General features: G+C 43.3%; 13 protein-coding genes and 1 pseudogene across 19 annotated transcripts; 10 read left to right on the forward strand and 4 right to left on the reverse strand.

The window, feature by feature from the left end:
* Positions 1-13,147: 13,147 nt before the first annotated feature.
* Positions 13,148-20,418, forward strand: LOC133883938 (mitochondrial import inner membrane translocase subunit TIM50-like). The gene is made up of 10 exons (XM_062323345.1): positions 13,148-13,585; positions 13,708-13,796; positions 14,552-14,588; positions 15,226-15,287; positions 15,377-15,490; positions 16,215-16,319; positions 16,397-16,495; positions 16,898-17,054; positions 17,130-17,232; positions 19,893-20,418. Exons 1-10 carry the CDS (start codon positions 13,285-13,287, stop codon positions 19,936-19,938), a joined length of 1,113 nt encoding a protein of 370 aa, XP_062179329.1. The 5' UTR covers positions 13,148-13,284; the 3' UTR covers positions 19,939-20,418.
* Positions 20,419-22,174: 1,756 nt separating this feature from the next.
* On the forward strand, positions 22,175-26,311 carry LOC133885457 (cleavage stimulating factor 64-like). Its single transcript, XM_062325175.1, has 7 exons — positions 22,175-22,390; positions 22,540-22,617; positions 23,795-23,833; positions 23,934-24,470; positions 24,554-24,631; positions 25,590-25,763; positions 25,863-26,311. The coding sequence occupies exons 1-7, from the start codon at positions 22,295-22,297 to the stop codon at positions 25,986-25,988; spliced, it is 1,128 nt and encodes a 375-aa protein (XP_062181159.1). The 5' UTR covers positions 22,175-22,294; the 3' UTR covers positions 25,989-26,311.
* Positions 26,312-30,083: 3,772 nt separating this feature from the next.
* Positions 30,084-34,298, forward strand: LOC133884646 (probable magnesium transporter NIPA3). 3 transcript variants are annotated; one of them, XR_009903153.1, is made up of 10 exons: positions 30,086-30,556; positions 30,702-30,758; positions 30,849-30,939; positions 31,050-31,210; positions 31,314-31,441; positions 31,548-31,685; positions 32,621-32,713; positions 32,944-33,064; positions 33,150-33,344; positions 33,861-34,298. XR_009903153.1 is itself a non-coding variant. In XM_062324137.1 (9 exons), exons 1-9 carry the CDS (start codon positions 30,403-30,405, stop codon positions 33,189-33,191), a joined length of 948 nt encoding a protein of 315 aa, XP_062180121.1. In that variant the 5' UTR covers positions 30,084-30,402; the 3' UTR covers positions 33,192-33,679. The 3 variants fall into 3 exon arrangements, 2 of the variants coding, with proteins under 2 accessions (XP_062180121.1, XP_062180120.1); XM_062324137.1 differs by lacking the exon at positions 33,861-34,298 and having other exon boundaries at positions 30,084-30,556; positions 33,187-33,679; XM_062324136.1 differs by lacking the exon at positions 33,861-34,298 and having other exon boundaries at positions 33,150-33,679.
* On the forward strand, positions 33,890-34,298 carry LOC133884648 (uncharacterized; annotated as a pseudogene).
* A 751-nt stretch (positions 34,299-35,049) lies between these two features.
* LOC133885452 (beta-arabinofuranosyltransferase RAY1-like) lies at positions 35,050-37,655 on the reverse strand. The gene is made up of 4 exons (XM_062325171.1): positions 37,407-37,655; positions 36,569-37,306; positions 36,221-36,467; positions 35,050-35,953 (listed from the first exon to the last, which is right to left on the reverse strand). The coding sequence occupies exons 1-4, from the start codon at positions 37,632-37,634 to the stop codon at positions 35,475-35,477; spliced, it is 1,692 nt and encodes a 563-aa protein (XP_062181155.1). The 5' UTR covers positions 37,635-37,655; the 3' UTR covers positions 35,050-35,474.
* A 2,646-nt stretch (positions 37,656-40,301) lies between these two features.
* Positions 40,302-43,024, forward strand: LOC133885660 (rac-like GTP-binding protein 2). The gene is made up of 8 exons (XM_062325399.1): positions 40,302-40,764; positions 41,157-41,244; positions 41,327-41,436; positions 41,726-41,789; positions 41,899-41,963; positions 42,068-42,133; positions 42,245-42,357; positions 42,661-43,024. Exons 1-8 carry the CDS (start codon positions 40,666-40,668, stop codon positions 42,692-42,694), a joined length of 639 nt encoding a protein of 212 aa, XP_062181383.1. The 5' UTR covers positions 40,302-40,665; the 3' UTR covers positions 42,695-43,024.
* A 163-nt stretch (positions 43,025-43,187) lies between these two features.
* Positions 43,188-62,552, reverse strand: LOC133885659 (proline iminopeptidase-like). Its single transcript, XM_062325397.1, has 11 exons — positions 62,268-62,552; positions 62,014-62,108; positions 61,817-61,927; positions 61,674-61,736; positions 61,472-61,559; positions 61,085-61,182; positions 60,817-60,918; positions 60,308-60,381; positions 44,425-44,464; positions 44,046-44,120; positions 43,188-43,512 (listed from the first exon to the last, which is right to left on the reverse strand). The coding sequence occupies exons 1-11, from the start codon at positions 62,386-62,388 to the stop codon at positions 43,414-43,416; spliced, it is 966 nt and encodes a 321-aa protein (XP_062181381.1). The 5' UTR covers positions 62,389-62,552; the 3' UTR covers positions 43,188-43,413.
* Positions 47,853-48,600, forward strand: LOC133884947 (uncharacterized). Its single transcript, XM_062324562.1, has 4 exons — positions 47,853-47,914; positions 47,998-48,130; positions 48,221-48,490; positions 48,595-48,600. The coding sequence occupies exons 1-4, from the start codon at positions 47,856-47,858 to the stop codon at positions 48,598-48,600; spliced, it is 468 nt and encodes a 155-aa protein (XP_062180546.1). The 5' UTR covers positions 47,853-47,855.
* On the forward strand, positions 48,600-49,275 carry LOC133884395 (uncharacterized). Its single transcript, XM_062323791.1, has 4 exons — positions 48,600-48,682; positions 48,788-48,912; positions 48,986-49,057; positions 49,175-49,275. Exons 1-4 carry the CDS (start codon positions 48,672-48,674, stop codon positions 49,267-49,269), a joined length of 303 nt encoding a protein of 100 aa, XP_062179775.1. The 5' UTR covers positions 48,600-48,671; the 3' UTR covers positions 49,270-49,275.
* A 7,135-nt stretch (positions 62,553-69,687) lies between the features above and the next one.
* On the forward strand, positions 69,688-74,378 carry LOC133884650 (CBL-interacting protein kinase 19-like). 5 transcript variants are annotated; one of them, XM_062324142.1, is made up of 4 exons: positions 69,688-71,343; positions 72,220-73,421; positions 73,601-73,733; positions 73,996-74,378. In XM_062324142.1, the coding sequence occupies exon 1, from the start codon at positions 69,830-69,832 to the stop codon at positions 71,333-71,335; it is 1,506 nt and encodes a 501-aa protein (XP_062180126.1). In that variant the 5' UTR covers positions 69,688-69,829; the 3' UTR covers positions 71,336-71,343; positions 72,220-73,421; positions 73,601-73,733; positions 73,996-74,378. The 5 variants fall into 5 exon arrangements, with proteins under 5 accessions (XP_062180126.1, XP_062180128.1, XP_062180125.1 ...); XM_062324144.1 differs by having other exon boundaries at positions 73,601-73,693; XM_062324141.1 differs by lacking the exon at positions 72,220-73,421 and having other exon boundaries at positions 73,601-73,737.
* Positions 74,379-75,828: 1,450 nt separating this feature from the next.
* LOC133884651 (tubby-like F-box protein 9) lies at positions 75,829-81,070 on the forward strand. The gene is made up of 4 exons (XM_062324146.1): positions 75,829-76,433; positions 77,234-77,321; positions 78,343-78,472; positions 80,265-81,070. Exons 1-4 carry the CDS (start codon positions 76,098-76,100, stop codon positions 80,818-80,820), a joined length of 1,110 nt encoding a protein of 369 aa, XP_062180130.1. The 5' UTR covers positions 75,829-76,097; the 3' UTR covers positions 80,821-81,070.
* A 760-nt stretch (positions 81,071-81,830) lies between these two features.
* On the reverse strand, positions 81,831-83,924 carry LOC133883935 (uncharacterized). The gene is made up of 2 exons (XM_062323341.1): positions 82,624-83,924; positions 81,831-82,522 (listed from the first exon to the last, which is right to left on the reverse strand). Exons 1-2 carry the CDS (start codon positions 83,533-83,535, stop codon positions 81,950-81,952), a joined length of 1,485 nt encoding a protein of 494 aa, XP_062179325.1. The 5' UTR covers positions 83,536-83,924; the 3' UTR covers positions 81,831-81,949.
* Positions 83,925-90,280: 6,356 nt separating this feature from the next.
* On the forward strand, positions 90,281-91,447 carry LOC133884155 (interactor of constitutive active ROPs 1-like). Its single transcript, XM_062323515.1, has one exon. The coding sequence runs from the start codon at positions 90,281-90,283 to the stop codon at positions 91,445-91,447; it is 1,167 nt and encodes a 388-aa protein (XP_062179499.1).
* A 4,367-nt stretch (positions 91,448-95,814) lies between these two features.
* Positions 95,815-97,239, reverse strand: LOC133885428 (gibberellin 2-beta-dioxygenase 3-like). The gene is made up of 3 exons (XM_062325143.1): positions 96,845-97,239; positions 96,398-96,749; positions 95,815-96,322 (listed from the first exon to the last, which is right to left on the reverse strand). The coding sequence occupies exons 1-3, from the start codon at positions 97,237-97,239 to the stop codon at positions 96,083-96,085; spliced, it is 987 nt and encodes a 328-aa protein (XP_062181127.1). The 3' UTR covers positions 95,815-96,082.
* Positions 97,240-141,143: the final 43,904 nt, after the last annotated feature.

Below are 141,143 nucleotides of genomic sequence, written 5' to 3' on the forward strand. Positions count from 1 at the left end.
ATAATTCGTCTTGTGCTCATGCCACCATTGCAGTATGTTGAAGTTTTCTTGTTCGTGGCTGATAACGTCACTGTCAATGAAGGTAGTTAGCTCCCCTCCGGATGTTGGAATTCCGGTGCCCGTAGACGATCGTGACGAAGAGTCTGAACTTCTTGATGAAGAACCTGCACGAAATATTTTCCCCCACGTTGTCGTCTTCTTACTTGTTGTGGGTGCTAGTGGAGGTCGTTGCAGGCGAACTCCGCCATACTTTGTTTCATATTTACTATAAACTTCGAATAACTTAGAACGAACATTAGTATAATAATTAGAATAATCATGACCAAGAGCATCACCTAGAATTACGAGAACTCTATAGAAAGCTACAATTTTAGCTCTAGGATCTAAAATAAAGGCAAAGACGTATAACAAAGGAATTTCTTTCTAATACTTTAAGAATTTAGATTTCATACGAACTACACAATCTCTTAGAAGATTGTCATTTTCATAGTTGTTTAAATGAGTAGCAATTTCAACAATATTATGCACTACTAAACAAGATGTTGGATAATAAACTCCTGATAAACTCACAGTTGAATCATAAAAAAATTCAAGAAACTCCAGTATCTTTTCAGCAACATACCAATGCGCTTCCGTGAGTAAAGTTTGACCCCCATGCTGATGATAATGTGTATGAATAAACACACCAAATGTGCTCTTATATAGTATAATATTTTTAAGCATCAAGAAAGTAGAGTTCCATCTCACCGGCATGTCCAGAGCAAACTTACGTGGACGCACACCCATTGCAACACAATACTGCTTATATGCTGCAATTCGTTGGTTAGAGGAGTTCACAAAAGATATTGCAGTACGAAAATCTTCTAAGTATCGCGATAACCTCTTCAAACCGGATTTTACTATAAGATTGATAATATGACAAGCACAACGTTGATGTAACAAGAAAGATTCAGCATAAGTACTAAACAACGGAGTAAGAATATCCATTGCTCTAGAATTTGCACCGACATTATCTAAAGTGATAGAAAATATTTTATTCGTGATGTCAAAGTCTGCAACTACTTGAGATATTTTTTCAGCAATATTTTCACCGGTATGCGCGTTGTCAATCAAACGAAAACCTATTATTCTCTTTTCTAATTCCCAATCATTATTAACAAAATGAGCAACCACACTAAGATAATCCTCTCTAGCCCTACCTGCCCATATGTCCGAGGTCAAAGCAACTGAAAATGTACATGTTTGCAACATTTCTTTAAGTTTGCTACGACACGTATTGTAGTATTTTACCATATCCCTACTAGTTGTCTGTCTAGAAACATGCGTGAACCTAGGATTATGAGCTTGCTTAATGTAATCTTCAAATGCAGCAGACTCACCGATATTGAGTGGTAGATCCGCTCTTGCAATGAAGCGACATAGCTCTTTTCGAGCATTGGCAGAGTCGTACTCCCAATGATGAACAGAGCCGTCGGGGTTGTACTGCAACACCGTTTGCTTCATGGTTGCTACACTCTTTCGCTTGCAACTTATGGCGTGCCTCTTCAAGTGCCCCGTTCCACCCGAGGGCTTTGCAGATAATTCATTTTTACAAATATAACACCTAGCATACCTGACACTTACCCCATCTTCCTCTTTGTAGATCTTTTCAAAGTCTTGCCAAACTTCGGAAGTACCGGCTCTTGATCTTTTAGACCCGCTGCTTGCTAATGTGTGCGCACTTGTAGAGCCTGACGATGGAACTGCTGCTGCATCACCTGGATCTGGATGTGAACCAACCGGAGGTTCACTGTCGGGTCCATCATCACCTGCAGCACTGGTATCAAAGGGGCCGTAGTCCCCTGTGAGTCATTGGAGAAAAAAATCATGATCTATGGATGTATCATGATCACCTGCATCCATGATCAATGTCGAATGACACTACAAAAATTACAAATATTCAGAGTTAGAAATAATCAAGTAATAAAACTAATAATAAAATAAGACTCAACAACGATGCAAAAAAATCACCAAGATTTCTTCAACTTCAAGATAGCAAGTCAGCAGGATGACGATTTTGGAATTGCTCGGATTTTTTTGCAACAATTCAAACTAATTTTGCCAAATTATCGCTAATTCTCACGACTTTGAGACAAGAATGAGAGGAGGAAACAAGAGAGAAAATGGTGTTGCTGGTGTGGAATGGAAGGACAAGGTGCTCCTCTATTTATAGGTGAAAAATGGTGATTTTTGCAATTTTTATCAAATTTTTTGGAGCTCAAACGGTCACAAAACGGCTATAAAATTCAAAAATATCGGGTTAACGGGTTAAACGGGCCGGTCCCGCCCGTTTAACCCGTTAACCCGCGTGCCCCCGCGTGCCCCCGCCGGCCCATCGTGCCCCCACGTGCCGGCCGGACCGTGCCCCCCGCGGTGGGCCGTGCCGTGCCGGGCCGGCCGTGCCGCCGTGCCGTGATGGGCCGCCGCGTTCCCGGGCCGTGCCGTGCCGGCCCGGCCCGGCCGTGCCTCTTGGGTCACCCGTGCCTGAGCCGGGCCGTGCCGTGCCGTGCCCGTGCCGGCCCGACTCGGCGTGCCGGCCCGCCGTGCCGCGCGCTCGGCCCAGGCACGGCCCGTGGCCTCGTGCCATGCCGGCCCGGCCCATCTTGGCTCGGGCCGGGACGTGCCTGGGCCGTGCCTACAGTTCCGTGCCTCGGGCCGGCCCAGTAAGCACGGTCCATTTGGACATCTTTAATCATAGAATCTTGTGATGTGACTTTTGATGAAACAACCACATGTGCTAGTTCTGTCTTTGAGTGTGCAAGAGATCAGGAGATGAGCGGGAGCATCTTTATAGATGGTGACTTTCCAGCTCTCGGTGATGACGAGGATGATCTACTACTTCCCTCGACCACACCTGCTCCAGAGCTGGCTCCTACTTCTACTCTAGCAGAGGGTCATGCAGCCTCTACATCCACTTCAACTGTTCTCAAGCCTGCACCAGCTGCATTTGAGGAGCATGTTCTCTCACGACGTGAGGCCCCTCAACATATTCAGCGGCAACATCCTCTACACATGATGATCGGAGATCTTAATAAGAGGGTAACGAGGTCCAAATCTGCTTCTCATGTTTATTTTACTGATTCTGTATTCGTTGCTTCTTTTGAGCCCTATGGTGTTGGACATGCTTTATCTGATTCAAATTGAGTCAATGCCATTCATGAAGAGCTCAATTTTTTTGAGAGAAACCAAGTTTGGGTCATTGTAGAGTCACCCGCTAATGTTCACACCATAAGCACAAAATGAGTTTTCAAAAACAAACTAGGGGAAGATAGGTCTGTAGTGAGAAACAAGGCTAGACTAGTGGTTTAGGGTTTCACTCAAATTGAGGGGATAAACTTTGGAGAGACATTTGCACCGATAGCTAAGCTAGAAGCCATTAGGATCCTCCTAACATTTGCGGCATCCGGGGGTTTCAAGCTGTATCAAATGAATATCAAGAGTGCTTTCCTAATGGTTTCATACAGAAAGAGATCTATGTCAAGCAACTCATAGACTTTGAGCACCCCAAGTACCCTCACAGAGTATACAAGCTTCAGAAAGTTTTGTATGGACTTAAGCAGGCACATAGGGCTTAGTATGATAGGCTTAGGTCTTTTTTATTAGAGCATGGGTATGTCATGAGGTCGTTTGATAAAACTTTTTATTCACTCTCAGGCATGACAAAGATTTCATACTTGTTTAGATTTACGTGGATGACCAAGTTTGCAGAAACTATAAGCAGGGAGTTCGAGATGTCGATGATGGACGGACTCAACTTCTTCCTTGCTGAAGGAGTTGCTAGTAGGGTACATTCGTCCACCAGATGAAATACACCAAGGAGTTGCTGAAGAAGTTCAACAGGAGAGACGCGAAGCCCTTGGCGACACTGATGGCTACCTCAACTGTGCTTGATCCGGATGAAGATGGTGAAACAGTGGACCAGTGGGAGTTCAGAAGCATGATTGGCTCCCTCTTGTACTTGACGGTGACAAGGACATTCACTTCGACGTCTGCCGTTATGCATTCTTCCAAGCTTTACAGAGGACATCTCACCGCCAAACAGTGAAACACATTCTGAGTAACTCAAGCACACTCTCGACTATGGACTTTGGTTTTCTGTTGTCTCTTTGCTTTCTCTTCGAGGTTTTTTCGATACGGATTTTGTTGCTTATAGAATTGACAGGAAGAGTACATCTAGTACTTGTCATTTATTGTGTACTTCTCTTGTGTGTTGGTCTTCTCGCAAACAGTCTAGCATTGCGTAGTCTACTACTGAAGCTGAATATATAGCTGCTGCTAGCTGTTGCTCACAGATTTTGTGGATGGTTTCTACCTTGAGAGACTTTGGGTTAGATTTTAAGAGTGTGCCACTTTTGTATGACAACACTAGTGCCAAAAGCCTAGCCAATATCTTACTTTTGTTGTATTTGCATTGTATCGCATCATGTAAGATAATCATAGTAGTTAAGTTTTGACTTGTATGTCTTTAACATTTTTGTTTGCTAGAATTAAAGTTGGACTAAGTTGAGTAGTTGTACAGAGCAAGCTCTTAATCTTAGACTCCTCTTGATGCTTTGACATGAAATATTTCAAGCAAGCTAGCTTTTCTTAAGATAAAATTTGGCGATTTTATGAATCATTTTGACTATGAAATATTACATTCTTGATCACCATGTTTGAAATTACTTTGGCTTAGTCAATGCTTGTGTTAAGGTTAGTTTGATGAATATCTTGTTTTATGCTTCTTGGTTCAAGTCAGTGAATTGGGAAATATTGCACTATATTTTCTGTCTTTATCAAATGTTTAACTCATGATAGAATCTTGGGAGAACATGTGTTCCTTGTGTTGTAAAGACACTACTTGACTTGATCTTGTGAAAATCTAGTTTCTTGCGCAAAAATGTGATCCAATACAGTTGTCTTGAAGCCTCGAAGTGTTTGTTGTACCCAGTCGCGCGACACTTCACTTGGATAAGAGGCAACTTGAGGATAAAAATGAAAGAAATATGTGTAAAAGATCAATTTTGTTTTAATCACTTGATCTAACTAAGTCTTGATTTCATATGTGAGCGTTTGCAAAGCCTACTGTCATGAATGCTTGTTTGCCTAGTTTGAGATTGAAGCTGGCTAGTTCTTAATGCTTGTATTGCATCGGCACGAGTGGATGCTTATATGGTGGTCGCTTTGAACATGATTCAACTATATGAAATTAAATGCGCCAACCAATTCTTCGGATTTAGCTTGTGAAGCTTAATGTTCTTGTGTCACCATCCTCTACTTTCCGTAGCCCTTTGGCGTTTATAGCATTTGCAAATGCTTTGTGGTATACTTATGAAAACTCATTAGGTTTGCATGTTCATGTATTGTATAATATTTTGTTCTTGATGTTTGCATTGCTAAAGGGGGAGAAATGAATGAAAAGGGGAAGGAATAAAAAATATGTACCAAATCACAAAGAAGAATCTTACATAAATGAAAAATGTACATTTATCAAGGGAGAGTATTTGTTTTTGTGTTTTTGAGCTTTTATTGCTCTTTTGAGGTTTTTAGATTGTTTTTGCCTCACTTATGCCTTATGCAATCTTTCTTATGTCCAGTGATATGTTTTTACTCTTTTTTGAGTTTTTAGTCACTTGAATGAGCCTATCTTCTTCAAACTAAAAACTTTGTGCTTTGAGGTGTTGTCAATGCACTTATCAAGGAGAAGATTAAGAAATCAAGTTAAAATGTGCCTTCATTTATATGTGATGAGTGTAACACCCTGTGTTTAGCATATTGTATAATTACAGAATTAGCTCCAAATTAAAACTTTTTGAGGATAATTAAGTAAGCTAGTACATGTACAAGGATGTGTATGTATGCCAGTACATACACCTTCACACATGTTGGAGGTATGGAGTTGACTAGTTGTTCCAAAGTTTACCAGTGCAAATTCTGGCAAGATCACTGCATTAGGTTGACTGTCATGCATTATTGGATTTTATGATTCCTTGTGTGGAGGTTTGAAGTGAATGTCTCTCAATTCAAACCTACTCTTAGATTCTGGTCAGCTCAAAAATCAATTTTAGATTCAAATCCCCTTTAAACCAGATATCCAAAATGAATCAACTTCAATCTAATTGAAGTTGATCTTAATCCAAAGTCAGGATTCCAAATTCAAAATTTGCCAAATTGAATTATTTCAACCTTCATGTTGTTTCTCTCTTTCTTTTTCTCTTCTCTCTTTACTTCTCTAATTTTCCCCATGGGCCGGTTTCTTTTCCTTTCTCCTCCCTTAGCCCACACCGGCCTCTCTTCTTTTTCTTGGCGCGGCCCATACCGTCTCCCAGCCCATCCGGCCGCCCCGCCCTTCCTATCCCCACGCATGGGCCGTCTTTCGGCCCAGCCCGCCGCACGTCTCGGCCGCTGGCGCGCCTGCGCACGAAGGCGTCCGCGCCCGTGTACGCTTTCCTCTCAGCCGTTCGCCGCGACGCGCGTGATCCAGCCGCCCGACCAAGCGGCCCCTCTCTCCTCTCTCCTTTCTCCCGCCGCCAGTGAGGACGCCGCTCACCGCCGTCCTTCACTCCCCTGAGCTACCGCTCTCTCTCCTCTCTCCCCCTCCCTCTCACAGTGCCACTCGCCCATGCCCTGCCGCGGAGACTTCTGCGCCCGCGCCCATACCGAAGCAGCGCGAAGCTGCCACGCCACGCGCCTCGCTGCCCTCCACGCCGCTCACCGCCGTACTCACTGGGCCAGCACAATGCGCCGCGTGCTCGGGCCATTGCCGCTGCCCCGCTCCCCTCCGGCTATAAATATGAGCCTCCGGCTCCCCTTTTTCCCCCCTTTTTCGCCCCCCCCTCCACCGTACCTCATCCACACCGCCGCCCAAATCACCGCCGCCTCCGTCTCAATCTACGCCACCGTCGTTCGCCGATTAGTCGACACCGCCGACGGGCTGTCAAGGAGTATCGGAGGTCGGACGCCGTTCCCGTGCCGCCTCCCGTTCATCAGAAGCCGACGCAAGCCGTCCGCGAAGTGGAGCCCGCAAGCGTCGCCACCGCTCTTCGCAACTCGCCGCCGGCCGTCATCTTGTCCCTACCGTTCCGGTGAGCCCCTTGCCCCAAGGATCCCCCTAGGCTAGTTAGTGGGAGTTTCCGTGCCCTTTAGAGGCTATTAGTCGCGTACCGCCGAGCATTTTTCTCCCGCCGCAGCGTCTGGTCGCCGCCGGCACGTGCCTGCGTCGTATGTGTGGTCGCCGGCCATCGTTCCGTGTGTTAAAGAGGCTCCAGGCCTCTCTTTTTTGCAGGTTGGCCCCTTTCCTGTACAGGGGAGGTGCCGCCTGTTTCTCTCCGCGCCTTGTTCCCCCTCCGGCGACGAACTGGCCTCGTTTCCGCCACCGGCTACCGTCGAGGTGCCCCCTGCCGAGTCCGCCAGTTCTCAAGGTTGGCCGGCGTGCCTTCGTCGTCGTGAAGCTTTGGCCGAAACACTTTTTCGACGAGCTCTCTTGTACGCACCGCCGCAAGATTGCTCGCCGCCGGCCGAATTTCTCCCTCTCCCCCGTTCACTCGCGTAGGCGCGCCCGCACGCCAAACCGACCAACGGGCCGTGGCCTGCCTTGGCCAGACCGGCCTCGGCTCGGCCCAATGGCCGTCTCGGCCCGTGCACCGCTAGTTCGGCCCAAGCAGCCAACCGCCAGCAGGCCAGGCCTCAGCAGGCCGGCCCAGCTCCCGTAGCCCATTCAGTAGCCAGCCCAAATACTGTGTGGGCTGCACTGTATAGCCCACTACTGTAGACCCTAGGCCCAGGCCCGGATGGAGCCCAAGTGGGTCCCACTTGGTCACTGTTCATATGGGCCCCTTTCACTGTTCAGTGGGCCCCACCTGTGAATAGTGTCTTTTTCATATTTTCCTGAATTAAATCTTTCAGGAGCCGTAACTTCTCCATTTTGGCTCTGATTTCGGCGTTTCCTTCACCGAAATTCCTTAAAAATCAAGATCTACTCATTGGCCAACTTGTGTTGTCTATTAGGGCTTGTTTGGCTTTTCAATTGGTATTAATCGGTTCTTCTTTAGTTTAGCCGTGTTGATCGTAGTTGTGAATTACAGAGGAGCAAGAGCAGGAACAAGGATATTTGTTTTGCGAGATCTGTGCTGGGATTATTCGGGCTGAGGAGGATCCTGACTTTGACCAAAATCAAGAGGAGAACTCCAGAGAAGGCAAGTCCTATTTTCCTTGATCATATTGAACCTATGTTTTCCGATAATCTACATGCTCAACTAAAACTGGGAATACTACTGCATGTGCTATGTATTACGCTTTTGCAATTGTTTGTAGTAGTTAATCCTATCAACACTTGCCATGCCATAACTAACTTCACCCAGAATACATATCACCCTAGGATTACCTATTGTTATCTATATTAACGATGGAAGACGTCTTGATATCTAGCATGCTTAGGATTGAATACGTCTCCTCAGAGGCGTCGCTTTTAAAACTGCATCTCCTCGGGGATGATAAATTATCATTATCCAATGACAAGTCATATACCATGAATCCTTGATGGATATGAAATTCGTGATGGATGTGAGATCCTTGTCAGTGTGTGGGATATGGTGGGTGGTGTGTAAAAATTAGTGAAAACTGTTTTGGCGGGGGCAGGTAGAGTAGTCCTCTGTGGGAAGGGATGCTCTTGGGGGCATATGGTATTGTGGGAATACTCGTGCTGGGAGATACCCACCCCGGCCGCTTAAGGACCGAGTCATTGCGGTCCGTCTAGCCTAGCCACTACGTACAACCATGCATCCTGTATGGGCAGGACTTGACTTTCCTTTCACTAGACTGGGTCGGACATCATACCAGGAGGCTGAGAGCAATGAGCAGGCAAGTAATATCCTGTCCCGCATGCTTGGAGGTTTCTAGTACCGGCCAAGGCTTAAAAAGGGATGCTGGCCTTCGGAAGCATGCAGCTCTGGTACTTGGACGTGTCTCATGGAAAAGCCCGGCAGGAAAGGTGTTATGGAGGGTCTCGCTATGATTCGCTCCCCTGCATGCAACAGTGGGAGGCTGAGCATATCGCGTGGGTAAAGTTATACAACCTCTGCAGAGTGTAAAACTATTCGAATAGCCGTGTCCACGGTCATGGACATGCGAAAGCAGCAATCGCGTTGACTAGACTCAGGGTGCGTGTGTCTTGATGAGTGAGTGTGTGGACTAGATGTCCGTATGTTAATATTCCTGGCTCGATCCGCCAGAAGCTGTGTGGTACTAGAGGTACACCAGTTGTGATAAAAGGGACTGCGGAGTGAGGTATAGCCCCTCCCAGGACCGAAACCCCCCAGATAAAGCTTGTTACTGGTTTTGAACTATTAAAACAGTTTTAAAGATAATCATTGATGATACAACTGAATACCTGCATAGATTGCTTTACGCTAAAACTATTCCGTAAAGCCTTATCCTTGAAATACTTCATTATGCATCTATGAAACCCTTGAAAGTAGTATAGGGCTTGCTGAGTACCTTTTGTACTCACTCTTGCTGTCATTCAAATGAAGAAGATAACGCCGACTTTGCCGGGGGCGAAGCCGGAGATGAAGAGTAGTCTAAGCGTCGTGTTCGCACCCTCGCTGCTTGTGGCTTGGGTCCTTTTTTCCGCTGTGCTTTTCATGAAGGCCGCTAGGCTATGTTTGTAAAAGACAATATGGTTGGTAACCTAAAGTACATTGTACGTTAATGTATTGTACGAAGTTTGACTGTGATACTACAATTGTTGTACTGTGCGTATCAGCTACGTAATCCAGGGACTGATACAAGAGGCACAGGAGATCCCGGCAACGCGGGTCTTACAATGAGTGATTGACAAGTTTGTCGATTTGGTTTATTAAGTTTTGGATTGCTTGAGCTTGGTTTGCGCATTTTGATTATGGACTAACTGGACTTGGAGTTGGAGAAATGTGTTTTCTCGTCTCATGGTGTGCATATGACGGATGCAACTTGCGATCGATGGAGGGTGATCGGGGCTAAGCGGGTGCTTAGTGCTAGACGATTAAGGAAGTCGGACGGAGTCAAGGGTGATCCTAGCTATACATATGGGATTTGAAGTTAAGAAATGTGTTTGCTCGTCTCTTGGTGTGCAGGTGACGGATGCAACTTGGCGATCGACGAAGGGTGATCGAGATTAAGCGGGTGCTTAGTGCTAGACGATTAAGGAAGTCGGACGGAGTTAAGGGTGATCTTAGCTATACATATGGAGGTCAAGAAAAGTATGAAACGAAGGATGAAGATAACGTGTTGACAAAGTCAAGCGAAAGGGATGCCGGTGCAAGTGACAAGGTGGCCCGAGGGATCCGGAGCGGGAGAGACTTACCAGCGGTCAGGATTGTAAGATGAAGTACACGTATCGACATCAGAGTGTTTGCTTAAGGTGTAAGCAAGTGGCGAGTCACACTTTGAGAAACATGCAGAGGGTTTCACGGTTGGACTAAAAACCGTGGAAGGACTAGAGGAGTATATGACACCATCGTGAAGCTTGCGTCGAGGAGAAGTTAAGTCGTGAAAGCATCGTGACCGTTTGATGGACGAAGCAAGAAATTGACCAAAATACCCTCGGTGGTAGGTAAGAGTATACTACACGAGGTGAGTATTTTGGTAACAAACTAAAAAACTTAGAATCAAGTTTTCTAGGCCTATAAATAGAGAGGTAGGGCTATGAGAGAGTTTGAACCAGCCATTTAAGCCCCTTATACCATCCATTTGAGAGCCTAATGCTAGAGTTTTAAAGTAGAGGATGATGAATGTTTAGTCTATATAATAGGTGAGAGTTTATGAGAGAGAAATCCTTGTAATGTGCCTAAAATATGGCTAATCTCTTTGAGTAATAAAGTTTATGTTTTTGCATATGCTTGAATTCTTCTCCTTCTAGTCTCTGTCTATTGATTCCCTTGCAAGTTTTCTTTTTTCGGTTGTGTTTTTTTTTTTGTTAATTTTTGTTTTTGCCTTTAGCTATAATTTTTCAATCATGGGAAGTTATTTTTCTCGTTACTAGAGATATAAATGTTCATATACTCATGTATTTGAGATGGTCTTGAATCCCCTTATCTCTAGATTAACAACTTGAAGAGTTACTTCTTTCGGTGACTATCTTTTTACTTTGGTCTTCATTCAAATTTTAAGCTTTTATGCTTAAAGACAGATAGAATGGTCTTGAATAGAGTTTATGTTTCATATTTCATCCGTGAAGTTATGTTATCTTAGAATTTTTTTCTCGTTTTATCTCTCTAAAGTTTATGTTTACATTTATATGTTTTTAGAAGCATTGAGTGAATAAGAAGTAGACTATCTATTTTTAAAAAAATTTATAAAGCATTTATTCATCCCTTATATACGCCGTTCTCGGACCTAAAGTACCATTCATTATTCATTCTTGTCATGATGTCTAAAGGCTCGATCAATTTGTTATTCTTTTGTCGTAGCTAGCTAGCTTCTATCTTTCACCGGATATGGTTTAGCTAAATTTACGCATCCACCAACTTATTTAAGAGAGCAAGAATGAATATGTCATCGCTGTTAATATAAAGGTCATAGGTCTCTTGCGTTTTTCAGCAAGCGAGCCAACGATCGAGCTGATGGGTCAAGCGTTCAACTGTACGTCCTTGGAATCATTATCATTATCTTAATTTGATTATGATTTGAAAAGAATACATATATACATGCATGCATGTTGATGTGTATGACGGCTTCTTGACAAAAACGTTACAAGTCAAACACATATGTAGTATTCTTCGGTCTTCAATCAGTACTGAATTAAAAACATGATCTCGACGAAGCATCTGTAGCACGTGTCTTCTTGTTTACTGACTAGTACATGCTTACAATCGTATATGAATTCTAGGCTTTCAATCTGTACTTCACTCAGTATGCTAATTAACAATATCATTTGCATATACTTAGATAATCAGTTGTCCATATGGCATTATTTTGTTAGTAGATAGTAGCTGCTCATGCTTTGTTTTTTCATTTCTATACTTTCAGTCTAGTAGATCACTAACTCTCCATGCTCTGTTCTAGTATATCACTCAATTTTTAGGTTTTAATTTGGCATGTGATCATTGCTTGAGCTGATTGTTGATCTGACTGCAGATCTCTCAGGGACCACACTTCTTGCAAAAGGATTAGCCCAATAAACTAAGCAAGCAGGAGAACATAAGTTTCAACTCATGAGTACAGAGAGAAAATAAGAACACCAAAATGGATTTTATATTCCAATTTATCTATGTCGATGTATGGATGGAGAGAACTATCTGATGTGTATTTTTGTGCTATATTTTTTACTGATGTGATCTGCAAACATTATTGACGTATGATTTGCATTGCTTAGTTGCTACGAGTGTCACATGTGCTGTTTAATGCTTGGATTGTGCAATGAAATTTGTTTGTAGATTGAGATGAATTGTTATGAGTCTGTGTGATGATTTGATTAGTTTTGATCTTTAACTGTTTCCTCACACATGACAGCTTTGCATTTCTTGCTGATTTGGTTGGTGACGTGCTTTGGTTGTGATCCATATGAAATTTCACAACAATTAATAATTTACTCTGTAGCACTATCGCATTACTGTATAGAGCTTTGCAAGCAATCATGGGTGAGGTTGAATGTACGGATGTTCTTGTAATGTTGGTGCAAATTCTTTTGATTTTTAATTATTTTGTATTGAGTTTCTCATGGTATTTATTTATTCTTGATTTTTTTCTGATTTTTTCAGCCTTTTTGTGTTCATGAGGATTTTTATCCCTTTATTACTCCCAAGGGGGCGGAATTTCCCACAAGGGGATTTGTTTCCTTCCCTGAGTTTGCCTCTCTTGTTTCCAAACAAGGCCTAATGGGTTCTGGATGGGCTGGTAGCCCACCCAGCCATCTTACAGGCCGTAACTAAATGGGCCTGTGAAACGCACACGGGCCTGTGACTGTTCGGTTAGGTTGGGCCGGATACGGTGGAATGGAATCCTCCCGTCCGTCAGCCCACTACAGCAAAAGAAGGCCTGGCCCATCCTATCTCGTCCGGCAGCCCGGAGCCCACGGCCGCCGCAAGCTGGAGTTGTCTTGACCAGTCTCCGGCGGTCCATGTCGCAGGTTCTGTTCTGTTGCGCTCCACCGCTCCCCTTTCCTTCGCCTCTCCGTCTCTCTCCCATGATCGCCGTCTTCCTCGCTTAAACCCTCCACGCTAAAAACCAAAACCTAAAACCCCCGTCGTTTTTTTCTTCGCCCCCAAGCCACGCCCCAGGGCGATCGCCATGTCGCGCGCCCCCCTCCTCCTCCGCCGCCTCCTCAACGGGAGCGGCGCCGCCGCCCGGGCCGCCCCCTCCTACACCTCCCGGCACGCCTCCTCCGCTCCCTCCTACTACGCTAACGCCGTCGCCTCGGCTGCGGCCGCCCAAGCGGAGGCAGCGGCGTCCGAGCCTGCGTCCGGCGCGGGCGAGCAGGGCTCCTCCGCACCGCCTCCCCCCGCGGCGCGCGGGCGGTGGGGACTGCTCAAGTTCGGCGCCCTCGCGGCGGTGGCTGGGGCCATCGGCGGCGCCGGATACTTCAGCTACGGTGCGATACCGCGGTCCCCTCTTCGCGATCTCGCTCCTAGGGCGATTTGTTTTTGTGCGGATTCGGTTGGGCTTGTGCGCGTCTGACTTTTTTGCTGTTTGCTCCCGTTTCGTTGTGTGTAGCGTATTCGCTGGAGGAGGTGGAGCAGAAGACGCGGGAGTTCTGGAAGAACCCGGCACCTACCGTAGCGGAGGATGCCTCTGGATTCGAGGCTAGTAATAATATGCGATCTTCCTATGCTTATTGTTGCTTGTTAGTATTTATGTGGATTGCAAAGTTCATTAGTCAATTTAGTGTCGTCTACCTGCGCAGGGCGACAATGATGATTTAAAATTTTTCTTTTTTGCTTTTGGTTATCAATCTTCGTTGGTGCGCTTTGATGCTTTGATGTAAACATATTCTGATGCTGTAAACAGATTTGTGGTCCTTTTTGCAATGCAAGTTGGACTGGGGCTTCTGTCCCTAGATCTCTAAAAAACTAGTCAATTTAGTCATCTACCCTTTAGGCGTCTGAGACAGGAGTGGGAGGCGTACCCTAATGATCCTTTTGACAGGTCAGTTTGTTGTTATACAACTAGGAATAGCAGTTGGAGTTCCCATGGATTAATAAGCTGACCAGGTCAAACTGTTGCCACAAAGGGGAGTAGATTATGGTTGTTCTTGAGTAGTTTGGTATTTACTGAATCTTCAGCCGTACCTACTTGCTGTGGAATGTTGTTCTGTTGGATGGATGGAATTGGATAGGAGTGAGAGGTCAAACAACCATCAGTTTCTTTTTTGTGCCACCGTTTAAACATATCACAAGTTAATTTTAAAAGAACTTTGTGCTGATATAGAAACACGCAAGAGCTTATATGCACAAATAGGAAGGGTGGACATTAACTGAAATAAAGAATGAATAATTATCTCTCATTGAATGTGAATCAATGTCTAACTGTTGATTATCGTTGTGTTTCTTGCCCGCAGAAGTTCAAGGCTATGGCTTACTCGACAGCTATGAAAGGTTCAAACTACAGTGTGCTCCTCTTTTTGCTGTTCTTCTCCTCTTCTTTTTCTTGGAATTCAGGAGTTACTAGCTTACTGCTGCACATGTCTTTCTTCTCCTGTTGAGTTATTGTGCACATTCTGAACACTTGTCTCATTTTCTGAATGGGAATATGGTGATGCATGGTGAAGTCGTAGCTCTACTTATTGTTTTCTGAGAGTTGGAATTTTCACCTTTGATTGCTATACCATGCTTTAATTTGTACACTTAGCAATGCATTATAACTTGCAAAGGACTTTAGGAACGATTAAAGAATTGCCATGAGTAAGCTAATCATGAATTTGCAATGGAAGCATATAATTGTGCTGTTATTAAATTATTTACTAGTTAAATGCATACATATATTGCATACATATATTGCAAATTACTATATATATATATATATAAATATATATATATATATATATAAACCCTTGTAAGCTAATCATGAATTTAGCAGTAGTTAACATAAATGCATATCCCTCATAATACTCTAAATTTGAACGTCTTTTCGTGCTAAATTTATACTCAGTTCCAACTTAGCTTTGTTGGTTGTGTAATTTTCTTTTCTGTACCCTCTTAATCTTACTTAGACGTGTGCATTTTGGTGCTGCAGTTCCTGTTGCAGCAATAGAGCTATACCTGGATATTAGGAGCACAATTGGAGACCATGTCAGGGTCAGTAATGAACTATAAGCTTTTCATCTTTTTTTTACACGCATATATCTAGCAAGTGGTCGGAATTCCTTTAATTATTTTTACTCCAGGGCTTTACTGAACCCACATCAGACAAACTGCTACCAGCTCTATATCCTCAAGATTTGCATATCTTCACCCTAGTTCTTGATCTGAATGAAACTCTTGTCTACTCTGATTGGCAGGTATATTATGACTTCATACTCACTTCTGTTATTTTTTCATTGTATGTGCCAACTTTGTTTCCAGAATACATGAAAGACAAACATCTATATACAGGTTGAGTTTTTCTTGGTGAAATAGTGTAGTCTTATGAAATTACAGGCCCCAGTTCTTATCTCCACCCTACAGGAAAGAGAATATGACTGATGGCAGTTCGAATGGGAGAGTGCAGCTTGTTTTCCTTACCAGATGAAATGCTATAGGTTGTAACAGATGAATTTAATATGAAAAATTGTATTGTGGAGTTAAACATAACCTGATAGGATACTAGATTACAGTGTGCTGGAATAAATTAATACCATATGCTACTTGTGTCAGTTTTCCTCAAGCATGTTTGTGTACAAGTAACCATCTGGATTATTATGCTGCAGTACCTAACTTAAGGCACATAAACATATTGTTTATACAGCACCAGAAACTGTAGAACTTGAGAGTTATACTATGTGGACTACTAAGACAATTGACAAAAACAAACTAGGGCAACAAGCACACAATATGCTTGTGAGATTTTCCGATGTCTTGTGATAACGTAGCGACATGAACACTGAACTGGATTTAAATACTGCATATTTACCTAGTGGTCATCCTGTCCATAGTTTCTTAATTTTTTTAAGTCACTGCGTATCATCTTACTTTGTGCGATCTAAGAAGGTGATAGTAATGTTCTTTTATTTTCCTTCTGTAAAGCGTGAGAGAGGATGGAGAACTTTTAAGAGGCCAGGAGTTGATGCATTTTTGGAACACATGGGAAAATTTTATGAAGTTGTTGTGTATTCTGATCAGACACCTATGGTTAGTTGATCTTAAATTCCTTTGCATTTGGACTGTAATGTAATGCCCTAACCTCTATGAATATTTTGTGTGTGTAGTATGTTGACCCTGTGATTGATAGGCTGAACTCAAGTGGTGTCATTATACACAGGCTATCGAGACCTGCAACTAAGTACTTGGATGGAAAACATTATCGGGTATGGAGATTGTAGGGTTTTACCTAATTTCTCAGCTTTAGGATGCATTCCTTGATGCTAATCTATACAATTGCTCCTGAATACCATCAATTTTTTAATCTTTATTTTTAGTCCATCTTCGTTCTATCTTCTTTTTTCAAGGTAACTAGTATCTGGAACACATATTTGAAGAAGCATCTAAACATATACATACTCTGTTGTTATACTTTCTATTGTTGATGTACCACCGGGCCTTGTGATTGAAAAACTTTCTATTATAAAACATTTCCGTGAAGGTATGGCATAATTTTTAACAGATTAGTCAAGTATCTGATCTGTGGGGCATGATGCTGAGTTGTGATTGTCCATTTCCACAGCTTTTGATATTTTCCTCTTAATTTTACCGTTTTCATGTTTTGCCAGGATTTGTCAAAGTTGAACAGAAACCCTGCACAAGTTATTTATCTCAGCGCCCATGCTCTTGAATCTTGCTTGCAGCCTGAAAATTGTGTTGAAATCAAACCTTTTAAACTTGAAAACAATGACACCCAATTGCTAGATCTCATTCCTTTTCTTGAGTGTAAGTGTTCTAATCGATCTCTTCTATTGTGATATCAACATGATTAAATGTTGACCAAGCCAACACACTGTACAGATGTTGCCATTGCTAGACCTTCTGACATTAGGACAGTGCTTGCATCCTATCAAGGTTGTGATGTTGCTGCTGAGTTTATCGAGCGTTCAAAGGAACACCAGAGGTAAGCAAACATGGTTGTCTCTTTCTATTTCTGGTTGCCTGACATTGTGAATGTTCAAGCTATTGAGTCCGTGCAATTTGCTATGGAAGTAATAGCATCTTGGAGTTTTCTTTCGAACGCGCAGGAGAGTTGCGTGTCATTTCATTAAAGAAGAGGAGAGCAAAGTACAACAAACAACATCTAAACACTTAAAAATTCAAACACATAAAGCTGACATACCAAAGGAAAATAAAAACGACCAAACAAGCACTAGAGAAGGAAACCTAAGACCCAACTAATAGGACCTGAAGGTCCTTGGTTCCGGCAGCACTCCAAAGTGCTCCTTGCACAGCCACAATTTGAACCACCAATTCAAAATCAGGGGAAGCTCCATTAAACACACAATTGTTTCAATGCTTCCATTATTTCCCAAGCGACTAAAATGATTAGAGAATTTAGGCCCTTCTGGTGCTGTTTGTTGACCTGTTTCAGTGCTCGGTACCATCAGCTTGAGAATTCCAACATGTCCGGCTGTGGAGCAACAGCCTGCAGACTAACCTGCTAAAGAATGCTAAACCAAATTTGTCTAGCAACCACACAAGAAACTAGCAAATGTTGAATGGTCTCTTCAGCCTGATCACAGAAAGGGCAAGGAGGACGAGGAAGACCACGTTTAGCCAGTCTGTTGGGAATCCAACAACGATTGAGAATTGCAAGCCACAAGAAGAATTTGCAACACAACGGCGCCCAAGATTTCCAAATCCGTTTCCATGGAGCAAACCTAATAGAATCAACAAAAAAGGCATTGTAGACCATCTGACTAGAATAAACTCCCGAACCTGACAGCTTCCAAAAATGTTGATCTTGCACACCTTGCTGATGAATCAGACCATCAAGTAAGTCCCAAATTTGGAGATACTCAATAATAGCCTGAACAAAGAGAACCCCCTTGATATCTGACACCCAATTAAGGTCGACTAAAGCTTTTCCCATGGACCTTTGCTTAACAATTCTTCCTGGAATAAGCGCAAAGAGATGAGGAGCCAATTCACCAATGGTCCGACCATGAAGCCACCGATCCGACCAAAATCTAGTATTAGTGCCATCCCCAACCAAGGTCACCATGGCCATAGAAAATAAAGCCTGGGTATTCGGATGGACCTGATCCTGCAACCTTGACCATGGTCGCGAAAGCTCGGTTTTCTAAAGCCAAAGCCACCTTATACAAAGAGCCCAACCGAGGGTCGATAAATCATGAATACCCATGCCACCATACTAGAGAGGCCTACATACCCTTTGCCAATAAACTAAACAATTTCCTCCTTTTGCTTGTTCTTGTCCCTTCCAAAGAAAACCACATCTTAATTTATCAATTGCCTTAAGAACCCACTTAGGAAGATCCATTGCAACCATATGATAAATGGGTGTTGCCGACAGAACAACACGAACCATCGTTAATCTCCCTGCTCAGTTCATCAAAGAAGCCTTCCAACTCGGAAGGTGATCAACCACCTTGTCAACAAGAGGCTGCAACTCTGATTTAGATAGTTTCCTGGCCGACAAAGGAAGTCTCAGGTAAGAACAAGGGAATTTTTTTACTTCACATGGCAGAAGGTCCTAAATGATGGCCAAATCCACTTCCCAACATTGAATAGGTGTAACGGAACATTTGACGATATTAGTCTTAAGACCCAAAGCATCCCCAAAAATCTGTAGCACACCCTTGATTAACCCCAAATCCTCGGCAACCGGCTTGATAAAGGGCACCACATCATCAACATATAAAGAAACCCTGTGTTGAAGCCCGCATGTAAACAAAGGACGCAACTGACCATCTTGAGAAGCACGAGAGATCAAAGAATTCGGCACGTCCATCACCAAAAGAAAAGGCATGGGAGAGAGAGGATCACCATAGCATCTTGGATTTGAATCGCTAATATGTGCCTTATGTTGTGAACTGACATAAATTATGCTGCTTCTTTTGCATTAACTGTTCCAAAGGAATGCCATGTTTCTAATTATATTGAACTGATGCTGTAATTCTATTATCAACTCCCACCAGATTCCTCCTGGGGATATTGGTTTGACCTTAAAACTTGAGCTGAGTTTCCTGTGATGGCTTAGATATATTTTTTGGTGATGTGCTGGGCTGGCCTTAAAGTGACGCCTGGTCTCTTTCACAAAGTCTGGCTTCACCAATACCTTAAATAACAAGGCCTAAAGTTTGGCCTTATAGTATATTTTGACCATTAGTGCCATATTCAGGCTCAAAGATCTTTGCCTGTGCTGCAGCTGAACAGGTCTGGACCATTGTAGTTTAATATTTACACAGTACGAAAAAAAGTTGAAGTTAGATGCAAAAGGTATTACATACATTCTTAGTGGGTTACTGTGAATTTTGTAAAGACCATCTGATTCCCCTGTTTACAGGGGAAAAAAATCCCTATTTACAGAAAAAAGTAAAGTTTGCTTTGAGAACTAAGCCAACCACTGTAATGCAAAAAGTAGCCAACCCTGTGCGCCATGATCTTGATATCAGATTGAAACTACAAATGCTTGTCTGGAATTTATTTGCCTGGTGCATTTAAGATGCTTGTTGGTTAAGGTATACAAATGATCAGTTTCTAGATAAAAAAATGTGTTTCCCGTGAATTGATGACAATTACTCTATTATATCACAGGCATATGCAAGAGCAAAACAAACGTGGACGTTTATGGCGACGGTGATGGATTCTGGAAGCACAATGCACCAATTGATTTGTGAATCCTAGTTGTGTTTTTGAATGAAGAACGTACGAAATCTCCTGTTCGCATCCCTAGTCAACCTGATGGCTGCTACCAAGGTATATCTTGTAGTTTTGGCAGTTTAGGTTGCACCCTTTTGGCTGATTTCAGCATTCATTCGATTAGTTAGGCTGAATGGCCAATATGTTGAGATCATGCGATTCAAATGTTGCTTTGATGGAGTTGTCGGCACGTGTTTAGTACTGAAAACTGAAATGCAGATGTTCTTGGATCAGTGGGTGGTCGTAGCATCTTCCATGAACTATTTTTTTTGGATCATCCGGTTCATCTGCTGGTGTTCTCACTTCTCAGTCTCATGTTTGAAGGAATATAGATTCGAAGGACATTGTGTTCTGTTGATATGTAACGGTAAATCGATTATGTGGAAAAACCTGATAGCTTAAAAGTTGTTTTACTCCTTGAGTCATCTGCGTCAATCTTTTGCTATAAGTTGTTCTAAGGATAAACTGTAGAAGCAGCAGGGTTCCTATTCAAAAGATTGCCTCTCTGGTGGTCGTTTTCCAATAGGCGCTTGTTTATAAAGCGCAATTACTGATTATTTCTACCGACACGTTGGTGCTAAATACATTCCTGAAATAACAGGGAAGCAAAAGGGTTCATCGTATGCAGCAAAATAGTATTCAAACGAATAACTTTAGATGTCTAGTAGAAGGGAAAAAAAAACGAGATTGCAGTTGTTCATATACCGTAATGCACTAGGACGCCTAGCATAAAAAGGTTCGTATGCAAAACAAAATGCTCAAATGAGGTGACCTACGGCAACAAATGAAAATATTTATCGCAAATTTGCAACAGACAAGAATAACAATTGGAAAATACTTATGGCAACAAACTAGATGGCTACTAAAACAGAATTATTAGACATCTAGGCCAACCAACATAAACATATCAACAAACGCACATTGCTTGATTAGAGCTCACCTATGGCGGCTCGCTAAAGCTCGCCCAAAAGGTAACTCGAAGTACAAACTAGATCACAAAGGCAGTTCCAAGTTCATCGAGGTGGCTTAACCATATGCTACCAAACGTAGAGTGACAAACATCTGAGTATGGAACAAGTGTGGGCGTCCGCTACACGTTGGCAAAGGGTCCAACTGCTTTGTCGCGTCAGGCTTATATTTGCAAGTTGTAATTACCTTTCTGATAGTAAATGTACCATGTTTGGACATTGACACGGTGTGCAATATGTATCTTTCACTGCTACTTTTTTTTATATATAATTGATAACAAAATTTTAAAATTATTGTATTATAAAAATATTTTTCATGACAAATACAATGATGCGGTGCCAATATGATCAATAAAAAAATATTCCTAATTCATCAATCAAAGTTAAGAGTTTTGATTATATGTTTTTGTCTGATGACTAGGAACATAGGAAGCAGTTGCATAACTTTACCACCACAGATGTTTGTGGTTCAAATATGACCACACTCTAGCGATAAACTTTATTTGTGCGTGGCACATGTAGGGATGACAATCAGGTATAGTGGGTACGGGTAGTGCTCACTTATATCCATATCTGTCAATGTTTACTCGTCCGTAAGTATACTTGCGAATGCCCGCAGGCAAAGAGTGGACACCAAACCCGCCGCCTATGGGTATACTCGTTTAACCATCAACCATTTGCACTCATGTGAGGCGTTAGTTGTTGGCGGCTGGTCAACGATGGATTTGAAGTTGGAGGCGGCGGGCCGGCAGCGGTCCGTGAGCTAGATGTGCTAAGCGTTGGTGTCGATGGGAGGCGGTGAGGGCGTGCAGTGCTAAGGGGGAGGGGCTATGGGTTGTGACGTGTATGCGTGTGGTGGCTGGGCTGATGAATGGATGAGATGAGAAAAAGAGATTAGGGTTTGGAGGGTCGAAGTTCATCAGTTAGAAAACTATACGAGTATACAGATTTTGTGGATATAGATATGTATATATGTTAAATAGTATTTTGCTCACAAATATATCTGTAAATATCAAATACTATCTATATTCTACTTTATTCCGATATGTATTAGTGGATAAACATGTAATCGAATAAATTACTATCCCTAGACATATGTATCCGTGACTCAACTTAGTGATTTACAACCGGGAGAATTTCGTACCACAAAAATTCTAAAAACTAAGCCAAATTCAGCAAAAATCAATAAAAAGCAATCGTGCCCGCGAGTTCGCGACCGCAGAGGCGCAGAACGGCGGAAGCCAGTTCAGGCTTGCAGCTCTGCAGCAGCCTCGCTCCCCGGTGCATGCACCGCCGCATCGAGCCCGGCCGCTCCTCCGCTCCCACCCCATGGCGACGAAGCAGGCGGCGGCGGGCGAAGCCCTCGCAGCCCAGATCAACGCCATGACCCGCTCCGAGATGTACGACATGATGTCCCAGATGAAGGTGCGCCCCCCCCCCCCACACCCTCAATCCCCAAACCCTACTAGCCCAATTCCTCTCCTGCTCCGTCTCGCTCTCCCCGCCCGTTTCTTCACGGATTTTCTCACCGTTTCACCGGTCTCTCTGATGGTGCGGCTCCGCCTCCCGCGCAGGCCATGATCGACCACAACCAAGAGACGGTGCGCCGGATGCTCGTCGACAACCCGGACGTCACCCGCGCGCTCTTCCGGGTGAGATTTCTCGCCGCCCTCGCTCTCGGGTTATCTATGGCTGTTAGTTTTGGTGCCTCTGCTGCAGCCGCTCTTGAAGTAGGCACTGGTCGGGTTTTAGGGTTTTGTGGCTGGTGGTGGCTTCATTTTTGGTCAATTCATAAATAATCATATTCATGGTTGATTCGAGGGAGTGTGTATGATAGCTTCTTGACGGATTAAGCAGAGACCTTCGTGTTCTTCGTTCTTCAATTTGGGTCTGGTTCATGACTTCATGTTACCTTATATAAGGGAATTGGTGACGTTATGCAGCAAAAACTGTTGGTTGCTCCTTACATCAATCAAATGGGAATTTCAATCATTCAATGCGGCCATCAGCTTTAGTATCTGACTTCTGAGTTCTGATTGTATGCTATATTGTTAGCATCAGTACAAAGTGCTCACTTCTAGTTGTTGATTATACATGAGAAACTCGATGAAGATAACTGTGTTCTATGTACTTATGTTGGTTACCAAACTCTCTTAATGTTGAGTAATTTCAAAAACCTACAACTATTTTGACACATATTGCAGAAAACTACGACTTCTAGTACTTATTTCAAAAATCTACAACTATTTGACACATGTTACAAAAAACTATAACTTTCTCACTATGGGTTCATCTGTCATCATCTAACAACAGGTGAACCCATGGTTAATCCTCCTATTACATACCATAGAGGATGATAGGTGAACCCATGATGAGAAAGTTGTTGTTTTTTGCAACATGTGTCAAAATAGTTGTAGGTTTTTGCAATGAGCACCAGAAGTTGTAGTTTTCTGCAACATATGTCAAAATAATTGTAGGTTTTTGAAGTTTACTCCTTAATGTTAAACTCACCAGTTGCTCTACTTGGCTATTGTTCTCCAACTGTTTGCTCTAAACATTTATGTTCTAATACACCTGTTTGTGTTCTTGTTCTCCCAGCAAAAAATGTCTTGATATCTTCCACACCAATACAATTGTTTGGTGTGGTATCTAACATCATATCTGATTACTACTTTCAATCTGATTGCGTTGCACAGAATAATGAATTTGTCATATGCATTTGTACAGAATTAGTATCTTATTTGTCATATGCATTTGTACAGAATTAGTATCTTATTTGTCATATGCATTTGTACAGAATTGCTATCTTAAATGCCTTTCTTCTTGCAGGCACAAGTAGTACTTGGAATGGTGAAAATGCCTAAAACTGTATGTAACTTAGGTTATTGAACTTCTCTTGAAATTTAATATTTGGGCTGCTAATCAGCAAATTGAACTTTATTGTCACCATGTGCCCTCTGTCCTACAGGCACAATCTACAGACGTGGCCCAACCCACAGTAGCGCCGACAGCACCTTCACCAGTTAAAGCTGCCGCGCAAGATCATGTTAGCTTGCCCCAACCCTCATTACCTGCTAACCCGCAGAGTGTCGCTCAACATTCTGGCTCATTTCCATCTGCCTCTTCTAATGTGGCATCAAGCATGGACCTTCCTCCTATGTCAGCAAACCCACCACAATCAGCCCAGGCAAAAGGATACCCGTTCCATCAGATGCCTTCTGCATCAGCTCCTCAGTCATCTCAAAATCCAAATATGACCCTCCCTCATGCCCCTCCACAGTATTCCAATATTCCATCACATATGCCTGTAGTTCATAGTCAGCCACAGCAACCTTTGCAAAATCCTGCAATATTTAATCAGCAGTTGCAACCACCTTTGCCCCAGTTGCCTAGGCCACCCTCCATGCAGTCCTTTGCACATCAGATGCATCCGCAAGTACCCAATTCATTTGGTTTGACTCATGCAAATGCTCCTCAGCACATTTTGCAACAGCAGATGTTTCATGTAAGATTCTATGCTAAATCTAATGGTCCTGATAACTAGATACCATGTTCTGCAAACTGACCGCCTTGTTTGGAATTTCGCAGCAGATTGGGAATCCTCAAACTTCTTTCCTTTCCGGCCAACCACCATTACCTAACCAGCCACCACCACAGCTATACCAGGTACAATTTCTTCTCTTCTTAAATATATGATTATGCTGCATCAAAGTTGCGGTATTTACCTTTCGAAAGGAAATAAGTTAATATGAGTATCTTCCCGAGTGTATATGTGTTTGCTCAAGATTGTTAGGAAAAAATGTAGGAAATGCAATGAAGTAATCCTATTCTTTATTTGCTGTCATCAGAAGAGTTTAGGTCTGGAAGAACCATGCCCAAATGAACTGTTCATGTCCAAAGTTGATTAACATATTGGTCTAGTTACGTGCTGACTACTGTTGAAATTTCATTATCTGATGACATATGATCAACATTATTCTTTGTATCCTTTTACCAATTTTTGCACGCATATGGACCTGTAGAACAGTTATTATTGTGAATATGTTTCCCTTGGTCTAGTCATAATCTGGCCCTTTCCCTTGATTATTTGGTGCATGTAAAGTTCAAATTTTATACTGTACAACCTTAACCATTATGTCATAATTCCATTTAATGTTTTGACAGTTTCTAATCTTGATTAGTAACAGGTCATAGTAGTCCTGCACTCCTGCTTTAAGAATATCCCAAATACTTGAAAACTTAATCTACTAGTCCCCTTTCCATGTTTCTAAAGGGATGTATAGACAATATTTGGCACTGTTGAATGCTTGAGAAATAAATGTTCTAATGGTCCCCTTTTCATGTTTCCAGAGAAATGCATATGGCATTGCTAGCATAGTCTGTTCTGAAAGCAGTGCTAGACTGCTAGATGCCTGCTTACTGTCTGTTGGTTGTTTAGTCAGTACCAGAATCTCTAAGTGTTCTTCTTTAGACATTAAGAAAATTTGTGACTGGTGTATAGAGTTGAGTTCAAAGTTTGGACATTAAGAAAATTTGTTTAGACACTGTTGTAATCTAGTAGTTGCATCTTTCATGTGATGTGGCGATCATGGTTCACTCCTCCTATAATCTATCTTCTTAACAGGCTAGTTCGCACTACAATTCTCAAAGTTTGACGCCCATGCAAGTTGATAGGCCAATTCCGTGGGGACAGGGTCCAGAAGCACCCGCTGCTGGCTCCCATTTCCCTGGACAATTGCCTGGGTTGCCCGGACAAATGACCCAAGGAATTGGTGGTATCCAGACTGGTCAAGCACCTGTAAGTTTCTATTGCTAGTATTTGAGACCAACAATTATTTGTATTACCTTTCTATATTTTTCCCTTACTGAACTATTAATCTGGTCATTGTTCGAGCAGTTGACGCCTGAGATGGAAAAGATGCTTGTCCAGCAAGTCTTGGGCATGTCGCCCGAACAGATCAATATGCTGCCGCCAGAACAACGGCAACAAGTGCTTCAACTACGAGACATGCTACGGCAATGATAGATAGATCGGCAGCTGACCGGGTAGAAGAATTTCAATCTAAAGCTCTGCGGTCCGTGCTCGTCCAGCTCTGCGGTCCGTGCTCAGCTCATGCTGCGGCACCCTTTTGTTGTTAGCCTTTGTTTCACCTGATTGAGATCCCGACTAGTCTAAAGCCTTGGAAATGTGATTTGTAGAGTGCTAATCCTGGTCGTCATTTATAGAACGCTTAGACATTGTATTATGTTTTGGCGCTGACAAATAAACGGCATGTTTCCGTCCTGTTTTGCCGCTACAATGGCAGCCGTGTTAAATTGATTTTTGAATTCCAGTTATTCTCTGCTGACCGGGGCTATGTGCGAATGTGGCATGTTTGATTCATGTCTAATGTTTTCACAACTAACCTTAGCTCAGTGTGGTTATAAAAAAAATGTGGTTAACAAATTTTTAGTCACAGGTATAAGAAAGTTAATAAAAAAACTGAATATAGGATGTGTGGACCAGGAGCTAACAATATGAGACTTGCTATAGTTATAGCAGTCAACTAAACAGATATATAAAAATCTATAATGTAACAAAACTTCGTGACAAGATTAGATTCAAATCAAATATGACCATAATGATGTGGACGTTCTTGCTTCTCGGTCTTGTTTTCCTATCTTGTGTTCGGTGCGCCGTCGGAGACCGACCGGTTGCGAAAGCTTCAAAGCTTGGTGTAGATGGTACATGCTTACACGGTAAAAGACGCGGCTATAAGATTATCCACAATCCAGCTGAATTTTTCATCTGATGAATACAAAATAATCACCACGTGATACACTCTTGGCACGAAGTGGCTCTGATAATTGTCCAATTGGGTCATCGTGTCCTATCAAAATTCTTGTTCCCCGTGTGAAAATAAGGAATATTATTTTTTATATTTTCTGGTATCAAAGCGATCACCGCATGAGCGCTGGGTACCGGATATTTGTAGTGTATTCAATGAGTTCCGGACTAAAATAGATGCTTGTTGTTTTGCGGATTCGAAACACTCCGTTCCGTTTCGAATAGCGTATTGCATGACGTTAATATATCAATACGCAGGCGTGCCAGTATACGTAAAGTATACAAAATAAATACACAAAGACAAAGTACAGGGAAAACATTGTTTTATTAATTCATCATTGAATTACAAAGTACAATTTCCCATGCTTTACATTACGTCAAGTATATTCGACTAAACTCAGCAAGCGATTGCATGACTCTTGGTTCCCGTGGCCTCATGAGGCCATCAGTTAATTACATCAGCAGTGTTGGATCACAGAATACCTTCGATTAAGCTGCACTCGATGGTCATCGTCTCCAAAATAAGAGTTGTCTCCAAGTATACATAAACACAATGCATGGAATGTGGAGTGTCAGAGCCTCGTCGGCTTCTAGCAAAAGATATCCGGTCCCGTTGTACTCGTCGGCTTCTAGCAAAAGATATCCGGTCCCGTTGTACGGGTCCCATAATAAAGTCTCAAAAAGAGTGTTCAGCCTCGTCAATCGCGAACAAATAATCCTGGCCTCGTCGGTCGCGGAAAAGAAAAAGTCTCAACCTCGTCGGTCAGGGAAAAATAAGGAGATTTTAAATAGTACATCGGCCTTGATGGTACGGACAAATAGATGTATGATAGCTGTAGAATTGTGCTCATGCAACACATAGGGGATTTTTCCTGTTGGAAACTCTTAGAGCTATTCCTATGCATTTAATAGCAATCAGGCGGATTCACGAGCAAAGTTTGATACTGATTAAGCCAAAAATACAAGGACGGACCTAATGACAGGTCGCGACGTCGTGAGGCTACTCAAGATTGAGGGAATCATTTAGCAAACATCTCATATTGGATTTCTTTTGCCCAATTTATTTTGACATTTTTTTTAGAGAGCCTTGATAGCACAAAAGTATTGAAGAGGCAAACAATTTGCTCTCTCATATACACAGCCGCATGTACACATGCATGCATGGTCCTGTAACAAAGACCTTTGCGCTCGCAACATTTTCTTGAGGTGCATATTGGTGACTTCCCTGTACAAACGTAGGCATTAATGCCATACTTACCCCGGGTAATTATGCTTGCTGCCGGGATGAACACGTGTGTTATATAATGCCGAGGACGTTGGACGTGGGCACCACCATGCCCATGAGAATATGTATAAATATATGTCAAAGGAAAACACAACGGAAGGTGCCTAGGAACAAAGCATAAATACAGTGCTTCCGGCAAACCATCAGCATGGACATCAGAAATACTTTGGCACAATATTCACACGGTGCTAGCAACAAGGTCTTTGGTACTCATAAAGAATGAGATTACCGGTGATAACAGACGCATGCGTAAGTCCCTTTTCAACTGACAAACAAGATGCTTGATGCATATAAATAATCAAACTATTTGAGATGGAGTATGGCACACAGTACTAGAATCATATCGATCTTGATAGCGTCATTATCGCTGCTTTGCTCTTCGTTCTTCAGGCCACACAAGTCTGTGCTTCAGCCATCGAGTTTGGGCGCCACCATGGGTTTACCCAAAGAGATAATATGCAGCACCTCCCATGAACCAGAGAGGCAGCAAGGGGTGGGGCAGCCAACAAGGTAGCCCTCAAGTAACTCTGTCCCATAGCATAATCACCAACCAGCAGCTGGTGGCAGGACTTCGGCTGGGCTTCATCGTCGGTGACGGCGATAACACACATGGTCCAGCATGACCGTGATAACACACATCGTCTAGCACGCGCAGCGACACGAGTAGACCAGCGCGCAGCAAAACATCGACGCACGCACGGGCCGCGCTGCGGCAAGCCCCGACGATGGCGTAGCGATGGCTCAGGTCGCAGACCGCGACGGTGTCCCTGGTGGCGGGCTCAGTGTTCCTTTCTCCGGCCTCAGCGACGACGAGGAGGAGCCAGATTTCCATGCTTGTAATCTGTGAGAGAGAAAGCAAGAAACCGGATAGTCTCAACTTGGGTTAGCACTGAATCAATAAGCCATCGAGTTGATGCCGAGGTGCTTGACTGTGACAATGTGGTCAACACGGCCGCCAGCCGAAGGCAGAACTTCGGAGTCGATCGGAATGAAGCGGCAGCTAGCGCGTCAGTTGACAGAGAGATGGAGCTGCTTCAAAACGGAACGAAGAAGCCGTGGCCTCCTTCCTGGTCTTGTGTGAGCACATGCTTCTCTACTCTGTTGTGCATGTTGGCAGATGGGAAAAACTGGCAGGGCTTCGGCCAACTCCTCTTGCATGTGATGATTGGCAGGAACATGTGCATGTGTTCTAGACGAAGAAGTAGCAGGGCCTCCGGGGCGTTTCCCTCTGATCTACCATCGGTGGTCAGCGGCCAGCCCCAGGCCAAGCACGGGTGGCGGTAGGGCTTCCGCCTGCTCTACTCCTTGCCCCATTCTCCCTTCTCTGTGTAGGGTGGCAGCAGAGTGTCAGCGCGCGGCGACCGGACGTCGGTGGCGCGCGAGTGGGGACGGCGGCCACGACGGCGCGGCCCTCAGCCGACCTTCTTCTCTGCTCCGCGGGCGACAGCAGGAACAGCGGCTTCCGGTCGGGTGCTGCTTTGGTAGCGATAGGTCCTCGGCGCGCGCAGGGGCTTCGGGCAGCGGCACAAGGGAGAGCGGCACGGCAGGGCTCCGCCCCGACCTTGCTCCATCTGCGCCCTTCAATCTCCATGGGCGGTGACCAATCTTCATCAGGGACATAAGCCTACTAGTTTAGGCACAACGGTCGCAACACAGCAGCAGGGCTTCGCCCGTTTCTCTTCACCCGGTGACGGCATGACAGTGGTGGGAGAGGCATGCGGCTCGACGTGGCAGTAAGGGGCGCTCAGCGGCCAGAAGCTGAGCGACCAGCAGAAGCGCATCGGCGGTGCGCAGGACCACGGCGCGGCGGCAACATGGCTCAGCTGGGGGCTCCGGCCCTCCTTCCTCAGCATGCAACGGTGGGGGAACGGGGCAGCAGCCTGCCAGAGACATAATACAACCCGAACGACACAACTAAATAGATTGGAGAAAAAATCGGTTTAAATGACGCAAAAAGAACACAACCAGCGCAAAAAACACAACCAGCGCCACGCAGGCAGGCGTACGAGCTCAAGATATTGGACGCGGTTCTTTCTGGCGAGAAAATGACGCGTTTTGTTTCGTCTCGTCGACTCGACGCTTTCCTCCACCCTCTTCGTCGCGTACAGCTCCTCTTGCCAATCAGCTCGCCCTCTTCTCCCAAGAACCATCGAAATCCCTCGCCAAACCAATCCAGAACCGCATTCCCGTCGAAAAATTACCACGGAATTGAGGGAGAAGCAGCAATCAGGTGTTGCGTTGGTTCATCCAATCCGACCCTGCAGGAATCCGAGGGGTTACTTCGGTCGCAATTGAGGCGTTCGGAGGCGCGGCCTGGGGGGAGGGATGGGAGGAGGAGGAGAAGCCGGGGCGGAATTGTCGACGGACAACGTGAAGGGGATAGTTCTGGCGCTCCTCTCCAGCGGCTTCATTGGCGCTAGCTTCATCATCAAGAAGAAGGGCCTCCGCCGGGCCGCCGCCGCCTCCGGCGTCCGCGCAGGTCACGTTCCTAACTCCCATCGTACTATTAGTGCCTGTTTTTTTTATTTGAGGTGATTATTGCCTGTGGTAGCAAGAACAGTCCAGTTTCTGAAAAAAAAGAAGTCTTTTTTTTTTGCTTCGTTTCTTGGTGATGGCATGTGCAGGGGTCGGCGGGTACTCGTACCTCATGGAGCCCCTATGGTGGGTCGGCATGATCACTAGTAAGCTTTCCTCGTGCGATTTCTGTAGGGAATTAGGTGCGATGCTTAAACAGTAATGGGCAATTCTGAGCAAAGCTTTTCTCTATTCAGTGATTGTGGGAGAGGTTGCCAATTTCGTCGCATACGCTTTTGCCCCCGCGGTGCTGGTTACTCCTCTTGGAGCACTCAGCATAATTATTAGGTACAGCAAGCTGAACTTTATCTTCACAATTCCAAGCAATTTGACATTCTTTTGAGGCAAATTAGAATTTGACATTGAGGGTGTCTATCGGTGGTGTCTGCACCCTTCAGTGCAGTGCTGGCTCATTTCGTCCTGAATGAGAGGTTGCATGCTCTTGGGGTGCTTGGCTGCGTGATGTGCATTGCGGGATCTGTGGTGATTGTTATCCATGCTCCACAGGAGCAGGAGATAACGTCGGTTAGGGAAATATGGAACATGGCGACTCAACCCGGTGAGAATTATCATGGGTGTGATCCAGTCTTGTACAAATGCTAGCTCTTGATTGTAGGAAGTTAAATATGATGACTGAGATATATTGTCATGTATTTTTGCAGCTTTCTTGCTATATGTTGCTTCAGTTATTGTGGTTGTTTTTGTCCTGGTGTTCTATTTCTCCCCTCTCTATGGGCAGTCGAATGTGTTGATTTACACTGCTATTTGCTCTTTGATGGGTTCTCTTTCGGTAATGTCACTTCTGCTGGCAGTTGCTTGTGTTCTCTAATGTTCTACCTGATTATATTCTACTTCAATCTTGCAAAGGGAGGTGCTAAGTTTTTTTCGTTATTCAGGTAATGAGTGTTAAAGCTCTTGGTACATCCTTAAAGTTGACTTTTGAGGGGACAAATCAGTTAGTATATCCAGAGACTTGGTTCTTTATGCTTGTTGTGGCTACTTGTGTGCTAACACAGATGAATTATCTGAATAAGGTTTGTAAAACTTCATTGCAAGTTATGTTCTTTCAGTAACTGCAGTTGTATGAAACATCAAGTATGAGCATCTACATGCTGGATGCTTAAATGGTATGTCTAGAGAAGACCTATTTGAATACATTTCAGTTTTCACGAGTTGAACCTTGGCAAATGTAAAGAAATAATATGGATCATGTTGACAAGCTGTTATAGGCCTTTTAAGATTCAAAAAGAGGTGAATATGGTAGTGGCTAGTTCCAAAAAAATATAAATAGACCAAGTACTATATGGACATTGATCGATTAGCAACAAATAAGAACGAATCTGAATACAAGAACTGCCATCTAGGTAACTCCGCAGGCAGAACAACAACTCTATTGGCTTTTACTTTCTTCTGAGCTTGAACTTCTTGGGGTAATGTTTTTTAACTGATTGGGATCAAGTTACGGTGAGGTCCGCATTGTTTATTAGGATGCAGAATGTCATGTTCCATTTGAATCAAATCATTGCTATGTATATTCTAAGCTGCATAATGTCGCTCTTCTCAACATTCAATAACCAAATATATGGAAAAGAGAGAGAGAGAAGATTATGATAAGTTGGTGGCTACTGGCTAATTGGCTGTGTGCTAGGTTGGCATGATGTTGAGCCTTTATGAATTAAGTTGTTCTTCAGAACCCCATTGCAACCTCATGTGCTTAATTTCTTGTTTTATTTCTGCCCTGTGACTTCTGTCCTACATTGTAAGGATATCTACTTCAGGCAAACCTTGTCAGCCTTACTCTGGTGGTACTTACCACTGTGTCCAAAATCTTCTCCACTGGCATGTGATTGTTTAGACTTCCACAATAGAGTAACCACCAATGTTAATTCAACAATGCACTGAACTTCAAATCTTATGTTTTTGATGTCCTTCAGAGTTTCACAGAATAAATTATACTTTCTTACCGCAGGCACTTGACACATTCAATACAGCGATTGTATCTCCAATTTATTACGTAATGTTCACTACTCTGACAATACTTGCAAGCGTCATAATGTTCAAGGTAATTTTTTGTTTTATCCTTGTTGTACATGTCCATTTCTCATTTCTGTTCTGCCATTCACCCTCATACACTTGAACCGCTTTGGAAACTTTCATGTTCTATTTGTTTCTTATGCATGCCACAACTCTAATATTATAAACTGCAGGTTTTTCTTTAGTGTATTGAGCAAAATATCAATAATTGACATATGTGAAGCCCTTTTTCTCATGCCACTTTAATTATTTGTGCAGGATTGGTCTGGTCAAAGCCTCGGAAGCATCGCTTCAGAAATTTGTGGTTTGATTGTGGTGTTGTCTGGTACCATTTTGTTGCATGTGACGAAGGATTATGAAAGGATCCCACAATCAAGAAGTATGGCCCTTCTCCTTTCTAATCGAATCATGATATTGTTATCATTCAAATGTCTCAATATCATATATTTTTTGCCACTATGTAGGTATTTATGCGCCACTGTCTCCTTCCTTGACAACTAGATTAAATGGAGAGCTGTTGAAGCACGTTGAGGATGAGAGGACTCCTGACGAAGAAAAAGCCTTGAGAAGACAAGAGATGTACTAGCATCAGAAGCTCGAAGAAATGATTAATAGTTCTGATGGAAGCTCTAGTGGGGCTTGTATATGGCAGAATAGCGGTAATCTTCTCATGATGATTGCCGATTCCTCTCTTGTGTTGTGTTGGCTTGTGTATATAATTGGTGCAAGGGTGAAAGTGGCAAGCGATGATGCAAATCTGGAGGTGGATTTGAAAGGCTGCAGAGTTCCACAAGATAGAATGAAGTCGAGTGCATAGATTCTTGTCAAGTTTTCTTCTTCTTTTCTGTAACGTTTTCTTAGTTTTGTCCATGGCATTTGTTATTCCTCGTGCAGAGAAGGGTCTGGACCTGTAATCTGTATTTTGAGAAGGGTAGCAAGAGGCCTGCGAATATGATAAGACAGTTCACCATGTGAATTGAGCCTTCTCTTAATGCTTTCTTGTGTTGCTTCCGAATGTTCCATATAAAGTTTTGAGATGCATTACCAACTCATATACGAATTTTGCTTGCTCTACTATTTGCTTCGTGCCTCCTGTTGTCTGTCTTGAATATGATGGAAGTTTGAATTTTACCTCTCTGAAATTTGATCATTTGTTTAGTTTTTCCTCTTTTCAGTTTCCTTTTCTGCGAATTCATAGTCTCTGATGGGGAAAGCAAAGCGCGCATCAATCTTCATCAGACTGGTTTCAGCAGCTGGTACCGGGTTCTTCTACGTGAAGCGCAAGAACCCTCGGCGGATCACTGAGAAGCTTGAGTTTAGGAAGTACGATCCCGTGTGAACAAGCACGTTCTATTTACAGAAGCAAAGATGAAGTGAGATCTTCTGTCTCCATAATGTTGCAGAGCCAGAATAGCTCGTGATAATTTTGGATTCAGAAACCTCTGTACTGTTAACTTGGATCAAAACAATGTTGTCAACGTTGTCCTGTTCTACCTTCCAGAGTTTCATGTAGACGATCCTAATGTGCTTGAGTTAGCGAGGATTTCACTTGTTCTTGCAAACAATCAGTGTTTATTTTCTGTTTCTTTTGAGGAGAATATATTTTATTGAAACTATAAGTATCTGCAGTTGAAAGAGACAGGGCTTCTCTTCCAAGTTCCAACTGTTATCTTTCCCCCCTCTTTAACATTTCTGAACAGAACAAATGACATAGATCTATTTGGTAGGGTTTCAGTTTTCAGCTTCATATTAGATCTTGAGTTTATAGATTAAAATAAAATAATTTAAATCTCTATTTTAAAATTAAAATAAAAATAAAATAGCGGGTATCATAACTCTAGTTTCATGAATTCTTGAAACTAGTAAGCTCTGCTAAACGGACCCTTACCCAAACATGTGAATCACCAAAGTGGTCAGGTAATTAACAGCAAAGCGGATGACTCTAAACTGGATGCTGAATTGCTGGTCCGGGGTTTCGAAAGATCGCAGACAATTGATCATGTTGGCTGTCCAGATGACTGATGAAATCATAAGCCTCTGCGCCGCTCAGCTAGAAGCCTACAAGTACAGTTCGTCGCGATCGCTGTGCAGACATCGATGAGCGACGGTGGTCTGAGATGGGCAAGCAGGAGGTGCCTGGTAATGGGCTAATGGCTAGAGGATGGTGGCGCTGCTCCATTGAACTAAGGCGACGCAGATTCAGCGGGCATTTTACTAGGTCGAAATCTGAGTTAGTCGATATCGATCGAAAGCATCCGAAAATTTGGAGCCTGGATCAATGCTAATGCTTAGTACAATGGTGACGAGCCAGGAGAAATGAACATATGAGAGTATGAGACATTGCGATCCATCACAGGAAGAAACAACAACTCCAAGCGAATTTAACAGGGGATGAATGTTAGTAAATTAATCAGTCTAGCACGTAATGAAATTTGCGTTTGCGTGTATTCATATCGGCAAATATAATCAGGGCCAGAATTCTTTGCTTTTCTAGTACAGAGATACTCTGTGTCTGAACAAAAAAGTTCGAACTTTCTGTTTGAGTGCAATATCAAGATAGCAATAATCTGTCCTCTTTCCTGAACCAAGAATAAATTTTCCTCTCGTCTCAGAACAAACAAACAAATAATCCTTCAACATGTCCAAAATCCGTGTGGCAAGAAGCTCCAGTTCCACCATATGTTGAGGCATTCGGCAGCTTTTCATCAGAGAATATGGGACAAACTTATGCACATACGATACTGCCATAAATTTGGTAAGATCGCCCGCCAGTACATGGTTCTAAATCACTAACTGTCAGTGTCCTCAAACAGATGAAATTGGCCCATCATTCTGAAGCTGCTTCTATCACTCCAATCCTGCAAGCAAAGCCTAGAGCTAGGATCATAGTCCCACAACCCAGATGACATTTGACGTTGGAGCTTCCTCCTCCTCCCATGTATCCAATTATTGTGTATGATGAAACAACCAAGCTCCTTGCAAACTGATTGCACATCATGCTTCTCCCATAGACCCTTGTAAGCTCCATTGGGGAACAAGTCCCGGTTCAGGAACACGACAGTTAAGATTGTGCTGGGCTCCAGGCATTTATCATCACCAATGCGGTTTGTTCCATCTTTCCCACACAAGACATCATAAAAACTCGGTTGCTCAGATAAGCCTGAATTGGTTGCATGTTTTACTACCATCTCCATTGCAGTGATGGTGGCATCATCTGAGCGAGCAAAGTAAAAACCCGAATTCAATCGACGTGGTAAATTTATTGGTCCTGTCAACAAACAGCAATGAGAAGATGCAACAAAAATTAGCAGGGTGCTTAGATCTAGAGAATCAACAGAACTGAACTAGCATATTTCTTTTATCTAGTCAATATGCCAGTATTCATATTTCTAGGTCAAAGCTCGTCATTTAAATGAAATTAATTCCTGTTTTTTACAACTGAATTTAGCCCAATGCTAGATGGAGGTGTACATTGTCAATAGAATTAAACAGGAAGAAACATCAGAAACTGGTAGTCATGTGACCTAAAATTTACCTGTCTCATTGTATTCGTCAGATTGTGCTCCAAGTGTAGCAGGGCCAAGAGAGTACAGGAATGACATTGGATTATCAAACCAATAAACATCAACATCACTCAACAGTACATTGTATCCCAATCTTAATATCTCCAGAACAATCCGTGATTTCACTTTTGTTACTTGTTGAAAACACTTGGTTCCAAAGTGGCAGTCATCAAAGCTGACATTCTTTGGAGACAATGGATCTCTGAAAACTGGCAAACCCTAGAATTAGGATTAAAAGATTGAGCCCAAATTGGTGGTTCGCAAAGTAAAAAGGTTAAATAACAAAAAGGAAAGAAAGGAAATGGGTACAAATATATTACCTGCAAAACTGAGAACTCGTATGTCTCATGGTCTAAGGCACAGACTATAAAATTGGTAGCTCTAAGATGACGCAGGCGGCACGCCCAACTCATAAGCATGTCCCTGTAACTTGCTCCAGCCACACCAAGAACAACAGATCTATTCTTATCAGCAGCAAGTTCAAGGAGCATGCTTAAGGAATATGGATGATCAACTGGTGCTGGGGTCTCAGAAGAATAATTGTGTCGATGACGAGACAAGCAAGTGTTTTCTGTCCTCCATAGGCTGCCTCCTTCTCCATGGATATCTTCTTCTTTGCCAATGACAAAATTTGACAAGGTGGGCTCTTCAACTTTGGTTAACATATAATCTTCAGGTTGCTTTACCACTTTGTACAGCACAGGATAGTGTCTTCTTGGTAATCGATAGCAATATGAGCCATAAACTGTGGCAAGATGGCGATTGACACTATACTCCCAGGATCCAGCAAGCATTGTGTCATTCTTACTAGAGCTCATGTCATTACTAGAGCTAGAGCTTTCAGGATACAATCCAAGAACTAGACTGCTTGCATCAAAGACGAGTCTCATCTCAGATGACAGAACTTCATGAGTCAGCCACCAGTTGTGTACTCCTCTTCCATTCAGAAAAGGTGGCAGAACTCCTGCATGTAAAGGACTGCTCGGATTATTCCACGCCATAATGACCCCCCTATCAGAGCTATCTGCTGCCCACTTGTCAGCTCGAATCTCCTGCAACTAATACAGGCAGAGAAAATTTGGTCAGCAACTGCAAGTATGCTACAACTAGGAATTTTCTATGAATCAAGCATTGGCCCTAGATAGACTGAATAGGTACCACCTTGAAGCTCACACCTTTGCCATCTGCTTTTACCCAATGGCTTCCATTGTCAGCGAGCTGGTAATGGAAATCGGTGAAGTTACGTGACATTGCAACAAAGAACCAGTCACGATCAACCTTGCTGAAATGTGTTAATGCGTCAACAATTTCTGGAAGCAGAACGATCTCGGCATCGACAAGAACGCAAATGTCAGAATCAGCAACAGCTTGTGCTCTCGCGACCATCGAGTGGAAGAATGGCGTCCCCGTGAACCTGAACCAAGGAAGAAGACGCCTCTGATCAGTTCCATGTTGCAACCACGATTACATGGCGCAGAGCCGCGCGCAAACGGACTAGGAGGAGTTTATTTTTTGGCTTACGTAAGACCACGAGGTTAAGGGTTTGCGAGTGCGTACGAGGAATCGACGGCGGATTCGACGGTGACCCGGCGCCCGAGCCGCGCGGCGAGCGCGAGCGCCGCGGGGTGGGCGCCGAGGAGCACCACGCTGACGTTCCCCGGGAGCGCCAGCCAGGAGCGCACCGCCAGCTCCTGCCGCGTGGGCGAGCCCTCCGGCGGCGGGCGCGGCGCGGAGAAGAAGGTGACCCTCGGAGTCGGCGCGCCGCCCCCGGGCGGGATCTGGCTGCTGCTGCCGCCGCCTTCCTCGCGGTGACGGGAGGAGCGCGCGCTGGAGGAGGGGGAGGACCAGAGCACGGCCGCGGCCACGACGAGGGCGAGTAGGAGGACGCATCCCGCGAGCCGCGTGGCGAGGTCCGCGACTCCGACACCGCTGCCAGCGCGGGGCCGGCGGCCCGGGGGAGGGCGGTGGTGGTGCGAAGGGAGGAGCATTTGGGCGCGCATAGCGGCATACGACTATAGGAGTCGTTTGTTTGGCTCGGTGGTGGGGCCGGCCTGTCATCGGGATGAGGAGTCAGCGCGTGAGCCGCGCCACGCTTAAACGGAAAGCAAAGGCTCCGTGACAACCTACAAGATGCACGGGTGGCGATCCGTAGCTTCACTTACAGGTGGGGCTAATGTTTATCCAGGGCCACCTGTCAGTGACGTTGGAATTGTGTACGCTCTGGTACTCTAGCCCCTTGAGAAGCGAATCAAGGATCTTGACCAAGTTGAGCTAACTTGACGCTGCAGAAAAGATGTATTACGACCCGGAAAGAAAGTGATTTTTATTTTATATTTCTTAAATAAAAAAGTAAAAATAGGCTTTCATTTAAAAAATCGCACATCTATACTGTTGTCGCCCTTTTCAACATGCGGTAGGTTTAAAATAAAAAAATGATAAGTTTAATTACTTTTAAATCAAAACACTATCGAAATAGTTATGAAAAAAATCTTAAATTTTTCAGTGACGTAGATGATACTATGATCTAACTCTAAAAAAAATTAGATAAAAATATAATATGTACAAGTAATTATTTGAGTTAAATTTTTTAAAAAGCTAGACTATAGTATCCTCTATAATATTTATTTTTTTCAGAATGTTTCATGAAAATTTTGACAATGTTTTGAATTTTTAGAGTATTATAATGATGTTTTGAATAATATTTAAAAGTTGACAATAGTCTAGATGTGTGATTTTTTAAAACCAAAGTCTATTTTTACAATTTTCTGATGTAAAAATATAAAAATAAACCCCCGACTATTTCAATAGTGTTTATGCTAGCACGTACAAGCCCGTCCTAGCCAGGATGGACTAATAAAAAGATGGGCTCCAGTCGGTTGAGCCAAATTTTCATAACGGACCCTGTGAATTCTCCTACCGAAATCATAAGAAACTTTTGAATCACAACTTCTCGAAAAAAGAGGGAGAGAATTTCGAATCACAAGTTTGAACTTTAGACCCGATTGGTAGAGTTTTCCTATTTAAATTCTCCAGAGAGAATAATTCTTTAAAGAAAAATGACTTTCTGAATAAAAATGATTTTCTAATAATTCTTTAAAATAAACTCTACAAAAGAAATAATTCTATTAAAAAATAAATCAAAATAAATTATTTTTTAATTTTTAGCATCTAATTCATTTAAAGAATCACTTTCACAAATTTTACTGAAAAAAAGCTAAAAATTAGTGTTGGACAGATCTTATCTGACACCACAGCAGCCTGCTGATCCGTCACATTCCCGTACCCTCCCGCTGCCGGTGGGTCCAGCGAGATACGTCGACAGCGTGTCAGACGTATCGGACGCAGGCGGAGAGGAGAGGACAGGACGACCGAGCGCGCCTCGGAAACCGTTGCCGGACGGCTGGCTGCTCGTGCTCGGGGAGCGGGAGCGGGACCGGGACCGGACCGGTTCGCTCGCCCGCCTTCAAAAGCTCGGAGCACCTAGAAAAGCTAAAGAGACGAGCGTATCTCGAGCTCGACGAGGAGGACGAGTGTCACCGCAGCTGGGTCCCATGTGCTTTGGTCCCACAGGTCAGTCAATCAGTCAGCCACCGTGCAGTCCCCCGGAGTCTCGGACGGCTTCGCTTCGAGGCAAGCGGCGGGCGAGGCGACAGCATCCCCGACCCGCCCCGGCTCCGCGTGCTGGGGCTAGGGTCTCCTCGTGGCCCGAGCTGATGTGGGGCCCGCTGCCTCATTCCCTCCCCTGACCTGACGTTCGGTTTGAATACGCAGGCAAAGCGGCGACGGACTCTTTTTGACTCTTTTGGCTTTCTTCCGAGAGATCGAAACGTTCGCCGGTTTGAACCTTGGGGCTTTGTTTAAGAAATTCAGACACTTTTTTTGAAAGAAAATTCAGAAACTTTTTATCGTAAGTAGAACCGAGTAGTTAGTATGAGTTTTAAAAATTCTTAGTAGAAAGGTACTAGAGTTCTAGCTAGCAAGATCTACAATGGAAATGATAGTGCTGTGATTTATCACTTCAGGTTGATTATAGAGGAAAAAGATAGTGTTCTCTTGACAGTGCCACTGGGATTTATCACCCGCAAGTACATCAGTGGCAAGCCGTCAGGAAGAGCGCTGCATGCAGCAAGTAACCTTCCTGGCCGTGCACGCGCACGTCGCATTTACACTACACCACACCTCCCAAGGCCGAGTCCAGCGGTGGCAGACCACAGCCAGCTGCGAGCGGCGAGTTCTTTAAGGAAGCAGCAGGCCGTTGCCTCGCTTTGCTTGGTCCTGGCTTCCTTCCTTGACCCTTCTAGTAGTGACTAGTAAGGCACTCTAGCGAGCTGCCTGTGAGAGTGTGAGGTGAGGGTGGCCGGAGACGGAGAAGAAGAGAGCGTAGGGAGACCGGGGGGAAACCAGCGGTGGGGGAGAGATGAGCGTGACCAAGTTCATAAAGTGCGTGACGGTGGGGGACGGCGCGGTGGGCAAGACCTGCATGCTCATCTGCTACACCAGCAACAAGTTCCCCACTGTATGTATGCTCGCTCGCTCGCTTCCTCCCTCCCGTCTCCTCCCAGTTCTACTCATCTCTACGCGTTCGAGTGCTCCGTACTGTGCCGCATTCATGTTCTTTTTCCCCCCTCACCTCCTTGTTATTCATGAGATTTTGCTCGATCTGTTTATCCTGGCCATTCGGTTGTAGCCGTAGTACGATACTCTTTTTAGTTGTTTCCAAATCCAAGCTAGTTCGTTTGATGTTTTCCAGGATCAGTAACTACTAGGTACTCACCATGTATACTCTCTTTCTGCTCTTGACCCTTTCCTCTTTGAGAAAACTTGCGATGGAAACTGCTTGCGATTTGCATTCAGTTCTCTGGTTGCTGAAACTAACAGCATTCCGTTCTCGATTTTTTTTCCTGACAGGATTACATCCCCACGGTGTTCGACAATTTCAGTGCCAATGTTTCCGTGGATGGGAACATTGTCAACTTGGGTCTCTGGGACACTGCCGGTACTGGTTCTTCCACTTGCTTCGCCGGACTTGAACTTTCACTAGTGCTCCAAATCTGAAACTCTCTGTTTCCGCGGTTCAGGGCAAGAGGACTACAGCAGGTTGAGGCCACTGAGCTACAGGGGCGCAGACGTGTTCGTGCTGGCTTTCTCATTGATCAGCAGGGCTAGCTATGAAAATGTTCTTAAGAAGGTATGCACATAAGATCAGCAAATGCATGTTTGGGGTGTGTTTGTCTTGTCGGGAGAGAATCCAAGAAAGCCTGAAGTTCAAGTGTAGATTACAGATATCTCAATCTCTGACACATGACAATGATACTGACCAAAGTAGTTGCAGCAGAGCTTTACCTTTTGTTTCGACAGATATCCAGACCACCTTTGGCCAATATCCCAAGTATCTTTGCAGCTTCTGCTTTTCGTACGTGTGTTCGTTATTTTGGCTCGTATGTTCTGAACTGAAAACTCTATTCCTGCCCAAACAGTGGATGCCAGAGCTTCGTCGATTTGCGCCGAATGTTCCAGTTATTCTTGTTGGGACCAAGTTGGGTGAGGACTTGCCCTGAATATAACGTTAATTTAGTGCAATTTAATTCTACAGATTCCTTTTCATGCTTCTCCCTATAGTTAATGGAAGGAATTTGCTTGAATTGTTCAGATCTCCGTGACCACAGAGCATACCTGGCTGACCATCCTGGTGCTTCAACAATCACGACGGCAGAGGTTAGCTCTTTTTGTTGTCAACTTATTTCCACTACCAAATGGAATATATTAACAGAATATGATTATTGGAAGTAGCTTACATTTTCTCTTCCTCTGTTACGCAGGGTGAAGAACTGAGAAAGCAGATTGGTGCTGCAGCTTATATAGAGTGCAGTTCCAAAACGCAGCAGGTAGTCATGAGAAATGAATGAAGTCATTTTGATCTGTCCTGTCCTGTTTTGAATATGGCTTGTTGGTGATAGAGAAATATAATGACTTGATAATGATGTTTGTGATACCAGAATGTCAAGGTTGTCTTTGATACCGCCATCAAAGTGGTCCTTCAACCCCCTCGCAGAAGGGAGGCGATGACTCCCAGGAAGAAAAGTAAGAAAAGCTCCGGACGCTCTATAATGTAAGTTTCATCTCTCTATCGTTGAGTAGTCGAATCATATGATTATAGTGGTCTGTTATTGTGATGTGAATACATCACACTGATTTCAATTCAGTGATATCTTGAAAATTGCTGCAAGAATTTTGTTCACTCATGAAGACTTGAGAATAAGCAGTCTATTGGTCGATTTATCCAAAAATTGGTTTACTCCATGAGTCGTAAAGGCTTGACTTTTATCTATTGCTGTTCAATCTAATTTTTTGAGAGTAATTTTGAAACTTTATGATAAAAACCATTTACCGATGTAACTGCCTTGTGCCGCAGGAGCCTGATGTGTGGCAGCACTTGTGTTGCCTAGGAGTCTAGGGCACTGAACTTGGAGGAGGTGGTGTGTGAATGTGTTATGACAAGTGAATTTGCTACAGAATGGGGTGACACAGCACGGATTACTGCTGCTTTTGTTTTCCTTACCTCATTCGCTGTATGATTGGGTTTTAGAGGTAGGGCGTCAGGCTCTTGGACTGACTTTTCAGACTTCTGTAGTGCCATGTAAGAATGTTGTTGGACAAGGATTGCTCGTGTTATGTAAGACTATTATGTGATAACAAGATACAAGTTCTGCACGATGAATGCGGGCTGTATTACTCTGACAGCGTTGCTATAGGTGTATGAACAGTTGTTTTGTGAAGCGTTTCCGTAGTTTTGTAAGGATATCCTGCTGGTTTATCGGCCAGTGAAGAGAATGTTTATATCTGTATCATCCATTCAGGCGTTGGGTGGTGACAGATTTGGCTTGATCTTGAAATTTGAATTTCTTAGACGATTGTTTATGCCAATTGCTTGCGCAATGATTTATTTACATGCCAGTGGACAACGAAGAAACAATCCATTTCTGAAAGATACCCTGGAGTCCAGCCTGCTGACTGTGAAAGGAATGTTTGATATTTTTTACACATACAATCAGGGTGTGCTGCCTGCTAATACCATGCCTTATTGCGCACTTCCTACAAGGCGACCCAAATAGAGAAGTGAAATTGCTTCTGAATTTCATCATCAGAAACAATACCTCTAGCCTGCTCATTTTCTCAACATGTCTTTCAGCTTTTCGTTAGCTGATACCAGTTCAGCAGCAATACCTCCTTTTTCATTGGCCGAGTGTCCTGCATCAGGGACCACCTACATCCAGTAGAGGAATAGTAGTGGTCAAATTTACCAAGGGTTCTCGGAATATTGGCACCTAAATTGAACCATGGGTTCCATCCAAAAAAAAAATGTCAGTTGTATCATTTGCAACCGAACTAATCTCAGCTATGGAAGGTGAGCAAAATAATCGTATCATGTTACATCTAGGCTCTGCTTAACATTGCTGCAGATCTCAATCATGCTGAGAAACAAATCTCAGGCATGCTGAGAAACATTGTTTAGCAAACAGGTTCAAGCGTATTTAGTCATGGCAAATCTTGAAGTCAAATAAAGAATTCCGTAACTACTCGTTACTGCACAATACAAAACACATCATATACTTCAATCTTTTGGTGATGCATTCTGTAGTTGAGAAAATGATCGTTTGCACTTTCACCTCTAGTTCATTTAGGTAAACTCTTGAATAACCTACTTTGGTCCCTCAAAATTAAGAGTCAAATTATATCCCAGTTCCCAACATGAAGTGCAGATGTTGCATTTGATAAAATGGTTGAAGGATCATTTACCTTAAATTCTGCTTCAGGACAAGCTTTATGAAGATCCCAAGAGGACATCATAGGACAACAAACATCATACCGCCCCTGCAACATAATAACTAATCAGGTATGAGCAAAAGTGCTTTTTACGGGTTTGATTTCTCTCATGGATTTGAGATTCAAATTATCCAGGCAACCATGCAAGACAAAATAGTAAGTAACTAAATGCTTGACCAGAAGTTTAATGAAAATTGGTCAAGGTACAAGTGCGAAGAGCTAAAGACAATGTGCAACCTGATGCAAGACAAATAATATTTACCATTTGCTCATGCGTATACTGATGTACACACTTAGACCCACAGGTGCACATGGATATTGTGAAAACAACAAAGCGTAATGACAAGCATACCTGTACAATAAAAGCTTTAATATGTCGAATCTTGTCAATATCTAAACTATAAAGGCACGAACGTGTTTGGTGTCGAGCACGCTCATCAGACCCTTCAGACACAATCCAACGCTCCTCCTCGCTCCCTCGCGTTCTGCCCCGGTCCGTCCTGCCTTCCTGCCATTTAGAGTGCCCCCGCCGTCCGTCTGCTGTGTTTTCGCATACAGAGTGCCCCCGCCACCACCCCGAGCCCCACGCCTCCCCGAGCACCCCGCCTCCCTATCCGCCCCCGTGATGGTTGGCTGGAAGATCCGCCCCCGCGATGCCGCCACCCCGAGCGCCACGCCGCCTCCCCGAGCACCCCGCCCGTGATGGCCGCCTGGAGCACCCGCCTCCCTATCCGCCCCCCTGATGGCCGGCTGGAAGATCCGCCCCCGCATCCAATCTCTCCTACCAAAATCCATCCGCCCCCGCGATGGCCGCTGGAAGATCCGCTCGGAAGATCCAACCTCTCCGTATATGGAATTCATTCTCATGTATATGGAAAAGGTAATTTCTTCGTATCCTACCTTCCAAAAAATAACATTTTTTGCTTGTAGCCTTGGCTGCCGAGTTGAGTACATATGCAAGTTATTTATTTGCTTTGCGTTGACGGGGAGTGCAAGATACCGGGGAGCCGCTGCATCTAGCGCCGGACGACAAGCAGGAATATCCTGAAGAACTGACGTTTGATGCATTTTCTCAGGTATGTCCACTGCTATGCCGCACAACTAATAGCATTTGATCTGTTTGCATATCATTAGCTATTTTACATGAAAGCATGTTACATATCATTAGCTGTTGGATTGGGAGATTTGATGCCGTGCTTTCCTGTAAATTCATCAAAGGGTCGTCAGTTGGATTGGGAGATTTGATGTTAGAAATTTTAGTTTTTAGTCGTTTTCTTCTGACTTGACAGGTATGGGTTGTAATCGATCAAAAATAGATCTCAAAGTGTTCATCTGAGTTGTGTATGTGCTATGAGAATCTTCAGAATGTTTCATGTCCTAACTCTCATGAAAAATCTGAAGATGTTGGCTTAAGGCAAACCTTCTTCATGAGAGGGTTTCAGTTTTTATATGGAGTTGGGTGTGGAATTTTTATATTTCAGCTTTTTTATATAGGCTGCATATCCTGCTTCACTTCTTGCAGTAGTGTTGTTCTATATATTGACAAGTCCTTATCAGATAGATTTGCTACTGATATCATTGTTCATAGCTTGTTTTGTTGAAATTTTATACTTGTGAATGATTATTTGATTTTGTAGCAGAATTTTATACTTGTACTTTTAGAATTTTAAACTACAACTCAGCTTAATCAAGTTTAAGTTATTAGCCTCATAATTGTTGGTCATCTCATGCATTGACTAAATGGCAAGATGCATCAAGTCTCATAGACAGGTTTTGGATTCTATATATGATATTATGTATAACATTCAACTTTGATGCCTTCTGTGACCAGAATAGCGGCGGTGAACCTCTGTTCTGCACAATACAACTTTCTTCTGTAGGTCCATCCATGGCTTTATAGACAATTTGGTCACTCTTGATGTGTTGTTCAATGTAGAATAAGGTTGGCAATAGTGGGTTGGCCACTAGAGTAAGCAGTATGGTAGTGAGTGTAAATTAAACAAGTTCGAGTAGTGGATTCATTTCGAGTAAACGTGACATTGTGTAATGTTTTTGTGCTGCAGCGAGGCCAGGTCACATTTTCCACTAATCAAACTTGTACTGGTACAAAGCCCTGATTTACTGTTTGGATATACCTCATTGGACTTTTCACCTGAAGAAGTGTCACCATTAGCCGATGCCATATGGTTTCTTCCTTTTGACAATGCATTACATTGTGCAGGAGTCATGGACTGTGGGCTGTGAGTTGGAGTGTTCTTGTGCTGCAGAGAGGCCAGGTCACATTTTACATTAAACAAATTTGTGCTGGTATAAAGCTCTGATTTACTATTTGGATATACCTCAGTCGACCTTTCACTGAGGAGGTGTGTAATGTTTTTCTCTGTTGTACCTGACTATTGTCATTCCTTAATCTGGATTCATGCTTTTATCAATTGTCTTAGATGTCTTAGATTCAGGTTTATGAGACTCTCTTTAACCATCCAAGATTAGGATACACTGAGCACTATACTGATTCATCCAAGATTAGGGCACTATACTGATTCATGCTTGGATGGTTAAGGACATGTGTAATGTTCCAAGTAATCTCGTAGATTCATGTTTATCACTTCCTTTTGTGAAAGTGATTTTTCTCTGCTAGGTGCTCTGCACCAATCATCTTCTCTTTTGTATACTAATATGCTAGAGTTATTACCGTTACCTTCACACAAAAATTCATTGCACTATGTACCATTCGCAATAAAATCTGCTTTTTATGCATGCTGCATTGAACTTAGTTACATTCTCTTGCTCTTTGCAACGAGTTGATTGTATTTCGAATCTTCTTAATGCCTTTCACAATCTGTTGTCTCATCATTAATTTTTTTTCGATATTGCTTCATATCAGTTTCAAATAGAAGAATTGTGGCAGTTGTGGGCCAAAATCAGGGTTGAAATCAAGTTTCGCATTTACACCAGTTCAAGTAAGTTCTTGCTTTCAATTGGAATTGCAATGTTATTTTCCTAGATGATTAATTTCTGTGATACATAGCCTCATTTTTTTTAAACAATAACAGCAGTTTATTCAGTCTTGGAACTTGGCTGGCTGTGGTTTAAAATCTGTGCTCCTTTTTTGTCATGCTCTGTCAGCATATTATTGTAACTTATGACTTATGATTGCTATGACGCTTGTGAGCACTATGGTTTCCTTATCTGCTTCTATTATTTTGCATAAAGCTGTTGAACTATGTATTAGGCTATTGAACTATCTAAATGGCTGTTGAACTATGTATTAAGCTGTGCCATGGGCCATGGAACAGTGTAGCATGGCATGGTTTAAAATCTGAGCTCCTTTTTTTGTCATGCTCTGTCAGCATATTATTGTAACTTATGACTTATGATTGCTGTGACACTTGTGAGCACTATGTTTCGTTATCTGCTTCTATTATTTTGCATAAAGCTGTTGAACTATGTATTAGGCTATTGAACTATCTAAATGGCTGTTGAACTATGTATTAAGCTATTGAACTATCTAGCACTTGCATGTGGAAAAGAAATGAATAATTATTGAAACTGTGGTGGGAGGGGTGAAGGAGCTACCTGAACACTATGTTGCATTTTGCACGGTTGCCTTCTTCATAACAGTAGCTGTAGATGTACTTAGACTGGTTTCTCAGAAAAAAAAGGTTGGAGGATACAAATGTATATTCCACCTCGCTATTTTGCTATTTGAATCCCTAACGTTTGTTGTGTTCTTTTGTGGCCTATGCGATTATGTAGTCTGTTTTTGTAAAAACATATAGCCCTATGGATCTTAGCCGAAAGAGAACGTATGCAAACTTCTCTCACAAGCCAGTGGCGCCTAGGTGCGTTTATATTATATTCACCTATCAACATGTAGCTAAAATAAATTATAAACAAAATAAGGCTAACATGTAATTTTATACAGATTCAAATTATTCGATGATATTGAATATTTGGATTTGGAGAGATTATGGAGTGTCGTTGTTAGGGTAGATGTCAAGTTCCCGATCCCCTCTCGTCATCGTGATAGCCAACACTTCATTCTCATGGATATCAATGTAAGTCACTTGTCTAATGGATAGAGATAACAATCGCGTTATAAGAAATATTATTACAACCTAACTTTTTGGTTATTTAATAATTTTAAGGGATCCAAAATAGAAGCAATTACATTGAACAACAACGTTGAGAGATTCAACACTTTACTCGCAGAAGGGTGCATTTATACCCTGCATGAAGTGAGATTCGATCCTAACTGGGAGGAGGCGATGCAGTTTCGGAATATTGGGCACCGGTATGAGTGCGTCTTGAACGACCGCACTAGGGTTGAGTCGTATACCATGCCTATTCAATTTCCGCTCTATCCGAAGCATCTCATGCCAATCCATGAAGTGTACCGACGTCCTAACAAGACGTTTGTAGGTAAAAATTAAGTGTGAAATATTTTCTTTTATCTATTATAATGAGAGAAGCAAGAGTGTTCATTTAATAAACTGATATAATTAATTAATACATCATACAGATGTAGCCAGAGTTGTTGTGCACTGGTGTAAACTTGAGCACGTTGGTCGCAGTAAACCCTATAGAGAGGTCATACTAATGGACACAAGGTATACTTTGTTGATATCAATCGAAAATTTGTTAAGTCAAGCCTTATATAGTAGAGATAATAATTTCATGCATAACATTATTTGTTTTTTATTGTGAACTTGTAGGTTCAACCTTATAGTTGTTGGAATTTGGTGTGAGCTTTTAGAGCGGTATGCGATAAGCTTGCAATCTGCGGGAAATAATAAACACGTTATCATTGGGACCATGCTGAAATTGAATAAGAGACACAGTGAGTGATTCCCCACCTTATAGTTTCTACTTATGTAACTGCATAGTAACTAAGAAAGTTCATTTTATGATAGGGTGTTTGGAGACTTCAGATCACACGATATTTACATTCAATCCAAATCATCTTGACAGTCGTGAACTACAGGGTGAGTAGTTCTATAGCCATCTAAAAATTATTGTACATGAACATAATTACTGAAATAGGAATTATCAACTGACCCTATAATATAGTTAATTTAAACATCTCTGTTCGGATTGTGCAGCCTTCCAGCGGTCGTTAATCAGGGGCAATAGGGACTACAGATTCGTGAACAGATTTATTGAAAAAAGGTGGGCGTACCTAGCAACAGTGGTGTGACCTACGTTGGAGACTTATGGCTACAAGTTAATCTCCTCGTATAGTTTTGTAATGGATAATAATAGATAATTATAATGATTGTAGTTTACAATCGGACATGCTATTTTGTATTGATTCCTTAGATGTTTGCTTCATCGTGATTTCTATATTATTCTTAGGTTTCCAATGATTACTCACAATTACTTGGTCTGAAATGGTGTTGAACACATCCAAATAAATTTCATTAACTAAGGTGATTATGTTCTTATGTTGCCAATGGTTCATAACAAGTAACAACTGACATTTCGAGTTGCATGTAGTCAATGCACGTGTCTGAAATTTGATCCTTCTTAAAATCTCAGATGTTTATTGTGTACGTGCATTCGATTCATGAACACCAAATAGTGTCTTTACTTGTCAATCAGAATATTATCTGTAACTGCACTTTTGCGGATATTAATATATGAAAACATTATCTGTAACTGCAATTTGGCGGATATTAGAATATGAACATGGATGTTTGGATTTGTAAACTTGTGTGCGTATTTTTTTTTAAAAAAGAATCATAAACGTAGTACATTATGCAACATGTGTGCGTTAAAAATTGTATGAAAAATACGACCGTATGCGATTCATGTGAGGAACCTTGGTCGGCATATACCTTTCATTACGTCTCAAGTCCTCAACCGTAAAGCTTCGGCTCCCTATTCTGGTTGCTACCGGAATACAACCGTCGACGAACAATACTCATGATCAATTAACATCCTTTTGCCTGCTCTATCTCTCTCTCTTATCTCTTATCGATACAGACACAGCTAGCCTTGCTGTGAAATGAAATCGCAATATCATATATTCACATATTGTGATAGATACGTATAATTTCTATCTCATGATGATATTCAATTATTTGTAGTTACATGTATTTCTATTTTGATCAGAAGAATTGCTGTTTTGATTCCGTTAGCCAGTTAGCACCATTCTTTACCAAATTAAAATCCTTCACAATGGATGTTGTTTCATTATTTTGAATGCATCATATTTTTTGGTCTATCCTTTGCAACAGATATTAAATTCATACTTCTTTTAGACATGATGTAGTAGTGGAAATTTAGACGTCATGCTGTTTCCTTTAGTTATTTATTTAATTTGGCATTAGAAAATTTCCCGAATTTGAGGGTCAGATATCCTTTCTTGCAGATGTCGTCTTGGAAGCGAATTGATTATACTACGACGTTTAATGACCTGACTATCATCGGTATTACAAGTGATGTTGATCATAATCTGTCTTAAGCGATTCTTTTTCGATATAATTTGTGAAGTTCATATGTAAACTACTGACCAAATATATTTTTGGGTTTTTATTAGAAGGATCCGATATTAACGGTGTGGGTGGGTCTTCATCGTCCAGTGCGCAACCATCTCTCACAGATGCCAAAGAACGTAAGAGACAAAGGGAAAGAGAACGGTACGCACAAATGTCTGTAGATAGGAAAGAAGAGTTCCTTAAAATAAAGCGTGAAAGGAGAAGGGACCGGATCATGCAAATGGATGTACGTAAGAACGATGAGTTGCTTGAAATTAAGCGTGAGAGGGAAAGGGACCGGTACGCACAAATTACTTTAGATAAGAAAGATGAGTTACTTGAAATGAAGCGGGAATCTTGTAAGCAAAAAAAGGATGATGTGACACTTCTTGGTGTTGAATGTCATCAAGAGTCGACTTCACTTTCAGTAACACATGGTAATTCCATTACCTTACAATACGTTGTGTATAGTGTTCTATGTTTAAAGCAGTACTTGCATGTTTTGATTGTTCATTAGATGGCCCCAACATATACATCTCAGGTGGTGGATCCAAGACATCCACAACACAGCCAGCGCTCATAGATCCTAAAGAACGTAAGAGGCAGAGGGAAAGGGAGCGGTACGCGCAAATGTCTGTAGAAAAGAAAGAAGAATTACTCAGAAAGAATCATGAGCGGCGTAAGAATAAGAAAGATGGTTCAACAATTATCACTGCAGATTGCCGTGAATCATCGAATCCTATCTCAACAACAACAGGTAATTCCATGAATTCATTATTTGGTTTTTCATCAACACCTCTGCTTTTCTAGGCGATCTAATTAAGCATACCATGTTTTTTTTTGTGTTGTGTTTGCAGGCATTCCAAGTGTATGTGGGCAATCTTTCAGTGCATGGAATAAGGAAAATGTTGCTCCTGGCGATGATACTTGTTGGTTGCGCCGAAATGATAACTACTAACGGTCAAAAATTCATAATTCATATGGTTCGGTTACAGCATTGGACATCGATCAAATTGGATCAGGAAAATCCACTGTCACAAAGTTACATCACATGCCATGTGCAATACGTACCCCGTTTGGAGACATGACAAGCACTCCGGTTAAAGGTATAATAGCATGCCATATATTGCATGAAAAATTAAAAAAACATGTGTTCATAGTCGATCCGGTTGTAATTTGTGATGGGTGCAGAAAACAAACTAGATGCGAGTGTCGTAGATCATGATCATCTGTCTCCTCATAATGGGTCATGGTATGCCCGAATGCCTGCGGATAAGAAGGTTGAATACTTAGAGAAGAAGCGTTTAGACCGCCAGAAAAACAAATATGATGTTTTCAATGTTAATGATCGAGAACCTTCTTCATGTGAACCGATGAACCCCACAGGTATGGTGATGGTTTATTTACTCGGTTTTGTTTTACCACAAATAATCTATCATATATTTAATAGGGAAACTAATTTGAGTGTATTATCTGACAGTTACAGCTGACAGTGGCATTGAAAGTTTCACGAGCAATGACCATCGGGGTTTTGGTCGTGAGCTGGATCGTAAACGTCAAAAGGGTCGACAGTGGTATGCGCAGCTGTCAGATGAGCGTAGATCAGAATACTTAAACATCCTGCGTATTCGCCGCCAACAGAAAAGAACCAGTGCTCGCGTGGAAATTCAACAAGAAGTAGAATCAAATACTACGCACAACACAATTGGAACACATGGTCCTTCGAAACATGTTGATTATCGACCAGATCCCGATAATGAACTATATGATTCAGTTATATTTGAACCACTGGAACTACATTCGTCAGATGAAGGTAACACATTATCCATTAATACATTCGTCAGTTATATATTTTAATGTGTTCTAACACTGCTTCTTTCAACCCATAGAGCAATTCGAGGCAGACCAGGATATTCTCGATGAATTCGATGATGAAGAAGGGAGGTTATATCATGGTCAAGGTAAAAACATAAAGTAGCAATTTTCAGTCCCGTATAATATGTTGCTTTATCTGATTCATTATGTAACCTTTCCATATATATTTTTTTGTATTTGTGCAGATGTTGATTTTGAATCATACGTGGTGGAAGGTCCTGATAGTGTGGGTATTCAAGGTTATGATCCGTATGATCGCATCTACCAAAATCTTCCAAAGAAACATCATGTTTTGAGGGATGCAAAGAACTGCCCGTATTGTGGAGCCAAACGGTTCCAATATGAGGGACTTGCTTTTTGTTGTAGGAAAGGGAAGGTTAAAATCTTCATTCCAGATGTACCGGATGAGTTGCGACGATTGTATACTAGCCTTGATGATGACGATGCAAACTACTTCAGACAACACATACGATATTTCAATTCTCATTTCTCCTTTACAAGTCTTGGTGTTACACTTGATCGTCGAGTCAGCACTGCTGCAGGAACTGGTATATATACATTTCGTGCACATGGTCAGCTATATCACCGTTTGGACCAGCTGGTACCTGGTGGGAAGGGTCCACGGCACCTACAGCTTTACTTCTATGATACTGATGAGACAATGGAACACAGAGCTAAGAGGTCTCCTGGTCTTGATATCAATTTGATCCGGAAGATTCGGAGGATACTAGAGCACAACCCCTATGTGCAGACCTTTCAGAATGTTGGTTCTGCTCCAAACCTCCATGATTATAGGATTGAGCTGAACACGGATATTACATTGGACCAGCGAAGGTACAATGCCCCCACAGCTTCACAAGTTGCTGCTATCTGGATGGAAGGGAATGATCCACAAAAATGTTTCGATAGAAGTGTTATAGTGTATGGAAAAGCTGACAGACCTCGGTATATTCGGGCATACCATGGGTGCTACGATCCGTTGGCCTATCCTTTGTTTTTCCCTGGTGGCGAAACAGGATGGCAACGTAAGATGCTTTATGAAGGTCCTGAACCAGTAGATTGGCCAAACAATTATGATAACAATGATGATGACAACAGGGACGAGGAAGGTCCGTAGGCTATTTCCTATCTTCCCAAATTTAAAATTTTGCATGAATAGCTAATAATTTTCTTAGCCCCTTGTGACTATGGTATTGAGTTTATGTTTTTTGCAGATGGTTGTAACGAGTCCAGCAAACATGTCAGTGCTAGGGAATATTATTGTTTCAAGTTGCAAATCAGGCTTGGGGAATTTAACATACTGTTACATGGGCGCCGTCTTTTCCAGCAGTGGGTAGTTGACATATACATAAAGATAGAGTCTATGAGGCTCGATTGGTATTCGAAACCAGAGAATCAAGCTCTCATACGTGCAGATTTGTACCAGGTAGTACATGTCGTCCTATTTATTTGAGATTGTATCATTAACACATGTCCTCCATTTGTCTAATGTGTTGCTTATTATAATACTGGACAGGGTATTATAGATACAATTGCTGCTGGTGAAGCGCGTGCTTCTGAGGTTGGTCTAAGAATTGTGCTCCCACGGACTTTCCCTGGAGGAGATCGAGACGTGCAAGCACGATTCCTTGACGCAATGGTTTTAGTGACCCGGTTTGGGAAGCCTGATTACTTTGTCACAATGACCTGCAATCCACATTGGGAGGAGATAACAAGGCAACTATTACCATGCCAGACACCACAAGATAGACCAGAATTGGTTGCGAGAGTATACCGGGCTAAGCTGCGTGATTTACACGATTTTTTGATCAAGAAGAGTCACTTGGGTGAGGTCGGATCATATGCACATGTTACGGAGTTTCAGAAGAGGGGTTTGCCACATGAGCACTTCTTATTGATTATGGCCCCTAACAGTAAGTTAAGCAGTCCCGATGATTACGACAAGGTTATTTCAGCAGAGATTCCTGATCCTGACAAGTACCCTGTATTGCATGCTCTGGTTATCAAGCACATGCTACATGGACCATGTGGTGCTCTCAACAAAAATTGCCCCTGCATGATAGACGGACAGTGCCGTTTTCGTTATCCTAGACAATTCTGTTTAGCTACACAGCAAGGAAAAGACTCTTATCCTATATATAGGAGAAGGGAAGATGGTCGTCGAGTGGCGACCAGGGGTGCCGTATTGGATAATAGATGGGTGGTTCCGTACAACCCCACACTGCTTATGCGGTATAACTGCCATATTAATGTCGAAGTTTGTTCAAGCATCAAGGCAGTTAAGTACCTATACAAATATGTCTATAAAGGCCATGATCGTGCATCCTTCTCAGTCGATTCACAAGATCAAAACGGTACAGTAATCAACGAGATTCGACAATACAGGGATGCAAGGTTCATAACTCCCCCTGAGGCCGTGTATCGGATATTTGGTTTCCCTTTGTATGCCGTATCTCCTTCTGTTTTGCAACTTCAACTACATCTACCAAACATGCAATTTGTGTCATACAGAGCTACTGATAACCTGAATGATGTGGTGAACCGGGAGAAATCTAAGAGGTCGATGCTTACTGAGTATTTCAAGATGAACCTGGTGGATAGCAAGGCACGTAAATTGTTATACAAAGAGTTCCCGGAGCACTTCCGGTGGATCAAGCCCGACAAGCGCTGGCAGGCAAGGGTAAAGAGGCTGCAGGTTGGGAGAATTGTGTATGCAAATCCTGCTGAAGGGGAGAGGTACTATTTACGTGTGCTCCTCAACCATGTGAGAGGTGCAACTTCATACGAGAACCTTCGTACTGTACATGGGAAAACCTGTTCCACCTTCAGAGAAGCGTGCGAGATGATAGGGCTCGTAGAGACTGATAGATCCCTCGATGAATGCTTGGCTGAGTCCACTACATTCCACATGCCTTGTGCACTGAGAAGGTTGTTTGCGACAATTATTGTATTCTGCGAGGCGACAAATATCCGTGGCTTATGGGAAAATCATTTTGAAGCAATGTCCCAAGATTATCGTCGTACACACAATGATGCAGCAATGGTTGAGCAACTGGTGCTTAGGGATATTAGAAACGTGGTTCATTCAATGGGCAAGGATGTAAGGAATTATGGTCTTCCGGAGGTTGACGACTCAGGTGATGTCCTTGCGTAGTGTTTTACGTTTTTTTCGCTTATTTTGTCAATTGTCATGATTTATTGGTAAATACATAACAAAATGGCAGTTCTCTTATAGTTATGTCAGTGCTTATGTATCTAACACTGTATTGTAAATATTTTGTTATGTTAACTAACGGTTTAGTTAATATTTTATTATTATATTGTTCATACAGCTGATTATTATAGCGATCAATCGAGAGAAATATTAGAGGAATTGTCGGTGGGCGTAGATGTAGAACATCTGAATCTTATTAATACACTGAACACAGAGCAGCGGTCGGGGTTTGATGAAATAATGGATCACGTAATCAACTCTAAGAGCCAGGTATTCTTTGTTGACGGTCCAGGTGGCACGGGAAAGACATATTTGTACAAGGCATTACTTGCAAAGGTTCGTTCGATGGGTCTGATAGCCATTGCAACTGCAACGTCTGGTATTGCAGCGTCCATCATGCCCGGTGGTCGCACCGCCCACTCCAGGTTCAAGATCCCCATAAAGCTTTCCGACAACAACATGTGTAATTTCACCAAACAGAGCGGTACCGCTGAGTTGCTTCGCAGGTCACACTTGATAATCTGGGACGAAGTTGCCATGACCAAACGTCAAGCTGTTGAAACACTCGATAGGTCTCTCCAGGATATAATGGGATGCTCGCAGCTCTTTGGTGGAAAGGTCATGGTATTTGGAGGAGACTTTAGGCAGGTCCTTCCAGTGGTGACACGTGGTACGAGGGCACAGATCACTGATGCTACACTACAAAGGTCTTATATATGGGAGAAGATACGTAAGATACAGCTAACCCGGAATATGAGGGCGCAGTCTGACCCATGGTTCTCCGAATACCTCCTTAGGATTGGCAACGGAACAGAAGAGACGATTGGTGATGATTATGTGCGTCTCCCAAATGATATCGTGGTTGGTTATAGTATTGCAGAAGAATCAATTGACAAACTCATTGAATTTGTATTCCCAGATCTCCAGAACAATTCTACGTCAGCGGACTACATGAGTGCACGTGCTATCCTCTCAACTAAGAATGAGCATGTGGATGAGCTGAATGCAATTATGATAGATAGGTTTCCAGGCAAGGAGATGGTATACTACAGCTTTGATTCCGTCGATGATGATTCACGAAACAACTATCCGATTGACTTTCTGAACTCAATCACACCAAATGGATTGCCACCACATTTGCTTAAACTCAAAAGCAACTGTCCAGTCATCCTGCTTCGGAATCTTGATCCTCACAACGGTCTCTGCAATGGAACAAGGCTAATGGTTAGAGCCTGCCAATGTAATGCCATTGATGCAGAGATTGTTGGCGGGCAACATGCTGGAAAGAGGGTGTTCATTCCTAGGATCCCTTTGTCCCCCTCAGAGGACATTTCACTCCCTTTCAGATTCAAGAGGAAACAATTTCCAATCCGCCTTAGCTTTGCAATGACTATAAACAAAGCTCAAGGGCAAACCATTCCTAATGTTGGTATTTATCTACCCGAGCCTGTGTTTTCTCATGGACAGTTGTATGTTGCATTATCGAGGGGTGTATCACGTCAGTCAACACGGATTCTAGCTAAGCCAAATAAAGATATAGATGCTATGGGGAAAAGCACCAAGAATATTGTGTACAGAGATGTATTGGAATGGTGTTCTTCGGTTTCATGATCGGTATCTTGCTTCTAACCTCACTATAATTGATTCGTTTGTGAATTGCAAATATAATAATTAATTGTGCTGTAGGAACGCTTCTGGTTTCTTCGTTTTCGAGTTCAAGCGCACATAGAATGGAGAAAAGGCCAAAACCTACAATTCATAGAGTAAGTCTTCTCCAACGCACAACGGTGCACAATTCGTGCGGATCCTTGTTATCGACATGAAATGCATATGCAGGATGGTAACGACAGTCAACTAAGGAAGCAATTTTTGGTAAACTTACTGAAATATAACAAGAACGAACGTGAAGACGACATCCCCTCCTTCTACGAAAAATTGTCAAGAGCATTAGGCATTCGATGTTTCCAAAGATAAAATACTTGTGATATTATATTTGCACGTGACTATTTATTCAACCATATATTACTTGATATATTGTTTTTTTTTATTTTTGATGCTCTAAAACCATATATAAGTAACCGTAGATGTAAAAAATTGCGCGTGACTATCTATTTTTATTCTTGATACTCTAAAAACATATTAGAAATCGTAGATACAAAAAGCACGCGTGCGTTTGGTATCCAGCACCCAATCCTACCTATTCTGATCGAATCCAACGCAGCTAGCTCCCCCCACCCCCAATACGTCGCATTTTCTGTCTGCCTGAACCCGGCCCCATCCCACCCACAGATGAACCACCCCCGCTATCGCACGATTCGCACCCCATCCTACCCACCCCTGCACGTGAAAAAGCTGTCGCCAGCCCCGATGTCCATCTCCGCCGCCTGCTTGCCTCGTCGCGCACCTTGGCCCCGGCTTTCGCCGCCTCCAACCCCGGCATCCTTGGCCCGCAGTGCGCCTGCCTCCGGCTACATCGGCCGCCTCCAGCCCTCGGCGCCCTCGGCATCAACCGCCTCCATCCCCCGGCGTCCTCGGCCCGCAGCTCGCCCGCCTCCAGCCCAGACGTCCTCGGCCCGCAGCTCGCCTGCCTCCGGCCCCGGCGTCCAATGCCCGCAGCGCGCCTGCCTCCGGCTACATCGTCCGCCTCCAGCCCCCGGTACCCTCAGCATCGACCGCCTCCAGCCCCCGACGTCCTCGGCCCGCAGCTCCGCCGCTCCTTCAGCGCCTCCAAGTGGTAACGCAGTACTGAAAATTATACCGGGTTGTATTTTGTCAAAACTAAAAGTATACACTGCAACTAACTGCCATCATTGTGTTTTTCTAGGGAAGTTTGGACAATCATGATGATATAGTTAGTTATTTAAACAAGAAGGGTGTCTCCGTGCTATTCCAGATTAGGAGAAATATGTTACGAAGGCTCATCTCTGTGTTGGCCAACGACTATGACAGAGATGCAAAATAGTTAAATGGAACTCACAAATCTCTGTGCACGCAGGAATTATCCCAGGTGCAAGAGTTCCGATGAGGAATCTGATTAGCAGGCAGGTGAAAATTCACACGAGACCACTTCCGGAGCTTGTCAAGAATTGGGAGCAACTGAGCAGCACATTAAACAGGACAGAGTATGCTCACTTTCTTGATGGTTCAGATTGTGTCAAGTGATATTTTTCAACAGAAAGGGATTATGTCAATTGATGTATATACCGAACTACTGATGCGATCAGCTGGATGACCGGATCATTCACATGTTAGGTTGTAGTTGCTGTCTTGCCATAGGATTGATTCTTCTGTACAAATGAGTTTGTAAAGAAAAAACAAAAGGTAGAGATAACAGGTCAAGATGCTACATAGTGGTCAAATTGTTGAAAATTTCCCCCTTTTTTGCATTGTTTCAACTTTCAATCAGAGTTGCTTAAGATTGTGCCTATTTGGTTATGGTTGTTTTTCTATGTCTTTCCTTGCCAACATTGTTTCCTATTCTTTACACAATATGAATTAAGAATCTGGATACGAAAATGTGAAAATCAAAACAAATTTACACTTTCTATTTTTCAATTAGAAGGTCAAGATAATAAGATCATGGTGCCCGTTCCTTTAATAAGGTCATGGTACCACGCCTGCTTTCAATATATACTTTGTTATGTTTGACGCCAATGCTTAGCCTGAATCTCCTTTCCTGATGTTTTTATAAGTGTTCAGTGTATGCTCGAATAAGGATGTAAACTTGGTTGTACAGCGGTGTATTTTTTGGTGTTCAGAATAGTGCATTTAGTGTTTGTAGTGCTTCAAAAATATTAACAATGTTATAGCTTGAAAGATACTTCGACGATGATCGACAATGTTATCGTGTGCAAACTTTCGGCACCGAGTGTTCTCAACAGTATTGTGGTTTACATTAAGCAATTGGACATTTGGTTATGCACTTCTTTTCGGCAATTACGGTGAAATATAATGCAATTACAGGATGTGCATGAACTAAAAAAGAAGTTCTTGATTGACATACTGAAATACAACAGGAATGAATCTAAAGACAACATCCCTGAAGTTGTACGAGAATTTGTTAAGCGCGTCAGATAGTGCATCATTCGGAATGAAAGTTTAGTTGTGCTATTATTTTTGCTCATGACTATTGTACCATTTATTTTTCTCCTTTATATAAGTTCTTTCTCATGAGTTCAATTACATACAATTGTAATAGGTGATGGTAAACTTCTGCACCGTGGTTTGCTTAAATAATATAATATGTGATCGTAAACTTCTACACCATATTTTGCTTAAAATTTTGACTCCCGCTGCAATATTACTGATTTCATATGTATGCATTCGTCGCAACGTTATTAATTGCATGTGTGTCAAAGCAGACGATTTAGATTCTTACTAACCCAAATAAAGAAATAGATCCCACAGGAAAGAGCATAAAGAATATTGTGTATGGAGATGTATTGCAGTGGTGAGACATATTGGAGTTGTACTAGATATTTTTTTCCTTGTAGTAGATGCAGATTTGCAGCATGATTAAATTAAACTAGCCTTCATTATGCTTGCAGTGTTTTATTAAATATTCGGTTACTTGATTTATGTTAACTCAGAATATAAAAGGTGTCCGCATATTTTAGAAACCGTAGTAATACAATTGCTCGTGCGTGTCGCACGTGCACGGTTACTAGTTGTCTAAAAGGTACGAGTCTGAGGGCAAAAATCCCTTATTCACAAAATAGTGGTTTTCAATTCTTGCAAATGCCTGAAAAAATTGAACCATGTGTCAAGAAATATAAGAGAATATATAATGCGTCCATATAAAACATAAACTAAAACATGCCTGATAGACTAATATGTTGTGGTTTGTAAATACAAAGTAACTGCAGACTTCTTCAGCCATCAGTGCCAACAGTTTTGTAGCATCAGGTTTTTTTATTTTTTGGAACCATGACTGTACAATGATTGCTTAAATGTTGCTACTGTAAGTCCAAAGTAATACTGAACATGTATAACAGGTCAAGCATAATACTACATACCCCTTCAAAGTCATTCTTCTATCGATCTGTATATAAAGCTAAGTTTTAGAACGAATTTTTTTAAAAAAAAAATCAATATAGGCTGGCAAACACGAAACAGAAGAAATTGAAATAATGGTAATATTGCCAAACAAATTATAGATGCTTGTGAAAGGACTTGCCAATGAAAACTTGTCATCTTCCCCTCGTTTAACGTCATCATGATTTTGGATAAGATGTGCAGTCATCATCTCCCACATAGTCCATCTCTTAGCAGCTTCAACCTAATTGGGAAAAGACAAAATGTCTGTTTATCAAAAACAATCATGCAAGATTACCAGAATCTTTCCTTTTAAATAGAAGCAATGACAGAAAAAATAAGGGACTACAAGAAGGCACCAAACAAGTATATCAGATCATATTTACTTTCATGAGGATAAATGGGGCTACCTGAACATTAGCATCGGATGAAGTTAAACTTTTGCTATAGGCAGCTATGAAACAATTCCTTTCATCCTCAGGAATAAAATCTCTAAATGATTCCCATGCTGCAGATTTAAAAATAAAGTTACTAGTACAATCAAATAAAAATGGTATAGTGAAATATGTTGCTTTTCCGTTCAAAAAATTGGAAAGTAACACGATTTTAGTAAGAAAGTAGAACACATTGCACTAAAGTTTTGTATTATGCCATTTAACTTCAAATATAACAGCTGAAAGGCATATGACACAATTAATAAAAGTAGCCAGTATTATTCTGGAACAGTAAAAAATGATTTGGTAATTTCACAAAGCTCTTTTTATTCTTAGATAGAACAGAAAACCAAAAATACAAACCATCTGGGAAAATGACTGCTGCACCACCCTCATAGAACCGCTCCTTCTTCCTAAGCAAGAAAATTCCTCTTAGAACAACGCCAGTGACCTAGTGATCATACAAGGAGCGTTAGTTTGATCCACAGTATAGCTTCTATGCACACCTATTTGCAATACAAAATTTAGGGTCAAATGAAAATGCGACGGACAATAAACTAGTCACCTTATCAGGGTGAGTCTGGCTGTAAGCAAGGACCAATGTGCTTCCCCATAAACCACCAAACACCTACATTATTCTTATAATAGTCAGTTCCGCTACTGAAGAGTGAATAAGTAATTTTGTTTTTGAAAAAACAAAAAGATTGCCTGCCATTCCGGGATATCAAGATGTTCCCTGAGCTTGTCAGTGTCAGCTACCAAGTCCCAAGTAGTGTTCTCCACCAAACAAGCATGGGGAGTGCTTCTGCCCGCACCCCTCTGAAAGCAAGCATAATGCAAATTAAGGAATGAAATGCAATCCCCTTGTGATTATGATAAAGAAAGATATGAGTCACCGAGATGACCTGGTCAAACAGAACAATCTTATAGAACTCCGGGTCAAAGATTCTTCTGTTGTCGGGCGACGTGCCGGCTCTGAAATTGTCGAGAAGACCACCGGCTGCAAAATTGTCGAGAAGAGAAGTCCATCTAATAAGATAGCAGCACAGCTGAACTGTATAGTTTTGAGCTAGGGTCACTGAAATCCAAATCGGATAAGGCAAAAAGGGCCCAATTAATCTTTCGCGATTCAACACGGAGAGAAGAATCACACGCTCACATGGCCCTGGGGGTTCCCGGACTTCTCGTAGTGGATGGTGTGGACGTCGGAGACCTTCAGGAACCCGAAGTCGTACGGCTCGACTTGCGTGTCGCCTCAGCGGCTCCCCGGACAGGTCCATCTACGCGTCGGTCGGGGCGGAGACGCTCGCGCTCGCGCAGCCGCGGTAATGCGCGCCCTTCGCCTGGAGGCACCCCAGACCTCCTCTCCCTGCGGTGGTAGCAGCACTGAAACCACGTCACACAGGCTTGGCACGGAGGTCGATGAGCAGATAAGACCAGGGTCGCGGGATCGAGGTGGGGCGGGGAGGCGGTTACTTGTGCGTGGGTGAGGGGCGGGCGCGAAAGGCGTGGGGGAGCGGGGCAGTGGAGCGGGGAGGGGCTGAGCATTTGAGTGGGGCGTCGAGCCGATGCGGAGGGGCGGTTGGTCGATCGGCCGATGGTTTTGCCATCGGTCTTCACGAGCGCGGCCGCGCATGATGGTGGTGCCAGGTGCCAACTACCAAACGGGGAATCTGTTCGGGTCCGGCTTCTCGGCGCTTGGGCTGGGAGGATTCCTCCGGCCTGGCGTGGGTTGTGGGTCCGCTCCGTGGTGGCCGGAGGCTCAATCAGGCCCACATGCAATCCAGGCCTCACTATAGCCTGAGCCATCCTAGGCCTAATCCACGCAGAAGTTCGGCCCAGCTAAGGATGCCAATAGCTAATACGTGGCGTTTTTTTTTTTTGTTGCAGGAATCAACGGGCAGTCTGGGCCTAGCTCGACGCCGAGATGTTTTTTTTTACACCTCTCGACTGGTTACAAATATAGTATCTGTTCGAATAAACACACGCACAACACACACCACACCACACACCCAACACAAACACGCCGAGATGTTGATTTGGTGGCTTGCTGCGGGGTTCCTGATTTCTTGCACGCGAAGGCATAGTCAATCTTCAATCGTGCGTGATGCGTCGGCGGATAGGGATGGGCATTGATCCATACGTGAGTATCCCTAGATTCGTTTAAATTAACTCTCTACCATACAAAATAAAAGTTGGGTTTTAATCTTATCTTTTCCTATTCTCCTCTCTTCTAATAAAAATCTTTAAAATTTAAATAATTACTTACTTTTATCATTATCATCATTCTCATCCTTTAGCCTTCTCGTCATACGTTGAGTTTGTACTTAATATTATTGTGTTTTTATATTTTCGTTACAACACACGAGCACTTAGCTATTAGTTAGAATGAATACACGAATCACATATCCTATTGGCGACAGTCAAGTGTGTATTTGGTTGGTTGGATGGGAGATAGCTATCCATATTATTAAGGTGTTTTGTTGGAGGGTGGTTGGATAAGATCATCCGACTTTTAGAAATATTCTTCAAATATGTTGGATAGAGTGATCCATTCATTTTGGCCGGATAACGCCATCCACATTGGCTAATCATAATCATAGTGAAATAATTAATGATAATTACTAGGTTGTATTGCTAATTAGTATTTATCACTATGAGATTATAGTTATTAAGTGTTAGTATGTTTATTAGTATACTATTTGTGTGTCGATTAGAGTACGATTAGTGATAATTAGTATATTTTGTTGTTAATTAGTAATTGCTATGATAAGATTAGCATTGATAAGTGTTAGCACATGTTGATTAGTGTATGCTTAATAATTATTATTTAAAATTAGAAGGTATAATTTAGTTAATTACTCTGATCTTATCTATCCTTATCTCTCTAACTAAACAGAAAACTGGTTCATCTTATTTACTCAACCAAACAGATAACTTGAATGGACATATTAAAAAAAACAGAAATAGGCATATCCCATACATTCTTACCCCTCCAATCAAACAGATCCAAATGAGGTTGTCCGGGTCACGCGCCAGCAGTCGCACGTCCTCGTGCTCGTTTGTCGAAACCGCAAGAATCCTCCATGAAAGACGCAAATGAACCAAGGGTCTGTTTGGTTCCCTAAATCCTCCAGCTTGCATAAACGAATGCATATAATCTCAGAAAGAAGTGTGCTTAGTTATTTGCATCCATTGTTTCTGCTTGCATGAGCGGATGCAAAAATATGCCCTCATTCTGACTGAAGAGTGAAGCTCTATTTGATCTTCACTCCTCAGTCTGGCCTGACGGATGCATACACTGCATCTGCTCATGCAAGCAGATCTACTTATTAATGTCATAAAATTATCTTTATACGAGTAATCAATCACAATCTTAATTCTTGCACCTACTCATTCGGCATCAGATTCAGTCAACAAAACAGAAAATCAACTCATCGCATCCGTTCATACAACCTCAGATACAACCAACCAAACACTTTTCACTTCAACCCATATTACTCCACTCAACATACTTCCTCCTATACAAATCTACAAAATCTGATTCGAACCATCAAACACACCCGAAATGACTCGCCAATGACTACGCCTCCTGCTCATAAAATTTCCACCTCCCCGCCAATCGGTGCGGTCGTCCGAGTTCACGAATGGGTTCCCCAGCAGTGGAAATTTCCACTGATGCCAACGTGCACCGGCCTGGCTCCTGCCTGCGCCGCCCAGGAACCTCCATGTATGTAGACTCGACCAACAGAAGTCAGCCCTGGCCATTGGGCGCGTAGCTTAGCCCTAGCCTCTTTCGCATATGTACCCCGGAAATGATAGTATTACATTACCATCCTCGTGGAGAAACCAAAAAACATATACACATTCTGCGTAGATGAATATGTCACTATCTATTTTTAGTAACGTGAATATAGTAATTCCTGGCCACCTTTTAGTGATTGGATGCAGATCTAACTATCGTCGATTAGTAGGCCTGACCACCTTCACAACAAAGGCAAATTTGGTACCAAAATACCAAATAAATGTCAGAGAAGGTAAAATGAACCGGCGGTATATACTATTTTGCAAATGGATTTGCAGTTCATTACTTAAGTAACATATTTTAGAGAGTAGCTCAAAAATGTTCATATCTGGAAAGACTTATGTCCCAGCCAATAGATTAGGTTTGGATTACGGTTTACCCGATCCCCAATACTAGAAGTATGTAGGGGGTTAGGGAGTTAGACTTTCATCATGAGCAACAAGGTGACGATGGTGCCAAGTGTCATGTGGAGGGGACGCAATATCGAGTTAGTGGTGATGGAAGGTGGCCACAAGCATTGGACTTAGCATTTACAAGGCGCCAAAGAAGGGAAATAACGGAAGGTATAAGGTTAGCGGTATCGATGGTTACATCGGTAGTTGATGCCGGTGATAGAGGAGAAGGTTAGGACATAAAGGTCAGTTAGAGGCTGGAGACGTGTAGGAGTGGTGGTCGACGGCAATTGAGAGTGGGGTTGATGGAGGGTTACCATTACAGGGTTATGTTAGGGAGGTGAAAAACAATGTAATTGTGGAATTATATACGATGAGCTAAAATTTGAGCATATGATATGACTCAAATTAGTTCTTTCAAAAATTAACTATTGTAGAGGTTTGATTTTGGGCTTGATTACTTTGCCATTTATGATCAAGTTTTTGTGCTAATGGATTGAAATAGCTTGTATTTTAAGATTTATCATGTGTATAGACTTAAAAAGGTCAAGCTTGGCAGGGATAGACAAAACAGATATGCTCAAGTGCACAACCTGGGAGACGAATAAGAGAGGAATAATTTTCTCCATACCAAAAGTAGTTGAGAATACATATTTTTATGTTTTGAAAATGAGAATAAAATATTGTTTATCTAATGATCATGTAGAATTCCACCTCTTTATGTTGGTTTTGCATATGATTTTTGCCACACCCCAAAACCCTAATCTAGTCATTAAGTATGCATACGTATCATGACATCATGCTTCATGTGGTTGGTTTTAATTTAAGTAATTAAACATGTTTAAAAAATGTTACGTTATTGATCAATGCGCATTCCTAAAATCGTTTAGAGATAGTTAGAAAGACCCCAAAGTCATTTAAGAATGAGAAAAAAATAAAATAAAGAAACGAGAAAAAGAACGAAGGCTTTCAGCACGTGAGCCCTTCCCGCGGTCTGATCGGGAACACACGTGGTCTGACCGTAAAAGCGCAGATGCTCCACTTAAAGCCATTGACCAACTCTCATTTGCTCTTTCCCCGTTCGTTCACTCCCTCTCATTCACTAAATCGAGAGAGAGGATCACCTCGACAGCTAAAGATCGACGAAGAAGACTTCCTCGAGGTGCCCAAAGGCTTCCCCAAGCTCTTTCCCACCGTCTTCTTCGTCGGAGACGCTTCCATGCAACTTTTTCCATATCAAGTCCAAACTGTCACACCCGATTTTCAATAGAACAAACCAGATGTATTCCACATGTATGCCAGGATCAAGTTTCTATACATGCAGTGACATCATAAGTGATAACATAACAATATCATTAAATAACGATAATATTCATTACAAAAGGATCCGGATGTCTTAAAGAAAATATTAAGATAACTTCCAGTGGTAGTAGGTCTTACATCCATCAACAGGCGTTGTGCGGGGGAGCGCCAGCCTAGAACATGACCTTCATGTCGACGTCTTCTTTAACCTAGAACTTGGCTCCATCATCCAGAAGGTCTTCAAAATCTTCGCCTTCTAAGCAGCAATAAGGGATTGGGAGAAGGCAAGCGTGATTACATAGAGTACTCAGCAAGTGTGGGAAAAACATGACAGGTAGGCTCATGACAAAGAAAAGCTTGACTCGGATTGACTGCAACTATGCCAATATAATCTAGGACTCAAAAGACATAGCAACATATTTACTATGTGTGATGACTCCAACATTAAATGGGACAACTCATCGGATTTCATCCAACTACCAAACTCACTAGATATCCCATATTTGGCTACCAACTCATCGGGGTTCCACCACCTGACTATCCAAAATCAACCATCCAAGATCCTCACTAATTATGAAGAAGTCCAAGCTCGCTCTTGACTGTGAGCATGGCTGATCGATCAGTTTACACTCTGCCGAGTTTGCACACTTTACCAACGAGTCGTGATTCTCGTTTTGCTTTACACTTCTAGGGTGTAGAGCTGGGGTCTTACTACAAGGCCTTTACAAAGCGCCTCCAAATCTATATGCACCCACTAAGATTTCACCACTAACAGGGATTTCATCCACTATAGAGGCCCCATTTTGTGCCATTCAACCATCCACTGGTGCATACAGAATAAGGATGACATCTAATTATTTAACCAGGCCGTACCCATATAAGCCTCATGGTTGCGTTGTTATGTCGGGTCCTTAGGACCCCACATAAGAACAACCACAAACCTGCTGTGCAGCACCACCTCAAACTAACCATCCAGTTGGGATCCCTATACCATGTTACTACAAGATTACCATATCCAATTCTCATTGTATAAATATTAGTAAAGATTAACATTTACCCAAACCATGACAGAACTAGCATATCTACCCTTCATTTCTCATGACTCATCAACGGCGACAAGGATAATCATACAAAATCTAGTAAACTATAATCATGGGACTCCAAATTAGACAAGCATGCAGGAAGGATAAACAATTATCATAAAAGTCCTAAAAGAGGTGCAAGATGTTCAAGGACACTTGCCTTCAATCACGAGTCGTTCAAAATCCTCGAACGTCTGGTCTTGCAAGTTCACACACCGCTCATCTCCTATAGCAATTGCGCACACCAAAAATAAACAAACACAAATATCTAAGAACAGTACATAAAACAGTAGCAATGCACAATAAAAAGGTTACTAAGGGATAGTACTCGCTGCTACGATCGCGGGAGCGTAAGAATTGTCTAAATCGGAGCTTGTATGAAAATGTTGTGAAGGTTTTAATTTATAGGGGCTTTTCTGAAAAGTACAAGGGCTAAATTGTAAAAATAGAAAGTTCTAAGGACTTATTTGTAAAATTCATGGATCTATTTGTAATTATACAAAAGTTCAGGGGCTAAAAATAAAATATAGTACTAACCAATGGCTTATTTGTGAAAACAGAAAAGTTTGGGGGTCTAAATGCAAAATTACCTAATTTCATAGAATAAGAGAATTACTTTTGTATTAAAAATCCTAATTACTGTGTCAGCAGGCTGATTGGGCTCGGGTGAGCCGACGTGGCATGACACGTGGGTAAGGGTGGTGAGGTGGCTGGTTGAGGTGGACGCTGACTGGGCACTGATGCTAACTAGGTAGAGTATTTAAATCTGGAGTGTATGATCTAGATCGGACGACTGACGACAAAAGAGGAGAATCGGGCGGCCGACGGTGGCGGGAACACGGTGGCGCCGCCTCGGACTTCGCCAGAAAACAGCGAAAACCTCGTCGCCGGGCACGATCCGCGACGACGAGCAGTCGGGGAGGAAGATGGGCGAACGGCGAACCCGTTTTGGCGCATACCTTTGGCGGCGAAGCATGGGAAGGAGGTCGACGGTGGTGAAGGCGACAGAGGCACTTGGGTTGACGACGGGGAGGCACTCCAGTGGCTGGAAGGCGGCGGGAAAGAGCTGGCGACCTTCCTCTCGAGCTTGCGGTGCTGGCAACCCGGTCGGCGAGGATGGAGCGCGGCACCAGAGCGACGGCGACACAAGCTCAGGGTGTGCGGCAATGGTGCTAGGCGGCGGCTAGGGTTGCGAAGCAGATGGGAAACGGAGGGGTGGGGACGCGCATATATATAGAGAGAGGGAGAACAGATAGACGCGCTGGAGTCGAATTCGGTTAAATTTCTGTTGGGATTTAGGTTTGGGACAACGGTGCGCGAGCTCAAACGGATTTGGTCGACGCGGCAAGGGCAGAGACTATGGTTCTGACAAGCGAGCCCGGTGAAAACGACGTCACAAAAACCCACTCCGGAGTCCGATCTTCAAATGGAAGCTTCACCGGAGTTAGCTAGCCCTCTAAAAAGCTTCTCCGTGTCGAGGTAAGATTTCTCCTACCAATTTTTCATCGTTTTCGAGCTCCAATCGGTCCTATTTTGTTTAAACCCGAGCTCCGTCCTAGTCATGGACTTCATCTATGGAGTTATAAGATGAAAAATGAGTTACTTTGTAATGCATTTTTTTCAACTTATAATTTAGGGTGAGAGATAATTTTATAAATTATTACATCACATTAGAGGAATATTAGTGAATTTTTTCAGATTTTTTTTGAATTTTTGTGAGGTTTTAAAAATTACTAGAATTTGTAAAAACAGTACCTTTTGAAAAAAATTAGTTTATATTTTACATAAGATTTTTAGTTGAATAAATAGGTTGCTTAGGAATTATTGAGCAGTGCAAAATGGACATATTTTTTTTGGTCTTTTTTAACTCATGGTTACTGTTTATAATAGAAAAAATATTATGTATGACGGAAAATCCGGATTTAAATAGTTTTTGAGTGGTAAATGGAGGAGAAACTCTGGTAGTGTGGTATCTGGGCGTACGCCATCCGGTTCGGTAGGATGGTAAAAAATCAATTGCACCGTTCCCTTGCTCCTCCAATGCCGGCCACCCATCTCCCGTTCCCCCGCGTCCTCACCACCGCCGCCTAATCCGCCTTCCTCTCTGCCTCCCCGTGCACCTGACCTCCTCCTGCACCCGATGTCCGCCACCCCGCCGTCGTCGCGGGACCCGTCGCCGCAGCCCCGGCGGCCGTCCTCCTCCATGGGGGGCAAGCGCGGGGGCCTCCTCCTTCTCGGGCGCTATGAGCTGGGCCGCCTCCTAGGCCACGGCACCTTTGCCAAGGTCTACCATGCCCGCCACGCCGACACCGGCGAGAGCGTGGCCATCAAGGTGCTCGACAAGGAGAAGGCCCTCCGCCACGGCCTCGTCCCGCACATCAAGCGCGAGATCGCCATCCTCCGCCGCGTGCGCCACCCCAACATCGTGCGCCTCTACGAGGTCATGGCCACCAAGTCCAAGATCTACTTCGTCATGGAGCTCGTCCGCGGCGGCGAGCTCTTCGCGCGCGTCGCCAAGGGCCGGCTCAAGGAGGACACCGCGCGCCGCTACTTCCAGCAGCTCATCTCCGCCGTGGGGTTCTGCCACGCGCGGGGCGTCTTCCACCGGGACCTCAAGCCCGAGAACCTCCTCGTCGACGAGCGCGGCGTCCTCAAGGTCTCCGACTTCGGCCTCTCGGCCGTCGCCGATCAGTTCCACCCCGACGGGCTCCTCCACACCTTCTGCGGCACCCCCTCCTACGTCGCGCCGGAGGTGCTTGCTCGCCGCGGCTACGATGGCGCCAAGGCGGACATATGGTCGTGTGGTATCATCCTGTTCGTGCTCATGGCTGGCTACCTTCCTTTCCATGACCAGAACCTCATGGCAATGTACCGAAAGATTTACAGGGGGGAATTTCGGTGCCCAAGGTGGTTCTCCAAGGATCTTACCAGTCTATTGAATCGTATGCTTGACACAAACTCAGAGACGAGGATCACCGTGGCTGAGATCATGGAGAGCAGGTGGTTTCAGAAGGGCTTCCGGCCGGTCAGGTTCTATGTCGAGGATGACCAGGTGCACAGCTTGGCAGACGGTGAGAATGAAGTGTCAGAGCTGGGGCCTAGTGAGCCTCCTCGTCCGCCGCCACCACCACAGCAAGAGGAAGACGGTGAGGAGTCCGGGTGGGAATCGGACTCGTCGGTAGCATCTTGCCCAGCTACATTGTCATCGGAGGAGAGGAGACGGCCAGCTGGATCTCTCACACGGCCAGTAAGTCTTAACGCATTTGATATCATATCGTTCTCGAGTAAATTCAATTTGTCGGGGTTGTTTGAGGAGCGAGGCAACGAAGTGAGGTTTGTCTCAGCACAGCCCATGCAAACGATTATAACAAGATTGGAGGAGATTGCAAAGGTGAAGAGCTTCTCAGTCCGGCGAAAGGACTGGCGGGTGAGCCTGGAAGGCACGAGGGAAAGTGAGAAGGGTCCATTGACAATCGGGGCTGAGATATTTGAGCTCACACCAAGCCTTGTGGTTGTCGAGGTGAAGAAGAAGGCAGGGGACAGGGAAGAGTATGAGGACTTCTGCGAGAGGGAGTTGAAACCTGGGATGCAGCATCTCGTGCACCAAACGGCGTCGGTTCCAGATATACCTTCTGATACTGAGTAGCATGAAAGGTAGTGCTCTTGCTTGGAAGGAATAAAAAATGAAATTTGGATTGAAAGGATGCACCTTTCTATTTCAGCGTAGCACCTGTGCAGAAAAAAATGTTGTTCATAGATTTCCTTAGTTATTTCTCTCTACTAATATTCTTTCTGCAATTCAAAATGATGTACGTTAGTCGCTGTGTGCTAATATCAATTATGAAATATTTCTTCTAGTTGTTACAGTTTGAAAGGAGTGTTTATTTCACTATAGCATTATCAAAGCTATAACTCTAATTTTGTTAGCCATGTACTGGTGCTAAAATTATGTATATTCATCATCTATAAACTTCATCTGTGAATTTGTTCAAGAAGGAATATTAGCCTTGGTATGTACAAAAGGCTGCGGAGTGTAACTTTGTATATTCAGCTGTTTTTTTTCTGGTTCATGAAAACAGGATATCCAGCTTCACAAATTTATTACTTGAGAACATTCTGTTAGGTCCAACTGAAATAAAATGTGAGATGGCTAATAGTACAAACAAGCTACAACATTTTTCCCAAATTTGTGTTCCCTTACAGTTTCTTCCAACATCCCTACTCACACTTGTAGCCTCGATGTGTACAAAAGACTAAATAGCGTAGGTTGTATATTCAGGGATTTTCGTGTACATGAAAACATGATTCACTGTAGAATCAAAATGGCCATAGGTTTGCTGATGTCCAGCTTCAACAATTTAGTAACTGAGAGCGTTCTATTTAATCCAACTGAAATTAAATAGGAGATGGGTAATAGTACTGACAACTTCAAGCCACACAAAGTTTTTCATATTTTTTGTTCTCTTACATTTTTTCACTTCCCCTACTCCACACAGTTTTCCAAATGGTTGAATTCCTTTTTTTTTGCAGGAAAATTTATGATTTGGTTTCCCCTGCAACAAATTCCTTTTCACCTTAGACTCTTGCATTTGTGATTTGGTCCGCACCTGGAAAATTCCATTCAAATGATGGTGCCAAAATTCAACTGCACCGTAGCAACTTGTATTCTGTTCGCGGAAACTAATTTTCAGTAGACATAATGAACACCGGCATTGGAAAAGAAACATTGAAATTAAGTGCTCTACCAAAACCTTTTTTTAATAATTGTTATGCTAAGTATCTAGTTGTTGGTTAGTTGTCATGCGCCCATTTTCACTGTGCGCCCTGCTGTACGCTGTGGGTATCCTCACCTCATACTATTTATAAATATAATCGTGACTTGACATGTTTAGCTAATCTAACTAAATGGGATGGATGCTTGGATTTATTTTGGTGTTAAGAAGAAATAGGTAAACAGACAGCTATATTTTGCATTGCTCATCTTTAAAATCCTTCTTTCCAATCTAACTAAATGGGATGGGTGCCTTGCCAAGGATGGATATTTTGGCCGTTCATGTGATGTAGTGAAAAATATTTGGCATGCTTAATTTGTACTTCTCAGGTTACGGAGATATTTTCACCCTTTTTCAGCGTAGTTTCTTCATTTGATAGCACCAAAGGCCAATTTTTAGCAAAGTAACTTCATCAAGAAAAAAATGCAGTACATGGGATCAAAGGCCAACTTTTAGTAAAGTCACTTCATCAAGAAAAAATGAAGTACATTGAGTGGGATCAATTAATTGTGTGGAGACAGCGAAATATACCTAACAAAACCATGACTTGGAAAATACTAAAAAATAAATTTAACAAATAAATGCTTGGAGAAAATATAATGTTTTGATACACTGTCCATGTCCTAAATTTTCTTGTTTTCTTTATTAAATTACGGAAATGTTGAAATTTCCCTACTCATTCAAGCAGCTGCAGGTGCATATGGAGACAAAATTAAGTTTCCCAAATGCAGCAAGATTTTCATTTCTCTTGTTTTGTATGTCATATTTTATTTCTTAGGTCTAAGGGTTTCTGTATAAATGCGAAATATTTATATCCAGCTTGTAGGATGTTTTTCAAGAAGCTCCATGTGCCAGAACGAACCAGCTCAGTGGGAGGCTTCAAACTCCCCCCCCCCCTCCCCCCCATTCATTGCATTTTATGTAATGAACTACCAAAAGTCAAGCCATCTGTTACTTTAGGTACTTGCTGAGGAGTCAGGACTGCTGTCACTAACTACAAGCATGGACAAATGCATAAACCACAAGCATGTGCCAAGTCAAGTGCATATGCCTGTACATCATTGAAGTTATTGTTTTGCTGAATCCTGCTTTATGCTGATTTGAAACAGACTAATGCGTGGTTTATTTGTATTCCACAGGCTGAAAGGCTTATATTGCTTAAACAAGTGCCTCAGCTTGAAGCAGCTACAACGACCTTTGGCTCAACTTGTCGTTGCATTTACTGGCCTAAGGTTGCTTCCTCCAGGAAACAGCTGACATAATCATTCAGTAGTAGGTGCACTCTGTGGTATTTGGAGTTTTATTTTCTTGTACTTGTTTCTATAACTAGTTCAGGGTAGGATCTGTTGTAGATTCTTATCCTACTCCATGCATATTGACCAGAGTTCTTACTTTGATAATGAATTTGAGATGTGGAAGCTACTAGTTTTGTTTGGTAGACTACTAGATTCAGTTAGATATGCTGAAATTGACAAGAAGCAGTTGATTTAGTCTTTAAAGGTCAGATTAATTGACCCTTTCCTGCTGTTTGCAGGCTTTGAACGGTTTCAAGGTTCATTGGTCAGTTTTCTCGAGCAGTTTTCTTGCTGTCTGTAGAATTTTCAGAACCTTGAACACCAGCACTGCTTCAAGGAAGAATTTTGGCTGGAAGAGCAGAGCCTAAAAAATCTTGTGGTCAAGCAAGATTATAGTTGTATCAGAATGAAAAGAAGCGGGTAAGATTGTAGTTGCATTCAGGGTTCAATACTAAATGTTCTAACATATGTACTGCGAAAGCTCAGGGATTACCTGTGATAGTTTTGAGATTTAGTTTAGTGCGAACATTGGTCCATTTGTTGCGTAATGAAATACCTTATGTTGATCAACCAGTCCTTTTGGGCGCTCCTTTTCAATAATTGTATCAGTATTCTCTCTCTATTTTTCAATGGTTCCAGACTTCCAGTCCTCGCAAAAAAAATCCCAACTGCTCCAGTATCCAAAATGATGGGCACACCTGTTGAGACACTCAGCACAGCAGTTTGTGGATTGCGAGGGCCCTGATCGTGGGGGCAAAGAAGTTGACAACTTCAGTTCGTGCAACCCAGCTAGCACACACAGTTGTTGCAAGCCTCGCCACAGTTCAACTGGGCCTGGAAAAATATTCCTCCCTCCTTGAGATAGTCACATCGACGACGTGGGGCCAATATTGACAAAGCTTTCAACACCTAGCAACCCACTAATGGCGATCGATCATGCACGCCCAAAAAAACACAGCTGCTAAAAGATATCTACGTTTTCCAGGCGTGCGGCTGCGCGCGGCGTCCACAAGGACCACCGATACGAGTCACCACCGATACCAGGTCGGCGCACCAGGAGCATGAGTCAGCCCCGCGCCGGCGGCCGGCAGAGTGGCCACGGCCTCCGCGCGGAGGCAGTCCGCAGCAGCGCACGGCTGGAAGCTGTCGCTCGCTCGGCAGTCGGGCCCCACTGGTGGACCGCGACGTGCCGCCCCGCGGATGGCGCCCGCGCGGCAGGGAGGCCGACACGGCGGGGCTCGCGGGGACGTCGCGGTCGGGGGCTCGGGCCGGTGGTTGGGTTGGCCGGGCCCGGGCGCGCGCCCACGGGGAGGGGCTGCGCGGTGGGAGTGGCGACTTTTCCAGCCTCTGTTCGTTCAGCTGCAGAGCGCGCTGTTGGTGACTTGGTGTTTGGGAGTTTGATGTCGAAGCTGAGCTGATCGCGTCGTCGCGACTGTTGTCAGGTGGTTGGACGGAAACGGTGACGTCACCCCTACACCAGGTCCAGGGTTATGGAAAATTTAAAGGTTTTTTTAGGTTACGCCATTATAAATAGGAAGCTGCTATATCTCAGTCAGCTGAAAACAAAACTTTATTTAGTCGATGCATGTGGACCGTCGAATTTCCATCGGACGGTCGTGGTGTTTTTTTCTTCCTCCAGTTGAAGACGTCCTGTGCATTCTCTCTCGTGCTTAACTCAGCGACCTTAACTCGTCGACTGAGAGATCGTCGAATTTCAATCGAGTGTACAGGAGAAAATCCGTTATAAATATCACATAACTGGAAAACTATCGTGGTAGCGTCTAGCCTACCTACCCGAGTTTAATCCTAGAGATTTATACTCAGGGGTCGCAAGGTGTATTTTCTTATTAGCGATTAAGATTCATTCAAATTAGACTAGAATACATACACATATGTGTTTAATGATGACTTTTACACACGGATGGTTTCATAACTCTATATATGTATAAATACGCACGCATGTCTATGTATGATACGAGTCTGGAGTATGTATATAGTGTGTTGTCGTTGTATCTTTAAAAAAATCATCTAACCTCTTACTATTATGTGAGGATTTAAAGCCTACCCACTGCTTTTAAAATGTTAGCCGGAGATCTGGGATTAAATTTAGGCGAGTGAGAAGGGGACGAGCGGAGGCGCACGACGAGGAGCCACCTTTTCAATTTTCGACTCCATTTTTTCGTCATTTTTTTTCTCCGTTCGTCCCTTCGCTCGATCGCTTCTCTTCTCTTCCCTGCTCCCCTTTATTCCCCCCTCTGCTCGCGCCCATCTCCTTTCCCATCTCTCGTCTAGAAGCTTCTCTAGGCTTCGGGCGGAGAGATCGCCCGCCCACCCACCCGCCATGGTCTCCTGGCGGCGCAGCGCCTCCTGGCTGTCGTCGGCCTCCCGCTCCTCGCTGGGCGGCGGCGTCGGCGTAGTCGGGGAGGCGAAGGTCACGCCGGATCCGGCGGCCCGAGAGGAGGACGAGGAGGTCGATGAGGAGCGGTGGTCGCGCCTGCTGCCGGAGCTGCTCACGGAGATCGTGCGCCGCGTGGACGCCGGCGCCGAGCGGTGGCCGCCGCGGCGGGACGTTGTGGCCTGCGCCTGCGTCTGCCGCCGGTGGCGCGACGCCGCGGTCTCGGTCGTGCGGCCGCCGCTCGAGTGCGGGAGGATCACCTTCCCGTCGTCGCTCAAGCAGGTGAGGCCCGACCGGACCTTAACGTCTCGTAGTAGCTGCTTTTGATCTGTTTGTGTAACTCACTTTTTTCTAAATCGCTCGAAATTGCTGTGTGATTTGAGGATTTGGGCCACATGGTTATTGTGGTCTTGCGTTTTTAAGTATCCATTTATATCGTTGTTTTCAAAAAGCAGAAGCATCAAATCCTATTTAAAGTCTCCAATTTTAATATGTAGATGCAGGAAATGTTTCTGCGCGCAGTCTTTTGCAGTTTAATTTGACCTAAGGTGATTTCGGGGGGCAGCTGTTGGATTTAATTTTGTTATTATCAATTTATTCTTTATTAGAATTGCCGTCTATGTTTGTTTAATTTTGTTTGTACATAGCAAAAGGTTTGAGAAAATTTTGTCGCTAATTGGTATATGTGATTTCATGTATTAAAAGGATGATCAGATCTGTTTTTGTAACCTAATGATTCGTAAATGTTTTTATTGGGGCTCTTTTTTTGACGTAATGTTCTCGAGCGGTGTTAGGATTTAGAAGTGACGACACTTGTTTATCTTAATTATATCCTCTTTTTGTGTTTTTTTTTTTTTTTGGTTTGGATACATTACACTGTTATTTTGTTGCTAGTGGTAATAAAGTGTGGTAGCAGTGGGGAAGCTACGAGAGAAACGGTATTCCCTTATGTTCATATGTGATAGCTGGATTTGGTTCTGATCTGTGAACAACGATATGCTAATACCTGAAAGCTTACTTCTTCTTTGGGGGTTTCCACATATTTGATTTAGTGGATTTGAATATATTTTCCTTTTGCACAGCCTGGACCAAGGGATGCACCGATGCACTGCTTCATCAGGAGGAACAAAAAGAACTCAACCTTTTGCCTCTACCTCAGCTTAACGCAGGGTGAGTAAGCGTGAATAGCTTCTGGTTCCCCATGCTTATGACTACATGATATTATGGAAAATACAGCTAGTACCTCTGCTGAGGTTCCTCTTACGTATGAATTGTGATGTTGCAATCTTCTTACAATTGTGCCAGGTCTTGTTTAGAAAACAGGAAAGAGAATATATAGTTTATTCGTCTAGTCATTAACAGCTAGCTTGTACCATTTTGACAAGGACCCGTACACCTACTTTGCCGTCTCACCTAAAATATTTAAAGGTTGCTTCTTAAATAGAATCCTACCCAGCCAGTAGGAAGAATTGACTTGGGCGATTGGCCGTTGAAAAATTATTTCAATTGAATACATTTGTGGCAGTGACTCGACATCTGCTTGATGTTTTCTTAGTGGCCAATATAAAATTTTGGAAGCTCTACCTGGCACGAGGGTGTGAAAAGCAGACATTGTTTGACAAGACCATTATTATAACTTACGGCCCCTGGCCTTGAACAAACTAGGTCTTATCCTGTTGATTACATGATTCATGATTGTAAAAATAAGAGTACGGTACAGCACCATATGTAGGCATTGCAGCTTCAGAGTGAGGGGCAAACAATAAGTGCGGCACTGGTCCAGTTGATCTTTCGGATCGCCGTTCTTAGAAATAGAAGTAGAATTACTGGCAAGGAAGAATATGATTATCTAAACCTCGGGGTTATAGTAGTTCTAAGTTGCATGCTTTTGAGTTTATGTGTGTTCGAACCTTTCCTTAGAAATATAGTGTTCATAGCATTGTTGAAATGCATGACCCATAGTTCATGGATGTTCCCGGATATTTGAAGGTAATGCATGGCTACATTTGATCATTTTTATTCCCTATATCATTGATCCTATTAGCTTGCTCTAGAGAATTTGGTAGTAAAATTACATGCAATCTTCTTTCGTTGTTGATTGCATGAATATTTTTTCCTGGAATTCTTAAATAAATATCAGACTGCAATTTTATGTGATCTTCAATTAATTTTACTCTCTTGGCATTGGCAGCCCTAACGGATAAAGGGAAGTTTCTTTTGGCTGCTCGAAGGTTCAGACATGGAGCACATACAGAATATATCATCTCTTATGACTATGATGATCTGTACCCAGGAAGCAATTCATATGTTGGAAGGTTGAGGTAAGGTCTAATCATTCCAGAACTTCAGTTGCTGCTTAGCTGATTGCCTGATTGGTTTATTATGCATGCCCGCTAGGTCAAAGATCATTTTTTGTTATATGTTAGCTGAGGTCACAATAACTAAGTTGTGGACATACAGCCATATAAAATTAGACGTTATGTAGATGTGCCTTGTTTCTATTGCTGGCACTTATATTATTATTCGAGCACTTTACTAAATTAACACCTCATCTCTTTATTTCTGGTAGTTAATTTGTCAATATGTACTATCTGTGTGTATGCATCGCCGTGTTCTGTGATCGAATCAGCTTATGAGCAAATTGCTATGGTGAGCGCAGCTGCCCAGTTTTCTGATGATATCTAGTAGATTCAGCTAACAATGGCAGAAGTCTGACCAATTCAAACGTTGAGTTATGGCCCAGTTTCATCAATGGAGTTTGGCTGCTTTTCGTTGTTTTTTCACAGCAATACTTATTGCATGTAGCTATTTGAATCAAAACAAAGAACCGAGTCAATCTCTTTGACACTCTACTCCAAAGCGTCCTGTTTCTGGCCAAGTTCACTATTGGGGTATAGATAAACATTATTGCCTCGCCTCTGAACTTCCGTTAATAGAGATTGCATGCACAATTCGTGTTTTCTATTTTCATTCCTTCCATGCCTTGCTTGTTTCTTTCTATATCGGCTACAGCAACTCCATAACCCACTCTTCATTGCTGCTACCACTACACACCCTCACACATGACAATATCCCATAGGATACTTTTCTCTTACATGTTTAAGCTGCCATGATGAACCAATTCTCCATCTAGCAGGATTTACTGCTCCCATAAATTTGTTTATATGTAACCTCAAAGTATGTTATGTGGAAGTCTTTTGAAGCATGTACAGACTTGCATTACAAACAACTGGTATTTGCCCTGCTTGCAAGTACTATCATGGGTACATTTAAAGTTGTTTCCTTCTTTCCCTTCTATGTATCGTCTTTGATTTCATCATATCATCACGCTGCCAACCTTGTTGGAAAGTGTGGCCCATCCATGTATATTTTCAGTAGCGTGTATTAATACATGATCCAGATCTAGATCTAGATCTGTATTTTTTTAAATGCAAGGTATCTCAATGCTCATATGCACTTCCTCCCCTGCATTGTATTGGATAAAATATAGTGAATACTAAGGCATTAAGCCTTTATATATTTTCAGAAGAGAGTAAACTGTAGAAGCAGAATGTAATACAAACATAATCTGAATAGTTATAAATTCCTACAAATGAATTGAATTCAACTTTATACTTTCAAGTTCAACCACTCTAATATTTATGTAGAGGTGGAGAAGCATCAGTGGGATGTTCTACAGCACACAAATGCACCACATGTGATTTGGTGAATATGCAGTTGGTGGGAGGGTAGGCAGGTCTTTTTTGCAACATACAGTTGCTTGGGCTAGGTTCTTCTAAATCCATATTCACTGTCAGCCCCTGTCAGCGAGACAGTGACATCTGCAAGTCTGGATGTGAGGTAGCTGAGTTTGGATTTGTCATAAGCTAACACATGTTAGATTCCAAGTCCTAACCCAACTAGAACTAGTCCTGGAATCCTGGCCTAACCTCTATGGAGGGACATCAGACTTTCGGCTACTTACAAATGCATCTGATCCAGCGTCAGCCGTGAAGTATTCAGGAGTTTGCACTGATTAATAAAGTGATTATGTGACACTTTATGCTAGTTACTTTTGTCTTATATTCACTTGAAACAAGAATGCTATTATGATCATGTAACTTCTGCTTGTAGATCTGACTTCCTGGGGACAAAGTTCATCATGTATGATAGTCAGCCACCATACGATGGTGCTAAACCCTCAAGGAGTCAATCTAGTCGCCGCTTCACAAGCAAGCAAGTAAGCCCACAGGTTTCAGGCAGCAATTTCGAAGTTGGACAGGTGACCTACAAGTTCAACTTCCTCAAATCAAGAGGACCAAGAAGAATGCAGTGCAGCATCCAGTGCCCTGTTGGTCAGGGCACTGCATCAGACCCATCCAAGGAGAAAACACCTACTTCAACTTCCTTGGATCTAAAAAATAAAGCTCCACGGTGGCACGAGCATCTGCAGTGCTGGTGCTTAAATTTCCACGGCCGGGTGACTGTCGCCTCCGTGAAGAACTTCCAGCTCGTCGCCACAGCTGGCTCTGGTGGTCCGTGGGGCGTTGGAGACGAGGCGACGGTGATCCTGCAGTTTGGGAAAATTGAGGATGACAGGTTCACAATGGACTACCGGCAGCCTCTGTCAGCTTTCCAGGCATTCGCCATATGCCTAACCAGCTTTGGCACGAAGCTGGCTTGTGAATAAGTAACTCGGTTGGCGTATCAATCATATGGTATCACGTTGTAGCGGATAGTCTGAACTAGCATGCCCTGATCCAGGAGAAAAGGCGACAAGAAACAGGGACACTCGTTCTTCCTAATTTGACTGTTTCTTTATCGTCTAAAGATAGTAATATGGATGTGCTTCTATGCTGCTGAAGACATGATGATGACTTGTGTTGTTGTAAATGGCACTCCCTTCATTTGGTGAGATTACTCACAATGCCAGACTCCAATCGAGTGTGCTGATAACCCCCCCCCCCCCACCCCCACCTACCCTTTCTATGCACTCTTCAAAGCAGCAGGTGGAATAGTCTTTGATCGGACACGATCGACATGTAGAAGCAATTAGAAGATTTCATTGTGCTAATTACTGCCGCGCTGTTATACATGAGTGATATTTATTGGACAAGGTGACAAGTAAACCTGGGTTTCATGGGTAATATATTATCCGGACCTGATTTACAGTAAGTTACACTACACTAATTAAGTATTCAAACATACGGTAGCATTAAATATAAATTTAGATATGAAGATGTAGATACGTTGTGAGAGTATAATTAAACAAATATGTTAAAGAGTGATGTTGTAGTTTGATTTTAGATGAGATAAAAATAATAAGAAGATTATATGCTATTTTTTAATTTTTTTTATTTATTTATATTAGTGAGAGGAGTTCTATATCTATAGTCAGTAATATATCTATAGTCAGTAACGAAACGGAAAGACTGAAGAACAAGAATGAATGATAAAAATAAATAAATTATTTGAATTTTAAAGATTTTTATTAGATATGAGAAAAATAGATGAAGAAGTGATATGAGAACTAATTCATATTTTATACAGTAGAGATTTTTTTATCGTATAATTATGTACAAAATTAATAGCATGTTACTAGAGGAGCTCCAGGAGCAGCAGACCTATGGTACAGTACTGCACAATTGAGGCCTTGGCCATCCAATGAACCAGGCATTTCTGTCACCTGAACATGCAGGGTAGAAAAGCAAACATTTGCACTGGCCATGCAATACTGTGTAGGTCATAGCATAACAATTTCACATAATTAATACAGTAACACCTTTATTATATTACTTCTGTAGATCGTGTACTCGTATCTACCGTTGCCTTGCATGATCGATGACCTTGGTCGGTTCAATGGAGCACCACGGCAATGGAGCATTCTTCTTGGAGTGCACGTGAAGCCCCAGGAAAGACGTCGCAGGAGATCGATTCGACACGGAAGGCAGCGCGCGCGAGAGCCAGGACTCCGACGGCGACATGGGCAACGGCAACGGGAGTGGCGGCTGCGACGACAGCATGATCTCACGTCCGGCAACAGGCTCCTTGTCTTCCAAAAGCAGCGGGACACCATAGCCGGTGCTGTCGGAGGCACGCCTGAGTTTGTTCCCGGCGTTCCTCGAGCTTTTGGGAGGTGGCAGCAGCAATGCGGTTTCGCCGGCTTCGGAGAGGTTCCGCGCCGACGAGCCATGGCGTTCCTCGCTTGACCTGTCAAGAACCAGGAGCAAACCCAGATGGCTAGCCTTCGGGTGGACGGCTTCTGCTCCTCGGTTTCTGTAGAGTTCGCGCACTGTTCTGTCCAGCTCCGAGGCCACGGTGGCTGCAGATGCCGTCGGATCGAAGCGGCCTGATTGGAGCAGTGATTTGACGTACAATTCCTCCCAGGATTGCTGCGAGGTTCCACAAGAAGATGTGAATTGTTCAGGCATGACATTGAATTCATCAACACGTAGGTAAAGTTCGTGATCACGAGGGTATGTCATAGTGATACCATGCCGGGATCGTGTTCACCAGAATGTTGCAATTGCTTTCGCTCGTTTGGCGAGCGCCGCAGCAGAGGGTCCATCTCCCTTTGGCTCCTAACTCCGTTGGACAGGAACGGTCTGCCTGCCCCTCGCCGAGCGCCGCGGCCGCGCCTCATGGCGGGCGCCGGGTTCAGGAGCAGAAAGGTGCTCTTCACGCAACGAGTGGGAAGCAACCCGCACCTCTTGGACACAAAGTCCCGCGTGCTGTGGGCATCGGAGTCGGCATCGTCGTCGTTGCTGTCGTCTGGAGAGAGGGACGGCAGGTGGTTCGTCAGAATGCGCTGGAGAGGCAGCCGCCTCACTGGCAATTTGTCGCCGTCGCCCGCGCGCGCTTTGGCCGCAGCCGGCCGCGCGGGCTCCCGGGCGGACCCGGCCTTCCGGAAGGTGCACTGTGGGGAGCCGACGGCCACGGCGTGCGCGGCCGGCAGGAAGCGGTCCATCATGACGCTGCCGCGGACGCCGGGCGCCGCCTCCGCGGCGTCGCTGAGGCCAGTCACGCTGCAGTTCACGGTGAGGCAGCTCATGTCGTCGCGGGAGAGCGCGTCGCGCGCGTCCGAGAACCGCTCCTCATCCGCGTGCCCCCGAGCGGCTGCCACGACCACCAACGTCGGTGCCCGTGTCGCAACCGAGGCCTCGTCGACGAGAGTCTTTGGAGGTGGCGGTGGCGGCCGGCGGGTGCGGACACTCTTGGGGTGGCCGGGGCGGCGCTCCCACCCGAAGGGCACCGCTCCGGTGTGGCCCGGGGGGCCGGACGTGGCGTCCGCCTTGTAGGATGGCAGCGCCGTGGCCGTGGCCTCAGCCCTCATGCCGCCGTGGCGCCGGACGGAGGGGAGTGGCGCGGCGAGATCGATGCGCTTGTTGGCGTCGGCCATGCCCATGACGGAGCCGCCCCTGTCGCCTAGACAAGTGGTGCAAGCTGCTGCTACTACTTACCGCGACCGAGCTCGCCGATCACTAATCCGCTGGCTAATAAAGGATGTCTCTTGGATCGCTCTGCTCAATTATTCCTTGTACTCGTATTCAGTGCAGTAGTTTGCATGTTGTAGCCGTACAAGACGTAGCGGGGAGTGACCAACTGAACTGACAAGTTGTTACTCCATCTTGGCAGAGTAGTCTGTGCATCATGAGCTCTGATTCCTGTAAAAACGAAGAGAAAAACGAAAAAGGATTTGGTAGAGATACTACTGCTACTATGGAACATGTTCAGGTTAATCCCTTAATCGTTTCATGGCACTTGCAAAAGGAGGAAGACAGTGAGGGCATAAGCATGGCTTGCCAAGCATTAGGACATCTCTAGCAGATCCTTATTCAGTGCTACAATACCCCCGCAAAGTACTGTACCGTTGGAAATTCATCTCCAGATACTCTATCCAGTGCTATAGTGCTGCGGAGAGAATCTATTCCATTAAATTTGCCGAGTTACTGTAGCAGTACTGTTTACAGATACTGGCAGTGGATTCGGAGGGAGGAGAAGAGTAAGTAGAAATTAGGAAATATGGTAGTTGTTGGAGATGAAAAAAATAAGGGATGCTGTAATAAGATGATCTTAAAGGTGGTGGTCATAGACTTTTTCAGCAAGGATGATCGGCCGTTTAGTAACAGGCTATATCTCAGGTGACAATTACTTTTTTGCATGTGGTTTATTACCTATTTATTCCAAATGGGCAGTCAAGGGCTGATTTTGTAATAACAAGCAAATACTATATGCATAAAACAATGTGGAGGCCGGAACCGATTCATTTTTCTAATAACAAAATAACTCTACGTTGCTTTATACCCTATGGCAGGTGAAGATTTGATCTGCCGGTCGGCTGCTGTTGCTAAAAGGAGGAGACAGTTAGAACATCTTGCATTCGCCGTCCTCTGATCGATTCTATTATTGGGACGTAGCAACTCCAACGATGATAAAATGGCCGTGGTCTCGCAGAGATTAGTATAACAACCGGTAGGTGGCCATTTGTCGGACGCCATTATCAGTAGCGGATGGGGAGTCGTCGTCGTCTTCATAACTGTCATGCAGACTGCGTCAAGACAGGTCATCTTCTCGTAGAGCTGACACACCGGGGAAGGACACTGCCGACACTGTCTTTTCTTCTTCTTCTTCCCCTACGTACCGTGACAGACCCTAGAGCGTGGCAACTGGTTCCCCGGCCGAGAGCGCTGTCACATGGAGCGCGGCGTCGACGACTCGGATGGGCGCGCCAGCACAGGTGGGCTCGCCTTGCTCGCCGACGGCGTAGCCGTAGCAGGTGTCCGCCGGCAAGAGCACGTCGGTCGAACTCCTCGAGCTCTCTTCCACTGCCTAAGAGCATCGAGTGGAGCCAGGCCTTGGGCGCGCGCGCGGCCTTCGTCTCGTTTGGGCTGCAGAACTACGGCCCGAACACGATCACGAATTTACCCGCAATCCAATTTGGGCTTCATGAAACCGTGCATGTATTCCGCCTGGGCTGCAAAACTAACGCCCAAATAGGATCGCGATTATTCCACGTGATCGTGCGATAAGTTGGGTGGTCCAGATTGAGTACGGCAAATTTGCGCACCAAATGCCAATTTCCAAGAAGCACTCCCAAGTCTGCGTCTCTGATTTAGGCAGGTCCGTTACGAAGGAAAAATTTCACTCGCCCTCCCAACGTTTGGGGTATCAGTATTATTTATTTACGTTAAAATTTATGATAAAAAGTATAAAAAGACTATAAGATTAATAAGAAAATTAATAGATAAATAAATATAAAGTGGAAATGATATACCGATGAGATACTATATGGGTTCACGTCATAACTACATGTGGATGTGGAGTTGTCTTTCCCACGTCCGTTCGAACGCCCTTCACCTGCGCGACGCGCCATGTGCTCTCCGACAAATGCGACCTCCACTTCCACCTCAGGTCGCTCCTCCAGCGCCGCCACTTCTCCATGGAGACAGCCTATAGCCTCCCTCCTATTAGAAGCATCCTGCGGAGACTCTGCTATGGGTGAGACCCCCTCCCGAGCAGCCTGTACTCAAGAGGAGTCGAAGACTTGCTGCCGCGATCACGGCCTCGATCGGCTGGGCGCCCTCCGTGCGGGTCAGCAACCACGAGCCCGACGAGCTGAGAACATGGCCAGAGCCGTCGTGCCGGTGTACGGAAGCACGAGGAAAGGACTGCGACGAGCCCAACGTGTTCACCTACACCCTTCTCGTCAGGGCGCCGCACCATAACGATTGGGTCGTCGGCGCCGCGCCATAACGATTGGGTCGTCGGCGCCGCGCCCAAGGTGCTCGACGAAATGTCAGGAGCTAAACCTGCAGGTTCCGGGGCTGGCAATGCGTTTTCTCAGCAACGTGCAAAGCTGTGAGGCACTTTCTTTTGGATTGGCATGACAAGCAGGACGTGGTTCGACCTTTCCAACCAAAACGATCCTCACTTTTTGTTGTCCCCTCATCAAAAGCTACTGGTTAGCGATTAGCACCATATGGATAAAGACCATGAACAAGAAGGGTGTGTTTGGTTGCGTCTTGTAGAACTGCATTGTAGATTTTGGATGAAGAGAAGCAGATCGAGGAGGAGTTGTATTTTAGAAAAAAAAAAGAGTTTGGTTGGTTGGATCGATAGATTTAGGTTGAATTTGAGTTTATATTTGATAGACTAAATCTGAGGTTGTATGAGAGGATTCATTGTTACATCCCGCGAGCTTGCATCCGAGTGATGGTCGATTCCAGTGTGTACGCTTATGCAGCATCGGAGCGTATCCTGCACGAGCGGATGCAAGCACGAGCGTGACGGCAACCAAACGCGTCTCTCTGTGGGCGTATATACGCACGAGCGGATGCAAGCACGGCCTGATGCACTCATCCAAACACACCCCAAAAGCATGCCCTTTGCAGAGCTAAATTGAAGGAGGTAATCTTGCCTCGGATAGTTTTGAGTACTTTTCATAACCTTTTCATGCCACAAACACAAAGTCACCAGTTTATTGGCAAAGGAAAGAAGGCGCGATTTTCTTTTACTCCGTTTCTTAGCAACTGGGTGTTGCTGCCCTGGACTCTTAGGAAGCAAGTGATCCTGCCTCTACATTGCCTGCCTGGGTTCCTTTCCCTTGTGTGAAAACCCGTCTGCAAGACGCACATCTTATGACACGTCAGCAGGATTTTGTACAGGTCGGCGAGTCGTCGAGGCAAATCATGCAGCGGCGCGAGCCTGAAACATGCATGACTTTGCAACGAGGCTTGGAAAGGCATGACACACCACAACCTTTTGTTGGTTCGCTTTGCCCTGGAAAAGAACCGAAATCATGGTGTCCACCGAGCACTCACCCAATCACAGAGGTTATATATACAGGGGCCAGGTCTACACGATGGCCGATACTTCTTTCCCTTCGCGTCCGAAAGCATCGGGACCGTAGCCTCCATCAGCGCCCCGCACGACATGCTGTCTCACGTGGAGATGCCGGACACGGCCGCCGCGTGCACCGGCGTGGCGGGCATCAAGCTGCTCGGCAAGGTCATCACTACCCAGCAGCCCGTGCACCACGCGGTCGTCGGCCCACCGAGGCTGCAGCAGGCGTCAGGGCGCGGGAGCGTCGACCTGCTGGAGGAGGCCGCGGGCCGCGCGGGCGTGCGCCGCGGTGCCGGAGCCGGGACACCAAGTTCTGCTACTTCAACAACTACAACGTCAACCAGCCGCGCCACTTCACCAGGCCTACCACCGCTACTGGACGGCCGGCGGTGCGCTCTCGTCGGCTCCGGCCGCCGCAAGAACAGCCCGGCACTACTGCCATCGGCACCGAACGATGCCAACACCACTACTAGCGCCGACGACCCGTGTGAGCTTTTCATGGATCTAACCGGCCGGGCCCATGTGAGCTCTGCACAGGAATTGAGGTGTCTGTTCTAATCTTCTTCTGTTGACTCTGCGTCATTGCACAGTTGTTTTAACCTTTTTTTTGGGGGGGGGGGGGGGGGCTTTGACTTACAAAGTTCTATATAGGAATTTCACTCCTTATTTGAAGTAGCAATGTACTCGCAGTACAAATTTAAGGATCGGATGCCTCAAAGCACTTGGCAATAGCTTATAGCTCACATATGAATCAAAACCTTATATGGTTCAAAGGACTTTGGATAGTAGATCACACATGACATAACCCATATGGTTGTATGGGTGTTGTACCTTAAAGCGGGTAGCATATAAAATGTTGGATTTAACCCATACGGTTGTATAGGAGTTGTATGGCATATGAAATGTTGGATTTAGTTTTACATCGAAAATGAGCACGGCTTAAAAGATAAATGATTTCTCACCTATCAGGCTAGTTTTTTTTTTGTGAGTTAGCTTAAAATCTTGATCGTGTGGCTCTGGTTGTGCCTATAGGTTTAGCAAGGCTATTGAGACCTGAGTTGAGGGCACTAGCTCGTGGGTAGAACGAGGTACGCACTGTAACGTTAAATACTTCATTTTTACTAGGGCTCTTGATCTATGAAGCTTCGCACACTAAAACATTTGGGTGATCAGCACACTAAAACATTTGGCTGACCAGTGTAGTAAATAATTAAAAATCGTTTCTCAATTAATAGCTGGAGAGGAAGGTGGCGCACAATAGTTTTGGCTGGACAGAACAACAGAAGTACAAGTTTTCAGGGACAAATTTCAATTGCTCACAGAAGGCCTGGCGAAAAGAATGCATACCCCTCTGGTGTATATGGCTCCATCTCCAGGAACATAAACATGTTCGACAATGTTGCTCAGGTACCGGCAACACAGAGCAAAATAAACAACAAATAGTACTGTGGCTGCATCGATCCGCTTGAGAACGAGTCCGTGAAAATCCTGTGATCTTTTGATTTTTGCCTCTTCTTTCTGTTTCTCCTCCACTTAAACAAAATGAGTGCATCTACAACAGAATTGCAGGGCGGAGAACGAGCAGTCGTTAAACCGAAATTTTCCATGGCCCCCCAATCCAGCAAATTATTCAGCTGTACTACTGTAGAACACCATACCAGAGGAAATCAAAACACCCAATCTGCTCAATCAAAATACCCAATCTAAGTGGAGTGCATTTGATTCAAATTCAATTGTGGTAGGAGGATGACCATCATATCGTTATCTCTTCTGACATAATTAACGATGTAATATGGGGGAGACTATTGTTCATGTGACTGAAATTAGCTTCCTTTACAGTCGACGACGTCAGACGTTAGATTTGAATCAAACCGCAAGAATCTGTCTCAGTTCATTTTGTCTAATAATACTATTTTCATTTTACTTGCTTAAATATTTTAAAAATTATTATTGGTCAAAGTTACTTAGTTGCTACCGTACCAGTGTCAATTATTTAAAAACGGAGGTAGTATCTATTTTAACAAATACGATAACAATTATTATCTATTTTTGGATTTTAGCCTTGACAAGTGGGTCCCACGTTTGAACATGAATAAGTTTCACTCAACGAGGGATGAGATTCGAACGCGCTACCTCCTCCAGCGGTCACACCAGGCAGAGCCAATGTCACTGATCAATGCATAATGCTTACCTTGGAAACAAACCAACGCGCTAAATTGTTTATAGCTTATAGAGCAGCTAAGTCTCTCAAATGTCGGAACGTCTGCTCGGTACGCGAGGCGAATTCGGTCCACCAAGACATGGCTCCTAATCCTTATCTGCCGTACTCGTCAGTTTCTTCTTTCCCTCAACTTTCTCTTCTTTACAACGAGAAGCTGCAGGAGAGAGCCGTGAAATGCAAACTTGGAAGCTACATCTCCGTGCAGTCCGGGACGTGCTGGTAAAATCTCGCATCATCCAGCCATCCAGGTGAGATCGATATAGCAGCAATCACTTCATTGCTTTAATCAATCTTAAACTCACATTTGGTCAGTTATGTGCTTGTATAATTTAGCATTTAGTACTAACAAGGGGCATTTTGTAGGCCTGAAAAATCTGATCGTTACAATGCATGCGTTTGGGTGGATTTCTTCAGATAAATAAACGTTTCTGAATCTAGCAGAGTTATCAAAAAAAAAAAAAAAAACCTACCAGAGTTGAGTGCAAGTAGGGACAAGAAATATTCCACGAGTTGAATTACTTCCAACCGATCATCTGCATGAATTTTGAGCAAAAGGAAATGAGAAAAGATAAACAACCTAATGTGCAACCAGAACTCCAACCAGATTAAGCAGTTCCAAGTTTCCAATCAGTACTAGATGCAAGCACATCAACATAACACCGGGAGGTTGACGTGCGCACCAACCAAACATCCTCAACGTTCGCGCATTGAGCGATATATTCCCAGATCTGAAGTCTCGTTGTGTTTCAGGAGCTCACACTTGTTTTACGATGCTAGGACACACGGCCAACGCCAAGAAGACCAGCAAGTTCGAAGACTCGGACAGTCGCATGTCAAGACCCAGGTATTGTCGATAGTGGCTCCGAGTTTTTCAAGCAATTTCGCACCCTGTTCTGCTAAGATATATGGAACTGAATTCACGAGCACCTTTACTTCAGGGCCGCGTCTGAGCTGCCGCAGCGGACGGCGTTGCGCCTGAAGGCGGGGGCGGGCTCGGAGGCAAGTGGCTGCGTGCAGCGCCGGGCTCCTGGCGTCCGAGGGACGGCACCACGCAGCCCGTTGCACGAGGCAAGGATGTTCTTGTGAGATGACGAACAATGCAAACACTTCTGTGTACATACGGTTAACGAGGTGGCGTTTTTTTTTTTGCGTGGCTTTGAATTTGCAGAGGAAGCTCGCCGGTGCTGGCGCTGGCGTTGGTGCGGGGTCCCGGGTGGCGGAGCTGGAGGTGAAGCTGGAGAAGGCGCACGGCCAGCTCACGGAGATGCGGGAGCAGCTCGCGGCGGCAGAGAAGGCCAGGAAGGATGCGCGTGCCGCGCTGGTGGAGGCCAAGAAGCGCTTCGCCGCAAAGAAGAGGGACGACGTCGCCACTTCGGCGCCTGTCGAACACGACAACGGCAAGGTGCCGGTACCAGCAGACGAAGCTGCTGTTGTCGCGGAGGGTGCCAATGAGGATAAAGGCAGCATGAGCTCGTCGGCCACAGATGTTCTTGACGCGGTTGTGCCGAATGAGTCGGGGAACAACGAGGGCCTGGTCGACGAGGAAGCCAAGAAGACTTGTGATGATGGGGAGGTGAGCAATGCCGTGGAAAATGGTGATGGCATGAAGGGAAGCCCGGAGGTCGACGAGCTGAGGGCGAAGAACATGGAGGTCCACGCGCTGAGGGCGAAGCTGATGGTGATAGATACGGAGGTCGACGAGCTGAAGGGGACGCTGACGGCGAAGATCACGGAGCTCGACGAGCTGAGGGCGAAGCTGGCGTCGAACGACACGGAGATCAACAAGCTGATGGCGAATCTCATGGCCAAGGACGTGGAGATCGCCGCTCTCGAAGCCGACAACGCCGACCTCTCGAAGATGGCCGAGGAGGCCGCGGACGCCGTGAACGCGACGGCCGCGAGGGCGCGGGAAACCGAGCACGCACTGCGGGAGAGCGCCGCGCGGGAGGCCCGGCTCGCCGAGCGGCTGAGGGCTTCAGAGCGCGCCAGGGAGGCGATAGAGGCCGAGGCGCAGTGCTCCCGCGTGCAGAGCGAGCAGTGGCGCAAGGCAGCCGAGGAGGCCGCCATGGTGCTCGGCGGCGGTGCGCCGGGCGCCGCGGGAACCAGCTCGGACAAACGGCGCCAGAGCTCGGTCGGCGCTAGCGAGAGGACAGCGGCCGAGGGTGCGGACGACGAGAGCACCAGTGGGAAACCAAAGGCCGTTGGCGCCATGCGGGTGCTCAGCAACCTGTGGAAGAAGAAGGCGCGGAAGTGAACAAAGGGCGGCGGACGCGATCCTGCAGCGTTGCATGTTCTGTTCTCCCGTCTCCGCTAGGATAACATCTACAGATTTACAGCCCAGCTTAATTTACTATTTATGCTGTCTGATTAAGGTAACTTGGTAAATCCAAATAAAGTTGTGTTGTATTTCTCGTGCGTCACTGGCTTACTGCACGCCTCCTACCGTAACAAACCAGTAAATCATGCGAGGAGGAGCAGAGATCGTTGTGTGACATTGCGGATTGTCGTTGTAATCCTGATGCTCGTCAAGTCGTCATGTAACGGAAATAATCACATGGCTTTCGTTGGAACAAAACTGCACAGAACTACTCAACTACCGAACGAGACGGAAGAAACAACACAGCAAGTGAAATCTAATGTGCTGTACGTGCAGCCCAGCGGGCGTTGGAGGTTATGGCCGGCCTTTCAGGGAGGCCCATACATCTGGGTCTGTCCGGTTGGCCCAAGTGTTTTCAAGTCCGGGAAAATGGGCCAGGCTACACGGCTCATGGCCACCGACGAGGCTACCATGCTTTATCGGCCCCAGACCAGCAGGGCCCACTCGTCCCATTCAGAGCCTCCCGCAGCGCACGGCCTTCCGACGATGAAGAAGACGACGACGCCGGTGACGACGGAGGCGCCGGGTTAAGGTTCCAGGTAGGTCAAGGCTTCGGGGCCGTATTCTTCCCCTTTGGACTTAGATTCTGGGAGGGAGGCTGGTCCAGCGGTGGACAATCTTTGTGCTGGAAATAAAGAAGAACTTTTATTTTGATATTCTAAACATTTAGCAAGATGGATTTTGTACATATGATTGAAAATTGGTAACTAGATAATGCAAGATGTGGTATACATGGCCAAGACGGACAAGGATCTCCTAATTTCACTTCCACCTAAGTTATTAGATTGCAAACGAACAGGAGTGTGTCTAACCCAGAAATCGAGCGAAAGCTGCTAGCTACCGTAACAGTAGAGCTATAATAAAAACACGTACAATCCACTAAACTATCAAAAATGAGTAAGGTACATATCCTACCCCGCTCCTATAGAGCTAGGTCCACTCCTGCAAACAGATGATCAAGAGTTAGTGTTATAAATTTTTATGAACAGTAAAATTGGCATATTATAACCATGGCCAGCACCGTTGCTATAACATTTTATTGCGACTTACTGTAGCGCCCACCATAAATCACTGTGCTACACTTCACTCCTAGTCTGAGGATCCGGATCCGGCCAAGACTTGCACAAAAGACCCGACGTACTCACGTGTAAACATAAGATGAAAAGAATCATCCTGCGTGGGCCTGAGTGTGCTTTAGCCTTTAGCAATGTCTCGACAACATGCATGCATGGATAGAAAAGTCAAAGCGAAAATAAAGTAGAGTTGAAAAGGGAGAGGTAGGATAGTACTAGGAATCAAAATGATATTTACCCCTTTGGATACATTTTTTCTAGCTTTTTTCTAAAAAAATTAGAAGTTATTTAAATGGCTGATTTTTAGTTTTGGTTTCTATGGTTTTTAGTTGATCGAGGAAGCAGTTGTAGCTAAAATAAACTAAAAGGTGAGAAATAGATTTTAGCTGACTTTTCTAACTTTTTAGATATGCTTATAAGCTAAATCTTTTTTATAAAAACTAATAATTAAAATTTAACAGATCCAACCATTTCTTAAAGACTCTAAAACTCTAACCTATGACAAGACACTCTTCCATCGACGGCTCAAAATCCAAGGGCTGACCGTACTGCCTGTACCCCATGATCCCATTAGCATTTTGTCCATGCATCTTGTGCCACAAGCTGTCGGCATAGCCAAACTTCCAAAAACCCAGCCTGCATGTTACCAGGTTGGATATAATGCTGTTGGCTAGAGGCGGATCCAGGATGCAAATGGAAATGTAAATTAAATGTAGGGCTGTTAATTTGAGCTGATTGACGACAAAATGGTAAAAATTGCATATTGCCACTATGGACTGGATTTTAAGTGGGGCCATATGCTATTTTCCAACGTCGGTGCCTCACAAAATTATTTTCCTACGGTCACGACCATGCACAACAAAATCAACAAATGGCCAGGTATAACCCCAACGCGATTCCCATGATCGAACTAATAGTGCAGCTATGAGATGTGGATTGGTGAGGATCTCCTTCCAGATCGGACATGCCTATATGATGAGATTTTGGCGCGAATAAATGTTGTGCGGTCTTGTTAATATCAAATGAAGGTTGGCCGAAGCTGCTGGAATTCGACGCATATACTACTTGGACGTCAAAATTGTGCAGGCATGACCCTTCCTTAGATACGACTGAAACTAGGCCCACATGACAATCGCCATAATCGACACTTAATTTCAGCTGCCGGTGATTAACAACTAACTCCATAGAGATTACTTTTCAATACATTTTCTTTCAAATTTAGTAAAATGAGCCTAGATAATTATACGCATACATGCATGCTAGGTCCGTAATGCGGCTACCACTCGCGTCATTATAATCGGGCCATGCGTCTGCCGTAATTACGAAATATTCACGACTGCCACCCGATATGGCCCAGTTCAAGGCACAAAGCAATATACAGTTACTAGAACTAATCCTGGGCAGAGTACTTGCTCACGTAAGCAGATCATGCATGGCCGGTAAAAGGGGTTCTCCGTGTGTAGCTCGGCAGTTCTTGTATGTATACGTCTCACAGGCAGAATTTTTGTTTTTACCTTGGGCTGTGGTATTGGATGGGGTTTTGTGAGTCATCAAGGTGTTAGGACGTGGGAGAATACATCTTGAATTATTTGGGATAAATTCCTCTAAGGGGCACCACAAATTTGAAGTTCTTGCACTTGTTTATCCCTCACCTCGGTTTCTCCGAAATTCATGATTTTACTACAGAACAAGTCATAAGTAGTGCTCTATCAGTGTCGATTATACAAAAACCAACATTGAAGACGTATCAGTACCGGTTGTTAAACTCCTACATGCGAACAATGGCTGAGGCGCTAAAAACCGGCACTAATAATGAATGGACTATCAGTTCGTGACACAAACTAGCACAGATAGTTGATGATAACCGAATTTTCAAAATTCATAACTTTTTCATACAGTGTTGGATGGAGGTAAACTTTATATAAAAATTATAGTTTTCGATGAGATCTATAACTTTGAAGTTGACAACCTTTTTATTTGAAGTAATTTAGATACCGAAATAATCATGACAAACTTTTAGCATGAGGAGTTAAAAGGAAAATATTTCGTAGTGCTATTAGCAATGAGGAATAGGTGAGATGTTAAGAAATGTATGTGCAAGGGAGGAGCTCGCGGCTTTGAATCCAATGGAACACATATACGTGAAAAAACGCGATGACAACGTGTGCGTGTGAGGTAGATCGGGTCTCGGTCATTGGTTGCTTGCAATTTTTTTTTTATTTTTTTGGCTTTGGAATATCGATTTTTGAACCGACTATCAGTGCCGGTTCCAATTAAGAACCAGCACTGATAGTACTTTCAGTGTCGGTTCAAGAACCGGCACTAATAGTCGGTGACTATCAACGCCGAGTAATCGGTACCGGTTCAAGAATCGCTATTGATGACGATTTTGAATCGGCACTGATGGCCTAATATGCGGTAGTGTGAAATCCATGGTGAAGTTTTGATATTTTTGAATGGATCTTTTTCATGGTAATTCTCCATGTTTAGATGTACCTCTAGTTCAAATTTTATTGAATTTGGAGGTCGTTTGATTGGATTTTACCATTTTGACCTTATTTTCTTGTTGCTGTTTTTTTTCTGTAGTACTAGCGGTAAGACCGCTAGATTAGGAGTTAGACCAGACCTAAAGTCCCAGCGGTTATGAAGTTCTTTTTTGTGTTTTATGGCTAGTTTCAAGAGTCCGATCGCCACAGGTGTGGTCAGACCACCATAGGTAGTTGTTAGATCTCTAGGACCCGATGTTAGACTGCCCTTCGTAGTTAGACCGCCAAGAAGTTCGGTTAGATCGTTGGAATTGACTTTTTGTCCCGTTTTGACTGCTTCTTCTAAGTGTGTGCTTCAGCTTTGTATTGAGGTTTTCCTATTATGTATCCTAGTACCAATAGTTCCTCCATAATATCTGATCTTATCTAAATTTAGAAGATATGTGTGATGGATGAAAATTAGAAAAGACTATCCGTAAAATTGATGAGACATTTTTAGTCACCTTGTTGGTCCTTCAATTAACCTCTCTTTATGTGTTTCTCTTCTTTTGCAGAACTCTTTATTGGAAAAGGTCGGGCTGAAATCGTGCGCTAGTTCCGCTGCGCGCGCACGTGCGCGAATTAGCACTGCCCGCCACGTGTCCAGAATCCAGCACAGCAAACAGGGAAAGCCGACATACTACCATTTATAGAAAACACGCACACACCATCAAGCCCAAAGCCAACGCAAGCTCTCCTCACAGCTACTGTACATTGGAGATTGGACACCTAAAGCAAGACGAATAATCCAGCAGACCTGTCTGCGTACCCAACCCTACGACCCTACCGAACCAGATCGATGGAGCAATCAGTAGCTCTGTGGCCTCCACTCCCCAGGAGCGCCGAGACGAGCTGTCGCTGATGGCAGAAGCGTCTGCATGCACGAACCTGCCGTCTCGCGACAGGTGTGCATTTTAGATGTGGAAGGGGGCCAGGCGGTTGTCGCCGAGGCGTGAGCGGTAGGCAGCCTTCTTGTAGTCTCCCCATGTGAAGTCCCTGTACAGGCTCTGCTCGCCGTGCCCCAGCAGCTGCGGCAGGGGCGCGATCCACTGCGCCGGCGCCGGACCAGCGAAGTAGATCATGGACACCCGCGGCTTGAAGCTGTTGGCCACCACCCGGTGCCGCACACTCTTCAGCCTCCCATTAGTCAGAACCTGCCACAGGTCACTCTTGTCATCTCGACGTACGTACGATCCATGCATGAGTTGGTTGGCGAGATGCATGTATACCTGCAGCGAGTCGCCGACGATGACGATGAAGGCGTCGCGGTCGGGCGGCACGGGCACCCACCGCCCGTCGTGGAGCGCGACCTGCAGGCCGGCCGTGCCATTGGAGCGGAGGACGGACACCAGCTGCGGGTCGGTGTGCTCGCCGAAGCCGGTCACGCTACACGAGTCTGGTAGGAGCTGCAGCAGCGGGCACGGCGGGTAGTGGTTCACCCGGAATACCTGGTCACTCGCCGCGTCCGTGACCATCCTGCTCAGCGCGTCCCTCGGCGCGACGCCGAGCCCCTCGGCCACCGCCTCCAGCACCGACTTCGCCAGCCCCCGCATCGCGCCGACGCACTCGTTGATCGCGTCCCTGCATGCGACACACGCGAAGACGTGCACACCGACCGTCAGCACGCGGACAATGGCTGCAGTGACTGAGTAGAAGCGCTTTTGTTTCTTGGTTACAGCAGCGAGGACGACGGGACAGGGGAGGCCTTGGAGACCGAGGCGTGGTCGACGGCGAGGAGGATGTACTCGAGCCACCCCATGTCGCCATTGCGTCCGATGCGCTTGTTCCCATAGCCGAACGGGTTGGCGGGGCCAGACGCGTCCTTCTCCGCCTGCGGCGAGGCGAAGAATCTGACGGACTCCGCCTCCAGCCTATCCACGACGTCCAAGGGCACGCCATGGTTGACGATCTTGAAGAACCCGAACCGCTCGCACGCGTCCATGACGGCCAGAGCTGCGTCCGGGCTGGAGAGATCGACGGCCGGGACGCCGGCGAAGTTGGCAGCCCCGGGCTCGGGGGACCTCAGCAGCGAGATTTGGTCTAGGGCTGGCGGCTTCGCGAGGACAACCATGGCCAAGAAACAGATCAACGTGCCCAAACAGAGGAGGCAGAAGTATGTGTACCTCGTACTTCCTACCTACCACTGGTCACATGCATGCAGTCGAGAGTGATCAGTGCTGCTCAGCTCGAGCTCAAGTGCATGTGGCGAAGTGAAGCCTTCATGGCTCGTATATATAGGGGAAGGCGAGTGGCGAGGAGGGAGGAGGTGGCGATGGAGACCTACACGGGATACGAAACGAACGGCCGGGAGGAAGTGAACAACGTTGGTCGGAGATGTTCATCCTTCTCCTTTTTTCTCTTTTGTTTTTGCATCATTCGATGCATTTATTTCTGAACTTTTCCTTACCCCCTTTTTGTGTTGATTGAGCACGACAGATCCGGCCTTTATTACTGGGTGACGGTAGAGAGCCCAACACTCCCGGGGAAGAAGAGACGTGCCCCGACGTGATCCGCCGGTGCAATTGGTCAGAGAGCGAGGTGAGAAGTGTCGGAGTGCTGTTCATCTCGGATAATGTTTCTGTTGATGGATTCCTGTTTATACATCGTCGGGGCTTCAATTAGTACCGCATTTCAATCTGTAGTGAGAAAGCGTTTGAACATGTAGTATCTGCTGATGGATCCCGCTAATGTTTCTGTTCTTGTTTGATTCCTGTTGCGGATTTCCAAATCTATTTGCTCTCGTGGCGCTCCTCCTCCTCCTCCCCTGCAACAGATTTGGTAGTCGGGGGCAAGGGCACCTGCGATCAACCACAGGTCACGTTGAAAGAGATCTGTTCAAGTTGTGTTTTCTGGATCTCAACTTGAAAGTTTTACTCTTCGTAAGTTGAAACTTGAAAGCGAATGTCCAAGTTTAGCGGTCATTTGTCATTTGAAAGTTGAAGCCAAAAAAAAAAAAAATACTCTATCTGTTTGGTAATACCTAACACTTTTAACAAATCATGAAGATTTAGAGGACTATTTGTAAAATATTTTATGATGAAAATACTCTTTTTATAATTAGTATTGAGTTACACGAATAACGAGGTAAAATATGAATTGATTAAGACCAAATGAGAAACAGTGATAAAAATACATTAAGACATATAAAATACTAATTATTTTAGAAAGACTCTTTTATTAAAAGTGACCATGGGTAGCATGGACAGCCGGCAGGGGCTGCCGGGATTGGTTACCCAGAAATTGTTGACAAGTCATGCTGCCAAGAGTAGATCTGAAAAAGGCCAAAGCTATGATATTGTCAGGGTCATGTCAGAATCACATAGGGCAGTACTGTCTGAGATAACCTTGTTTTATCAATAATAGCAACAACAAAATGACAAATCTGTCGGCCAAGGGCAGGCTTTTTAGGATATGTTTGTCCATCACTTTTGTTAAGTATATGCTATTAAAGATAATAAAATTATGATAATAAATCTATCAATATCATTTTAAGAGATAAAGATAAGTGTTCTGACATAGGTTAGCGATCAGAATTTTTAATGGTCAAATGAAGACCACGCAAATCAAACTGAACTATGAGCGCGCTAGCAGCGCGTTGGTCGTTTCTTCTCTGTGCGAACACTCGGTGGTGAGTTCGACTCTTAATCTCGTACTAGGTTTGCCCCTCATAATTAGAACTCTTTCGGATAGAGTCAAGCGCATGGGGTCATAAGAGGAGCATCTATCTTTATTTTGTCCGTGTTTTACGGAGGGGAAAAATTCTAATCGTGTTGGGCTATCAACACCGTTCATAAAAAATATAAGATAGATATATATATATATATATATATATATATATTTTGTTAGTGTTTTGCGGAGGGGAAAATTTCTAGTATATTGTATTGAAAAGATAGATAAAAAATATAAGGTAGATAAGAGAATCGATAAATAGATAGATATAGGTTACAAGAACATACGAGATTGATAATCAGTGCGCAAGGGAGTGGATTGCATTTCTGTGTTATGCTCATGAATGGGATTTGTCGGCTACTCCGTTGAGGGAGGGGGAGAAGGGTTGAGAATCCAAAAAAGGCTAGCGGTTGAAAAGTCCTCGCACGCTCTCACTCGTTTCGCTACATGCCTTTTTCACCGTGCCGACTGCACGTGAAAGGGCCGCTACGCATGTACTACACGTCGCGCAGGCGGCAGCTTCTCTAGACTCCCTGCACGCAACACGCGCTCAGTTTCCATATGACCACAGGAAAAGTGGAAATCAAATTTTATAGTACCCAGTCCTATAAAAAATCTCCTTCGTTGTGATGATATGTATCTATTCTCACTCTTTTCTCCTCAATTCAACTATTAGATCAGGAAATAGATGATGTAGATAAAATCTTACGAAGATATTTTTAAATAAGATCCTAAAAATTTGCTTATGATAAAGTGGACGTGACGGAACAACATATGGACACAGACGGGTGAACTGTTGCAGGCGTGGATTCGCATCTTCTGATATTGCTAAAGTAATGTCATATGTGAATAGTAGTGGTGACATTGACCCATCAAACATTGCTTCGTAAAATCACTACAGTAAATAATGGTACGATATTATTTATCTAGATTTAAATTATTGTACATTTTTCCTGTAATGTCAGAGGATGCGACTCCTGTGGGGCGGCTGCTTCGACCGCTTTTAGTGCAGGGGAGGTGAGGAGGGCTGGGGCATCAGGCTGCCGCGGTGGCGCTGTCACGCGGCGGGCTAGCTACTGTGCTACAGGCCGGTACGGGTGCCATGCCATCACGCGTTCGATCGGCAACGTGGATGCAAAAGGGGCCTGATCCCAGAAAAGCGCCCCCTCCTGTACTGGATTCCGCTCGACGGCGAGCGAGAGATGTTGGAGCGGTTGAGCGGCAGTGTTCGATCAGGCTGTAAAAATAAAGGAACTCACAGTTGGCAACTGCAAGTATCATGGAGCACTTGCGAAGTCACCGTGTTTGGCGCAGAAGAGTTGTAAAATTACACTCTTGGCGTTTGAACTTCTGAAAGTTTGTACTGTAAGGTGGTTTCTTTTATAAAAGCAACTCCAGCAATTCTCTTGTTTACTTTTCTATAGTTAAAAATAAAGAATATAGCATAAAAACTCACCTCCAGCAACTTCCTCAGTAGCTTCCCTAGCCTCTCCTCCCGTTACCCAAAGGTAGCAGATGGTGTCTGTTCCCTATCTCGCCTCCCCTAACTCCTGCACATCGCCTCCTCCACCTCCCATGCGCTGCCTTTCCTGTCTCCCCCATCTACGGCGTATGGTGCCAGGACGCGCGACACAGCGAGTGGCTAGGAGGCTGAGCGGCTCGGCAGGCTGGCAAGGTGGCTCAGCGAGCAAGCGGGCAGGCTGCAGGCAAGCGAGGGGGCCAAGGTGCGGGGCAGACGCTCGGCAAGCAGGAAGGGCGAGTAGGCTGCAGGCAAAGTAGGCGGGAGCAAGATCGATACGTCGACTGCTCGTGGGGCGGTGGCAAGAGGAAGGTCCTCATTCACAGTAGCATATCCGTCGGTGAGATGTCCTAGTCCATGAGTTTATTTGCCCCTTCAATTTATTCCCTAAATTTTCACTAAAATTCTTTAATTGTTGAATGCAGTAAATTTATAGCTTATGAAGAATGAAAAATAGGGAGAACCATTTTGTGAATTTGATGAACCAGAGCAACAATATTGATGACCTTGAACTGTGTAGTTTAATTGGGAAGCAAGAGTTCCTGATTGAAGATGCATCTTCCCCTGTTAGAAAGAGTAAAAAAAGATCAGCCAATTATAGTGAGAAAGAAGACGAGACGTTGGTGTTGACATGACAAAATATTAGTCTAAATGCAGTCCACAGCAACGAGCAACCTTGTACAATTTATTGGAAGAGAATTTGTGCTTACTTCTATGAGCACAAGGAGTGTGAGTCTGACCGTTCCCTAACTCACCATTGGTCTACCATTCAAGAGTGTATTAATAAGTTCGCTGGATGCTATAAGTAAATTGAGCATAGGAGACAAAGCGGGTGACATTGCAGGATAAGGTTAGTCCACATCTCTGTGTTTTGCTTTGTAAATTTATATGTTGGTAATATATTTAACAAAATATATTCACTTATACAGATTTTCCAGGCATGTGCTTTGTATAAGGAAAAATACAAGCAACACCGGTCCTTCCAAATTCTACATTGTTGGAATTTATTGAAGCATAATGAAAAATGAATTAGTAAGACATCTTAGATGAATGCAAAGAAACAAAAGATAACTGTCAAGTCATCTCCTGGTATATCTTCTCCTAGTGCCAACTCAAATAGTTGTGAAGGCCATCATGATGCACTAGATCTTGAGAATGAGATTGTGATTATGAGAAGACCAACTGGTAGGAAAGCGGTGAAAGAAAAATTATGGCGAGGCACTAATAATTTATATAAGGAAGGTCTAGATAATTTATGGGTAAAAAAGGTAGAGGTAGAGGCCATGAAAGAGAAGAAAAAAAGAGCGCTATGAACCAGCATATGTGCTAAAATAAGAGAGGTTGAGAATTGAGGGGAGAGCATATGAACTTGATAAAGAGATGGTTGCAATTGAGGTAAAGATTCAAGCGATAGAACTCAAGAGAATTAAGGAGAAAGAGAGAATTATGTTTATGGATCTTATTGACATATCTGAGGTGCAAAAAATAATACTACATGAGCCTACAGAATGAGATCCTGACTCGACGAGCCCGTACCTCTAGTTGAGTAATTGTTGTAATGTAATATTTTATGAACTATTATCTTTGTCACTTATCTACTAGCTTCTGTGAAAGCGGTAGGAACATTTGTTGTAATGTTTGTTATATTTCGCGAACTATTATCTGTGGCACTTCTATGTTAGCTTTTGTGGAACTAACAGAAACAAACATATTAGAAATAGTTTCCATTATTACATATGCGACATACAAGATCAATAAAATTACGAAAACAACAACACAATTGCAAATAAACTACATCCCACCATGATGTTGCCACATGTACTCGACTAAGTCACTTGTAGTTGACTGTGAGTCTACTTGTTTCCAATACTATGATGAATTTGAACAAACTCTTTCAGTTCAAAAGTAGGAGTATGGGAGGGCCTGACAGTGTCTTCCATAGCTTCGTACTGGAAGTCTTCATCACCATATCACTTGTCTTCAATTATCATATTGTGTATGATGACACAAGCGACCATGATTTCTCATAGTGTGTCCTTATCCCAAAATCTAGCTGGTTCATGAACAATGACGAAACGAGATTGTAGAACTCCAAAGGCTCGATCAATATCCTTTCTAGCTACCTATTGAGCCTGTAAGAACAATATTACTTGTTCCCTCATGGAGATTGTATAGTCTTCACTAATGTAGCCTATTGCGGATATATGCCATCTGCAAGGTAATACCCCACTGTATATCTGTGATCATTGATGGTATAATCGAGCTTGCCATTCAGCAAGTCTATCAAAGAGTGGGGAACGTTAAAGAACATTTATATCGTTGTGAGATCCCGGTATACCAAAGAAGACATGCTAAATTCCAAGATCGTGTGAAGAACCGGCTTACAAAATGATTGTGGGCTCATACACATGACCAATGTACTGACCTTGCTATGTCGGAGGACAATTTTTTCACTTTCAATGCATGCAATCTATGAACCCTTGCATTCATGGAAAACTTTTTACCTCCCCAATTGCAAGTAACCTAGCAGTATCATTCTCATTTGGTTTTCTCAAATATTCATCTCCAAAGACTTTGATAATAGCTTTCACAAACATTTTTAGACTCTCTATGCCGATGCTTTCTCCAATGCGAACATAATCATCAGTAGCATCCACTGTTACTCCATAAGCTATCATTCTAAATTGTGCGGTAATCTTCTGCATAGAAGATAGCCCAAGATGTCCAAAAATATTTCTTTTTTGAAAAAAATAATCATCATGGGCTTCTACAACATTCACTATGCGCAAAAATAGAGAATGCAACATTCTAAACCTACATGAAAAAGAAGAATGATTTATAAACAAGAGATCATCAACAAAGGCAAAGAAAACATATGACCTAATTGTAAACCTGCACCTGAAGATAGTTGGACTATAGGTAGGAGCATCTGAAAAGTAGTTATTGTGTAGTCTCGAATGCCCTGCTTTCCTGTTGCGATGAACTTCTTGATGGCCAGGCACAAAACTATCATGATGTGGGCCATTCAAAAGCTTATATTGATTGTGTGATGCGTGTGCAGAAGCAATAATGAGTTCGTCGTCATACTCATCAGACTTCAACTCCAAGTCCTATTGCATGAGGAAGCTACGATGACTCATTATGGTGTGGTTGAGCAGAGGCACCGAGAACGTGAAATATATAGAAATTCAAAATATAGTCGTTAGAGAAATAACCATTTGAAAAGGAGCCGTTTGAAATGTAGCCGTTGGAGAAATATCCGTTTGAATTTTTGCCAGTTGGATTTTTACCGTTTGAATTATAGCTGTTGGATACAAATAAAATAGAGGATTCTGAGATATAAGTGATGAGTTTTCGAAAAGTTGATGGAGACTGAAGAGATATAGAGCTGAAATCTTTTTAGAACATTCCCTATATATGGGAATATTGGAAATGAGATTTAAGAAAATTGCTAGAGTTACTCTAATACCAGATATCGAAGGCTTTCCTAAAACAGAACAGAAACTCAACATAGCACCTGACCTAGGCGGCTAGTAAGAGAGTGCTTTCCTTGTGGTCAGACTCTGACGAGTCTAGTTGGATTTCTAAGAGTAGGCTGAGCGCACTGCCTTGGGTTCTTAGGCGTGATTACTCCTGTTACTTTTTTTATAAAGACTTTATGCGTATACCCCCACAGTGAAGCCTGCCAAGTATACTCTCCTTGTTATATTGTCCACAATAGTAGTAGTATTTCTCCAACCTGAATGTCTCTCTAGCACTCAAGAACCTGAATGTTGAACTCTCCATTAGCACTGAACTGAAAGTAGCATCATACTCCACACAACCAGTCTTGTGAACTCCGACCTTGCAGTCAGTTGGAGCGAGCCTGAAAGTTTTGGCATTTCGAGGGCTGTGCGAGTTCAACCAGTGATGGTTTCTATTGCAGTTTGATCACCTTCACCTCCTAACCACCAATGACAGTTGTGTACCCTCTCCCCAACAATACTCATTCAACTTGTATATGAACACCCGAATCAATAAAATAAACAATGATTTTCCTATTCTATCTACTTGAATTCCACACTGTCTCAATCTCTTTCAACTTGTTATCAACATCTTTGCTCTCTATTATGAGAACGAAGGCCGCAAGAACAGAGAAGACACTGAGGATGAAGAAGAACAATGAACAAAGAAGAAGCACATAGGGTAGGAAATGGATGATGACATACCTTCCATCCCAATGTCCCTCACTACTGTCATCCTCTTAGTGTTTCCGCTCACTCAATCCTGTCGGCATCGTCGTCTTCGTCATCTCCATCGTAGGTGACGTCCTCTGTGTTGTGTTGCTCAACATCATCACATTTCTCGCTGTCGTCGTGGTTGACACCGCTGCGTGCCCTTGCCAACAATTATGACCTTCCCGGCCACCGCTATGGCTTCTGGAGATGGCGCCCTAATGGCTTCTGGAGATGCCATCATAATGGCGGCACCGACATCACTGTGTGATCCCTACCCTTTTGATGCCCTCTACTTTCACTCAGCTCGTCATCTCCCCATTCATTGACGCTGGCTTGGATGCCTCACTACCTTCTTTCGCCTTCAGCATTGAGGCCCCATCTGGTCCGGTTGGCGATGGAATCGCCAGTGGTACGATGAGGTGACCAACATGGCAGAGGCACCTTTCGCGCGTCGCACCACCATCTCATGCTCACCACAGCGACGATCGTGGGCTCGTGCTCAGGACCTCAGCAGCTCTAGTATCTCCCTTCTGCAACAATGACAGAAATCGACTCCTCCTTCCTCGTCGTTGTGGAGACCTCTAGGAGCTTGGTCCCCTCATGTAGCCTACGATGAATGCACCAAAAATAGTAGAGGTACCTCATAAAACCACCGTTTTCCCAAATGCAAATAAGATGGGGAGAAATCTGATCACAAATAATGCTTCTCAAAAGCAACCATAGAATCAAAAGAAGATATCTTCTAAATTAGTAAAATAAAATTCAACATCATGTTGAAAGACACCTAATGTATGCTCTACATCTAAAACTTAGCATAAATGTGTGCACTAATTTAATTGCTATGATATCAAAACAACTCTTAACTCCATTGTTATGAAAAATCACGAGGAGTTAGAAGATGTAAATGAAAATTTCACAAACTATATTGATTCAGGAGAATCATATAATCGAAAGAGTACAATGTCGACATATATTTCTCCTTAAATATTACCGAAAATCTCGAGGTAAATTGAGAACCTAAGATCATGGCATAGTACCTCAAGTGTTCAGTAGAGATCATATAGAAAGGGGCAATTAAGGTAAACTTGCGCTCGCTTAGCAAAATAGGGGTATTTATATCAGTCATACATATTCCTCAAAATGATTTCCCTATGGGATCAAAAAAGGGTTTTCCTTTGGAAAAAAAAAACAAAAATAATGAGGTGGTGAGATACAAAGCAGGGCATGTAGCACAAGGGTTTACGCTGACACCCAATATTGATTACGATGAAACCTACTCTCCTGTTATGAGTGGAATAACATTCCAATATTTGATTTCATTGGCAATACATTTGTCTATACAGTTAATGAAGGTAATGACCGCACACTTATAAGGTCACTATGTTTGGATATCTATATAAAAGTCCCTAAAGGGCTTAAAATTTTGAATAAAAAAGCAAGTCGCAATATGTATTGTGTAAAATTACAAAAGTCACTCTATAGCTTAAAGCAATCGAAAAGAATGTGATACAATCAACTAAGTGAGTTCCTTCTTCAAACAAGTCTCAAATAATGATGATTGTACCCTTGTATTCATAAATAATCCTCAATTCGATTTTGTATCATCTCAATAAATGTTGATTATCTCAATATTATTGGAACCACACAAGATATAAAAGAGGCAAGCAATCATCTTAAAACAGAGTTTGAGATAAAAGATTAGGGTAAAACCAAATTTTACTTAGGTTTACAACTTGAGCACTTTTCATCAGAAATTTTGATACACTAGTGTGCATATATTGAGAAAATGTTACAGAAATTTAATATGGATAGATTATATCTATAAAAAACCTATGGTTATTTGACCCCTTAATATAGATAAAGATCCATTCAGATCTACTGACGACGGTGAAGAGATATTTGAACCTGAAGTCACATATCTTAGTATCATATGAGCACTTATGTACCTTACAAATTGCACCAGATTTGTTATTGCATTTGTAGTCAACTTATTGGCTAGACATCGTGTTGCTCCAACTAAAAGACATTTGATTGGTGCAAAATAAATCCTTAGATATATAAATGGCACAAAAGATCTTGGTTTATTCTATCAAACAAATCAAAATATAATCATAGTAGGATATACTGATGCTGACTATTTATACGATACTCATAATGACAAATCACATATTTGTTTTCCTATATAGAGGTACAACCTTCACATGGAAGTCATTAAAACAAACTCTAGTTGCTACTTTCACTAATCATTCTTAGATAATTACTATATGTGAGGCATCACAGGAATGTATATGGTCTCACATAATGATTAATCATACTTAAGGATTATGTGTCATTGGTTCATCATAATCCTCCATAATTATCTATGAAGATAATACTGCTTGTATTATCCAAATATAAACATGATATATAAAGAGCAATATTACCAAGCACATTACTTTAAATTATTTTTCTCACATAAGATACATATGTAAAAAATGATCAAGGAGGAATTTTGCGATTTGATCACTTTGCCTCTAACCACCAACAGCGGTTGTGTTGGTATCAGTTGGGGAGAGAATGTCTCTCCAAGAGCACTTATTCAACATGTATATAAATACCCGAATCAATAAAATGGAACTATCAATTTTCCTATTCAATTACTCTAATTCTACAGTCTCAATCTCTTTCAACAGGTTTCTCACGAAACCACTGCTTGTCCGGCCCTGCTTGTTGCTGGGTGACTAGGATCTCACGCGGCACGAGTCCATAGAGCGTATCGTGCCGGAAAGCGCCTCTGACGTTTCACCGAGGTGGACAGTTACATTACCGTGGTCAACCTTAAAGATATGCCTCCTTCATATATCTTCTGGGAATTTTGACGTTTTTCTGAATGCTGTCGACTCCCAAATGCACATCACGACGTCCACTGACGGGCACACAGGATGCTGCAACTTCTCTACTTTTCGCAGTTCCAGGGCCTGAACCCTGGGGCAATTTTGCGTAGAAATCATTTTTGCAGTAGCACTAAAGATAGTACCTCTTGACGAAAATAACTAATGTTGGGACAGAAATGGTAGTGCATATCGAGGGCTGTTCAATCATAGAAAGTCACCCAATCATTTGAGTTACCTAACCATTTTAGTGGGCCTTACTTGCATGGTGGCGCCACTTTACATATCAGAACTTTATAGTATTTTGCAGCTAAATCTTCCCCATTGTTCAGTCATCAAAATTGTCGTTGCCCTTCAAGGCTTCAACTTGAAATTAAGCTATCAAGGATCCCTGGCTCAAAAGAGGTTAGTTTTGTCCCCACTGACAGCACGATCCCCCATTTATGCAGCGCTTAACTCCTGAAGATCCATTCAAAAGACGACATGCTTTTGACGAGCTTTGGAGCGCGCACCACTGCAGAAAGTTATAAGTTCATCTGTCGCATTGCAAGCACCACAACTGTATCTTTCTTTCTGTTTGAATCACAGCATTTTGTTCACATATATATTAGTAGCAATTATTCATCATTTGAGTATTCTTTCTACTCTTGACAATTCCCGGGGCGGTCAAAAGCCACGCAATGCACGATCACACGCTTCAGTCGGAGCCTGTACGTGAAGCATTGATAACGCTCAGCACTATGTGAATCTTCAGAAGATGGATCTCAAACTGAAAAGGCACGCACTGACACATTGGACTGATCCAATCGGGCAGATCGCCATGGACATTTTACCTAAAAAGATTGTGGCCGGTGACTAGGTTCATAGTCCATCATGATTCATGACCTGTGTAAAAGAAGGTAAAACACCTTTGGCAGCTGCGTAGCGAGTGAGGTTTGAGGTTTCTTGTAATCTAGCTAGATGCAACTCACATGGCAACACTTGTACATCTGTATTGGGAGTCACGTAAATGTTTGCCATGTTAGTGTATTAGTTCTTTTCGTGTCAGCTAAATTGTCAGTACACGGCCCACAGATGTAATCCAGAGTCCTGGATTGAGGCATGCCCAACCTCTGTGGTCATAGCCAGGGTGATGTGATCATGTGATTAATGTACCGGTTATCTACTTACTCCCTCTAATCATAAACACACATCGTTTTCATAAGACATAATTTCTAATATATAGGTTTGACAACTATTTTTTATTAAAATATATTTATAAAATCTATTAAATTTGTAATATTACAAAAGTATTTATTTAAGACAAACCACACATGATTTTAGGTCCTAAACCAAATATTTATAACCGGAGAGAGTACTAAGGATGTGTTTAGTTACCCATATGAATTTTTTAGAGCTATAATGTATATCCTGGACGAGTAAAAGCAGACTGAGCGGATACAGTAACTCTAAAAATAAGAGTGTTTAGTTGTCCGTATAAACAGATATAAGGATCCTGCATCTGCGGATGCAATGACCATGTGAAGATGTTTTGTTGCCTGCATGAGCGGATATAGTGACCCTATATCTGAGACTAACGAGTGGACCCGTTACAGCATTGTAGGAGACCCAATATATCCAATGTGCTAGACTCTATAGAGAAACTCGATTCGAGTGTATACAACATGCTAGACTTCAGTTATATAATTACATCTGCGAATACAGAGAGTGTATATATATATATATATATATATATATATATATATATATATATATATATATATATATATATATATATATATATATATATATATAACCAAACAATATTCTCCGTAGAAATTTATGCACAAATAGTGCCAGAATAATTTTAATATAAACAACCAAACATGTCCTAATAGAATGAGGAGTTTGGATTAAGAGAGGTGAAGATAATCGCACATTGCCATTGTACGCGCTTTTCAATGTTCACGCCATTTGGTGCGTTTCTGCGGCTGCGGATGCCACCCCCATACTGCAGCTTTCCATGTTGACGGATGGGCTGAAAAGTCACGCTGATCAATGAGGTCTTTCAGAATACGAACATCATGCAATATTATCGATTTTTAAAAATATTTTTAATATTTGTAAAATTATATGCCCATCTCAAATAGCAACAATAAGTTATCATTGCCTATTCATTGGACAAAAGCAAGATCTTATCCCATAAACAGGTGACACCTTGATGTGATAGACCAGTATAGCTGATCATTGATGTGGTACAGAAGTTGTCTCTCATTCATGGGACGACCTTGATCTTGTTCGATGAACTAGCGTCACCTTGGTCTTGCCTAATCATAGGGCGATAGCAAGTTTCACCCAATGAATAGGAGATACATGAGAGAGTATATTGTTCACAACTTAAAATACTACAACATTAATCAAATAGATTATTCACAACTTAACATATTACAACATCAAACATAGTTACAGTCCAGTACTACAATACCAAACTACAATATTGCACATATGAATATCCAACACAACATGAATTACAACATTAATCGAATTTAATGAGTCAGCCAAGATGACGATCGACGAGCACGAGGACGTTTCCCATCTTCAGCTGAGCTAGAAGGACCAACTTCCGTGGGGTTGGCATTTGGCACAGTAACGGTGCATTTGCAAGTGTGTCCTGTTCCGATACACTTGTTATATCATTTCATGCGACGGTTGACTTATACTTCGTCCATGTTATTACGGAGCCTTATCATCATGTGTCGTCCCTTCTTTTGCTTCATCTTCTCGGGATCAGGGATGAACAAATAATTAGCCCCATGATCCTTCGTGAATGAACCATAAATCCTAAAATGATAGATCTTATGATTCCAGTGTTGAACAGAGCTTATTTCCTGAAGTAGTCAAAGATGTACTTCCGAGTCCTCATGTCTGTCACAACACACAAGCCAATCACATGTACCTGTCATTGAATATGATGCACTCTTGGATAACTCTCTCACACTTACCCCCTCCTTCCTTTGTCCTTGCAGAAAATTTTGTATCTATGTTATGCAGTTCCAATAGTCTTCACCCAATGCATATGTACCTTTTCCATCTTGTCTTCTATGTACATAGTCATCTTCATCTCATAAATCATACGAGAATCATTTAGTGTCGGGTGTGCTAATGCATAACAGTCCCTGTATCATGGCCCGAAACCCATAATCACGTATTTAAATATAATAATGTATTATAAGCATCATGTCTAATTTGTGAGCAATTTTATTTAGAATAGTAGAACACCTCGAGTACTAGAACACCTCATTTTGAGTTAACCGGGCAAGAGAAAGAAAATCTAGGAGAGAAATAATTGAATTTGCACTTTCTCTAGCATGTGAGGCCCACCTAGTTGGCCGGCCCCACCACCTCACCTCCCTCTCTCCATAGTAGCAGCCCCCTACCCCACCCGTGCTCTCTCTCTCTCCCTCACTCACCCACCCACTCTCTCTCTCTCATTCTCACACTCTCTCCCTCTCCCACCGGCTCTTTCCCTCCCCAACCGAGCTAAGAGAAGAAGGAGAAGCAAGGAGAGACCATTGAGGAGGTCCCCGGTGAGCTCCCCCACCGTAGCCTACTGAAGGTCGTCCTCCCCATTGAGCTCAAGCACCTCGGCCACCTCTTCTTCCTCCTCAAGCTAGCCACCACCTTCCTCGACGTCATCTCGAGCTCCGGCCCTTCCCCAACTCCTACATACAAGATACAAGCTTGCTAGAGTGTGGTGAGAACCTCAACCCCCTCCCATTTCATTCCTATGGCCGGATCTATTGGCATCGAGCTCAAAAGAGCCCAACCATAGCCACCGCCACCATTGGAGGTAATAGCCGATCTCCGGTCATTTTCGTCTTATGCGTGTTGTCCTACATGGTAGAGGAGGTTAAGATGATGCTCTTGTCCAAAATCCCCACCCAAAAAGCTATCGGAATCGTTGACAGAGAGATCCTCGATAAAAATCAACATTTCTGACCTCACCCGGAGGTTCCGGGTCCCATCCCGGATGTTCCAAGTGATCCTATGCAAAAATACCCGAGGACCCCCACCTAGAGGTTCATCCGGAAGTTACGAATTCAACCCGGAACTTCCGGATTGTACTGTTTATCAGGTGTTTTTCTTTTTTTATTATTTTATTTACTAAAATTTGTAAAATTCATAATAAATTATCTATAGCTCCAAAACTTATGAAACTAATTTTGTTGGTTTCATAATAACCTCCTATAACTATTACAAATATCCCCAGATATTAAATAATTAATTAAATTTTTGAGATAAATTAATTAGATTAAGGCTTCATTAATTCACTGTTAATTCTTTACAAGTCCAAAATTGGTAAAACTAATTGTGCTAGTCTTCTTGTGACTTGTTCTAATAATGAAACATGTTTTCGTGTATTATAAAGCATATTTTATGACATTTCATCATAAGTTTATTGCGATGCTTTTCTATTCTTTTAGTGAGTGGCGCTTCGGGGAGTAACGGTTTCAACGGGAAGGTTTTGTGGTTGATCTTATTTTGAAGCAAAGCAGAGAGGTAAGAATCTAAGAATATTTCTCCCATTAATTTGGATCATATATGTCTAATGTGATAAATATGATTTATGTATGTTATGCATGCTATTGAGTCGATGTCGGGTTTTGTATGAGTATAACCTATGTTGATGCATTACACCCTTATCTTGAGTTATTGATGATCCATATCCTTGTAATCGGGGTTTAACTTGTTGTTGTCTAAATTAAAGGTCAATCGAAATGCTTAGCCATGCATAGGTTCTTCGGTAGAAGTCGAGCGGTGGTTCAACCCCCGTTAGCGAGCTATAGGCTTAATTACTTTCGCAATGATAACAATGTTAGGTTTATGATGTGGGTTGGATGAGTAGTGAGGATGATGCGAGATGTGGGTGGTGTTAGGGGGTGTTTTCTCCTGCCTTGCTGTGGAGTTCTCCGGGGTTGGTCGGAAGAGGATCCCGAACACCATAGGCTGTACTAACCACATGTCGATCTAATGGAAAGACAAGACGATTATCTTACACCGTGCTGATGCTTGCCTTGCGGCCCTATGACACGTAGGAGAAAAAGAATAGGAGAAGCAAGGTGGTGGGAAGCCGGAAGTGTCCAGGACACGCTTGTGGTAACCCCGGTGCCATAGGGGTATGTTCAAGTGGGTGGTTCCGGATATTAAAAAGGTTGACATGAATACCCATTTGTGTGGACCTATATGGTCGCCCGAGCCGTATGGTCCTCAAGTCATGTGGATAAAGTTGTACCACCTGCAAAATGTAAAAATATTCTGAAATACCGCGCTCTCGATCATGAGCATACTTTTATCCATTTGCAGCAGTCGTAGAGTTACGCATGTTGGTTGATGTGGGTGATATGATGAGATGGCTCTTTTTACAGATGTTTTTTTTATATTAGTTCCCATGTACATATATGTTCAGATGATGCTTATGGGTTAGATTATTATATTGGTCAAGTCTAAATGCTCACACATGTTTGTGCAAATTGTTTTCGCATATGAATTTACTTAACCATGCGGTTGTTTTCTTGCTAACGACAAAATACATCATCCTTGGAGTTGGGTTATTTATATGTATCCAATATGTATTAAATCTTGCGAGTACCTTAGTACTTACGTACCTTATTTTCTTTTCAGGTGAAGTTAGGTGCTGACTACTTTAATCCAACCAGAAGCGGTGTTGTGGTGAGCAGTCGTTATACTACCCTAATCCCGGTTGGTTGCCTTGTGGGCAGATAGCTCCACCGGTTCTTTATTTTGTTAGATGTGTCTTCCGCTGTGATGTATGTATGTTACGCTAGATGAAACCTTGTTTTTTTTTAATGTATCAACTTGTAATCTTTGAACCATAGTTTGTTGCTATGTTGTGATATTCATGTTGTAAAGGTATGTGTAGGTAATAATTTTCTTTGAAATTACCAGATCACACATACCGGGACTGTCAACATTAGATTCAGTTTAATCATTAGTGGGTACGATTGTTGCGGTGAGATATGGGTTAGCACGTGGTTCGTCGACAGACAGGCGCGGGCTAGCTCTCATCTTATTAAATAATCTTCTTAATGATTAATTCAATTTTAATTTGGATGGGTCCTCACACCCTAAAATACTTGCATGTTCCTTGATGTATGAACTCTACAATCCCCACCAGCAGTAAGCCTCTTACACCTTTAATCACCCAGTTATACACCGTAGCTAAATTTGTAGTCAGAATACCGTACCTTGCCCTGTTTGTGTCATAGAGTAGAGCTCACTTCTTCTTCGGCTAATTCTCAATCTACTTGCTAAATGACCTAGTAGATGATCCGGCCTCCACATTATGCCAGCTTCATTGTCCATTGGTAGGGACCCAAGGAATACTGGCTCATCCTCCAGTCCCCTCACGAGCCTCCGTGTACGCTCATGTGTTTGCTTCTTCGTCAAGTCATCTAGTGTCTTCCAAAAGCATCAAACTTCTACTGTTGGTTCTAATCGCACAGTCTTTTGAACATGTTCATGAGATTATTGTTTTTTAATTGGTGGAAGAAGTTTGCACCTAAATACCTCATGCACCACCTACTCTGTAGATTTGACCACACATGACCCATCACACCATCCTCCATACCTCTCTGCAGATCCTGAATAGCCTTTAGTATCCTTGCATGTCGGTCATGTATAAGGTACACGTTCAGTCGAGCACCCATAATTATCATTTTGACATGGTATAGGAACCGATACCAATTACTGGTGTTCGCACTCTCCACAAATGCAAAGGCAAACAATAGCACTTAGTTGTTTCCATCAATCCCAACAGCAATTAGCATCTGTCCTTTATACATACCAGCAAGGAAAGTGTTGTCAATACAGAGGATAGGCTGACAATACTCGAAAGCTTTGATGCATGGTCCTATTAAAAAAAGAATCGTTTCAGGATATACTTGCTAGATTAGGACAACAATTGGTACTTATCATTGGCGTAATATGTCGCCGGGTTCCTTCAAGCAATGGTCTGTTGCAAGCGTGAAAGATTGTCATATGACGCTTTATAGGTCCCAAACCTCATCTCGATTGCTTTCCCCTTCGTCCTTCATGTAGTGTTGTAGCTGATAGTGTACTTAGTTCAGATTGCTTTGATTATGGATCCTGGTTCATAGTTCTGATTGTTCAAAATTTAAGCGTATATCACATTGACAACAAAGGCTGAGATGATATTCTTATGGCTGGCATCAAGTTCATCCAGCGTACAAGTGTGGTCCACCATAATCGACACATTTCAATATTCAACCCACTTCCCTTTGAAACCATGCACTCGCCACGGGCAACCCTCCTTCATGAACTTAACATCATATTTCTTCTTGCTTGACTTGAAAACATAAAACTGCTATTGAAACAATGTCGCCAATTAAGTCACAACATCCTACATGGCTTAACTGGTAGGATATCTAGATCCCTCGATCACCTCATTCTGTGTATATTTTAGAGCACCTAATTCCCCTCATTCAACACAAGGTTGTTAAAGTTGGGATTATTCCAGTCAGCGGGAACAGTAACATTTTCCTTATCATCTGATATGTCATACTTATTAGCTTCATCAACCTTAATAACGTCCTACTCCATCTGTTCAATTAAAGAAGAGATTCATTTCTCATCGTCTGCCTCATCGGCCGGCTCAGTGGGATCATCCGACGAACGTGCTGGATCCAGATCGACATCTTCATTACTTTCCTCCTCATCATACTCTTCATCGTCACCCTTCTCCTCCGTGTACCGCCACCCTATATCTCCCCAACTCACTTCTTATTCTTCCATTGCACAAGCAACATAGGCCGCGAACATCTTTCTACTATATCCTGCAGTTACATCCTCCATACCTAATTTTCCCTGAGCGCATAAACCTCCCAGTACACACCATCTCTCAAATTGTTGCTCATAATACTAATGGTCATCTCTTAAATATCGAAGTCTATTTTGAAACCCCACATCAACCAGTCATACAAATGCCTGACACTCTTTTGTTGGTTGATTAAACCAGCAGTGATGAGGGAGCAAAGCATCACTGTCGGCTCAATCTATCGACCGACAGTGATAACCTTTATTAATATCAGTTTATAAACTACGATAGCTGATTTTTCTAACACGATTTACGAACCGGTAATGATACTATATCACTATTAATCTATTAAAAATTAATAGTGATGTGCTAATATATAAATCCGATTTTATAGTAATAGCTACTGGGCACTCATAATTGGGCTTCAAGTTCCAATGGTGTACGAGCTACCCGCCGCCGCCGCCGCAAGAACCACATGGGTCGATCGATTCGAGTCTAACTCAACCACCGCGCGCTCCCGTGGGCGCGACGAAAGAAGACGTCAAAGTGGCTTTGCATTTCTCGTTATCCAAAGGCACCATCGGTGACGCAGATCGTCGATCGACGACGACCACGACACAAAGTATACTGATCCATAGCAGATGATGTCGATCCACACGACTTCAAGTTGTTTCCACGTTACCACCCACATGGACGCCCGAAAGGCCCATGATGCCATGCACCTAGGCACGTACACGAGCTCTATATAAGCCGCCGGTCACCAGTCGTTGCTCAGGCTCAGAGAGCGTTACAGGAACAGTTAATAGCTCGAGTTCCGCGATCGAACATAGTGTAGGCTCACTAAACTTGATCTGAAAATCGATCAAGAAACATGGCAGGCACCAGCGCGAGGGGACTTCTTTGCGTCGTGCTGCTGCTCTTCGCCGTCGCGCAGCACCGCCGTTCGGCTCGGCCGTTGCAGCAGGAGCCAGCCGCGGAGAGTCCCGGATTCCTCCACCCGGCCGTGGTTCGCGTGGATTTGGCGGTGACGGTTTTCGGCGACGGTGCAGTGCGAGAGGGAGGTGACGCCGCCGGCGCCGTGCCACACGAGGATAAACGGCTGAGCCCGGGAGGGCCGGATCCCCAGCACCACTGATGCTGCTAGTCCGATGATTATTGTAGCTGCTTTCTTCTGCTCGGTCGTGCAACGAAGAAGGCTTGACTGATCAGGCGAACGGTCTGGATGATGTACTGAACTATTGATCCCTACTGATATGATATATTACAACACGTGTGCTTTATTTGTGCGAAATCATAATGCTGTGCCTAGAACAGAGTTTTTTTTCGTATTGTCAGAATCGCAGAATCTATATCTGCACATGCACTACATAAGGATGACAGTGGGCTGGGTCCGATCGGGGCTCTATGGGTTTCCGTCTTGATGGGAGTGAGTTTATGTGTAAAAACTGCCTAGTGGAGTCATCGGTTCGGGCTCAACCCAAGTCGGGTTCGGGTTTACTTTTGCACCTACAGGTTCTCCATGGATCCTAAAATCCTAAGGCCCATTCCACCGAAATCCAAGCCCACAGGCCCATAAATCCTAGCCTAGCTTGGTGGCCTCCACTAGCGTCACGTACACCCGCCTCTACCAACCCCGCACGCCATCGCTGAATCGACGCTCATGCCTCCTTCGCTTGTATGCCGCGTCTCACCCTTCCCATGAATGCATGCCGCTGGCTGCAACAGCAACTAGCCTGCGTGCCTATTTATGCGCTTGACGCCCGATGTGAGTACCACATATTGACACTCACTCGTGAGGCGTGCCGTCATAGTCGAAGCTAGCATGATCTTTCAACTCCTACTCGCTTGCCGTGAAAACAGCCGCCGTGCGTCGATCTACCGCCATCGACACTCAAATACCGGGAAAATGGCCACAACCCACTTCCGAGGTGCCGAGAGGCGCTCACCACCGGACTCTACTTCAAGGGGGGGGGGCACGAGACTGGAGCAGACAGATGGGTGGTCGGGAGTGGGGAAGAGATAAGGCTATAGCAAGTATGGTCCGTTTAGAGTATGTATGTGATTCTGGTGATTAATAGTAATATAGTTATGAGACTAATATTTTGTCAAGTATATATTTTAGTAGGTCTCATAGATGCAAGACATGAAGAAACCACCGAAGCCAACCTCAAGAAAGTTGAATTGGATGAGTTCAGAGATGATTGTACTCATCGGATAGTCCGATACTCAGCAAGGTGTACACACTGGATGGTCTGATACTCAGAATGTTATACTCATCGGTGTGTTTTCAACACAGAAGATAACGTTGAATAACACACTGGATGGTCCGGTGTTGGAGTGATGTGAACACAAGAGCATTTTACAGGAGAAGTAAAATTCTTCAGAAGATGAACTTTGAACTCATTGAATGGTTCGATGATCCGAACCAGTTTCTAGAAGTGCATTTTACCAGAGCATTTTCTAGAAGTTTTTGGCTCTATGCAGTGAGGATTTGTATACACCGGATGGTCCGGTGCGTGGATAGAAGACTACAACGATGTATTTTCAGCAGTAACGGCTAGTCCCAACTGTCACAACTGGTTTTAGCGGACAAAACCAGATGCGGCTTATATGTGGCTAGGATGATCAACACACATAAGAACGTCACAGGTGAAGTAACAAAAATAATACTTTTATTGAATAAATATTTAACTCTTACAGCAATTGACATATATTATCTTGTATGAACACAACTGCAGCGGAATAGAAGAATTGGTTCCCAACAACACTGTAGGCAACCGACTGGGAGACACGCGCCTAAAACGTTACAACCTCGTCTTGATAGTCTTCAATGTCTTCACTCACTGAGCAGGATCACACATGTCGTATGGTATAGAGAAAATAGCAAGTGTGAGCACTTGACGCGCTCAACAAGTAAACAAGAAAATAATGATATGCAGACTTATACCAATGACAATCTAACTTAAGGGTTTATTGGCATAAATGTGAGTAAAGAAAACATTAATGTAATTTAAAAGCATTAGAAAGTTGTTAAGTAAATGTTTCCCACACGATCCAAACTAACCATCTTGTAAACCATAACCATCTAATCATGTGAGGATACAAATCTGCTTTTACACTCTGCAGAGGTTGTGCATCTTTACCCACGATACGTGACTTCATCACCTGCAAGCAAGTGACTAAAATCTCCATTATGCCCGTGTTCGCGAAAGAAATGATAAGGGAAAGCTAAGATAAACCCTAATATAGGTGACTACCCACCAGATTAACAGACACTGCATGCAATTTATAAAACAAAATATTTAAAAACATAGGTTCAATATGATCAAGGAGTTTACTTGCGTTTTACTCAATGCTGCTCAGTGTTGTCAAAATCTTGGTCTTGAAGTCCCTTGAACAAATCTGAAGCGTTGTCGACTTATCGCAAATTCTGTCGACAAACAAAACAACATCGAATAAACACCAATAAACTCCAAATAGCAAAAATAATAGGAATAAAACGATATACTGGGGTCTTTGATTGGATTGGATAAGAATATCAGAATTGATTGGACTTCTCTCAAATAAAGATTAAGGAAGTAGAACTAAAGCTTCACATGAAATGATAAGAAAGGATTCACATGAAATGATAGAAATGATTGATTGAATCATTAACATATGTTTGTAACACAATGACATGTAGATTTGATCAGGACCTATATGTCATTGTGACAACAAGAAAATTACTAATTAAAATAATATCTTCATGTTACAGGGATCTAGATATTAATGAGGGAAAATTACTATAAATATATGAGAATTGATACTTGAAATTGGCATGGTTGGATATATCATGATTTTAGAAAAATTTGAGCGCAAGAATCACTCAAATCGGAGTTAAAATGAGAAAGTTGTGGCTAAAACAAATTTTAAGGTTTAATATGAAAACGAAAAGGACTAAATTGAAATAAAACATAAAATTTGGGGACCTCTTTGTAAAAATAGAGAGACCTATTTGAAATTATGGAAAAGTTTAGGGACTAGTTTGTAAAAAGGATAGGGTCTTTTGTGATACAGGAAAGCTCCGGGGCCTAATAGCAAAATTGCCAATTACTAGAATTCCATCAATTATTTTTGTACTGGAAATTGAGTTTATTGAATGGGATGCTGACTGGCTAGATTTGGTGACGTGGCTAGCTGACAGGGATGACACATGAGCGGATTTGTTGACGTGGCACAAGATGTGGAAGAGTGACATGACAAAGCTGGATGACTAGATTAAAGTGGACACATGGCAACCATAGGTTGGTAGATGAAGGGGTAAGGGACATATCTAATCCGGGCGCTCGAACCTGGATAGGACGGATGAGAGAGAGACCAGAGGCTAGGCGACCGAGCGGAGTGGAAGAGATGGCGGCGGGAGCTCAGGACGTGGCGGAGCATCGCCGGAGTTAGATGAAAACCTCGTCGCGGGCTTTAGATATCACCGGCGAGTGACGGAAAGGCAAGAGAGGGAGTCGGTGAATCCGTTTGAAGGCTCACCTCGAGTGGATCAGCACCGGAAGGTGGTCGGCAATGGAGGAGATAGCGAGGACGCACGTATCTCGTCGACGGGGTAGCTTCGGCAGCCGGAGAGCAAAGGCGAGGGCACAAGCGTGCTTAGGAGGCCCTGGTAGAGCTATGGGCGAGCGTGTGAATGCCAGTGTGACTCCGGCAGCTAAATCTATGAGTTCAACCAGAATCCAGCAATGGCGGCGACGACAGCTCAGATCTTTGGCGTCTCGACAAGATAGGCTCGGGTAGGCGGCAGTTTGCGATCGGGAGGGGCTCTCGGTTGCTAAAGTAGGAGAAGTCTCAAGGAGTCTGAGGCACGCACACCTAGAAAGGAGGCGGTGGTGCGGTCGGGTCGGATTCGGTGCAGGAGACCGTGAGGGAGACGACGGCTTGGGGGCCACATGGCGGCGACACAAGGCGGAGGTGGCTCGGCGTGAGGTGCCATCAGGCTAACGGCGGCGCGCGCGCTAGGCTGAGCGCAAGTGCGCGGCCCAGGGAGATAGGGTGCAGGCTGGCCTGGGCCAGTCCGAGCGGGAGGGAGGAGAGAGGGGCTGTCCGGTTGGGCTGGCGGGCCAGAAGAGAGATGTGGGCCGGTTTAGGGTTTAGAGTTTTTCTTTTATTTTGAGAATTTTCAAAAGAGAAATAAAACAATAAAATTCAAATAAATAGCAAATAAAGGCCATAAATTCTAGGAAAAACTTCACCAAGATTTTGAAAACATTTAGAATCCAAATAAAATATTTTGAGCTTATGAAAACATTTTGGTATTTTGAAAATTAGATTTAATACAATTGAATTTAAATAAGTCCAAAGAAGCTCAAATAAAATCCAACAAAATCCAAATAAAATCTATATGCCTATTTTCAGCATGAATCCATTCAAACAAATAATAATCCTATTTCAAATTTGAATTTGAATTTAGAAATTAGGACTTTTCCTATTCTAATTCTTCAACCTATAATCAAATCTTGGAAAATTTTAGAAATCTGAAAATCAGGGTGTGACACCAGCTGGCTCTGACCAACTTTTGAAAAAGGTACACACCAGATGGTTCGGTGTGTGTGAGCATGTGTACACTAGATCTTCCAGTGTTCACAGTCTTTTTTTGATAGTTGGAGCAACGACTAGTCCGTAGGGTTGATGCTATAAATACCTCGCCACTCGATCATTTGAGTATGCTAGAGTCCATAGAAGCTCATAGACACTTGATAAGATATTCAAGCCACCAAAGTGCTAAAAGTGATCATCTAAGGTAATTAATCACAAGATTAGGAAGTGAATAGTGTTAAAAGGACTATAGAGAGAGTTATGTTTAGGTGTTGTTGCCTAGAGATGGGATCAATGAGTGATCCTACATTATACCAAGTTGTACACCAATACATTAGAGTCTTGGTGACTTGCTGGCACCGTGAGCCTTGATGGCTCATACTTCTTGACCCTGCGACTTGCTGTGGAGCGGCGGCAATTCTCTTGTACGGGGACATGAAGACCCTTGCCTTGGTGACTCAAGCTCTAATGTAAAGATGGTGGCAAGTGACCGGAAGAGAGACTTGTGTTGAGACCTGCTCTTGGTTGCTTAGTGGCTCAACCCACTTGAGGCCTAGGTGACTCAAGGGTTGTGATTGGGTGCTGTCCAGAAGTTATAGCCTAGGTGAATGCTCCAACTTGAACTAGGTGTGGCGTTTATACCATCGATATCATGGGATAAAAATCCTTTATGCCGAGTTTTCTCTCTTTACCATCTTTATGTTTCCTCATTTACATACTTGCAATATACCTTTGCATGTTTCCTCATTTACATACTTGCAATATACCTTTGCATGTTTGCCTTCCTAGAGTAGTTTGCAAAACTTTTTGAATGGTAGAGTAGACACACTAGATAAATCTAGAACATATTTAGATAGAAATTGATGTAGGTTTATCTTGTGAAGTTTTTGGAGCTAATTAGTTTTAAGTGTCATAATTCACCCCCCCCCCCTCTTAGAATGTCACTGATCTCTACAGTTGGTATCAAAGCCTCGTGCTCTTAATAGGCTTAACATTCTAGGGAGTTATGACTTTCGAGTAGGGATAGATATCGTTAGTGCTACACGTTTTGACGGTACTCATTTTCCCCGTTGGAAAAATTCTAATTACTTGTTATTTACAAGCCAAATGTTTAAATGTTTAGAGAGTCACCGAGGAGGGGATAAAGCAACGTCTCACAAACAAGGAGATACAATTTGATGTATTAGCGAAGAGTATTATTTTATCATCTCTAAGCATTGATGCATTCAATTGAGTATATTCTCTTACCAATGCTCATGATATTTGGACTAACTTCATTGAAATATATGAAGACACAAATGATGTGCACATTGACATATATCATGTGCTAGTCTCTAAGCTCAATAGCATGAAACAACTTGCACATGAAAGTGCTAATAATATGTACTCATGTTTAAATATTCTTATTGATAAGATCAATGCGCTAGGTTTAAGGTTAATTCGAGATGATCAAGTGGTGAGAAGAATACATCAAACTCTACTTTCAAAGTACAAGTTGATAGTCTACATCATCTACGACAATAACAACAATAAGAAGATGACTCCAAGTCAAGTACTCGGCAAGATCATCACCCATGAGATGATCATGAACATAGGGGTTGAAACTTATTCCTTATCTGACGCTAAGAACCTTATCCTCACAAGCAAGCAAGCTCAAGTGAAGATGGGGAGACAAGAGTAAGAGTCAAGCTCAAGCGAAGATGACGGTGATAAAGATGAAGAGAGCGATGAAGAAGATGAGCAAAACACCTCAAGCGACGAAGAAATGGATCTCAAGATCACCAAGCTCATCTCAAGATTGGAGAAGGACCTTAAGTGGATCAACGCCAAGATTAATTATCCAATCTCTATGAAAACCTTGGTCAACACAATTGATCATATCAAGAAGGAGAAAAGACCAATAACAAGAGGGAGACAAGTGAAAGAGCCAAAGCATTTACAAGTATAGGAAGATGAGTGTGAGAAGATGAAGATTCAAATTCAAGTGATGAGAGCTTCACCATCCACTCCTGAAATAGAAGATCTTTCTCAAGGTCATCATCACGCAAGTCATCATCACACAAGTACCTTATGGCTAAAGGAATAGAAAACGATGTAAGTGATGGTGAATCCGATGAGGATTCACACTCTTAAGAAAAAACTTCTTGAATTAATCAATGAGAAACAAATGATCTTAAAGAAACAAGCTAAAGAACTTAAGAAATTCAATGCCCTTAATGATATTTATACTACCTTTATTTCTAATTATAAATAATTATTGAGCAAATTTGAATTGTTAAATTAGGAGCATGAAAAGCTTGAGGTAAAACTTGAGGGCATTGAATCTCATTCTAAAGTTCCTTTGAAGTAATCTACCTCTCTCTTTAATTTTAATTCTAAGGTAGATACTTATACTTCTTTGCCATGAGACATGTGTTGAGAAAGTTGTTATAGAACTATGTAATGATCTAATTACACAAGAGAATAATGAGCTTAAGCAAGAAGTAGAAAATCTCAAGAAGGACTTAGCAAGAGTGAAGGGCAAGAATCATATCCAACCTCCTCAACCGTAACAACATAGTGAAATAGCTTGCGGAGGGGTCCAACGTGACATGCTTCAAGTGTCATCAAGAATGCTACAAATCCTTCCAATGCAAGAAGCTCAAGAAGAAGAACAAGGAGAAGAAGACAATGAACCACTCAAACAAGATCTTCAACATCTACACCAAGCTGAACTACAAGATCAAGACCAAGAGTAACCACTACCAACTCAAGAAGAAGAACAATAGCAAAGTGGTTGCACACATGGTTATAAGAAAGGAATGGAGGTGCAACTAACCCATTTGGGTGCCCAAAGAAGTCATCATCAGTATGAAGGGGCCATAATCGGTTTAAGTTCTAAAGAAAACTTGGAGTCCACAGGTCGGCTCGGGGGACTTTAAGACTTGACTCACAAGATGAAGTGAAGGTTAAAGAAACGAAGTCAATTGCACAAGATTGGGTGTGTTGATGAAAATATTGATCATCATATACCCAATATTTCTCATTCAAAGATAAAAGAGGTAATGTTAGCTAGATTTTTGTTTTGTATCTAGTACATTTGCCTTGTCTAGGATTGCACGTGTATAGTTCATTTCATTGCAATGCCTGGTGTAGGTTTTGTATATGGTAGTTTGTTTTTCTTTCTCTCTAACTTATGAGCAACCTACATGGTTTATTAGTTATAGATTCTTTTCATGGCACTTGTTTTTAAGTAGTTTTCTTTACATGTCATGAGTCCAATCTATAGGATAAATTATCTATCATTATCAATGATAAGTGCATGTCTCTCACAAGTATTGACACTTGTATGGACACATTTAGGGGGAGCATATCCTATGGGTTGTGATTATTAAGACTAACATATGTTTCAAGTGGTATCTTATGTAGTCTCATGTAATAATCTACAAATACCCAAAGGTATGCAATGTTAGTCTTTAATTGGTATTATTGTCAATACATTTGTATATTTAGGCTATCTCCATGCATAATATGGCTTAAATTTACTATATCTAAATATTTACTAGTTGTGCATAAATTGTTACATGCCTACAAATGGTTCATGAAGACTTCTCCGTATGTTCTAATGTTTCCTTTGAGTTCAACATGTGTTTGTAGCCTTTTTAATATTGTTAACAAGGGGAAGAATTTTGTTGACTAAAACAAGTTCAGGTTGCATGATGCAAGATTGTTGAAGATTGTTGATAAAGGGAGAAGCATGATGCAAGAAGCGCTCATAGAAAGATTACAAATGGTATCAAGACAATAAATGCGCAAAACAAAGGGTTCTTGTATGTGTCGATTAAGGGAGATAGTGACGATGGAGAAATGGAGAGAATTATCTCCATAACAGTCACAACAAAATAGAGACAAAGTGAAGGTAAGAACAAAGTATGATAAAGATGGAATCTTTCCTTTACAATTGATCCATCTTCAGTTGGTATCAATGATTCATTTTCAATTGGTGTTATCATTGATTTTCTTACAATTAATATCATTAGTTGTTCTTACCGTGCAGCCAAGCAAAATGGTAAGGCTTTGTGCTTTCTACAATTGTTGTCATTCATTTTTTGTGCACTTTACATTTGGTATCATTTATGTTTCACCACTGTTTTGGCCGTGTTGTCATCAATCACTAAAAAGAGGAAGATTGTAGCGAACATGGCATATTTAGGGTATGCATGTGATTTTAGTGATTAATAACAATATAGTTAATAGGACTAACATGTTTATCAAGTATATACTTTAGTAGGTCTCATGGATACAATACATGAAGAAGCCACTGAAGCTAAATTTAAGAAAGTTTGAATTGGGCGAGTTCAGAGATGATTGTACTCACCAAATGGTCCGGTACTCAGCAAGGTATACACACCGGATGGTTCGGTGCTCAGGACGTTATACTCACCGGAGTGCTTTTTGACACGAAAGAGAAAGTTGAAGAATACATCGGATGGTCTGGTGCTGGAGTGATGTGAAAACCGCAACATTTTATAGGAGAAGTAAAATTCTTCAGTGGATGAACTTTGAACTCCCTGGATGGTCCACTGATCTCTGAGATAGCTTCATAGGAACATTTTTCAGAAGTTCTAGGCTCAGTACAGTGAGGATTTGTACAAACCGGATGGTCCAGTGTATGGATAAAAGACTACATCTGAATATTTTCAGCAATAACGGCTGGTGCTAGCTGGCTCTGACCAACTTTTGGAAAAGGTACACAATGGATGGCCCGGTATGTGTGAGCATGTGTACACCAGACCTTCTAGTGTTCACAGTCTTTTGTGATCGTTAGAGCAATGGCTAGTTCACGGGGTTGAGACTATAGATACTCTCCCACTCAACCATTTGAGTGTGCTGGAGTTCAGGAAAGCTCATAGATACTTGAGAAGATATCCAAGCCATCAAAGTGCTAAAAGTGATCATCCAAGGTAATTAAGTACAAGATTAGTGAGTGATTAGTCCTATTGGGCATATGGAGAGTTGTGTATAGGTGTTGCTTCCTAGAGAGGGGATCGAGGAGTGGTCCTATTTTATACCAAGTGGTACGTCGGCACCTTAGAGTCTTGGTGACTCGCCGGCACCATGAGGCTTGATGGCTCATACTTGTTTACCCTTTAACTTGGTACGGAGTGTTGGCAAGAATCTTGTACGGTGATGCGAAGACCCTTGTCTTTGTGGCACAAACTCCGATGTGAAGACGGTGGCAAGTGACCAGAAGAGAGTCTTGTAGTGAGACATTGCCTTGGTGGCTCGGTGGTTTAACCCACTTGAGGCCTAGGTAGCTCAAGGGCCGTGACTGGGTGTCGTCCAGGAGCTATAGCCTATGTCACGTCCCAAATTCTTAATCACGCAATTAAGCATAATCATGCTTTTAAGCATTATGTTTAAATTTGCGTAATTATAATTCGGATTACTAATGCAATTTGTTTGAGATCATTTGGATGAGAGAAAGAAATTCTGGAGAGAAAAGAATTAAATTCGTAGTTAAAATAGACCTCTTTCTCTCTAACATGTGGGACCCACCCGGCCCCACCATCCCTCCCTCCACTTGGGCAGCAGCCCCACCTGCTCCCTCACTCCCACTCATGTGCCTCTCTCATCTCCCAACCAGCCAACGCAAGGGAGCAAGAGCTCACTCTCCCTCTCACTTCCTCTCTCCTTTCTCCCTCAAATCCGCGCTCTAGGAGCCGAATCAAGGTATGCATGTGGTACCATTGCGATCACAAGCTCACAAACATTCCATTCCTCCAATTTGTTTGCTCATTCCCGAAGGATTTGAGCCGGATTTGGTGTCTTTTGGTGTTAGGGTTGAAATGTGAAGAACACCGGATTTCTTCATCTCCCGAGCTTTTCCCTCCGTTTCCTCCTTCAATCGACGGTCCACAACCTTGGTAAAGGACTTTGGGTGAGTCCCCTAAACTCCCATGGCAAAAATCCACCTTTTGGATAGTTGGATTTCGAATTTTGAGCTACGGGTTTGAAGTTCATGAGTTCTTGATGAATTAGAAGTAATAGCCGAGTTTTGGTCGATTTCGACGTATGCATGTTGTCCTATGCGGTAGAGGAAGTCAATGTGATGCTCTAGGTCCAAGTCCCCACTCCAAATGTCGCCGGAATCATCGCCAGTGAGCTTCCAAAGTGCCTCCGGTGACCCCCAGCGGTCTGACCGCCACCCCAAAACTCTCTGTACTAGGGCGGTCTGACAGCGTTTCCGGCGGTCTAACCGTGAGTCTTGGCGGTCTGACCGCTGTACACCTAGACAGCACAGTTACTGCTTGCTGAAATTTGTAAAATTCATAATAAATTATCTGTAGCTCTAAAAATTATGAAACAAATTTTGTTGGTTTCATAATAACCTACTCTACCTACTAAAAATATCTCTAGACATGAAATAATGAATTAATTTTCTGAAATTAATTAATTAGGTTAAAGCTTCATTAATTCACCGTTAATTCATCATAAATCCAAAATTGATGAATCCAATTTTGCTAGTTTCCTTATGACTTGTTCTATCTAGGAAAAATGTTTTCATATATTATATGTATATTGTGACATATATTTGCACTTCATTCATACTCATTGCATTGCACGTGTTATTCTTTTTAGAGATCGCCGAACCAACGATCCCGGCGAGCGAGGTCGATCCCGAGGCACCGCACGTTTGTGAACCAGTGCATAAAGGCAAGAAACTAACATATTTCACCCATGTCAAATTTGGAAGTCTCAATTGATGAATATGCTTATGTATGTATGCATGTGTCGGATACCCTTGGGTAGAACCTATGCCGATTGCATCTTTCTACCTTGGTCAATTGTTTAAGTAATTTTTTTGTAGCCTATAGATGGTGTTACATCTAGGTACGAGTACGATATACATGCTTAGCAATGCTTAGGTCTTTCGGTAGAAGTTGAACGACGGTGTTTTCCGTTGTTCGCGAGTATAGGGGTTACTATTGATTACAAATACATGCTGATGGCGAGTTGGTTGGTGAGTGGTGAGTATGAGACGAGATGTGGGCGGTGTTAGGGATGTCGTCTGCCTCGGTGGAATGTCCAGGGGGCAGGTCGGGAGAGGAAACCCGAGCACTATAGACCGCTTGCATCGTTTAAGGTCGTCCGTCGGTACCGTTGGCTTTAGCACTTACCTTACTCACCACATGCCGATCTAATGGTAAGGCGAGCCGAATACCTTCGTAACTGTGGCTTTGTGGGCGTGAACATCGACGATATGAGCGGGCAGGCTTGTAAGCGGTACTAGTTTGCTCCGGGAGTAGTTCTAGTATCACCGCGCCAAGCGATGCATGCCCCCACACAGTTGGGGCTGGTTGGGAAAGGTTGTCACGGGTACCTCCTTGTGTGCACTTTAGCGGGTGGCACAAGCCGTATGGTCCTCGTGTCGTGTGGGTCCAGGAGTATCCCCCTGCAGGGTGTATAAACAGTTCAAACTGCCACGCTCTCGGTCATGAGCATGATATTGTTTCATCCGTATCGGTCGTAGAGGTTCGTTGTGGATTTGTGGTTCGGGTTTGTGGTGGTGGTATGGACATGGTGGTTATGTGGGAGTGGTCAGAGTTGGTACTTGTTATACTTTTGATACACATGTTGATTACAATTACTTATGTTCAATTGGTGATGCAGGGTAGTTTCATATATGTTGGTCAAGTTAGTTGCACACACATATGTCTAGGTTGCTTACCGCTTTAATTCACTTAACCGCATGTTTAATCCTTGCTACCAGCTAATGCATGATCCTTGGAGTCGAGCTATGTATATGTGCTCTATATTGTGTAAGACTTGCGAGTACCTTCGTACACAGAGTGCTGCCCTTAAGTTGATGCAGGTTCACAGGTTGGCAAGGAAGAGGCGGTGTTTGGCTACTTTGTGCCTGCCGATCAGGGTGGCGGGCAGGAGTAGCACATTCTACTCCGAACTCGGTGTTCTTGATATGGAGCCTAAGGGCATATGACTCCATATCCTTTTGTTGTATAGTTTATTTTCTTCTGCTGCGTAGATCTTTTGTTGGTTAGGAGTTGAGGGGTTTTGTCTCCTCCTAGCTCGCTTTTGTTGTAAACTGTTGAAATTAGTTGCATGCTTAACTTTTGTAATATAAATGTTTATTACTTGCTCTTTATTAAGCTATGTTTTGATGCACTATGTTGGAGGAATGTGTTCCAATCCTTGGGCACAAAACACGTGCCGGGACTGTCGGAATGGTATTCGGGTTAATCGTCGAGGTTGGATTATGAATAATGATCCGTCTGATGATTAATTTGAATACTGTTTGGACGGGTCCTCACAGCGTGGCATCAGAGCTTGGTTTAATAAGGTAGCCTAAACATAATTTAGAACATTGTTTAGTAAGTGGTTAACTTCACCTAAACAACTAACTAAGTTTTGTTTATGCCTCTTCATGATCAATATGTATGGAAATGCAATATTATGCCCCTAAGTATAACTTCTTGTGAGTTTCAATGTTTGTTGCGGAGAGAAGTGCACGAGAAAGAAACGGTAGCTAGGATCGAGCATACCGTCATTTCATGTTGCATTCATGCATGCATGATCTATATACATGTATTACGGGATTCTAACAATATATCCGGCAAATGCGTTGTGCTAAGTTGGAATTTGATGTTTCCCTTTTCTTATGTCGTTACATAATGGTTAGGACTCGTCGTGATATGAATGATCCAGAGGGGTCGAATGAGAACAACCCTCCTCCACCGCCAACTATGGCGGAAGTGCTCATGATGATTGAGCAGAACCGTCAGACGAATCAAGCGCTTCTTGAGGCTCTCGTGCGCAACACGGCTCCTCATGGAGGGGGTGGAGCCAGGCGCCGAGATGGTTTCTCAGATTTCTTGAGAACTCAGCCACCGGTTTTCTCGCGGACTGAGGATCCTCTGGATGCCGATCACTGGCTCCGGACGATCGAACAGAAGCTTGCTCTCCTCAGATGTGAGGATCACGAGAAGGCGCTTTACGCCGCCCACCAACTTCAGGGCCCGGCGGGCGCGTGGTGGTCCAACTTCTTGTCCATGCACCCCGCTAACCCACCGAGTGTCTTGGGCGGAGTTCCGCGAGGCCTTTCGCTCTTTCCACATCCCAAGCGGCCTCATGGAGATCAAGAGGCGGGAGTTCGAGGACCTCAAGCAAGGAGGCCGAACCGTGATGGAGTTTTATCTTATGAAGTTGTTAGAGCTAATTAGTTTTAAGTGTCATAATTCACTCCTCTTAGGATGTCACTGATCCCTACAAAGGCTCAGGTCTTGGATCCCCGTCTGGGCTGGAGGTGGGGATTGATTTGCACCCGATTTGATTTTCAGGGCCAGGTCGAGTTTCATGTTTTGAGTTCCGGGTCAGATGCATTCTTGCTCCACCCAACCCCGACCCAGCATGTTGCCACCCTACGCCTACAATGATAAAATAGCTCTGCCCTTTGGGTTAAAAATGGTTCTGGCATAGGGATGGGCATGCATCTATCCATACATCCACTCTAGATTAACTTACTTAACTAAGAGTCTATTTGATAGGGTTCCAGCTCTAAGAGTTTTTGAAGCTGGTGATTCCTAGCTCTAAAAATTTTTAGAGCTAAAGCTGTGGGCAGTTTGAGGGTTTCTAGTTAATATATTTTATTCTTATTTTAGACTAAAAACTATGTAAACCACTCTATTTTATCCTATAAACTCCAATTCCTATATTGATCAATAGGAATAGATCCATCCATGCCCGTCCCTACTCTCGCCCTCTCCTCCAGCTCGATAATGCCTATCAAGTGTAAGGTAGGGTTTAAAAATTCATTTGATAACCGAAATACGGAGGTCAGCGATTTTGCGAAATTTGGTGAGAATTCGGCCGAATTCACTTGGTCAAACTGGTTTGATCATAGCAAAAAATGATTAAATCAACGAGCAAAAACCTACCGAACTCAACCAAAAACTGACCGCATTTTCCTCATTGACTGAATTGACCGTATTTCGGTCTAATTAGTCAAAAATTGTTCAAATTTCTTGATTTACCGAGAGCATTTGTTGAATTTCATTAAATTTCAAGGAAAACCAAAAAATCATAAAAAATTCAAAAAAATAGAAACAAATATGTCATGAAATTTGTTATATTTTATTTCATCTCTACCATCTACTCCACACATATATTATACATAAATTATCATTCCATTGTAAATCCTTTTCTATTTGCCGAATGTCAAAATTCCATTTCTATTTTGTATGATTCGGTATGTGTGGCTTGGAATCATGTTGCTAATTTAAAAATCATGAAACCAATTTTTGTGTAAAATAGAAATAAATTGTATGATCAAATATGCACAAAATACCCAATCAGAGAGGGGGTGAATGATTGCGGAAACCAAATTCAAGATCAACTCACCCAAATTGAAAATCGATTTAAACTCGGTATTCCACTCGAAATAGATTGTACATGCTCTAGCAAAAATTATGTAGAGAAAAATCTGTTTATCCGATTGCCCTCAAATTTGGACGGCTGAAAATAGATTTAAATATGAAACTATTCCAAAAGAATCTAGTCAATCAGATATGTGGATCAAGAATTATATCTAGTTGAAGCTGACTATATAAACCAGAATTGAGTAGATCAAAACCTAATCGAGTTGACCAAAAAGCTACTCGAGATCAAATCAAAGCTACTAAAAAAAATCAGATCAAACACTAAATATTCTAGTAAGGTTTTAGATGGATTAAACCAAGATGAAACTTGCTATAAATATGAAATTAATCAAAAACCAAAACCAAGTACGCAGAATATAAAACATAAAGAAAATTCCGAGTCAACAACTCAAAACTTACGAAACTTGATTTTTCATTGTACCGATGAATTTACAAGATACCTCTACAAAGCATCCAACAAATATTTTCACAAAATCTCAAAACCCTAAACAGATCTACTCTCTAGTTCAAATGTCTAAATCTAATCTCGTTCTTGGCGCACACACCTCTCTCTTGCTCTCACCAAGACCCTCTCAATATATATCCCTCCAAACCAATCTTAGTTTGGAAATAATCTTGATCGTATAATACCCGGCCACAAACCATACCAAAAACACCTTCACCCATAACTGAATCTAACTCGTGCTCGAGTCCAACTCCGGCTCGCACTCGATTCCTTATGTGACCGGACTCTTCCACCAATCAGACCATAGTCTGACCTCACCATATACTCGAATGACTCTATCATACGAACACATAATATGGTTGCCCACGTCCTCGGGTACGTCTACCCTTCTCCGCAAAGCACCTAGTCGCACACATGCAACCTAGCCTTCACGTACACAATTCTATAGCCTGAATGTCCCGCATGACATTTTCGATCACTAGAACCTCAGTTCCTCCCTGAACCTAGTTTTAAACCTCAGTTCCTCCCTAAACCTAGTTTCGATCCCGTCATCAACCACATTCTCCTTCTAGCATCACCTGTACATAAATCAAATAACAAACAAGTACAAACACAAGTCCTTCCTGACTTAACTCAAGATCAGTTCACACAACACTACATAAACTCTAAGCAAAACCAACACGTTAACATAAGCAAACCCAACTACTGATAGCGCATCAAACCATCTATATTATCCAAGCATATTCAAGCAATATCTTAGCAACTCATGATCATCATCCTAATGTCATTATGCTAAATCACTTTACTTTGCCAATTTCGTCATTCAACCAATTTTTATCATATAATCTCACCAAAATATAACAATAATAAAATTCATTATAAACTTTATTACTCACCCCATCTAGCTAGGCCGAAATAGGCCATTTGCACTATGCATTTAGCCTGTTTCGGTCTTTTTAATTTGTCATCCTTTTCTCAATCCATCAATGTTTGAATGCATATTTCCTTATGCAAATGTTATTTTTAATATTTTTTCACATATAGTCTTAGAATTGTCTCTAGTTTTTTATATAATTTTTTATTTTTTTTCAAATTTGATTTGATTTTTTTAATTCAAATACGAATTTTGGTCGTATTACAAAACCGAACCGCACCGTATTGACCAAATTTCACGGTTTTTAACCAGTTTTTGTCGAATTTGTGAACCCTAGTGTAAGATGCACACATCATCTCTGAATCCATAGGTACCCGAAACGTGGACATTACTATTCTTGCGATCATCTGGGCCGCCGCTCATCGTGCGAGGCTTTCTTCTGATGCATGCTCAACCGAGTATCATCTTTTTTGCCTGAGGCAAATCGGTTTGACAAAGACAACAAAAAGGAGTCTATTTAACAAGCCATATTAGTATTTTTCTTACAAGATATAAGGCTGGGAACTAATAACTACTTTCTCTCTGTCCTTATTTGATTTACCTCTCCTCGGTATCAATTATCTTAATATGTAATTGTTAAAAAGGAGCCATCGCGTTCGCTATTAATATTAAAAAATTACCATATTAATAAAAAAAATCTAAAGCACTTATTGTTATGATCATCTAATGGTCAATATCAAATACAATTAATAAATAGCTAAATTCGGAATTAAAAATTATAGAAAATAAGTAGTTCGATTTTCATACAGTTTAAGAAGCAAAATATCTAAATATAGAGTCCAAATAAAATAAAATAAATAACAATTGAAATTGGGGATAGAAAAGAAAAAAAGAATGATCTATATCAAAAATAGTATTAGAAAAAAATAAATTATTAAAAAATTAGATACCTAAATGAAGAGTCCTTGTAAAATACAATTAATCAATAGCTAAAATTCATAATAAAAAAAAATCAAAATTCTTACTAAGATAATAAATTGTGAAGCACCGTGTAGCTCAAGATCATCATATAAGTAGGCAACAGTAAAGATACAACACAAAGGTAAGACAAATTTATTCTGATTTTGGTCGGATTGCCTACAACTGACGTGCGATTTTAGCCATTAATCAAAACGTACATGAATCAAACCAATACATGTATACAATTCGGATACAAATTTAGAGCATAAATAATTTTCTCTTTATTTAACATAATTTTTATCTTTTCTTCTAATTGTATAAGTTTTGTAACTAAATGACACTAAACTCAATAAACAAACTAATTTTTAAACAATGGTTATCGTCACAAAATATTGCAGCGACGCTAGCCACGCTATTAGCTTAGATCACCTTGCTAGTTTAAGCATGATGGTAAAGTATGCTGTTTATTTTATTTTCTCGGCAACTTAATATGACTGCCAGGCTTACCGGATGAAATTTTCGAACAGAATTCAATTTTCCAGTAGAAGTTTGTCTAAATTCAAACCAAATTCAACTAAATCTTAAATTTTGATAAAAATTGTCCGTATTCAAATGGCACCAGCCGGTACAGAACCACGCCAGTAACTGCCGGTTACGGTTATCTGCCACGGGTGGTTACCAGCCGAGATTTTTCACTGTATGAGAGCCCAGCAAATTTAATTACAATTTTAAGAAATAATGTGTCCTACTTTGATTCCACATTACAAGCCCAACGGTACCCGTACCTCCATGTTGGGCAGTTGTTGAAATAGCACTTCTCGGGAGACGGTAGATACGGAGTGAATATAATCTATAGTAGCAGGTTGAGAGGCTTCTAATGATGCATGTACACAGTCTTATCCTACGAGAACAATATGGCGGCTCAAACCATCCAAAAGTCGGCTTTTAGTGGTGTTGGGGAAAGACTAATAGCTCAGGAATAGATTCATATAAAGATTCGGTTCAATCTATGTAATACCATAAGTGTAAATCATGTACCCCACTAAAGACGAGAGGGGATTTACCTATCTTCCTACTCATACATACATACATATATATATTTGTCCGAAAGTTTTTCCCTCCTAAGTAATCGTTATTGTTCATTGGATTCCTCCAGAATGACTTCGTTAGGATTGAAGAATTGCTGCAATTCTTTCTGAATAGACTCGATTCTCCCGTCAAGGAGAGGTTCACCATGATGGGGGGTTAGGTACTTGAATTCTGTGCGTTTAACCCATGACCACGTAGTCGAATGACACCCTTCGGCGGGAAGACCCCCTTCGGGTGGAAGACACTACTTTGGTGGGAAGCCCCCCTTTAGCAATAGGAACTCTCAGCGGGGAGCCCCCTTCGGCGGGCGGCCCTCTTGTGGCCTCCAGGTTCTGGGCTCCTCTTGCGGTCGCCTCCCCTTCTGCTTCCAGGGTCCTTTGGCGGGTGAAGACGTCCCCGGTGAGCAACCCATTTTCGACAGTGAAAGCCCCCTTGGTGGGCCATGGGTTGTGCATCTTCAAGAGATAAGACAACAAGCCCTTCCAACGTTACATACGTTGCATGAGCGCTTTGGAGTATTTACCTTTCGCATGCATTGCATGAGCTCTTCAGAATATTTATTCTCCTCATGCATACGTTGCAGGAGCGCTTCAGAGTATTTACCTTTCGCATATGTTGTATGAACTCTTCGGAATATTATTCTCTGCCCGCATACATTGTATGAGCGCTTCAGAATGTTTATTCTCCACATGCATATGTTGCATGAGCGCTTCGGAGGATTTACCTTTTGCATACGTTGCATGCGCTCTTCGGAATGTTTATTCTCCACGTGCATACATTGAATGAGCACTTTGGAGTATTTACCTTTCGCATATGTTGCATGAGCTCTTCAGAATGTTTATTCTCCACGTGCATATGTTGCATGAGCACCTCGCGGTATTTACTTTTCGCATATATATGTTGCATAAACGCTTCGGAATATTTATTCTATGCATGCATACTTTGCATAAGCACTTAAGAATATTTATTCTCCGCATGCATATGTTGCATAAATGCTTTAGAATATTTACTCTTCGCTCACATATGTTGCATGAGCGTTTCGGAATATTCATCTTTCCAATGCATATGATATATGAGCACTCCCTAAGTATTTACTTCTTGCATGCACGCATGGCATAAGAGCGTTGAAGTATTAATGAGCCAAAGTGTTTACTTTTTGCACACATGCATGGCATGCGAAGCTAGGTCAAAGCCTAAGGGTTCCCCACTGGGTAGTCTAAGGGCCCCGAAGGATTGATGTCTAAGAATTCACCCACGACGATGAAGGGTCGTAGTCTAAGGACTTTCCTATGGTTGATGCATAAGCACTCGCCACCTTGAAGATTATATGAGCCTAAGGGCCCCGGTGGGTTGATGTCTGACTCGCCTATGATGACAAAGGGTTGTAATCTAAGGACTCCCCTGTGGTTGATATCTAAGGACTCACAACCTTGAAGATTAGGCTATCCTAAGGGCCCTGAAGGGCTGATGTCTAAGGATTCCCACGCGGTTGGGATCTAAAGACCCACCACGTCTAAAAGCTGAAAAACGAGCAAGACAAAAGGCCACAAAGGCCAGCACCCCGCCAACGCTTAGTATATAACTAATAGCAGTGAAGGGTCCTCGCGCATGCATCTCTCATATCGAGCAAAATAATCAAGCAAGACAAAAATATATAGCAATTTGCCAATACTTTATTGAACAAAGTAATGTTACAAAACACAAGTTACAAGGAAGGTGGAGATTTGCCTGCGGAACCTAAAAGGTCTCTCGCAAACATCTCCCTACAATGGAGGCTTCGTGCTAATTGAAATGTGAAGCCATATCTAGATCAAAAGGCGCTTCAGGATCTACTTCCTCATTAGGCCAATCCTCGAAGTGCAGTGACCTAGAGGATGAGGTATCTACAAATACTTCGGCCATAGTATCTTCGAGTTCTTCAGTAGACTCCTCCTTTGGGACCAGGAGCTCCGCCTTAGTTAAAGGTCGCACACCCCTTGCTCCCTCTCTAACTCTGGCATAGAGCTGTCAAAGTTCTCCAAGAACTCATGGGCCTCAATATTATAAGCATCTTGAATAGCCTTATGCTCATAGACATAATCTTCAAAATTCCCATCGAGATATCAGCACAAAAACCTCTGTCAAGTCGTGCCAAGCATATAAAGATTGTTGTAGTTCATCGCCAGTGGGAATACATCCAGTGATGGCCTCTTTGGCCAAGGACTTGAAGACCATCTTTTCTCACATTCGAAGGGGTTGAGGGCCTCGTCTGGCCTCACGTTTAAAAGCATGAAATACGAAAGTATAACATACAAAATGAGACAAAATAAGAATGAAGCTTTTGCATTGATAAGAGCATTTTTTACACCCTTCACCACCGAAGACGGTCCGAAGACTCTAGTACACCTTCGTTGACTTCAGTGCACCAAACAGAGTGCTTTGTCGATTTCGGCTCCTTGCATGCCTCTGTCAACCTGAGTGCATGAGGCAAATTGCTTCATCAGCTTCAGCTCCGTGCATGCCCCCGTCGGCTACAGAGCACCAGAGAGAGTGCATTGTCGACTTCATCTTCGGGTGCACCTTCGTCGACCTGAGTGCACCTGAGGGAATGTTTTGTCAACTTTGACTCCGTGCATGGCTCCATCGACTTCAATCCACTTGAGGGAGTGCTCCAGATGTGCCTTCATTGACTTCTGCTCTGGGCATGCCTTAGTCGACCTGAGGGAATGTTTTGTCAACTTTGACTCCGTGCATGGCTCCATCGACTTCAATCCACTTGAGGGAGTGCTCCAGATGTGCCTTCATTGACTTCTGCTCTGGGCATGCCTTAGTCGACTTCAACATGCCCAAGAGCGTGCTTCATCGACTTCGGCTCCACCGCGACCTTGTCAATACTTCAGCTTGTCTGAGAGCGTGCTTTGTCGACTTCGGCCTCACCGCGACCCCATCAACACTTTAGCGTGCATGTGAGAGTGTTTCATTGACATGGACTAAGCTCACGCCTTCGTCAACATCAGCACACCTGGAATAGTGTTTTGATGAATTCAACTCCCTCACCTTCATCAGGCACATCCGAAGCTGCTGAGAAGTGGATGGTTCTACGACTTCATCTTCGCCATCCTCAACTCCACCAGGCATCACTTGGGTGCTAGGGGAGAAGTGTGCGGCTTGTTCTCTCATGCTGGTTAAAGAGGGAGTACGATTCCTTCGACTTCGTCAACTTCACCTTCACTAGGTTTTGTCACCTCCAGAGCACACCTGAAGGAGTACGTCTCCTTCGGCCTCATCAACTTCGCCTTCACCAGGATTTGTCACCGCCATAGTGTGCCATAGGGAGTACGAGTCCCTCAGCTTCGGCTTCGGCTGTGTCAGGCTTCACCACCACCAAAGTACGCCGAAGGGAGTACGTGTCAATCAGCTTTGTTGTCTGCTTTGACTGTGTCAGGCTTCACTGCAACCGAAGTACATAGGAGGGTCTCGTCATCTACTTCAATTGCGCCAGGCCTCGTCAACTCCTAAGTATGCAGCCTATCTATAGGACTTCGTACAAGATGGCTCTAGTGGAGCAGGTGGAGTTGAAGAAGTAGTTGGATGACCAGGCGGAGTTCCAAAAGGAGATCATTTCCCCATTGCCGATGGAAATGCAAGTTGCACTTACAAAAAGGAGTTTGTTAGGCTCGTCGCAGGGGATCTCTGACCCCACCCACAGTTTGTGAGGCATTTTCCATTCATTCCAAAGCCAACGCAAACATAGAGCATGGGAGAGGCATTTCAGGTTCAGGATACCCAAACCCCCTTTACTAGTCGACCAATAGGTCCTATTCCAATTGACCTTGCATTTACCCCCCGAGATGGATTCAAACCCAGCCCATAGGAAGTGTCTGCGCATGCGGTCAAAGGACAGAAGGATGCTTTTTGGAGTTTTGATCGCAGTGAGATGGTAAATGGGTTGAGAGGTTAGAACCGACTTGACAAGGGTGAGGCACTCACTGGGGACGATCAATTTTCCAAGGCGCAAGCTTCTTGGCAGTCTTGCCAATTAAACGCTGAAAATCACTCCTCTTGACCCGGTGCGTAGAGAGCGGAAGGCCTAGGCATGTAATTGGAAAAGATGTGTGTCGCGCCGGGACACCCTCCAGAATGTCATCTAAGCTGATAGCGTTGCAGCGGATTCGTGTCACTGTTGATTTGTTAACGTTAGTTTGAAGACCCATAGAATCCCCAAAAGGATGAAGAATTCGAGTCAGAGCTAGAATGTCTTGTCTGACCGGCACGATTAAAAGAACCGCATCATCCGCGTACATAGAGATCCGAACCTAGTTCGGGTATTGCTTAAGACTACTAATGAAGTTGTGCCGAAAAGCAGCGCGGATGATGCGCTGAAGCGGGTCAACGACCACGACAAAAAGGAGCTCAGAGAGCGGGTCGCCTTGGCGTAAACCCTGACCATGCTTAATAGGAGGAATTGGGAAGCCATTTAGCTTAATCCTGGAAGAGGAAGAGGCCAACAGAGTGGAGATCCAGTCACACCAACGAGGATGGAAGCCCAACCGCTGCAGAAGGGATAGAAGGATTCCCAACAAATGGAGTCAAAGGCTTTAAATATGTATAGTTTGAAGAATAGTGCATGTGTCTTACTTCGGTTAAGTCTGCGAGCTAAGCTTCTCACCGTCATGCAGTTGTCCTGGATGCATCACGGCTGTATGAAAGCACTCTGACAAGAGGAAACAGGGAGTTCATGTGTGGCGCGAGACGCAAATAAGGGAGATGAGCCTAAAGTCAGGGACATTCATAGCTCCATCCCTCCTCGAGCTTGTTTGTTTGACTCCAATTTGACGCTTCATAAGTAATTTATGCACTGAAAGGAAGCTTCCGATCTGCAGTGTAAAAGTCGCATAACTAACCTTTCCGGCAGATCTGCAGCTTGCAATTGAAAGAGATTTTGCTTTCAGAGGTGCAAGCTGCCGACATAGATTTATCAACTAAGATACCAACTTTTCGTGCTCTTCAGGCGTGGAAAGCGAATGGGGCTAACTAGATCATCCAACGAGTAGTGTTTCCACCAACTAGTAGTGCTTCCATTCCATGGTTCCATCTCCGTTGGGACTTAGCACCAACTAAGCCAGGATCTGCTGTGTTTCCGCCATGGTTTGGATCAAGAGATTGGTAATGAAACGAGAACCACACTCAGCATGCATACATGCACAGAGCCACAGACCAGCTCCGTGATCCCAACCAGTGCACCCATGGAGGCCACATAAACATCGTATACACGAAGCGAAGCTTGTGTTTTGTGTAAGCTTGCCACGGTTTACTGCGCCGACCCATACGATTCAGCTAGTGCATTGTGTAAGCGCGTGTGTAACTAACCGCAAATGGCCGTGAACTTTGTATGCCCAGAACCACTGGTGGCCACTCGGACGAGCGCTTTCCAGGCGGCTCCCTTCGTGTACCGTTCTGTCCTATGTGTAGTGTACCCAGCAATCGAATCTCTCAAAAGCCCTTCTCTTGATACCGGGCGCCTGCGAATGACCTATAAATATCAGGTGATTTACCGGCACAAATGGCCACCACGAACTTAATTATCAGCTGAAGTGCACGCACTTACACACGCGAATCACACAATGGCTGCTCGCGTCGTCGGCATTGCGCTCCTTGTGATCCTGGTCGTCGGCGCGGAGCTCGTGGCCGTGCCGGAAGCTCGCCGGATCGAGGGCGCCAGCGCTGGCGGTACGGTCGCAGGCGACGGCGCATCGGTTGGCATCGTCCGACCATCCAAGTGGAACAGGCGCAGAGTGCTCGGCGAGGACAAGAGGAGAGTCCCCGGCGGCCCGGACACGCAACATCACTATTAGGTGGCCGTGGACGGAAGGAAGCGGCGCTCTCAACACCGGAAACCGGTTCTGTGACACGTCTGAGCCGTCTGTTCAGCAGAACATGCAGCCGCCGTATGTCTTTTGATATGTGATCGCTGAAATGGTCTCTGGTAAAGGGTGTTACTTCATCTACTCTTGATTGAGGTGGGATTTGAATGCTTTTGAACAATTGTGGTCGATTAAGTTTTGTAAGTGGGTACATGTATGAGCTACATGCTTTTGCCAATAACATCCTCAATCATCTTCTTTAATTTAGCTCTCGAAATGAAGGAGAGATGCGAGTCTATTATTAGTTCGGCTACGGTGTGCTTACAACAACGCCATAAGACCATCTAACCATATATTTTTTCATTTCGTTTCCTTCCCGATTCTCCTCCTCATTCTCATTCTTTTTATTTTCTCAAATTTTCAATATATTTCAGAGTGATTCGTGAAGAGAAAGGAGAGAATTCCGTCATGAATGGAATAATCTTGAGAATCTCTTCGTGACGAGAAATGTAAAGGGAAATTGTTATAGCGTTGAAGGGAAAAAAAATCTTTTCGTGAAAAGATTTTGAGTCCCGATGGGAATTAGTTAGGATGATCTAAGAAAGTGTTATAGGTCGTACAGGAGCAAGTACACAATAA

The sequence above is a fragment of the Phragmites australis genome, chromosome 11 (assembly GCF_958298935.1).
Source record: "Phragmites australis chromosome 11, lpPhrAust1.1, whole genome shotgun sequence".
NCBI lineage: Eukaryota > Viridiplantae > Streptophyta > Magnoliopsida > Poales > Poaceae > Phragmites > Phragmites australis.

Excerpts from the sequence above, each read along its gene's own strand:
- LOC133885452 (XM_062325171.1), bottom strand. The coding sequence starts at position 37,634 with ATGGTCGCGAGAGCACAAGCTGTTGCTGATTCTGACATTTGCGTTCTT. Across the intron at positions 37,307-37,406 it reads AAGGTGTGAGCTTCAAGGTG|TTGCAGGAGATTCGAGCTGA; the intron begins GTACCTATTCAG and ends TGCCTGTATTAG. Across the intron at positions 35,954-36,220 it reads TGACGAATACAATGAGACAG|GACCAATAAATTTACCACGT; the intron begins GTAAATTTTAGG and ends GTTTGTTGACAG.
- LOC133884646 (XM_062324136.1), top strand. The coding sequence starts at position 30,403 with ATGGGAGGAGGAGGAGAAGCCGGGGCGGAATTGTCGACGGACAACGTG. Across the intron at positions 30,557-30,701 it reads CGCCTCCGGCGTCCGCGCAG|GGGTCGGCGGGTACTCGTAC; the intron begins GTCACGTTCCTA and ends TGGCATGTGCAG. Across the intron at positions 32,714-32,943 it reads CAAGCGTCATAATGTTCAAG|GATTGGTCTGGTCAAAGCCT; the intron begins GTAATTTTTTGT and ends TTATTTGTGCAG.
- LOC133885659 (XM_062325397.1), bottom strand. The coding sequence starts at position 62,388 with ATGGACCTGTCCGGGGAGCCGCTGAGGCGACACGCAAGTCGAGCCGTA. Across the intron at positions 44,121-44,424 it reads TTAAAGCTTTTATTGTACAG|GGGCGGTATGATGTTTGTTG; the intron begins GTATGCTTGTCA and ends ATTATGTTGCAG. Across the intron at positions 43,513-44,045 it reads GTCCTGAAGCAGAATTTAAG|GTGGTCCCTGATGCAGGACA; the intron begins GTAAATGATCCT and ends TACTGGATGTAG.
- LOC133885660 (XM_062325399.1), top strand. The coding sequence starts at position 40,666 with ATGAGCGTGACCAAGTTCATAAAGTGCGTGACGGTGGGGGACGGCGCG. Across the intron at positions 40,765-41,156 it reads CCAGCAACAAGTTCCCCACT|GATTACATCCCCACGGTGTT; the intron begins GTATGTATGCTC and ends TTTTCCTGACAG. Across the intron at positions 41,790-41,898 it reads TCTTGTTGGGACCAAGTTGG|ATCTCCGTGACCACAGAGCA; the intron begins GTGAGGACTTGC and ends TGAATTGTTCAG.
- LOC133884395 (XM_062323791.1), top strand. Across the intron at positions 48,913-48,985 it reads GAAATTGAATAAGAGACACA|GGTGTTTGGAGACTTCAGAT; the intron begins GTGAGTGATTCC and ends ATTTTATGATAG. Across the intron at positions 49,058-49,174 it reads TGACAGTCGTGAACTACAGG|CCTTCCAGCGGTCGTTAATC; the intron begins GTGAGTAGTTCT and ends CGGATTGTGCAG.
- LOC133883938 (XM_062323345.1), top strand. The coding sequence starts at position 13,285 with ATGTCGCGCGCCCCCCTCCTCCTCCGCCGCCTCCTCAACGGGAGCGGC. Across the intron at positions 16,320-16,396 it reads ATTCTGATCAGACACCTATG|TATGTTGACCCTGTGATTGA; the intron begins GTTAGTTGATCT and ends TTGTGTGTGTAG. Across the intron at positions 17,233-19,892 it reads CGTTCAAAGGAACACCAGAG|GCATATGCAAGAGCAAAACA; the intron begins GTAAGCAAACAT and ends ATTATATCACAG.
- LOC133885457 (XM_062325175.1), top strand. The coding sequence starts at position 22,295 with ATGGCGACGAAGCAGGCGGCGGCGGGCGAAGCCCTCGCAGCCCAGATC. Across the intron at positions 22,618-23,794 it reads TCACCCGCGCGCTCTTCCGG|GCACAAGTAGTACTTGGAAT; the intron begins GTGAGATTTCTC and ends TTCTTCTTGCAG. Across the intron at positions 24,471-24,553 it reads TGCAACAGCAGATGTTTCAT|CAGATTGGGAATCCTCAAAC; the intron begins GTAAGATTCTAT and ends GGAATTTCGCAG.
- LOC133884155 (XM_062323515.1), top strand. The coding sequence starts at position 90,281 with ATGACGAACAATGCAAACACTTCTGTGTACATACGGTTAACGAGGTGG.
- LOC133884947 (XM_062324562.1), top strand. The coding sequence starts at position 47,856 with ATGGATCTTAGCCGAAAGAGAACGTATGCAAACTTCTCTCACAAGCCA. Across the intron at positions 47,915-47,997 it reads CACAAGCCAGTGGCGCCTAG|ATTCAAATTATTCGATGATA; the intron begins GTGCGTTTATAT and ends AATTTTATACAG. Across the intron at positions 48,131-48,220 it reads TCATTCTCATGGATATCAAT|GGATCCAAAATAGAAGCAAT; the intron begins GTAAGTCACTTG and ends AATAATTTTAAG.
- LOC133884651 (XM_062324146.1), top strand. The coding sequence starts at position 76,098 with ATGGTCTCCTGGCGGCGCAGCGCCTCCTGGCTGTCGTCGGCCTCCCGC. Across the intron at positions 77,322-78,342 it reads CTACCTCAGCTTAACGCAGG|CCCTAACGGATAAAGGGAAG; the intron begins GTGAGTAAGCGT and ends TGGCATTGGCAG. Across the intron at positions 78,473-80,264 it reads TCATATGTTGGAAGGTTGAG|ATCTGACTTCCTGGGGACAA; the intron begins GTAAGGTCTAAT and ends TTCTGCTTGTAG.
- LOC133883935 (XM_062323341.1), bottom strand. The coding sequence starts at position 83,535 with ATGGGCATGGCCGACGCCAACAAGCGCATCGATCTCGCCGCGCCACTC. Across the intron at positions 82,523-82,623 it reads GTGAACACGATCCCGGCATG|CAATCCTGGGAGGAATTGTA; the intron begins GTATCACTATGA and ends GGAACCTCGCAG.
- LOC133885428 (XM_062325143.1), bottom strand. The coding sequence starts at position 97,239 with ATGGTTGTCCTCGCGAAGCCGCCAGCCCTAGACCAAATCTCGCTGCTG. Across the intron at positions 96,750-96,844 it reads GTCCCGTCGTCCTCGCTGCT|GGACGCGATCAACGAGTGCG; the intron begins GTAACCAAGAAA and ends TGTCGCATGCAG. Across the intron at positions 96,323-96,397 it reads TCGTCGGCGACTCGCTGCAG|GTTCTGACTAATGGGAGGCT; the intron begins GTATACATGCAT and ends GACCTGTGGCAG.
- LOC133884650 (XM_062324142.1), top strand. The coding sequence starts at position 69,830 with ATGTCCGCCACCCCGCCGTCGTCGCGGGACCCGTCGCCGCAGCCCCGG.